The sequence below is a fragment of the Solanum dulcamara genome, chromosome 9 (assembly GCF_947179165.1).
Source record: "Solanum dulcamara chromosome 9, daSolDulc1.2, whole genome shotgun sequence".
Taxonomy (NCBI): Eukaryota; Viridiplantae; Streptophyta; class Magnoliopsida; order Solanales; family Solanaceae; genus Solanum; species Solanum dulcamara.
Window position 1 is genome coordinate 18,093,774 of NC_077245.1, and position 137,357 is coordinate 18,231,130.

The window sequence follows — 137,357 nt, forward strand, 5'->3', positions numbered from 1 at the left end:
TCACCAATTAAAGATCCTAAGTCACCTCTTTCCAAAACTTGCATGAAATTCATATATTGATCATAATTGAAATCCATAATCATAACTTATACTTGAAATAAGGATAGAAACTTGTACATATAGTCAATTTGATTGAAGACCATGAATATTGGAATGAAAACATGCATGCTCAGATACTTATACCAACCCATACATAATTAATCAAAATAATACCAATTACATGTGTAATTTAATCAAATATCATAGAATTCATCATAAGTAAGAAACTCAATGAATAATTAATAAAATTAGGGCTTGTGAATTTAAAACAATAATAATAAGTTGAAAACAACCTTGAAACTCCATAGGTAGAAGGTCCCGTGGATGAATACTCACATACCTTGGTGAAATCAACTCAGAATTTGAAAAGGAATCTTGTTGAACTTGAAACCCTAGATTGAAATTGTAGGAGAACCTTGAGAGAATTGCTTAGTCTTGCTTTAGAGAATTTGGGGAGAATGAATTTGTCACGCCCCGGGAGGGAACCCTAGGCATAGCAGGCACTCGAAAGCCATTTCTGGCTTCCAAGCGAATCACCTAGTCCAGTCGCACATTCATTCAAACACATTCTCTCAACGGAAGACTCAATTAATGAAGTATTATTCAAAGGAACAATCCAACATTTCTACACACCGGTCTATGAAACCTCTATCAACAATCTAGGAGGTTCCAATGACAAGCCCATATCTACCAACAATCACAATAAAGGAAATAACATAAAACTATACAAGAAACTCAACATCCTCCAGAAACTAGGAGGACTCACCAACTAACTGGGAGTGTGTGGATCTTCAACGGTGCGCCAATTGATGATCTCTAGTACCTGTCTCTGTATCATGAAATGATGCAGGCCAAATGGCATCAGTACATTGAATGTACGAGTATGTAAAATGGCCGAAAGAAACAACATCAAAAGGAACCAAATCAACTCGAGAATCTCAACTCAGAAAGAAATACAATTCAACAAGCGTCCTAAGTCTAAGCAAGAATATAGTTTAGACGAGACCAAATCAAATACAAATCAACTCAATCCAACTCAGAGTACTACCAAGACCTATGTGGGAGTTTCTTTTATCCGACAACCATCACTTATGAGCCAGTGAAAGTACAACAAACCGACGTTGTTACCGCGTCCGTTCATACTTTGCCAGGGTATGAACGAATCAACCAATCATAGATCCAATCCAACCAAGTCCTATAATGTCAGGATAATAATTTTGGGGAAGCATATGACTTTAACGGTTCAATCCCCTCCTAAGTTTGGCGATGTAGTTATTGGGTTCGAGTATAGACTGTACTCTTTCCCAATTCGGTGCTCGATACTCCTCCCAAGACTCAATGCTCATAAAACTCCATTCAATCAACTCAATCAAATCATATCGACAAGTCTCATTACAACATTGTCAATTCATTAACTCTATCACAATTGAACCTCTCCCACTCATACAATCCGATCAATCTCAATCATATTTTTTAAGAGTGGGTTAAATATGCATTTATAACAATATACAAATCAATCCAATCGTTCCTCCATTCATTTAACAAATCATTTGGGTCTCACCACAACTCCAAGGTTTTAATTCAACCAATTTAAGATAAATAACACATTTAAGGAAATTAGCATTTTTGTCATAATCCACATAATCAAGAAAATCAATGAAGCATGTTTAACAACCCATCTCCATCGACTCATGCTAACAAGAAGATTTTAGGAATTTCTTAGCTCGACAACATCAACACAATAAGAATCAAATTAATAGGAGACATGACTCATTCAAACATAAATCATACCAAGAAACTCCATTCTCATGGACATCTAACCTCAAAGAAGAGTAGGGCACATGGGTGGACTCAACCCATGCTTTGAGTAGCCTTACATACCTTAGTGAAGACTTGAAGAAAATCTTGATGTTGGGTCTTTAATGGAGAACTCGAATCTTGAAGCTCTTGGAGGCAAATCTTGTTGAAGGAGGATTTGGAGAAGAAGAGGAGAGAGGGAAATTTTCTAGGGATTTTCTAGAGAGAGAGAGAGGCTAAAAATATGTTCCCAAAATGTTCAAGGATAATACATATATAATTTGGGATGAATTCCCAAATTGTCGTTTCTCCAGAATTCTGAAAAACATAGGCTAAAACACTTCTGGCACGATAGTGGCACATCGCGCCATTGCAGCGCCAGGTCGATTTAGCCTAAAACCTGCACATCCTTTATGGTGCGCCATGCCAAGAACTAAACTACTGAGGCATGTTCTTGGTACGATAGTGGCGCATCGCGCCCTTACAGTGCCAAGGCCATATTTTCTGGGTTCTAGAAAATAGGCTTGAAAACCCTGCACACCTCGTAGTGGCGCACCGCACCAGGGACCAAACTACTGCGGCTCCAAGCCCAGATTCCCAGCAGTTGCAACCCAGGCCTAAAATTTCTATCGTGCTAGTTCGTCTTAGGATCATCATATCTTTTGACTCCGAACTCCAAAAATTACATTCTTGGTGGCGTTGTAAAGAAGACTCGACGACCTTTAACTTAATAGGTCGTGGGACACCCAGATTTTCATCTTTCAAAAGTTAGGGTCGTTAGAAGTCGACCCCTTAAATGAACTCATCCAAAAACTTAGGCACGACAAACCTTTTGGACTTAGCTTGGTCCTAGGGGTCCTTTGTGACCCCACATCACCTCCAACACTCTTCAATTACTCAGGGACTCATCTTAACTCAAGCATATACTTCACAATAAATGGGTTTGACCCTACACGTATATAAGAAAGGTCCAAATCTTAGGGAATTTTTTTTTTTGGGGGGGGGTGTTATAGAATTAGAGTAGGAGGGGAATTTGAAGAGATGGATAGTTATCGGTTTGACCTTAGACCAAAAGATGTCTAGATTCATTGGAATGAACTTGAAGAAAAGACAATATTACCCTACATTAAATATGACTTTTAGACCTATAAATTAACTCCTACGAGTCGTAGATCCCTTTGTGAATTGTCATCTTGATTCGTCCTGCAGGTCTGAGAAGACCTCGATTTCAGAATCTTTAATTCCTTTCTATGAGTCATGGTTACGACTCTTCTACATTCTTATGGATCGTATACCCTAGTCATCCTATGGACCCTAAAAACCTGTATATTTCCTGAGTCTGTGAAGTTTCTATATGAATCAATATTATGACTAGTCAATAGTCCTACGACTCATCCCGTTAAGTCATAGGACCACTCTGAGATTTAGTTCTGAACAGGCTCAAGAGCTCCCTCTACGACTCATCCCTACAAGTCATAGGAGCGACTATGAGTTATATGGGGAGTCGTCGACTTAGAGAGAGTCACACCTTGTGAGATTTTTATTTTGTTCCAACTTCTTGGTCTTACATTATCTAATGAGTCATATTTAGAAGTAAACATGAATACTTTAATTTTTCGTACTTGAGTCATTGTTCCTTCATGAGAGTACAAAAGGTGTCCTAGCTTTGCTTCGTAGTGTTGCAACTAGAGATCCTATTGTATTTATCGGGTTCAGGACATCAAACTAGGAAACACTTGGCTTTGGCATTCTTTCAAGTATCTTTAAGTCAACCTTTTCATACTCATTCTTTTCCTTAGGTGCATCCTTTTTTGTTAGTTAGATTTTGAGTGATCCTATTCCAGATTTTATAGTCCTCAGCCTGAAGAAAAATCTTCCATCTTAGCGTTCCATCATGAGATGTATTGTCCCTTGAAAAAATGGAGGCCTATTGACATGCTATCCCTCACTATGCCAAAGTGGAGATATGGAATTCATTATGATCTTTTCTTAAGTGGTTAGACTTTTTACAAGACAGCTCGCTCTAATACCAATTGATAATTATCCATGCCTAAATAACACATGAGAAGGTAAGTTGGGCTACATAATATTTTTGCCTAACTAATGGATTAGGTTAAACAATCTATTTCACTGTGATTACTTAACAAAAATTAAGACGAAGTAAAAAATCAACATAAAGGTTTTACATGAAAAACAATCAGCCCACGAGGGTGAAAACTATGACCTACACCTCCGCATGATTTGTCCCAACTATAGTAAATCAATGATTCTCAAGTGAGAAAAATATGACCTACACCTCTGCAAGATTTATCCCAACTATGGTAAATCAATTAGGCTTAGCAGAAATTTAGATTACTAGCACTTACAACCTACGAACTAGCTATAATCAATCTATAAAGATTATTTAACCCTCTTCATATTTTCTCCAACTTCAAAGCTTCTAGGAAAGTAGTAAGGTACAACTCAATTCAACTTCCTAATACACATATTAGAAAAGAAGATTGTAAAACATATGACTATGATTCTTCAATCTGATTCATTGTATCAGGTTGCACTTTGATAGACAAACAGAACTCTCGCATATATGCTCTTGCTTATTTGTTTAAAAGTTGTCTTCTCTCTCAGTATAAGTTTGTAAGTCTCTTTGTGGAAGTACTTGTATATTTATAGTCTCTTGCAGTGCTTGCTAGTTTAATTTGAAGTCTTGCTCGATCAAAACTCTCACCTTGCTTGGATGCTTGAACCGATTGATAAATGAAAGGTTGCACATGAAACAATTATTTGATTTCTCTTTTATTATCCTACTCTCATTGTTGTTATTTCAGACTTAATTATGATTGTCTATGCTGAGGTTGAATCTGACATATGATTTTTTGTGTTTGAAATTGTATCTCACGCACATTAACATGAGGAAGTAAAATGATAAATTCCAGTGTAGGTGCACCTAGAAATTTCTGGTGATCAAAGTCATCTCATCCTCATCAAGGTCTGAACCATCACTCTCAATTTCTTTGAGAGCTAGCGTTCTATCCTTACTTCCTTGTTTCTTATTTAAATTATTTATAATAAATTTTAAAGTGATAGAAAATAAATTACAATCACAAATAAAATATTAATAAATATAATTTTATTGATAAATATTATGGGTAAAAATATGTTTAACTATTGATTCTTCTCTCCTAAGATTTTTTCATGATTCGAGAATCATTAGTGGTGTATTTTTCTAACTAAAATGATTTGAGTAATTGATATCCATGAAAGGATTTGTGGATCTTGAAATATTTGATTATCAAGAAAAGCTTGACATATCTTAATCTCTTTATTAATATTCAAAGAGTTTGTGGAATATTCGAGATTGTGATCTTTATGAATACCCAAGAGCTTATCGGATATTCGAGATTGTGACCTTATGAATACCCAAGAGTTTATGTGATATTTGAGATATGATCCCTTGATCTCTTTATGAATATCCAAGAGTTTATACGATATTCGAGATTTTGATCTTTATGAATACCCAAAAGTTTATAGGATATTCGAGATGCCTCCTTAAAGGAATATATTACCCATTATATAGGAAAAAACTAAGGTTTAGAGTTGAGTAGCCTCCAAGAATCCTAACTCTTGAACTTAAGTAGATTCCCACAAGTTTTTGTCTACAAATCATATTTCATTTTATATGATTTCAAGTTTTCAATCAATTCATCTATGTTATGACTTCCAGATTCTTGGCTTCTTTTATAATAGTAACTTTCACATTTCAAGTTTCTGTAAGACTTCTGAGAACTTTATCCACATATTCTGTAATAGAGAGTCTCTTCCCCAAAGCTACTAGCTCATTCACAACAATTGTGAACCTAGGTCTTATGTCTTGAAGAGATTCATCTGACTCCATCTAAAAAGTTTCATATTTAGTAGATAATATGATACTCTAAATTTTCTTACTTGAGTTTTTGTTCCTTCATAAAAATACAAAAGTGTCCCGGCTTTGCTTTGTAGTGGTGCAACTAGAGATCCTATTGCATTTATCGAGTCCAAGTCAACAAACAAGGAAACACTTGGCTTTGGCATTCTTTCAAGCATCTTGAAGTTTTCCTTTTCATACTCATTCTTTTCCTTAGGTACATCCTTTTATATTGGGTACTTAGATTTAGTAGTGATCCTGTTCCAGAGTTCACAGTCCTCAGCCTGATCCTTGCATTCCACCAAGATCAGTATTGCCCCATAAAAATGGGAGGCCTATTGACATGTCCCTCACCACACTCAAGTGGAGATGTGGAATTCGTTATGATCTTTTCTTAAGTGGATAGACTTTTAACTAGATATGTCTCTCTAATACCAATTGATAATTGTCCACGCCTAAATAACATACGAGAAGGTAAGTTGGGCTACATCCTATTTTTGCCTAACTAATGGATCAGGTTAAACTATCCATTTCTCTATGACAACTTAACAAAAATTAGGACAAAGTAAAAAATAAACACAATGGTTTTACATGAAAAAAACTCTACTCATGAGGGTGAAAACTACGACTTACACATCTGCAGGATTTGTCCTAACTATATTAAATCAATGAGGCTCAAGTGAAAAAAATATGACCTATGCCTCTGCAGGATTTGTCCCAACTATAGTAAATCATTGAGGCTTAATAGAAATTCAAATTACAAGGACTTACAACCTACGAACTAATTATAAATAATCTCCGTAGATTATCGAACCCTCTTCAAATTATCCCAACTTTAAGTCAAAGTAAACACAAGATTGTTCTCTAAACAAAGCTTCTAGGAATGTAGTAAGGTACAACTCAATTCAACTTCCTAATACACATTAATTAGGAAACAAGACTGTAAAATATATGATTATGCATCAAACATCAACTGATATTATCCATGGGACTTCCTACACTCCATCCAATACCTTTTTAACAATCAATGAGTTAGTTTCCATGATTAAAGGTACCAATCCATTATCAAGACAATATTTTAGTCCTTCTCTAAATACATTCACCTCTTCCACAATAGCTGTACAATTTTCCATGCTTTTAGCTTCAACAAAAATTAAACCTCCTTCCTCATTTCGAACACAAAAGGCTAAGAACTAGGCCTAGGATTCCCTTTACAGGTACCATCAAAGTTGCATTTAAAACTCCCTAATAGTGGGTGATTTCGATACACAACTCTACTATTTATTAGAGGAGAATATTCCTCCAATGATTTAACAACCAACGGCCATCTAGTAGGGAGGTTTCTCAACCATGAATAACTATTTCTAGCAAAAAGATATAAGTTTTTTATTGGCCTCCACAATCATTGTGTGGTGAGACATACTTCCTTCGTTCTTAACAATACTCCTTCTCTTTCATGGTTGCCAAATTATAAAACTAGGGACTACATGTAATATAGGTTTCAATTTTCTACCACAATCAGCATTCCACCATAGATCGATTCCTTGTCTAAGTTGAATCATTGGTCCTTGAATACCTGCTGCATCTGCAAAGGCTTTCCATAAGCTACAAGTGTAGGACAATGCACAAAAAGATAATAACATGTGTCATTTATATTAGAATTATAAATACAATATTTTACTGAGTTTGTGATCCTCATTCTCACCAACACCTCCACTATAGGAATTCTCATATGCCACAACCTCAATAAAAAAAATAAGATTTTAAATGTTAAACTTTTCTCCTAAATAAGCATGATTTTCTCCTGTCTATCTTTTTTATTCCTTATGATTTCTCAAGCACTACCCACAGTAAATTTACATGTTCCAGTAGGCATCCACTATTTTTTATCTCTCTCATCTGATCTCAGACTCCTGTTCAAGTTAAAAATAATGTGACTACTTACTTCTTCAATAAAATTCTCTTCCAGAGCGGTCTTGTTCCATCCTTCCTCTAGCATTATCTATTTTACTTCTTCTATGATTCCCTGAGCATGATTAATAGGCAAATAATAGTGTAAAGCACCCAATTGTGTCCAGTTATCAAACCACACACCATGCTGCCCATTTCTTGATTCCCGCCAAATCGCCTAATCTATTGAATCTTTAGCCTGTAACATGAGTTTTCATACCTGATAACCCCATCTCCATTCCACCACTTGTGGTCTATGTCCTTTACAATATTTGTTCCATATGAAGCTAGACCATAAAGTGTTGGTGGTCCTAATATTCCACCATAATTTAGCATAGAGTGCTTTAGAAATATCAAATAGAGAACTGAAATCAAGTCCTCCTTCATTCTTTGGCAAACATATGTCTTTCCAAGCAATCCAGTGTTTAGCCCTTCCCTCCTCTTTGAAATTTCATAAAAAAAATAGTAAAAATCTTATGGCTATCATTTATAATACGTTTTGGACGACAAATAGCAGATAAAAAATATATAGGGATACTCTGTAATACATGATTGATCAATATTGATTTTCCTCCAAATGACAGTAACCTTCTTTTCCAAAATTGCAATTTACTTTGAATCTTCTTAATTAGCTCAGTAAAGTGAACCTTCTTTATTTTAGCATGTCCAATAGGACAACCTAAATATGTCAAAGGAAAATTTCCCCTTATGAATCCTGTAGTATCCTCCACTTCCTGAACAATTACATGAGCAGTCTTGTTGAACATGTAAAAAAAACTCTTCCCCTTATTAATAAGCTATCCTAACTGAGATTTATACAATTGTAGAGTATACATGATTAACTGTAAGGACCTTCTATCAGAGAATGTAAATATGATAGTATCATTTGCATGATTTAACTCATCACGCCATTTTGACAATCCAAAGCTCTTAAATTCATAGTTGTTAAACAAAAAATTAAGAGCCTTAGATAATACTTATGCTGTCAATATAAAAAGTGCAGGAGATAAAGGACCCCTTGCATTACCCCTCTATTGTAGTGAAAGAAACCATGTGCCTGCCCATTAATCAAAATAAAATATCAATTATTGGCCACCAACCTCCAAATCATGTCTAGCACCCTATTATTGAAACTCATTTTTTTCAACACTCTAATAAAAAAAATTCAATCCACCCTGTCATAAACTTTAGCCATGTCTAATTTTATTACCACATTAGCAGGCTTTTCTCTCTTTCTAATCTCTGAAACTATTTCTTGTGCCAGTGGAATATTTTTAGTAATATTTCTACCTTTTATAAAACCTGACTGCTTAGGGGAAATCAGTCTTGGAAGCAACCCTTCCAGACTGTTATGAAGCATCCTTCAAATAATTTTATTAAGAAAATTACTCAAGCTAATTGGCCTAAGGTCCATAAAAGATTAAAGATATCTTTTTTAGGCAATAAAACCAAATTAGTATGAGTAATAGACTTAGGTAAAAAAAACCTAAAAGAACTCATGAACTACCTTCACAATGTCTGAACCAATAATACCCCAGAAAACTTGATAGAAATTACCTGTGAAACCATCTAGCTCACAAGCACTCTCTGCATTAAGCACAAATACAACCTTTCTAATTTTTGTTTCAAGAGGAAGTGCATTCAGTTTTTCATTATCCTCTTGATTTATTTGAGGAAAAATTACTGTAACAAAGAGAAATCAGAATTAGTAGCTCCGCCAGTGAATTGATCTTTAAAAAAGCACACTGCCTCCTCTGCTATCTCTTTATCACCCTCAGCTCATGTACCATCAGCCATCTTCATCATGTTAATAGCCAATCTATTTCTTCCTCCATTAACCAAATTGTGGAAAAATCTAATATTTTTATCCCTTTCCTCAAACCATTGCATACTAGCATTTTTTCTCCAGTACTCTTCTTCATAGTGCAGATATAACCTTACTTCAGCTTGGGCCTATTCCAATACTGCTCTATTTTCAGAAGAAGGACATTCTTCAAAATATTTCTCTTTCACTCTCACAATCTCCTCCCTAATTATCAGCTAATTGAAAATGTCCCAAACTTCTCCTTGCTTCACTTAGAAAATGTTGGCTTTGTCTTCTTTTGCTTGATCTTTAATTGAATAAATATATCACCCATATCTTCAGATATCCAATTGTTGAACAACCTCCTTAAAGTCTTCTCTATCTGTCTAGAAGTTTAGAAACTTGAAAGGTTTATCAATATTTTGACTGCTATACCTACAAGTTAGTAATAATAGTACATGGTCAGAACCAGTTCTGGCTAGATGCTGCAAACTGGTATCTCCATACAAATTTAAAAATCTCTGATTAATCATCACTCTGTCTAGCCTCTTGAAAATGCATTCATTATTTACTCTGATATTCCACCAAGTAAAAGGGCTTTGGGAAAACTTTACATCGAGCAACTCACAAGAGTTAATACAAAAGGCAAAATCTTCATATTTCTGAGTATAAATAGGTAAACCTCCAATCTTTTCTTCTGCCCCATTATCACATTGAAGTCTCCTCCCACAATCCAAAATAATGAAAAATTGTGACTTAGAGAAGAAATATCATCCCAAAGTCTCAACTTCTCATCAGTAGTATATTTAGCATAAACAACTTTGTAATTACTTGATTACCATCCTCTAGTGTAAGCTGCATAGACAATTGTTGCTCAATAACTGAGATAATTCCTATAAGACCTCGTAAGTTGAAAAGTTAAACAAAAAGAGAATTTAAGTCTATACGAGTCATAAAGATGACTCGTGGGAGCTAAATCTGAGGATGAAACTTTAATAAAGGAAGTGTGTGGGTATACGAGTCATTTGACAACTCATGAGGAAGTCTATAACTCATAGACACTATTCGTAGTGCAAGGTTTGAACACGTGCAACTACTGAGCCTTAGAACTTCATCTATGACTCAACAGGACAAATCGTAGAGAAAATTACGACTCGTAGAGATGAATCGTATAGAAACTTTAGAGACCCTCTAAATTTGAAGGGTTTTAGACCTGTAAGACGAGTCAATTTGACGACTCATAACTCTAACAACAAGTCATAATCACGACTTGTATAAGTAACATCAAAGGCTTGATTTTCAGGATCTAACACATATAGGACGAGTTGTAATAATGACTCATCGCAACTCTTACAACTTTTAGGACTCCATGGATCCCTTTCACCCATGGAGTCCCAAGGTTTTCATTCAAAATCTCATAAAATTTTAATTGTACTTGTAACTCTAATTTGATGAATTTCATTGGTCTATTTCAATTATATTTTTAATTATTATAAATGATCATTATAAGTATGTTTTTACATGAAATGCACGATTTTAAGTTGAATTTTGGATACCCATGCATAAAGTTATTTTCAATAATGATATTATGAATTCAATAATTTTAAGATACTATCGTGGTTTTCATTTAAATTGACTATGTATATGAGTTTTACTCTAAATTCAAGTATGAATTATGATCATTAATTACGTTTATATGTAAGAAATAAATTACATGCAAGTATGAAGATAGGTGACTTAGGGCCCTATGTGGTGACCTAGGAACCTAATGACATAAATGATGCAAGTATGATTTATAATGATGAAAGGTCAATTCTCACATTGCAATTATGTCATGAAATGAGCTATTCTATGAATTATGAAGTTTATGAACAAGTTTATGATATATGTTAAGTATGACTACTATGTTATATATTCTGTGGGATTTGACTTAACACCGAGCTGATTTGAGGTGGAGTCCCTATCAAAAGCCTTAGTAGCAACCTCAAGTCCCCTAAACTACGTGCCACCATAGGTTGCCTTCATGGATTAGCTAGTGGATACACACATAGAGTATGTACATGACCCGCCTAGCGGGGTAGAGTTTACCTTGGCAAGTAGATTCCCCTTTCTTCCATTGTACGGGGAGACATTGTGATTCCATGTTATATCTCACATGGTCTTAGTACTGGTTATGGTTCTACCCCACATATGTATGATTTCTTATGTACTTTCAGGATTTCAACTATCCCTTTCAAATACTTTGATCACTATGGTTTTCTCATGACTTCACATATCTTATTTATCTTGTACTAAATTGATCATTACATCTTATGATTTATGTTATATGTCATGCCCTCATACTTAATACATTTAAAAGTACTAACACATATTTGTTGCCTACACTGTTTTATAATGTAGAGGTTAAGGATCACGCTCATATCACACGTGGCTAGTAGAGTTTTCCTATCTACAAAGTGTTTGGTGAGTCCTTATCTATTGGGAACTAGTTATGAGTTGCTTGTTTCTTATTTCAAAGAAATTTATTTATTTCATGTTAAGGGTGAGCTAGGAACATATATTAGCCTCTGTCATTTTCATGTAGTAGAGGCTTTTGTTGGACATGTGCTTAGAGTCTATGTTGTCAAATTCTTATACTCGTTATGATTCATGATTTAGACTCCCTCTTATGTTATTTTTTGCAATTACTTTACCTTATGTATGCTTTATGATATGTCAAGAGGCTTGGTTGGATACCTTTGGGGTTTTAATTACTATATTATGACTAGGTCCTAGGTCGGGTCATGACAATTTCTATTTTAAAATGATCTCTAACAAAAATCCAAATTTGGCAATTACTATTATAATTCACATAGTTCATTCCCAGCCTTATTTTATATCTTGGAATATGACTAGAATCCTAAAAAGGTTCCATCAGAGCAATTATAGCAAATTTATGGTGTCTGTTTAACATTTGCTCCCTATAAAATGCATGTTGAGTGTTAACAAATTTAATATTCCAAAACAAAGCTTTTACTGTCATTTAGAAACTGCTTTCACCCCTTTTTGGCCTGAATACTTATTGGTATGCTATTGCTTGTAACTTTTTCAGTATTTGATAATGTGAGTGTATCTACATGCTCTTTATGCTAACCCTGATGTGACACAATTACATGCAGGTTTTTCATTGGAGGTGATTTCTGATCTCTTGGTACTGCAACCTCCATATGATCTTGCCATGTATCACTTTCAATCTGCCAAACTTGATTCTCTATATAATCAGGTGGAAATCTCCCCTCATCTATTATAATAACTTGAAGTGGTTGTTGATCCATCACAATGGCCATCTCTTTCAAAATGGAAAGAATTATCTGATTTTCTTGACCTATATATATATCTATTTACTTCTCCTTATTGACCTTTTATTATTTTCTTCTGTAGGACCATTCCTTATATCAGTTGTAATCTCATATCCTCCCTCAGACTTTTCTTTCCCAACTTTATAGGCTGAAAGATCAGAAACAGTGGATTTATGCTCCTGATCTACAACAATAGCTGCCTCCTGATGATCTTTATTTTGTTGCTTCCCAAAGGACTTTGCTATCCAGTATTTTGTAGACATTTGCTTCTCATTGATTTCATCTGTGCTGACCATCTCCTCTATACAATCCTTCACATTCTTCTCTGCATTTGTGATTGTTTTACTTGTCTACTTACTTTCCCTTGTAATTATTATACTATTTTGTTGAAGTAGTTCCTTGTCTGTATTATGTTCTGCTAATACATCAAAGGTACTAGCAGTAGTAACCCCTTCCTCCCATCCTGCAACTTTGTTCTCACTCTCTTTGTCCCCAACCTTATTCACAAGAAATCTCCTACTAGTAGGATTCCATCTTTTGAACTGATGCAACTCTAACTATAGGATTTTCATTAGACTTATATTTATCACCTTCTTCTATATGCTTCCCTCTACCATTGATCTCCATAGTATTCCTTAGTGTTTTTTTTTACAATACTTAGGTACCATATCATATTGCACCTTCACTTTCTCAACTCTAGATGTTCCTACCATCTTATTAACAACTTCCAACTCTACAAATCTAGGGAACTCATCGAGTAAATCCACTTGTACTTTGACCCTAACACAACTAGGTCTAGTCTTCTTAATTGTAGCTAAGTCTAGGTGCAGTGGTTTTCTAATTTCATAGACTAATGAAAATATGTATTCTTTAACAAAATATGTAGATTTCAAATTCAAAAAAGAGATTCATGCCATAGCCTGAGTAGTCTCATCATCTACATTAAACTCTTCATCATATATCAACGGCCTCATCTGATATGAGTATCCATCCTTAGTAAGAATGTAGTAGATTGGTTTTTACATTACATTAATAAAATCTTCTCGAAGCTTGAATCTCATTAATAGATGTCTATTCCTCATAGGACAATCTTACAGTCACCTTTTACATTGCATTGCTTGGGTATTTGAACCCGAAGGTCATCTAATTCCGACCACCCATATGATCATAATATACCAACCACAACATATTATAAATTCTCAATGGTTTCATTCGATCAACTTCTTCTTATGTCCATGTAAATCTGGGAATTTCATTATTATAACAAATCTTCTTTATAGGGATGAGTTCAACAGGCAGGCGTAGCAGGTATTGGTGATTTGTTTTCTTTCACAATATTTCCATATTGTTCCATAGCTTGTGCATTACCAGTATTTTGTTAGGCAAATCATTAGGACGTGAAGACAACATAGGTTTGACGACATTAGGATTTGAACTTGAACGCTTATTAGGGTGAACAAGAAGTGAAAACTTAGAGAGATTACTCTGGTCAGTCACAGGAGGTGGCTGACCAGTGGCCAGTCCGGCCATTAGTGGTGATGATAATCAAAATAGATGGCAACTAGGCAAACTAGGGTTCCGATGGAAAGAACCAAAATAGATCTATTTCATAAATAAAAGATAATTTTTCGGGAAAAAAAATCCGGACTCTTGATGCTGAAACATGTATTTTCTACCTAGTTCATGAATTTATTTTGGGTTTTTGTCAATCATCAAAACATGTTGAACCCATCACACTTGGATTCATAAAACAATATTTGGATTGCCTTAGCCCACTTCACTAAAAATATTCCTTATGTCACACTCTTATATATATATACAAAATATAATTATTTTTACACTATTTGCACGAAATATTTTGTCGATGAAGGGGATTTAATTGACCCCTCCATTGCATGTAGCTCCAAATTAATAAACCTGGTCGAGTGAAACCATAGTTGACAAAAATAAAGCATAAACTATGCATATATATTATATAACTCGATCAAAGTTTGTATAATTCATCTTGGAGTTTTTTAAAAAGGCTTAATTATTAAACAATGGTAATAGTCATATATATTTCTTCCAAATAATCTAATAGCAAAACCTAGTGTCACGGACTTAGACTTCAACTAAGATTTGATTTTTCCTCCTTTTCGATGATCAAGTGGCGGGTCATGACACTAGGGTCTATAGGAAACAACAATCCTACCTTCTCAAGTTAGAATAAAGTATGTTTACACTATACTCTCCTCAGACTCCACTTGTGGAACTATGCTGGATTTCATTTATTGTTGTTGTAATCCAATAGCAAATAAACTTCCTTTAAAAGTTTATTATTTTTTCTTACCTTTTGCTGTTGTTGTCATTGTCGTTAATTTTTGTGCTTGGCCTAGTGACTTCTCTTTTTCCACATCTTGTGAGCTTGTCGTTATGGAAGACAGATACATATAAAAATAAATAATGGTATTATATGACAAAAATACCCAGCCTAGCAATTGATACCAAACAAATGAACAACAAAGTGTCGTGCATGCACATTAAATTTCTCGTGTTCTTTATTTTGGAAGATATACCAATATATTTACTGGCAAACTGTCCCATCTCCTTTCTCTTTCTCAGCTAGCTGCCTCCTTATTCACAAATAGGGTGTCATGGCCTAAGGTATTGTCCGTTTTAGCCCAACCTTAACTTTTGGGCCTATTGTTCCTTGGATTTTAACTCAAAAAGACACGGAAAAATTCACAAGAACTATGTTTTAGCTCAGATGATTGAAAAATAGATATTGTCATGAAGTTTTAACTTTCAATTGTGAAACTTCAACACATAATTGCTCATATGTGATTGAAAATAAGTTATTGTCATGATCTAAGTTTCAAATTTTACAAGACATAATCATGGAATTTCGTTTGTTAATTGTATAACTCCGTGTGACAATGGCTACTTATCAACGAGATGGCCAAAAGTGGTCAGTGGGTGTTATTTCTACTAAGGAAGCCTCAACGGTTGAATGTTGAACTTGCCCTTATGCAAAAAGCTATTGCTATTCCCTCTGTTCACTTTTACTTGACATGTTTCACTTTTCGAGAGTCAAACGGCATGTATGGATCTTGAGCAATATTTTAAGATATATTTTTTATCATATTAATATGGGAAGGATTGCAACTTATAGTATTTTTCGTAGAGTTTTCGATCACCTAAGTTAAAATTTAAAATATTGAATTAATTAATCTAATTTACTCAAGCTTCGAAGATTAGTCAAATTAACTCTCATGAAGTGAAATTGGCAAGCAAAAGTGAAGAGAGGGAGTAACTTTTCCTTCCATTCCGATGTTGATTTGCCTAAGGGAGGGAGTAACACCCTTTCGTATTCAACCACCAAATTAGGACCGTGTGATCAGGAGCAGATCTACAATATTAATTATGAATTCGACAGAATCCATCAATTTTTGCCAAACTTTGTATCTGTATTAATAAATTGATCTAACATATATAAAAATAATCTACTTTGAACTGATACATCATTATGTCATAAAATCTAAAATTCATAAACTTAAAATTCTTGATTCACCTATATGTGCAATGATGTTACATGGGGTCTCGAGTAGTATTTTATAGCTAGCTTATTGCCCTTTTGTTAAGGGGACCATTTATTTTATATATATCCAGCATAGCAATCCACAGCTGTGTAGCTCACACTAAAGCTAAAAGTTATTATTAAAGAGAGAGAGAGATACACTTCCAAACAAGAGTTCAAAAATTGATGAAAAAAAGTTTCCAAAAAATAAAGAGCACTCAACTCAAAGCCTGTGATATTGTTATAACCATATCTTCATGTGATCAACTTTCAAAAGGCACAATAAATGTCTTGCCCAATTGCACTTGAATATGCCTATATAAAAAGCCCACTTCACTTCCATTCTTCTCAACACAACATGAAGATTTTCACATTATTTCTCATTTCCATCCTCCTCATACAGGTATCTAGTTTAATAAACACTTATATTATATTATATAGTATTTAATTTGTTTTCCTAATCCTAAACATAATTTCTAATTTTAGGTTTTCGCCGATGCTGCTGCTGCTGCTGAAGAGGTACTATTCATTTAATAAATATATAACCCCATATCATCTTAACATAATAAAGAAAGGAAAATTGTTAATTTTATGCAAACGTTTTGAATTTTGATAAGTAACATTTTGTATTATGCAGATAGAGGCAGACAATGAAGGAGCTCTTCACAAAAAAATTCACACAATTAAGAGGATCCGTAAGTTGTACAATATTATTAAGTTAATCTAAAGTATTGCTTGTCATCCAATATATTCTATAGCTAAGATATATATAACGACAAGGCCTAGTCACATGTGGTCAAAAACTTTTAACATATACCAAAGATCGATTTATAGGATTTAATTGGTTCAACTGAATTTATAACTTAAATTTAGCATATTATTAAGGATATAAGCGTGTGTACACGGGGACACATGTGTGAGAGATTAATATTATTTTGAATTGATTCATTAACATGGAATTAGCTATTTCTAGTTAATCGGTTGCTAAAAAGCTTTTTGAAATTAGCGTGAACTTTTGATCGTTCAATTACGAAATTTTGTCTGTCGCTAATTTCTTATTTTCTAATCGTAAAATCAAGGGAAATAAAGGAATTAAATATTATTTTGAATTGATTTTCACAGACTGCGGGTATGCATGTGCAAGGAGATGCAAGAAGTCGTCAAGAAAGAAGGTGTGCATGAGGGCATGCAAGACATGTTGTGCAAGATGCAAGTGTGTTCCACCAGGCACTTATGGAAACAAACAAGCTTGCCCCTGCTATGCTAAGCTTAAGACTCATGGAAACAGGCCTAAGTGTCCTTAATTAATTAATAAATTTTTTAATTGAGAAAGAACAATGCATATTATTTTTATTAAATAAATGCTTAGATTTTAATTAATTTCTCCTTTTTTCTGTTTTAATTCTGGGGGGGGGGGGGGGGGGGGAGTGTTTGGGGGTCAGAGGGAATAAAATGAGAGAAATTTCTTCATGAGTGTATGCAAAGTACTTTTGAATATTTGATTGGGACTCTTTTGTTTGTGAGATAAATTAATACATATACATATATATTATATATGTATTCTAGAGAATAAAATTATTGATGCTCTTTTAATTCTTTTCCCTTTATATCTAGATTACTGTCTTTTGTACCTTCCTTGATATGCTTATATTCCAAATTTCATAGAGATGTAAATTGCAAAAAGGAAAAAAATAAAAGTTTCTTTATTAACCACTGGGTCAGCATTTATTTAGCATATGAAAGAAATTTTTATGGGTCGTAAATCGAGTCAAATAGTGGGGTTTTGGTTAAAATGAGTTAGATTTATCAGTGTTTCCTATTTTTTAGCTTAAAATGAAGTGTCGAGGTATAAAAAATGGTTGAATATATTATTTTTCGACTTAAATGACTTTTTAAAGTGAAATAACAAAAAATACGTAATTTTAATTGATACACGAATAGTTTAGTGATCATTTAAACAACGAAAAGGGGTTAAAATTATCTTTGAATTATGAAATTGAATAAAAATATCATCATTAATAATTTGATCTAAAAATGTCTTGACGTCAATAATTTTGGTCCAAAAATGCTCCTAGCGCTAATTGTTTGGTAAAAAAGGCCCTATTATTACTTAATGAGTCAAAAATGTCATTTTCCTCATAAGTATATTATTTCTTTTCTTTTTACACATTTTATTCATAATAAAAATATTACTTTAAAGAACCCTATTCTTGTTTCTTTTCTTTTAAAATCACTTTAACTAATAAATAAATAGGAAATAATCTTTTTTTCTTCTTAATCTCATTTTATCAACTAATATAGAGTACCTACATATAACTTTTAACTGATAACATATGTCATATAAGATCATAGTAACCCCCATTATTAATTTTATTTCGATAACAATAAAAAAATCTAATAAAATATTTGTATTTCTTAATCTTTCTCGAATAGAAGTAGAATAAATATTTGCTGATAATTAAAAAAATTATTATTAGAAAAAAATGTGTTTAAAAAGAAATGAAATAATATATGTATTTGGAAAAAGGACATTTTTGGCTAATTAAGTAGCAATTGAGACATTTCTGCACCAAACTATTAATTACAGAGGTATAATTAGATCAAACTATTAACTAAAGATATTTTTATTCGATTTCACATAATTTAATGTCATTTTTTTTTATCATTTTCCATTTAAATAATGAACTCCATATTAAAAGCTTCTATACAAAGGAGTCTTCAACACTTGAAACGTAGGTAATGTTTAACATATAAAAAACAAGGCAAAGGAAGAAAATGAGAGATATATTATTAAGTTGAATTACCAGTATTTTGGGAAATAGATATCACTAAGAGGATATATGGAGATTGATGAGTTCTTTTAAAGATTTTAATATTTTATATATTTTTTAAACATGAAATGTGTTGGTTCATAATCTAGCAAAATTCACTATTTTCCTAATGCATAGAATTTCTTGGAATTCAACTTTTCCAAATTGAATTGTAAATGATGTATTAATATCATTTGAACATTTGAAATAGATTATGAAATAACATAATGAAGTTGTTTACAAGAAAAAAATAATTAAGAGTTGTTTAAATACATAAAAATCCTAACAAATTTGAGTAATATATAATATATCCGGCTTTGTTGCAGTGTCGGCTCAATCGTGTTTAAAAAAAAAAAAAAGCATGTGCCTTAGGCCCCCAAATTTGAGGGGCCCATTTTTTACAAAAATAGGTTACAATTTTTTTAAAAGAAAAGTGTGAGTGTTTTTTGTAGAAAAAGTAAACTTTACATATAAAATGAAAGAATAATTAGAAGAAGTTTTGCATATTTGGAGTATTATGTCTTATGACAGATATTTTAGATTAAATTTATTATCAATTGAAAAAATATATTATAAGAAATTAATTATAAAAAATTATTAACAATTTTTTAAGTTTAAGGTTTCTATTTGATTGACTTTGGCAACTAATGTGTTTGGGCGTTACTGTATGATACATCAAGCATCCTATCAAGCTTATGTAGCTTCGTTCTTATACTCATTTGGCATCATCATTCTTTATTGGCTTATCCTTTTGATTCATAGATGTTCTTATACTTTTCCAATCGTCAAGTTTAATTATTATTATTTTTAAAAAAAAATTGCATACTTCTTCTAATAAATGAATTTTGATCTTGAATTTGTTTAATCTCCATTCCAAAAAAACAAAGCCATCTATCAAAGATCCATCATTGCTCTTTTAAACTCATCTATGAGCACAACATTACTTCTTGTCACTAAAAGAGCATTAACATACAAACTAATTATAACAATGTCAGAGTTAGTATGCTTTATGTAAAGAATTTTCACTTAAGCTTTTTTGAAAAGTAATGTATTGTTAATTCCAGTGAAACAGATCAATGAACACAGAAGAACCAATGAGGAAATCAATGATGAACTCCTTCCATTACTACAGAAACTCGAGCGCCAAATACAATGATAAAAGAGAATTTATAACTGATTTTCTATCTCTAACTCTATCACTAACATATCTATTTATAGTGAATTGGCTAACAAACTTTCTAACAATCCTTAACAAACTTACGCTGCTAACTTAACAATATACTAACTAACTAGCTGATCCAGCTGTACATTTTAACTAATCTTCTCAACATCCTCCCTCAAGCTAGGTGTATGAAAAATATTTTTCATTTCTAGCTTGGTGAGTAGATATCCGTGTTGTACACTAGTAAATCCCTTTGTTAACAAGTCAGCAGGCTATTCTGTTGTATTCAAATACACAGGCTTAATTATTTAAAGTTGAATCTTTTTTCTGATAAAATGGTAATCAATGTCTATCTGTTTAGTTCTATCATGATATACTGGGTTGGCAGCAATTTAAATTGGTGATTTTCTATCACTATGTATGTTCACAGGCAACTTTACCTGCACTCCTATTTCCTTAAACAGACCAACCAACCATACTATCTCTACAATTGTTGAGGCCAAGCTCTTGTAGTCTGCCTCAACTGAACTCCTTGATATAGTATCCTGCTTTTTAGACTTTCATGAGATCAGTGATTTTCCATATGTAACCATATAATCAGTTATGGAATTTCTATTATTTGGATATGATGTCCAGTCTGCATCACAATATGCAGTCAGCTCATTTACACTATCAACTGCCATAAGTATCCCAAGTCCTGGTGATTGTTTAACATATCTAACCACCTTTATTCCTCCATCCATATGAGCAGTCTTTGGGCTGTGCATAAATTAGCTTAATAACTGAACTGCAAATGCGATATCTGGCCTTGTAATTGTTAAATAAAGTAATCTTCTTACTAACCTTTGATACTTACTAGGATCCTCCAGCAACATGTCCTTTTCATCAGTAGGTGAAATGTGTAAGTCAAACTCTGCAGTTATGAGTTTCTGGTTAGCTCTAACCATTTTTGAGCTTGATAATCCCATGTCTAAAATCAGTTCAAGACAGTTTCCTCTGACGCATCAAAATTTAGTGCTTTTTTTGACAAACTCAATCCCTAGAAAGTATCTCAATTCTCCTAAGTCTTTGATCTTGAAATTGTCCCGAAGGATTTCCTTTGTATTCTGGATCAGCTTGTGATCTTTTCCTTTGATTAGTAAATCATCCACATAGACTAGAACCATCATCAAACTGTCTCCTTGATGTTTGGTGAACTAGGAGTAGTCATAATGACTCTGTTGAAATTCAGATTCAATCAAAATTGTTGTTAACTTGATGTTTCACTGTATGCTGGCTTGTTTAAGTCCATAAGGTGATTTAGTGAGCCTGCACACTGTCCCTTACTTACCTTTATGGAAAAACCCCAAAGGTAATTCTATGTACACTTCTTCATTCAGATCACCTTGAAGAAAAGCATTGAACACATCCATTTAATGGATTCCCAGTAATGTGTAGCAGCTAATGCTATGACAGTTCAGGCAGTTCCCATCTTTACAACAGGAGAAAAGGTTTCCTGCTAGTCTAGGCCTTCCTTTTGGTTATAACCCTAGGCCACTAACCTAGCCTTTAACCTATCAACCTCTACATTTGCCTTATACTATATTTTATACACCCATTTACATCCTATAGGCCTCTTGTCCTTAGGTAATTGAGTGAGCCTCCATGTATGATTGTCCTTCAGTGCTAGTATCTCATTCTTCATAGCTTCTATTCATCTAGGATCTTGGATGGCCTCCTAATATAAAGTAGGTTCCCTTTCATGAGAAAACTTAGCTACAAAACTCATATAGGAAGGTGTGATGCTTTGATAGTCCACTATATCTCTAATAGAATATAGGAAATCTCCAGCTGTCTTCTTGTGTGTTAGTATGTAGTATGTATGCCAAATAGGAGGCTTAGTTACTCTATTGGACTTTCTGGTAGTTGCTGGTGAAATCTGACCTTAAAAAGGACCCTAATAAGGAATGCAAAGCATTGATGATCCTTGGTCCTGTGAAATCATATCTCCTACAATGTCCACTGAGTAACTTTAGAATCCACATTAGCATCAGGCATGGAAGAAGTCTCTTCTACATGTCCATTAAGTGCTTCAAGGTTGACTACACATGGTGTATGTTCACAATCTTCTACATGTTAATATGACATAAGAAATTTTGGATCATTGGCTTCACAAAGATCTTGGTCCTGAAAGGGAAACTCATTCTCATGAAAAAGGACATCTATGCTCACAAAAATGACTCTGGACTCAATCTCCAGCAATTTATATGCTTCCTAATTGACAACATATTCAAGAAACACTATTCTCCTAGCCTTTGGTGCAAACTTATCATCCCTTCTCAAGTTTGTGGAAAATGCAAGACAACCTATCACTTTGAGGTGTGTCAGAGAAGGTTGTTTGTTATACAGCTTTTCATATGGTGATTTATTTTCCAGAAGTGATAAAGGTATCCTATTTGATAATATAAGTTGCAGCTTCTATACACTCTCCCCAAAATCTATTTGGCAAATGTCCTTGAAATTTGATCGCCATTGCAATCTCTAGTAAATGTCTATGTTTCCTTTCCTCAATTCCATTTTGTTGTGGAGTATATGGACAGGATTTTTGATGAATAATACCATTCAATACAAATAGATCATGACAGCGCGAATTTAAGAATTTTCCTTCATATCAGACCTGAACACCTTAACACATTTTCCAAACTGAGTCTTTATCATTATCAAGAATTGTTTCAAAACTACAATTACATCAGACTTCAAAGCAATCAGAAAAGTCCATGTCCATCTAAATTTATCATCAACCAAAGTAAGAAATTACCTCATTCCATTGTGAGTAGGCACCTTATATGGACCCCAAATATCCATATGTACTAAATCGAAAACATTATCTACTGCAATACTACTAATAAGAAATGAAACTCTAGTTTGTCTAGCTTGTGGACAAATAATGCAATCTTTAATAGTGAAGCTATTACAAGAATTAAAAACACTTATTCTTCTAAGAACTTCCATGGGAACATGACTTGGTCTTTTATGCCAAAGTGCTGGATCTCCTTCTCCATTCTTAATTGCAGACATTGTCTTACTCTCTTCTATGGTGACTTTGGCCTCCAGTTCAGTGCATACAATCCATCTTCTGCATCACCAATTTCCTTGACCTTCCCAGACAAGAGGTCCTAAAATATACAGCAAGTAGAGAAAAAAGAAACATAACAATTCAATTCTTTTGTCAGTTTGTACATAGATAAAAAATTAAAACTTGAATTCTGGGGTACACAAGACACCACTGAGCATGTCACTATCATTCAGCTTAAAATCTACCATATGTGACACTGCTACTGATTCTCCTATAGGTAAATGCACATTTCCTATATTGCCTAACATGTTCTTAACTTGTAAATAATTGGAATTGTGTATCATGTGGTCGGTAGCTCTTGTATTTATAATCCATTTCAAATAGGAAATAACATTACTTGTCATATTAGCACTGATAACCTTGTTGTTTGAATCCATAATGACATTATTCCCTTTAAGCACATTGAAGATTTGATTAAGTTGTTTTGGTGAGGTCTTGTTTAACAGGTGAAGTAATTGTTCCTGTGTAACTTGTTCATTGTACATCCTTTCTCTCACAACTGTGTGCCTTCCTTTCCATTTGATCCTGTATGTTCTGTGGTTGTGGATGAACCTGACTTCCATTACCTCCCATCACTGTATTCACTTTCTTCTTACGTTTGAAATATCAGGATATCTAATTAACAAATAACAGTCTTTTTTCACATGTCCAGTAACATGACAATGATCACACTTTTTGAGGTTGTTGCAATCTATTCTAGTACGTCCCTGCATATTGCAGTAATCACAAAACAAGGATTGGAAGTTCTTTCTTGGATATTGATTTGGCCTGTTGTTCCTTGCAGTATACATTGCTAAAGACTCCATCTTCTCCTGTACATTACCTGTCAATCCTTTTTGACTTTCATCTTGTATCACTAAGGCATAGGCTTGATTCACATTTGGCAAATTAGGCATCATTAAGATTTGTCCTCTTGCTTGTGAGTAAGCATCATTCAACCCATCAAAAATTGTAACAAACGTGGTACTGCAACTGTTCTATATAATCCTTAGTTTTGTGATAGTCACAACTAGGTGGAGGTAAGATCAAATCATATTCATCCCACAAGTTCTTCAGTTTAGTCTAGTATGCAGAAACAGTTAATACTCCCTGTGTAAGAGTAAAATTACCTCTGTGTAATTGATAAATCCTAGATCCATTTATCTTATCAAAACGTTTTCGAAGATCTAGTCATACCTAATGTGCACTAGAGAAGTACAAAATTCCACTTAGTAGCTCCTTACTAACATTACAGGTAAGCCAGAAAATAACAATTGCATTGCATCTATCCCAGAAGAATCTTCTTCAATTTTTATTCAAAATCACTGCGTAGGACCGAGCCATCAATAAATCCAAACTTATTTCGACTAAGCAATGCAATCTCCATAGATCGGCTCCACAGTTTATAAATCTCCATTCTTGTCAATTGAATTCCAACGGAAAGTGCTCCTCATTTGCATTACTAAGGTAAAGCGAATGATTATGATTGATTGTTATTGAACTACTTCCATTGAGGACTTATCTGCCCTCTGTTCTCCTGCAACTCCTTCTTCGACTGCCATAGTTATTCCAAAAGCTTGAGTGAAATCTCTCAATCTATCATGAAATCCTGTGATAGATCCCTAGATTCGTCCTCCAAGCTCTAATAACATGTTAATTCTAGTGAAACAGATCAATGAATACAGATGAACACAAAAGAATCAATGATGAACTCCTTCCATTAAGCTGATAACTTAACAATCTACTAACTAACTAACTGATCTAGCTGTACATTTTAACTAATCTTCTCAACATATATAACATTTAGCTTAAAATAAAATTTTCAATTCAATAAAATCTAATGAAAATTCATTTAAATTGACTGGGTGAGTTTCTAGGTGAATATCAAAAATTGAGTGATTTTTTGAGTTATAAAATAAAGTTGAGTGATATTTGAGTTATAAAATAAAGTTGAGTGACTTTTGAATTAAAAAAACAAAGTCGAGTGACTTTAATTCTAAGCGAACTATCCTAAATTGAGTGACCACGATATCGTCGCCGAGGATAGCGTAGCGATATCATATCCCTAATAGAAGCACTCAAAAGGGTTGTTTCAAGTTAATATGGTCAATTAAATAAAATGAAAGGAAGTACAAATCTTAAGGGAAAATTTACTAATAGGTACCTAGGGCTGTATAGGGCAAACCGATAAACCGCACTAAATCGACAAACCGAACCAAACCGGAAAAAAAAACCCGACTAGTGGTTTGGTTTGACTTGATTTGGTGTTTGAAAAAAAAACCCGACCATTATAGGGTTGGTTAGGTTTTAACTAAAAAAAGTCAAACCGAACCCAAACCAATCCGATTATAGATATACTACTTTTAAATTATGTTATACATAAAAATATTTATTAAAATGTAATTTATAAATATTTTTTAAAAAAATTTCATAATTTTTTTTATTTCTTACATTTAGATTTGGACTTGAGAAGCTCATCTAAATAATATACAAAAAAAACTCATCTTATAAAGTTATATTATAAAGTTAAAACTTGAAACAGTGTTCTGCCTCCATCTTATATGTTGATATTTTGTACTAGAACTCTTTTTAACAAGCACTGTTCTGTGTTTTTTATTAGATACTATAAAAAATCCGAGAAACTCGAAAAAACCCAAAAAACCCAAAAGACCCAAGAAAACCCGAAAAATCCGAGAAAAACTGATATCAAAAAACCCGACTTTTATTGGTTTGGTTTGATTTATAGATTTAATAACCCGACACAAATGATTTGGTTTGATTTGTAAAAAATCCGAACCAACCCGGTCCATGTACACCCCTATAGGTACCATTAGGCCAAATTTAGGGAGAAATGGTTTTCTAGTCCGTTACAAAATTCTTAACTTTACGTTTTTTTTTTTTGAGAGATCCTAATTTTTACACACAAGAATCAAGATATTGTCATTTTTAGACATAAGAGATCTGACCAAGTCATCTCTATTCAAATTGCAAGAGGCCAACAAATCTCATTTCCTACCAAAAATTTAATTCACAAAATATCCGGCACAAGTATAAATTTTGTATATTTAAGTATAATATATATATATAGGTATCTATATATAGGCAAATGAAGGGTAAAAACGCTTCCACTATGAACAATTAAAAATAATTTAGAACAGTAGTTTTCATGTATTCCGCAAATAAGGAGTGAAGGAGCATTACTAGAAACAACATTTCCAAATAGAGGAAGCATGGGAGTGATGTTGTTCTGCACATTAAATCACCACTCAACTCTCCTCATCATCTATAATTAGATTTAACGGGTTGAAGAATGATATCATTTGAATTATTATACATAAAATAAAGGATGAGAATGAAAAACAAGAATACAGCTAGAACCGAGCCCAACAGCGGGTGCATTTAGCCACACAATCACCTTTGCAATCGACGTTGTAGCCTAAAACTTTTGGGTTTCGAAGAAGCAAATTTCTCAGAGTTTTACCTTCAATTCCCCATTGCTTTGCCAAAATTTCGACATTGTTTTTCATTTCATCTTTAAGGTTACATCCAAGAACTTCTGGGAATTTCTTGACAAGTTTAGTGAGATCATCATCAGTAAGGCTTAAACTCCTAAGATAATCCAGTATCTCATTCACAACTTCTAGTCGTGGAACCTCTTTCTTTCGTTCTTCATACCAGTAAGGCGAATGTATGTGGCCAAATGCTTTTCCTAATATTTTGTCTTCTTCCTCTGGGCTAAATTTTAATGCAGAAAGAGCTTGTCTGCTATCGTTCCATGTTTTCTTCTCTTCTTCGGTTAATGCTATATCGTCAGTAGCTGTTGAATGCAACGTCCATTTCTTGGATGGATAATTGGATGTCCAAGATCCCCTAGTGACATTAGATGTAATGCTATTCCAGCAATTTACATAACCTACTAGACTGTTTGCTGCTGTTGAACCGGAATCACACTGTTGAGCAAGAAAAAGAAATTATGAGCTATTATCAACCAAGTAAAATGGTTGTCCACTTTACAATGGTGGATAGTCCATTTACTTTTTAAGTGGGTAAATTGTCCACTAATATTTTCCTCCACTTGTAAATATGGCTATAAATATAGCCTTAAACTTCAATGTAAAAACACACAAAACACATAAAAGAAGAAAATTACTATTACTCTCTCTATATTACTACTCTCTCTATTAATACTTTCTATATACATATTCTCTTGTTCTTCTTCCTTTATAAAATTGTCAAGTTAATTAATTTATAACACGTTATCAGCACGAAGCTCTAATTTTTCAAAAAATTAACTTCTATATCAGGTATATCTACTAAAGAAATTTAATTTTTAAGTTGTCTTTGTTACTTTCAAATTAATTTTCATCATGTCAAACTTGTCAAAATTGAAATTTGTGGCACTTGATATTTCTGGCAAGAATTATTTATCATGCGTACTTGATGCTGAAATCCACCTTACCGCTAAGGGTCTTGGTGATGCTATAATTGAAGAAAATGCAGCATCAAGTCTTGATAAAGCAAAGGCTATGATTTTCCTTCGTCATCATCTAGATGAAAGCCTGAAAATGAAATACTTGACAGTGAAAGATCCACTTGAATTGTGGAAAGACTTAAAAGGGAGGTATGACCACCTCAGGACAACGGTATTGCCAAGGGCTCGTTATGAGTGGATGCATTTACGATTTCAAGATTTTAAAACCGTAATTGAGTATAATTCTGCTGTATTTAGAATAACTTCTCAATTAAAATTATGTGGGGAAATTATAAATGATGAGGACATGTTGTAAAAGACACTAACTACTTTTCATGCCTCTAATATAATATTACAGCAGCAATACCGTGAAAAGGATTTTAAAAAATACTCTGAATTGATATCATGCCTTCTGGTGGCTGAGCAACATAATGCCCTTTTAATGAAAAATCATGAAGCCCGTCCCACTGGAACTGCTCCGTTACCGGAGGTAAATATGGTAAAAGCACATGGTCAGTCTGAAAGAAGACAAAATAAAAATTATGACCACAATAATGTGCGTTGACGTGGCAATGACAGAAGACGATTTAATAATCGTCGAGGTGGTGGTCAACATAAAAGGGAGAACAATATCAGTTCTCAAAATGGCCCTTCAAGAAGTAAATGTCATCGTTGTGGTATGAAAGGCCACTGAAAAAATGAATGTCGGACGCCTGAGCATTTTGTAAGACTTTATCAAAATTCTTTCAAAAGAAAGGCAAATAGAGGGGGTGCCTCTTCTTCTAATGCTCAGATAGAGTCACACTTGACGTTCGAAAATAATGTTGAGGCAAGGCCTTTGATTAATGATAATATTGAAGCAAATCTGGCTTTAAGGGATGATGATTTTAATGACCTCAATGATATTACTCATTTGGAGGTTGAAGATTTTTTTAAGGATCTTAATTGATGCTTAATTTCATGTTTTACAATATGTTGTCAGTTTTATGTACTTTGAATTATCGTGTTTTTACGTTTATGTATTTGGAAAAAAAAAAATAATAAAAAAAAAATAAAAAAATCAGGGCCACATTTTTATGATAATTGTATATTGTTTATTACACTATGCTATTTTACAATGTTGTAATTAATTACTATTAGTGTGCTATTATTTAATCTTAATATCATGTTGTTACTAAAAAGAAATATTCGCCTTATTTAATGTCATTATACTAATTGTTTATTCTTGTTGATATTTTAGACATTAATAATTTATAATGATTGTATTATTTTTGTCAATAAATAAATTATCTATACATGATGAATAATATTATATTAATGTTTTATAATATTTTATATTTGTTTTTAATACTTACGTATAATATTTATTTAAGGCCAATAAGTATATAATTTGATAAACTAAATTATTGTAACATTCATTATAATTGAATCATATAATTTTTTAAATTCTAAATAACCATAATTTAACTTTTTAAAAAAGGGACTTATGTTTTTTCTAGCAAAATTGTTACTTATTTTATTTCTTACAATGCATTTTTATTTTATGAAGATAAATAAATTTTATCAGTCTTCAATTGGATTCAAGATGAATAATGGAGATATGTGTCTTTTGGATAGTGCCACAACTCATACGATATTAAAAGAAAAGAAATATTTCTGTCATTTGATTATGAAAAAGGCCTATGTCAATACAATATCTGGTAGTACAAAATTAATTGAAGGCTCTGAAAAAGCGGTCTTATTACTACCTGGAGGAACGATATTGGTAATTGATAATGCATTGTATTGTAGTAAGTCTCAAGAAACTTGTTAAGTTTCAAGGTTATTCGCCAAAATGGCTATCATATTGAGACTGCAAATGAAGGAAAGGTTAAATACCTTTATATTACTACAATAAATATGGAGAAGAAAATTGTGCACAAAAAATTACCTGCACTTTCTTCTGGGTTGTACCATACAAATATTGGTACTGTTGAATCACATGCCATTGTAAACAAAAGGTTTACTGATTCTAATGATTTTATCATTTGGCATGACCGGTTGGGCCATCCCGGTTATAATATGATGCGCAGAATTATTGAGAATTCACATGGTCACACTTTGAAGAATCAGAAAATTCTTCAATCTAAGGAATTCTCTTGTGTTGCTTGTTCTCAGGGAAAACTGATTATCAAACCATCAGCAACTAAGATTGAGATTGAATCTCCTGCGTTTCTGGAACGTATACAGGGTGATATGTGTGGGCCAATTCACCCTTCATGTGGACCATTTAAATATTATATGGTCTTGATAGATGCATCTACAAGATGGTCACATGTGTGCTTATTATCAACTCGCAACATGGATTTTGCGAGATTGTTAGCTCAAATTATAAGGTTAAGAGCACAATTTCCAAATTATGCAATAAAAACAATTCGTCTTGATAATGCTGGTGAATTCACATCTCAATCATGTAATGATTATTGTATGTCAGTTGGAATAAAAGTTGAGCATCCGGTCGCTCATGTACATACTCAAAATAGTCTAGCAGAATCATTGATTAAACGCCTCCAATTGATAGCTAGACCATTGCTAATGAGGACAAAACTTCCTATTTCAATATGGGGGCATGCTATTTTGCATACAGCAGCACTTGTGCGCATAAGGCCAACAAATTATCATGAATTTTCCCCATTACAGTTGGCGTTTGGAAGGGAGCCAAATATATCCCATCTTAGAATATTTGGATGTGCGGTATATGTCCCAATTGCTCCACGGCACCGCACAAAGATGGGTCCCCAAAGAAGGTTGGGAATATATGTTGGGTATGAATCTCCTTCTATTATAAAATATCTGGAACCTATGACTGGAGATTTATTTACGGCAAGATTCGTTGATTGTCATTTTGATGAATCAGTATACCCAACATTAGGGGGAGAACATAAGCAATTGAAAAATGAGATAGATTGGAATTCATTGTCACTATCTCATTTAGATCCTCGAACAAATCAATGTGAGCAAGAAGTTCAAAAGATGATTTATTTGCAGAATATTGCAAATCAACTGCCGGATGCATTTACTAACCTTCCACGGGTTACTAAATCGCATATCCCAGCTGCTAATGCTCAAGTTCGAGTTGATGTCCCGGTAGGACAACGTGTTCAGGCAAATGAGTCTAAACCACGCTTAAAACGTGGAAGACCATTTGGTTCCAAAGATAAAAATCCTCGAAAAAAGAAAAGGAATAAATGAGCAAGATGATCATAATTTGGAGGCGAGTGCTCAAGAAGAGCCCAGAGACACAACAAATGGTGATACCACCAAGGAGGTCCAAGTACCTGAAAATAATGAGAATGAAGAAATTTCAATAAGTTATGTCTCGCCAGGAAAACGGTGGAACCGAAATGATATTGTGGTCGATAATATTTTTGCTTATAATGTTGCCATTGAAATAATGCAACAAGATAAGGATCTTGAACCAAAATCTGTCGATGAATGCAGACAGAGAAATGATTGGCCAAGATGGAAGATGCAATTCAAGCAGAGTTAACTTCACTTGAAAAACGTGAAGTTTTCGGATCAATAGTTCGAACACCTGAAGGTGTCAAGCCAGTAGGGCACAAATGGGTTTTTGTGCGTAAACGAAATGAAAAGGGTGAAGTAGTAAGATATAAAGCACGACTTATAGCCCAAGGTTTTTCGCAAAGACCTGGCATTGACTATATGAAAACATATTACCCTGTGGTGGATGCAATTACTTTCAGGTATCTAATGAATTTGGCAGTTCATGAAAAACTTGAAATGCACTTAATGGACGTGGTCACTGTCTATTTATATGGCTCATTGGACCACGACATTTTTATGAAAATTCCCGAAGGGTTCAAAAATCCTTGTACGGGTTGAAACAATCAGGGCGAATGTGGTACAATCGTCTTAGCGAATATTTGCTAAAAGAAGGATATAAAAATGATCCAATTTGCCCTTGTGTCTTTATGAGAAGGTCTGGATCTGAATTTGTCATAATAGCAGTATATGTTGATGATTTGAATTTTATTGGAACTCCGGAAGAACTTTCAAAGGCAGTAAAATGTCTGAAAAAGGAGTTTGAAATGAAAGACCTTAGAAAGACAAAATTTTGTCTTCGTCTACAAATTGACATTTTACAAATGGGATATTTGTCCATCAATCAACATATACTGAAAATATTTTAAAGAGATTTTATATGGATAAAGCACACCCATTGAGTACTCCAATGGTTGTGAGATCTCTTGATATTAATACAGATCCGTTTCGACCTTATGAAAATGATGAAGAACTTATTGGTGCTGAAATACCATACATTAGTGCAATTGGTGCATTAATGTATCTTGCCAACAATTCTAGACCAGATATAGCTTTCTCAGTAAACTTGTTAGCAAGATTTAGTTCTTCACCAACACACAGACACTGGAATGGAATTAAGCATATATTCAGATACCTTCGAGGTACCATTGATATGGGATTGTTTTACTCAAATGATTCCACGTCACAATTGATCGGTTATGCAGATGCGGGATATTTATCTGATCCCCATAAAGGTCGATCGCAAACAGGCTATTTATTTACATGTGGTGGTACAGCTATATCATGGCGTTCAACAAAGCAAACTATGGTTGCCACTTCCTCAAATCATGCAGAGATAATAGCCATTCATGAAGCAAGTCGAGAATGTGTTTGGTTAAGATCAATAACTGAACACATTCAAGAAACATGTGGTCTTTGTTTGACAAAAGACGCTCCAACAATATTGTATGAAGACAATGTTGCATGTATAGCTCAACTGAAGGGAGGATACATCAAAGGAGACAGAACAAAACATATTTCACCAAAATTCTTTTTCACTCATGATCTTCAAAAGAAGGGTGAAATAGATGTCCAACAAATTCGTTCAAGTGACAATTTGGCAGATATGTTCACCAAAGCATTGCCAACTTCAACCTTTAAGAAAATGAGATACAAAATTGGAATGCGTCGTCTTCGAGATATTAAGTGATATTTTCATCAGGGGGAGCAAAATACGCGCTGTACTCTTTTTCCCTTAGTCAAGGTTTTGCCCCACTGGGTTTTTCTGATAAGGTTTTTAATGAGGCAGCACTCAAGGCGTATTATCAGATGTGTGTACTCTTTTTCCTTCATTAGGCTTTTTCTCACTGGGTTTTTCCTAATAAGGTTTTAACGAGGCACAACATCTATGGATGTTCAAAATAACAATGTATATTACTTTATTTTTTGTAAAGTTTTAACGAGACACATTTCTCGTGGACATCCAAGGGGGAGTATTATCAACCAAGTAAAATGGTTGTCCACTTTACAATGGTGGATAGTCCATTTACTTTTTAAGTGGGTAAATTGCCCACTAATATTTTCCTCCACTTGTAAATATGGCTATAAATATAGCCTTAAACTTCAATGTAAAAACACACAAAACACATAAAAGAAGAGAATTACTATTACTCTCTCTATATTACTACTCTCTCTATTAATACTTTCTATATACATATTCTCTTGTTCTTCTTCCTTTATAAAATTGTCAAGTTAGTTAATTTATAACATGAGTTATGTTTTCACCAGAGAATATATTGTTGGGCTATGATCCATGTTCCAGCCAAAGGCCCATGGCCTAATCCTTTTTGTAAAAGGATTGAAATAATTTTCCTAATTTGGTTGCCAATTCTATTTGAAAAAAGATTGGAATAATTCTCCTAATTTGGTTGTCAATTCTATTTGGAAAAGGATTGGAATTATAATCCTATTTGGAGTTGGTTTTTGCTTTAGGAAAAAGTATCACTCTATAAATAGGATGATTTGAGAGAATTATGAAGATTGTTCATTGGTAATGTCTTTGATAAACATTAGGCACATAAGAGAGGTTTTTGAGAGAGCTTTCAACAAGAGAGAAGAGAGAAGAAAAGAGTGTTTTCCGCAACAGTTTTGTCTCTCCGATCAGCAATCTTCAAATTGCGTTTTCCGATTCATTAACCGTTGGATCGGGCTGAAATTTTTACAGAGTGTTCCTAACATCTTAGTGTTTAATTTGAACGGTGAAGATCGGATTTGAAGGTCAGAAACATCCTGTTTTAGGTCCCGAACAGTAGCTCTGTTTTGGGTGATTTTCTTCCTATTACTTTTGTTGGTGTAGCTATTGCTTCTCCTTTGCTTGGCAATTATTATGTAGCCATTTAGAAGAATATTTGTAACCCTCTTATTGTTATAGTGGAGCAATTCGGATTTCAAAGATTCCGTGGTTGTTACCTTTGACTTGAAGGGTTTTTCCACGTTAAATTTGGTGTTATTTATTTTCTCTATTTTCGGGTTTGCGTCCTTCCGTCATAACAAGTGGTATCAGAGCTTTGGTTATCTATCAAGGATTTTTTGATAGAGGGTAATATGAGCAAAATGGTGTGTTTAAATGGTAGTAACTACAACATATGAAAGAGAAAGATGAAAGATTTATTATTCGTGAAAAAGATGCATCTTCCCGTTTTTGCTGCTCATAAACCCGAGAATGTGACAGATAAAAATTGAGATTTTGAGCACCAACAAATTTGTGGATATATAAGAGAATGGGTTGAAGATAATGTTCGCACGCATATTGTGAATGAGACACATGCTAGAACATTGTGGGAAAAGTTGGAGATGCTTTACGCTTCAAAAACTGACAATAACAAGTTGTTTTTGCTAAAGCAATTGATGACCTTTAAATACAAGGAGGGCAGTTCTATTCTTGATCACATAAATGATTTTCAAGGTGTTCTTGATCAGTTGTCAGGATTGAGTGTCAATTTTGATAATGAAATACAAGGGCTTTGGCTTCTTAATACTCTACCAGATTCTTGGGAAACTCTTCGAGTTTCTTTAACAAATTCTGCTCCCGGTGGTAAGGTTATTATGAAATATGCAAAAAGTGGTGTGTTGAATGAAGAAGTCAGAAGAAGATCTCAAGGCACATCCTCACATTCAGACGTTCTCTTTACAGAAGATTGAGGGAGAGATAAAACAAGAGGTTCGAGAAGTAGAGAAAAAAGTAGAAGTAAGTCAAGATCCAAGTATCAAAATGTTTCATGTCATCATTGTGGAAAGAAAGGACATATTAAAAGATTTTGTAATAAGTTGAAGCAAGACCTCAGAGAAGGAAAGAAAGAAGAAAATAATGGCGACAATGTTGTTGCTATTGTCCAAGATGACCTTCTCTTTGCTTGTGATAAAAATGTCATCAATTTTGTATCTCAGGATATAAGTTGGATAGTAGATTCCGGAGCTACATCGCATATCACACCGAGGAAAGACTTCTTTTCATCTTATACTCCTGTTAATTCCGGCGTGTTAAAGATGGGTAATGCTGGTGAGGTTAAGGTGCTTGGTGTTGGCACGGTTTGTTTGAAGACCAATCTTGGTACAACGTTAGTCCTTCAGAATGTCAAGCACGCTCCAGACATTCCTTTGAATTTGATCTCTGTAGGACAACTAAATGATGATGGCTACCATAATGACTTGTTCAATGGCCAATTGAAGCTCACCAAAGGCTCATTGATTGTAGCTCGCGGAAGAAAGCATTCAAATTTATACATGACACAAGGATCAATTCTTGGGGACTCTATAAATTTGGTAGAAAGTGAGACTTTATCAGAATTATGGCACAAGAGACTCAGTCATATGAGCGAGAGGGGGATCACATGTTTGGCTAAGAAGAATTTGCTTGCTGGTGTGAAACAGGCAAAGGTGAAAAGATGTGTTCATTGCTTAGCTGGGAAACAGAAAAGAGTTTCTTTTCACAGTCATCCTCCTTCAAGAAAGTCTAAACTACTAGAGCTAGTACACTCTGACCTGTGTGGTCCTTTTAAAGTAAAATCAAAAGGTGGTGCACTTTACTTTGCAACTTTTATTGATGATCATTCTCGCAAGTTGTGCGTATATCCTTTAAAATCCAAAGATCAAGTACTTGATGTGTTTAAAGAGTTTCAAGCCTTATCTGAGAGACAAACTGGAAAGAAATTAAAATGTATTCGTACTGACAATGGTGGTGAATATATTGGTCCCTTTGACAACTACTGCAAAGCGCAAGGAATTCGTCCTCAGAAGACTCCTACCAAGATGCCTCAATTGAATGGCTTGGCAGAAAGGATGAATAGAACTCTTGTTGAGAGACTTAGATGTGTGCTTTCAGAGGCTAAACTTCCAAATTCTTTTTGGGCGAAAGCGCTTAACACTGTTGCTTATGTTATCAATTTGTCTCCCACTGTTGTTTTGGATGGTGATGTTCCAAACAGAGTTTGGTTTGCAAAGGATGTCTTCTATGATCACTTGAAAGTCTTTAGGTGTAAAGCTTGTGTGCATGTTCCAAAAGATGAGAGATCAAAACTGGACATTAAAATGAAGCAGTGCATCTTCATTGGTTATGGTCAAGATGAGTTTGGATATCGCTTTTATGATCCGATTTATAAGAAACTTATCAGAAGTCGTGATGTTGTGTTCTTTGAAGACCAAACAATTGAAGATATTAACAAGACTGAGAAACCAATTCTCAGATTGATGAGAGCTTCGTTGATGTTGATCCAGTTCCTAGTACTGACACATCTTTTGCACATGAAGGAACGCAAGATACAAATGTCGATGGGGATCAAGATCAGAATGATCATCAGAGTGTAGAACTTGAAGATGCTCCTAGTAATGATGTTATGCTTGATCATCCACTAACTCATGTTCAAATGACTACTCCAGATGCTCCAGAAACCTCTTATAGAAGATCTACTAGGGAGAAGCTAAAGTCAACACGTTATTCTCCTAATGAGTATATATTTTTGACTGACATGGGAGAACCTGAAGATTATGATAAAGTCATGCTAGATACTCATAGAGATAAGTGGATAGAAGCCATGGAAATGAGATGAAGTCACTTCATGAGAATGGCACATATGAGTTAGTGGAGTTATCGAAAGGTAAGAAAGCTTTGACAAATAAATGGATCTTCAGAGTAAAGCAAGAGCAACATACATCTGCACCTAGATATAAAGCGAGGTTAGTTGTCAAAGGCTTTGCCCAGAGAAAGGGTGTTGACTTTGATGAAATTTTCTATCCTGTTGTGAAAATGTTTTCTATTCGCATGGTTCTAGGCTTAGCTGCAAGTCTAGATTTAGAGGTTGAGCAGATGGATGTCAAGACTGCTTTTCTTCATGGTGATTTAGAAAAAGAAATTTACATGAAGCAACCTGAAGGTTTCGTGGTTAAAGAAAAAGAAAACTATGTCTGCAAATTGAGAAAGAGCTTGTACGGCTTGAAACAAGCTCCAAGGCAATGGTACTTAAAGTTTGAATCTGTCATTGAAAATCAAAGATACAAGAAAACTTCTTCAGATCATTGTGTATTCTTTCAGAAGTTCTCTGATGATGATTTTATTATCTTACTACTTTATGTGGATGATATGCTGATTGTTGGCAGAAATAAATCTAGAATTGTATCGCTTAAGAAGGAGTTGAGCAAATCATTTGCAATGAAGGACTTGAGGCCAGCAAAGAAAATTTTAGGCATACAAATTCATCGAGACAGAAACAAGGAGTTATCATTATCCCAAAAGCAGTACATTGAGAAGGTACTCAAGAGATTCAATATGACAGAAGCAAAAGTGGTTAGTACTCCTCTTGCTAAACATTTTAAGTTGAGTACGATCCAGAGTCCATCTAATAATGAAGAGAAGAAGGAGATGTCATCTATTCCATACTCTTCTGCAGTTGGTAGTTTGATGTATGCTATGGTTTGCACCAGACCAAATATTGCACATGTTGGTACTGTTAGCAGATTTCTTTCTAATCCTGGAAAAGAACATTGGAATGCAGTGAAATGGAAACTAAGATATTTGAAGGGCACTTCAGATATGGAGTTGTGCTTTGGTAGTGGCAAGCCTGAACTTGTATGCTACACAGACTCTGATTTGGGAGGCAATCTTGACAATTCAAAATTCACTTCTGGTTATTTAATCACTTTTGCGGGGGGGGGGGGGGGAGCTATTTCCTGGCAATCTAGACTACAGAAGTGCATAGCTCTATCCACCACAGAAGCCGAATATATTGCTATCACTGAAGGTGCCAAAGAATTACTTTGGATGAAGGAATTTATGAAAGATCTTGACTTTGAGCAGTCAAGGTTCATCTTATTCTGTGATAATCAGAGTGTTATTTATCTCACCAAACACTCCACCTTTCATTGTAAGTCCAAGCATATTAGTAGAAAGTATCATTGGATCAAAATGGCCGTGGAAGAGAAATTATTTGAGGTTGAGAAGATACACACTCAGAAAATCCTTCAGATATGCTTACTAAAGTGGTGATAGCAGAAAAACAGGAGTTTTGTACAACAGCGGCAGGCATGAAGCCTGTCAAGAGTTCTTCCGCTTGAAGCCCATTTGGCCCCTTGGCTGGAGGGGGAGTTTGTTAGGCTATGACACATGTTCCAGCCAAAGGCCCATGGCCTAATCCTTTTTGTAAAAGGATTGAAATAATTTTCCTAATTTGGTTGTCAATTCTATTTGGAAAAGGATTGGAATAATTCTCCTAATTTGGTTGCCAATTCTATTTGGAAAAGGATTGGAATTATAATCTTATTTGGAGTTGGTTTTGGCTTTAGGAAATAGTACCTCTATAAATAGGATGATTTGAGAGAATTATGAAGATTGCTCATTGGTAATGTCTTTGATAAACATTAGGCACATAAGAGAGGTTTTTGAGAGAGCTTTCAACAAGAGAGAAGAGAGAAGAAAAGAGTGTTTTCCGCAACAGTTTTGTCTCTCCGATTAGCAACCTTCAAATTGCATTTTCTGATACATTAACCGTTGGATCGGGCTGAAATTTTTACAGAGTGTTCCTAACATCTTAGTGTTTAATTTGAACGGTGAAGATCGGATTTGAAGGTCAGAAACATCCTGTTTTAGGTCCCGAACAGTAGCTCTGTTTTGGATGTTTTTCTTCCTATTACTTTTATTGGTGTAGCTACTATTGCTTCTCCTTTGCTTGGCAATTATTGTGTAGCCATTTAGGAGAATATTTGTAACCCTCTTATTATTATAGTGGAGCAATTCGGATTTCAAAGATCCCGTGGTTGTTACCTTCGATTTGAAGGGTTTTTCCACGTTAAATTTGGTGTTTTTTATTTTTATTTTTTTCGGGTTTGCGTCCTTCCGTCATAACATATATTAGGGTAATATAGAAGACTAAACAATGAAACATCGTGTAAAAAATGAATGATTTATCATTAAAAAAAAAAACTATTCCTCGATTGCAAACTAGTTGTCCGGATATATGAATCCTCAAATAACCATTCCTCAAAAAAACAACGGCACAGGTATTAAATTAATGCTAGCTATCTGCCTAAGGATCTTTGCTCAGACAGAATCTTAACTAATGGATGGACAAACTTCAAGTCTGATAGACTTGTTTTAAAATGCAAGGCCAACAATTTGTTTTCAACTTGACAGCATGCAGCCTTTCCAAGATTCAAATCTAAAACCATCAATTGATCCATCAATCAATTTAGGGTCGGCAATTCATATCTTATTTATATTTATTCTGCACTATTCGACTGCTTTTCAAACCAAAAAGCATGTCAGAGAATTGTTCTTTCCTTCCCAAGATTTCATTTCATAGATGATATAGGTGTTTCACCATCATTGACTAGCTGAAGGTTATGTAACATCACAAGTTTACAGAGTAAATGATGAGTAACAAAGAGAACAAAAATAAAATTAGTTGATTAATAAATAATACCAATTTACATGCCACTCTTTCAATATTGTCTATTTCAAATTATTTGACTCCATTATATTGATGCTTTCTCTTACAGCAGTGGTGCTCAGACTATAAGGTGCACCTCGACTATTCCACCAGAAGACCCGCTACCTCCCAGTACAGGTATTGGTAACTTCCACCAAAACTTAAGTAGATAGAAAAAATCACATAGCGATTTTGTCTCTGCTGAAATTTTAACCCTACTCTCCCATGATTTTCACTCACTTCATTGATAGCATGACCACACTAATGGGTTCTCTATTAATACAATTATCTATTATCTTTGATGTGTTGTTTTCTCTATCTGATTTTCAACCAATATTGTAATATATTCTCCCATTACTACTTATAAAATATTTTTGTTATCGAATGTCCCCGAAGAGACCCCTTACTACTAATATATTATAGAAGTCAATTTAACAATGTATACTTTGTACCCATCAAGTACCGTCACATAAAATAGGACGTAGTAATAAAGAAGGAAATAGAACATCAAGTGATTAGTTATTTGGATCTAGTGGCCCCAGCTACAACATAGGAATCCTTTTTGATAAGGTAAATAGTTTTACTAATGAATGAAAAGGAAATAATGATCAAGAACACACTTGAACATCACTTTTTCACGAGTTTCACACTCCACAATCAGTTGTTCTCGTTTCTTATCTGAACTATCACTAGTTGTTTCATTTTCCTGCCTGAACTATCACCATCTATGTATTAAAACATGCCTAGTTGAGTAGCTAGTGATAGTAAAGGTAGGAAAAGGGAAAAGTTGATAGTTGTCCTAATCAGTTTCAAGGTATGTTTTAACACATAGATGATAACAGCTTAGGTAGGAAAAAGAACAACTAATAGTTAGAGTGTAAAACTCGTGAAAAAGTGATAGTTCATGAGCGTTTTTGACCATTAACTCAATGAAAAAATCTCATGTTTACGAGCAGCAAGTAGCGAATCTGAACGGAAGGATCTTGAGATGAAATGTCACCCGTCGAAACGAAATTAATCACTTAACTGCTTCTAGACAAATACAAAAGACTAGTAAAATGTAACGTTGAAGTGATACTCACACCAGGAGAGCAGAAGCATGACGCAGAGTTAAAGGTCAACAAAGGAGTAGCAAATGATTTTCCTAGCATCCCTACACCATAAAGCATAGGTTGAATGAGTAGATGTAGAGAACATCCCAAGACCTGAACAAAAAGGCCAAAACTTTCCAGTGCCCACAAAATGAAAAGGTAGGAACATGTAAAGGATATGGTACTTCATAAATGCACTCAAAAACTGAAATTTTTCACACCATAAACTACTTAAATCCAGAACCTATACTTCACTTATAACAAATAGAGTATAAAACAACTACTGCATTTGCTTGAAAAGTAACGTAAGGGCCCACTATAAAATAACCTTCTCCGATAAATGCCATGAGAACGACTCACACCACTATTGTATCATGGTATTGCAGCAACTACTATCAGCTACTTAAAATCAAGAAACCCAACATACAGAATTGGTAATCATGTCCACATTACTGAGACAATCCTTTGCGAAAAATTACCACTGTGGAGTATTGCAACAAATTACTTTTATTCGCAATCAAGACAAGTTGATTCCCCCTTTTTTTCTTAATAACCACTTGTCCTACAAACATTTGTTCTAATTTGATGCCAAGTAATAATAATTCATTTTCTCTCAACACAAGGTTCCACAGCTAAATTCTTTCAATACTATGTCACTAAGTATTACCATTCTAAGTAGGCATAATACATAAACATATCGTAACTTGGGCTCAGCTCACATTTATGCCCTCCAACTTTGGGTGTGCACAAATAGACACTTAAACTTGTATAAAGTTGAACAAGTACGACACATGTATCTTACATGTATTATGTCACGCAGGACATATGCGTCTATTTGTTCTTATTTATACAAATTTAAGTGTCTACTTATGCATACCCAAAGTTGGAGAGCATAATGTCACCTGAAGCAAAGTCAAAAGGACACGTTTATGTATTGTGTCTTCTGAGTACTCTTTGTTGGATATTTTAAATTAATCAAAGCTCATTGGCATATCAATATATTTGACATCATCTTGATGACTAAATACGCATATGTCATTAAACTTGGTGCCCAAGTTCACATATGTCATAGAACTTGGTGGCCAAGATTATAATTTCCTTTGCCCTCAAGTATTCTTATCCTTTCATTTCTTCTCTATTGCCACTACTATAAACTGGTGGATGGAGCATTGAGGACAAATCATCCAAAAAAAGCTATGGAGGAGTACTTAAATATAAATATGAAAATGAAAATATAGAACACCATTGCAGGTATTATTCAGGATCATATAAAGAAAATGAAAAGAATTGGGAAATTAATAGAAAAGAGTTACTGGCAGTATTTAAATGTCTACATAATTTTGAACCATATATTGTTTATAACAAGTTTATTGTGAGAACAGATAATACGCAGGTAAATTGGTGGCTGACAACCAAATTGGAAGATTCAGTTACTACGAAAGAAATCAGGCGATTAGTCGTGAAGATATTACACTACAATTTTACAGTTGTAAGTTATCAGTACTAACAAAAATGTTTGTGCAGATATCCTCTCAAGGAGAAAGTTCAACAACTGACGAACAATCAATATTATTACTCATTTCGTGAAGTTATAACAATTATCAGTACAAGTTAGTGAGATCAAGGCTAACCAAAGCCAGATCGATGAACAGTTACTTATACTGGAAAAGCAAGGGTCAGAGGCTACCCAAAAGCCGAAGTTAACAATAGGTAGATTACCTATGAGTGGTAGAGTTCCACTACAATCCTACGAATCTAGAAAGTGACGAAGGTCAACACTTTAAAACCCTAGTTAACGTGGTTTATATTGCAGGACTTGCAGGTACCCCAAAGAAGGAGATATCACAAGAATAAAAACCTCAAATTATTTCTCAAAAAACCAATACCACATAACCTCAACAAAATGTTCGAAAAACCCTATAGATACCCACAGATTGAAAAACAACCACTGTATGTACCTCCACAAGTTACCAGTTATGCTGACAGCCTACAAACCCCAAAACAGACTTATAACCATGTAGCCAGATCGTATATTGAAAATTTATACAAAATCTCTAGTTACTTGAACAAAAACCCAATCCAAGATGAAGAGCTATTTCAACAACAAAAAGGATATATAACACAGCTGAACAAAGGATACAACAAACTTATTGCCTTACCAGATACAAAACCACAGTTAATAAGAACCTGTTTTGATTATGGATTACTTAGTGTAATTTATACCCAATCAGGAGAAGAATTAAAATTATTCCCAGAGTTATAAAAGAAGTTTCTCTGTTATAAAAGAATTACAAAAGGCGAACTATTCTACCTAAAATGTTACTCAGCAACAACAGAGATTATGTTTGACAAAATTAATCCAGTTATTACAGTCATTAAAATCGGAGTTACAAGATGTATGATAATCCCAACTAAAATAGTAGAACAACCAGAGATAACAAAGCCAGAAATTCCAGAGTTCTTCTCTCACAAAAGAGTTATTGGACTAGGAACTATAATCCAGGAGTTAGCAGATGTATTTGTCAACAACAATCCTGTGTGGAAATATTATGACAGAGACCAAACGTTAATTTATAGTAATTCACGTGAAGTTAGGATTCAAGATATGGAAGACGTACGAAGATGGGCAATGACCTTACTTAACCCAGAACTTACACCAGTTACTAGAGCAATCAACAAGGATTTTATATCATCAGAGCTATTATCAATGTTTTGCAAGATCATTGGACAAAAATACCCTGACCACAGTTGCAACAGATGCGGTGGGGAGAATAATGTAATTCCAGAAGTTACAATAATTGAAGATATGATGAAGACAGGAACAAGTGGAAGACAAGAAAAAGAAGAAAGGATAATGTAACCCCCACAATAAAGACGTCCACTAATACAGAAGGTAAGAAGGAATCTTAAGAGATAAAGTTTAGAGATAAGGATGCAAAGACGTCCATACACGTGTAAATATTAATGTAAATAGTGATTAGGACAACACTCTTACTCCGTGTATATAAGGACAAGGATTTTAGTTTAGAAAGGCATCGAAGCCTATAGAATCTATCTAGTTACATTGTAAACAAAATTTATCTAATAAAAGTTATCAAGATTTCAAGCAGCTATGGATCTTAATCTGGAAGCTACAAAAGAGGTAATTCTTATTTCCTTTATGAGCTAAATACTTAGTTTCACCAGACACTAGACACTAAGCCTGAATCATATTGGCATGATGTTATGGACATGTTATTTCAAATCATATATTGCTATAAATATACTTAGAAAGGAAAGGTCTTAGAACTTCAGACGACAGACATGTACTGTCACAACCAAAAGAATTGTTGGGCGTCACCGTTAGCCAGGAGGGCGTTGAGGCACAAACCCCCTTGTAGATGTGAGGAAATGACAGTATGTGGATGAAGAATGAAGAAATAAGGCACAACCTGGAAAGGGTACGGATAGCAGATATGGTGAGAAGGTAATAACCATAATACGGTTGTATGAATAAGGCAAGGTGAAAGGTGAAAACAATTAGCAATACATGAAATCATGAGCTTACCTATTGAAGTAGCAGAGATAGAAATGATCTATTTAGATATTTTCAATGATATGCTAGAAATTATTTATCTTATAGAACGAACATATGATGAATTAAGAGAATTAGAACAAATGAAAGATATAGTGCATGAGTACTGAAGAAATAGTGCATGCTATATGTATGCTAGACTATACAGACCTAAATAACGCTGTAACCCAGTTAGTTTCAGAGATCGCAGAACAGTTAAGGTTCATTTATGAACAAGAAATAAGCCAAGTAGAAGCTATGGTACAAATCAACCCTTCATTTGTTAGTGTCAGGACTGAGCTTAATAATAAGTTACGAGTCTTACATAAATTAAAAGATAGTCTTACAGACCTATTGCAGAAGTATAGCGGGACCACCCCCACATTGGTATCAGAGCAAGGAAGAATAAAAGAACCAATTAGAAGTGTTAGAAGAAGATTAATATGAACGATAATAGAATAACCCAAACTAAGAGATACACATTAGAAAAATCAGAATTACTACCAGAAAGCTATAGACAATGGCCTAATGAGTTAGTAACCTTTGGAGAATTTATACCTTATATACTAGCAGGAATAGCCGGAACACAGGAACATAGACAGTTAAATTGGACGAACTTAGCATTAGATAGACTAATAAGATTTAAAGGAAGAAACCAACTACAAGAAGTAGATACAGCTATCCAAAATGGAAAAGAAAATGATATAGTAAGTGCAATAAATAAACTACCAACAGAAATAGGAAAAATCATAAACCAAGATACGAACATAGTACAGCAAGTTAAAATACCTGAAGATATTAATATAGCAAGAATAAATAATAAATTAGAAAGTATAGAAAAAACTTTAGATAAAGTAAAACAAGTTTTAGGAATAATAGATGATCAAGATAAGAAAACACAAACTTATACAAAATCATGACAACCTTACAAGAGATATTAGAAAATATAAGAGTTATAATAACAAAACATGACCAATTATTAGCTAACCATGATGATAGGATAGTAAAAATATTAGAAAACACAGAAAAAATACTACGAGAAATAGGTAAACCAGAAGAAATAATACAAATAGGAGAACAATTAACAGAAGAAGACAGCTATAATATTATCAGGAAAACAGTTAGGAAACTTTGGAATAAAATGAATAAATTAGAAAAAATAATAAAAACAAAAACTTATAAAGGAGATTATATAGACCACCATATACATGAAACAGATCAAAATAGAAAATTCTATCAGATAGGAGAAAAGATATCCTTAATAAAACCAGTAGACACAAACTCACTTAATCAAGAAGATGAGTTAACAGCAAAATGGAGAGTAATAGCAGAAAATGATGAAATAGATAGAAAGGCAGGAATAAGAAAGAAATATATATACCAATATGGAGAAGATATAAATTTAAAAGAAAAAGTCAAGTCACTAGAAAATAGAGTACAAACAATAGAAGAAGAACTTGAGAATTTAAAAATTGCAAAAGAATACTCTATTAGAAAAAGAAAAGATGATGAAAAAAATATTAAAAGAAATAGAAAAAAGAAAACAATATAAAGCAAACAAGGAAAAGATAATCCAAGAATTATATATGTTTAGAGAAGAAGATATATCAATACAAACACAGATAGATGAAAACTTTGTAAAAACCCTAGAAGAATATTTAATAGAAACAATAGAAAAAGAAATAGATACAATAGAAGAAACTAGTGATATAAGTGAAACATACAGAGTTAATAAGACAAACTGAAGAATTACAAGTCAATAACATAGAAGAAGAATTAGAGATAAATGCAGAAGATGTAGAAATGAAACCAACAACCCAAGTAACTACAATGCCTAGTACATCAGGAAGTACACGTAAAAGAGAATATAAACCTAATTATGAAAGGAGTCCTAAATGGGGAACATACATATACAATGATAGGCAAGATACATTATGGAAGAAAAGATTAAATGAAAAGTACGGACCAAGAGTTAATACAATGCCAGAATTCTTAAATTTAGATTGTCCGGAAGACATAAATGAAGAAATACAAAGATGGATTGCGTATATATCAAAACAGTTAATAGACAATAAAATCTCAGTTAGTGATACACTAGGCTATATAGAAGGAACGTTTATAGGAATAGTTAAAGTATGGTATTTAAATATAGCAAAAAGTATAAAAGAAACAGTCAGGCGAGGAACAGATTCAATGACTATACTAGAAAATTATGAGCTATTAATAAGAAATGAGTTTGCCAGTGCAGATACAGAATTAAGACATAGAGCTAAAGAACAGGAACAATATAGAACAGGATAAAATAATCTAGTTATATGTGATATGTGTTACTTAAATGAATACATATGTGTGTTTAGAGAATATTATTATAAGAGCGGATTTAATGATAGTGAAGGTAAAGAGAACAGAAAGTTATTATTTAATAAGCTACCAGAACCATTTGGATCAAGGGTAGAAAAAGAATGGAATAAAAACCCAGGAGTAGATACTCTAGGAAGTAGAATACAATTCTTAGAAAATTGGTATGCAATAATATGTGAAAAATATATTATGGAGTCAAAAATAGAAAGATCAGTTGGAGAAAATATGAGATGTTGTACATCAGTTAGAGCACCAAGATTTGGATGTTCAAGAAAATACCCAAAGAAAGTTAGTAAAAAGAAAAAGAAATATTATAAAAAATACAAGCCTAGAAAAACCAGATATAAATATAGAAAACCTAGGAAAAGATATTTTATAAACAGAAGAAAGTTATATGATAAGAAACGAAAAAGATATACTAAAGACCCAAAAATGTGTAAATGTTATAATTGTGGAAAGTTAGGACGCATAGCTAGAGAATGTAAGTTACCAAAACAAAAAGAGTTAAATGATATAATACTACAGTATGATAATTTAGAATTAATAGACATAGATTACATAGAATATGAACTAAGTGAAACAGAATCTATTTATGAGTTAATAGAAACAGAAGATGGAGATTTAGAACAAACAGATACAGAAGATAATAGTGAAGAGGAAATAAATGAGTGAACAAGAAATAACAGAAATAATTAGCCAAGACCATCTAGAGACAGGAGAATCTAGCCAACATAGATACATATTTGATAAAAAATTATTTGAACAAATACAACAAAAAGAACTAGATCTAACAGTAGAAAAGATATTTAAATTCCCAATAATTAGAAATTACTTTACAAATCAAAAAGAAGAATATTACGTAGTTAGTAAAAGAGAACATGTAATTGATTGTAAATATGCAGAAGGAAAAGCTAAAATACCTTTAATAAATCACCAAATAATAGCAGAAGAAAAAGCAAAAATAAACAGTAAAATACTCATAAGATATGTATTTTTTGGAGCAACCGAAATATTAATCAAAGCATGTTTTAAAGAAGGAATAGATACCCCTATAGAATTATATATAGCAGATGATAGAATCATAAAACCCATATAAAAAAGCGTAGTAGTGTCAGTTGCAGGAAATTTATGTTACCAAAAATTTAAGTTCATAGTAAGTGGAAATTACTCAGTAGCCTTAACAGATAAAAACATAGATAAAGCCTTTGTATTGTATTGGAAAATAGGAGGAATAAAGTTAACACCAGGAAGGAAGATATGCACTGCTAGATGTAAAAATCTATATGTACTTACTACTAAGCACAAGATAACAGGAAAGAACAAAGTAGATAAAATAAAAATAGAAAATTCATTCAATGAAATAGTTAAAGTAATAGACTATGAAGATAATACTTACCAAGACACAGATACATCGCAATTAAGTATAATCTCAGATAGACTAGAAAGTTTCAGAAAACCACAACAGTTAATCATAAAAGAAAAACCCTTAGAACAGGAACCTCTAGGACAATTCCATATATTAGGAGAAATAGATACTCGAATATTACCCATATTGATAGACACTGGAGCAGGAAAGAATTTTATAACACCAGATTTAGTAAAGGGCAGCCCGGTGCACTAAAGCTCCCGCTATGCGTAGGGTCCGGGGAAGGGCCCGACCACAAGGGTCTATTGTACGCAGTCTTACCTTGCATTTCTGCCAGAGGCTGTTTCCAAGGCTTGAACCCGTGACCTCCTGGTCACATGGCAGCAACTTTACCAGATTTAGTAAAAAATGAAGATATACAGCCAAGTGAGTTTAGATATTTAGATTTACAGAAAAATAGTAATTAATAAAGAAAGAAAAGAAGCAGACTGGATCCAAGGAGACAGTAAAATAACACAAAAAATGGAAACAAAGACTAAAGAAAATCCTAAGTTAGAACTCATAATAGTAGCAATAGATAAGGAAGAAGTTATAAGAAAAAAACTAGAAATATTATATTCAGAAAACCCATTACAAAATTGGGAAAAACATAGAACAACAGTCACACAAAAATTAGTAAATGAAAACAGTATAGTTATGCAAAAACCATTGAGATATAATTTTGAAAATCTAGAAGAATTCAAAAAGCATACAAATGAGTTAACAGAAGCAGGATATATCCACAAAAGCAATAGTAAACATAGTAGCCCAGCTTTTATAGTTAGAAAACATAGTGACGAAAAGAGAGGGAAAAGTAGAATGGTTATAGACTACAGAAATCTAAATGTAAAGACTGAAACATATAATTACCCCATTCCAAATAAAATACTAAAAGTTAGACAAGTACAAGGATATAATTATTTTAGTAAATTCAATTGTAAGTCAGGATTTTACCATTTGAAGCTAGAAGAAAAATGAAAAGAGTTAACAGCATTTACAGTACTTCAGGGATTTTACGAATGGAACGTATTACCCTTTGGATACAAAAATGCACCAGGTAGATTCCAATGTTTTATGGATAGTTGCTTTAATAAATTAGAAAATTGTATAGTTTACATTGTTGATATTTTATTATACAGTAAAACAAAAGAACAGCACATTGAATTATTACATAAATTCTCAAACATTGTAGAAGAATCAGGGATTAGCTTGAGCAAGAAAAAAGCGAAAATCATAAAACCTCAAGATAGAATTTCTAGGAATAGAAATAGATAAAGGAGTAAAGATGCAAAATCACATAGTTACTAAGATTGCAAATTGTGAAGAGATATTAGACACTAAGAAGAAATTACAATCATTTTTAGGATTAGTTAATCAAGTGAGAGAATATATACCACACCTGGCAACAGAGTTAAAACCTTTACAGAAAAAATTGAAAAAAAGATGTTGAATACAGGTTTGATGAAAATGACAAGATACACATACAGAAGAAAAAACAACTTTGCAAGAAATTACAAAAGCTTAGATTCACAGATGAAAATAAGCACTTTATATATATAGTAGAAACAGACGCTAGTGAAATAAGCTATGGAGTAATTCATCATATTATAGAGTAAATCTATAATATCTATCATTTGTTCTAATTCTCTTAATTCATCATATGTTTGTTCTATAAGATAAATAATTTCTAGCATATCATTGAAAATATCTAAATAGATCATTTCTATCTCTGCTACTTCAATAGGTAAGCTCATTATTTCATGTATTGCTAATTGTTTTCACCTTTCACCTTGCCTTATGCATACAGCCGTATTATGGTTATTACCTTCTCAGTTCTCACCATATCTTCTATCCGTACCCTTTTTAGGTTGTGCCTTATTTCTTCATTCACAAACTGTCATTTCCTCACATCTACAAGGGGGTTTGTGCCTCAACGCCCTCCTGGCTAACAGCGACGCCCAACGATTCTTTTGGTTGTGACAGTACATGTATGTCGTCTGAAGTTCTAAGACCTTTCCTTTCTAAGTACATTTATAGCAATATATGATTTGAAATAACATGTCCATAACATCATGCCAATATGATTTAGGCTTAGTGTCTAGTGTCTGGTGAAACTAAGTATTTAGCTCATAAAGGAAATAAGAATTACCTCTTTTGTAGCTTCCAGATTAAGATCCATAGCTGCTTGAAATTTTGATAACTTTTATTAGATAAATTTTGTTTACAATGTAACTAGATAGATTTTATAGGCTTCGATGCCTTTCTAAACTAAAATCCTTCTCATTATATACACAGAGTAAGGATGTTGTCTTAATCACTATTTACATTATTATTTACACGTGTATGGACTTCGTTGAGTCCTTATCTCTAAACCTTATCTCTTAAGATTCCTTCTTATCTTCTGGGTTAGTGGACGTCTTCATTGTGGGGTCACATCGTCCTTTCTTCTTTTTCTTGTTTTCCACTTGTACTTGTCTTCATCATGTCTTCAATTATTGTAGCTTCTGGTATTACATTATTTTCTCCACCGCATCTACTGCAACTGTGGTCAGGGTATTTTTGTCCAACTATCTTGCAAAACATTGATAATAGCTCTGGTGATATAACTCTTTCTTGATTGCTCTAGTGACTGGCATAACTTCTAGGTTAAGTAATGTCATTGCCCATCTTCGTACATCTTCCATATCTTGGATCTTACCTTCGCGTTAATTGCTGTAAATTAATGTTTGGTCTCTGTCATAGTATTTCCACACATGATTGTTGTTGACAAATACACCTGCTAACTCCTGGATTGTAGTTCCTAGTCCAATAACTCTTTTGTGAGAGAAGAATTCTGAAATTTCTGGTTTTGTTATCTCTGGTTGTTCTGATATCTTGGACGGAATGGTCATATTCCTTGTAACGCCAATATTGATGACTGTAATAACTGGGTTAATTTTGTCAAACATAATTTCTACCATTGCTGAGTAACATTTTAAATAAAATAACTTGGCTTTAGTAATCCTTTTGTAATCGAGGAATTTTTGGTATAATTTTGGGAATAACTCTCTCTTTTCCTGATTGGGTATAGATTACACTAAGTAGTCCATAACCAAAATAAATTCTAATTAACTGAGGTTTTGTATCTGGTAAAGCAATAAACTTATTGTATCCTTTATTCATTTGGGTTATATATTCTTTATGTTGCTGGAATAATTCTTCATCTTGTACTGGGTTTTTGTTTAAGTAACTAGAGATTTTGTAAAGGTTCTCAATATATGATCTGGTTACATGGTTGTAGGTCTATTTTTGGGTATGTAGGCTTTCCGCATAACTGGTAACTTGAGGTGGTACACACAATGGTTGTTTTTCAATCCATGGGTTTCTATAGGGTTTTTCGAATATTTTGTTGAGGTTATGTGGTATTTGTTTTTTGGTTTTTTGAGAAGTAACTTGGGGGTTTTCTTCTTGTGATATCTCCTTCTTTGGGAGAGGAAGAAGGATTTGCATATGGTATTCATCGACCTAGAAAAGGCTTACGATAAAGTTCTACGAGAGATACTATGAAAATGTTTAGAGGCTAAAGGTGTATTTGTGGCGTACATTAGGGTGATCAAGAACATGTATGAGGGTGCCAAAAACAGGGTAAGGACAGTAGGAGGAGACTCAGAGCACTTTCTAGTTGTGATGGGGTTGCATCAAGGATCAGCTCTTAGTCCATTTTTATTTGCCTTGATGATGGATGGATTGACGCGACAAATCCAAGGTGAGTAATATCTTCACGACTAATCGCATGATTTCTTTCGTAGTAACTGAATCTTCCAATTTGGTTGTCACTACAATTTTACAGTTGAAATTATCAGTTCTAACAAAAATGTTTATGCAGATATGCTCTCAAGGAGAAAGTTCAACAACTGATGAACAATCAATATTAGTACTCATTTCAAGACAGTTATAACAATTATCAGCACAAGTTAGTGAGATCAAGGCTAACCAAAGCCAGATCGATGAACAGTTACTTATACTGGAAAAGTAAGGGTCAGAGGCTACCCAAAAGCCGAAGCTAACAATAGGTAGATTACCTATGAGTGGTAGAGTGCCACTATAATCCTACAAATCTAGAAAGTGATGAAGGGAAACACTTTAAAACCCTAGTTAACATGGTTTATATTGTAGGACTTGCAGGTACCTCAAAGAAGGAGATATCACAAGAAGAAAAATCCCAAGTTACTTCTCAAACAAACAAAAAACCAATATCATATAACCTCAAAAAAATATTTGAAAATACCTGTAGAAACCCACAGATTGAAAAACAACCATTGTATGTACCACCTCAAGTTACCAGTTATGCGGAAAGCCTACATACTCAAAAACAGACCTACAACCATGTAACCAAATCATATATTGAGAACCTTTACAAAATCTCCAGTTACATAAACAAAAACCCAATACAAGATGAAGAATTATTCCAACAATAGAAAGGATATATAACCCAAATAAATAAAGGATACAATAAGCTTATTGCTTTGCCAGATACAAAACCTCAGTTAATTAGAACTTGTTTTGATTATGGACTACTTAGTGTAATCTATACCCAATCGGAGAAGAGTTAAAGTTATTCCCAGAATTATACCAAAAATTCCTTGGTTATAAAAGGATTACTAAAAAAAAAAGGGCAGCCCGGTGCACTAAAGCTCCCGCTATGCGCAGGGTCCGGGGAAGGGCCCGACCACAAGGGTCTATTGTACGCAGCCTTACCTTGCATTTCTGCCAGAGGCTGTTTCTAGGCTTGAACCCATGACCTCCTGGTCACATGGAAGCAACTTTACCAGTTACTCCAAGGCTCCCCTTCAAAAGGATTACTAAAGGCGAGTTATTTTATTTAAAATGCTACTTAGCAACAGCAGAAATTATGTTTGACAAAATTAACCCAGTTATTACAGTCATCAAGATTGACATTATAAGGGATATGATCATTCTGGCCAAGATATCAGAACAACCAGAGATAACAAAACCAGAAATTCCAAAATTTTTCTCTCACAAAAGAGTTATTGGACTAGGAACTATAATCCAGGAGTTAGCAGATGACAGAGACCAAACATTAATTTACAGCAATTCACGCGAAGTTAGGATCCAAGATATGGAAGATGTACGAAAATGGGCAATGACATTACTTAACCCGGAAGTTATGCCAGTCACTAGAGCAATCAAGAAAGAGTTTATATCACCAGAGATATTATCAATGTTTTGCAAGATAGTTGGATAAAAGCACCCTAACCACAGTTGCAGTAGATGCGGTGGAGAAAATAATGTAATACGAGAAGCTACAATAATTGAAGACATGATGAAGACAGGTACAAGTGGAAAATAAGAAAAAGAAGAAAGGACGATGTAACCCCACAATAGATAAGAAGGAATCTTAAGAGATAAGGTTTAGAGATAAGGACTCAACAAAGTCCATACACGTGTAAATAATAATGTAAATAGTGATTAGGACAGCATCCTTACTCCGTGTATATAAGGACAAGGATTTTAGTTTAGAAAGGCATCGAAGCCTATAGAATCTATCTAGTTACATTGTAAACAAAATTTACCTAATAAAAGTTATCAAGATTTCAAGCAGCTATGGATCTTAATCTGGAAGCTACAAAAGAGGTAATTCTTATTTCATTTATGAGCTAATACTTAGTTTCACCAGACACTGAGCTTGAATCATATTGGCATGATGTTATGGACCTGTTATTTCAAATCATATATTGCTATAAGTATATCTATGTTGGCTAGATTCTCCTGTCTCTAGATGGTCTTGGCTAATTATTTCTGTTATTTCTTGTTCATTCATTTATTTCCTCTTCACTATTATCTTCTTCTGTATCTGTTTGTTCTAAATCTCCATCTTCTGTTTCTGTTAACTCATAAATAGATTCTGTTTCACTTTGTTCATATTCTATGTAATCTATGTCTATTAATTCTAAATTATCATACTGTAGTATTATATCATTCAACTCTTTTTGTTTTGGTAACTTACATTCTCTAGCTATGAGTCCTAACGTTCCACAATTATAACATTTACACATTTTTGGATGATTTGTCCTTGATGCTCCATCCACCAATTTATAGTAGTGGCAATAGAAAAGAAATAAAAGGATAAGAAAACTTGAGGGAAAAGGAAATTATAATCTTGGCCACCAAGTTCTATGACATATGTGAACTTGGGCACCAAGTTTAATGACATATGTGTATTTAGTCATCAAGATGATGTCAAATATATTGATATGCCAATGAGCTTTGATTAATTTAAAATATTTTTAAAATATCCAACACTCTCATGGTTACAATGCTATTCAAGATTCAACCCACTATAAAAATCCGCTATTCACTTGAACAATGCAACTACCCTAATATAGAGCAAAATCACAATCTATAGAGAGCAAAATCAAAACGGACAGACATTAAGCAGATGTCTTCTCCTTAAACAATTACCTTAACCAAACATACGAAACATATACGCAGTTAAACCAAGAAATGTCCAAAACAAAGGGTAAACAGCAATATATAAGCAAAACAACTTACTAAAAGGTATGGATTCGTTGAGGTAAAAAAAAAATCATTATCCCCCAAATACAGGAATTGGAGATAAAATCCACGAGTAGAGCTTCCTCGGCATAAAGAGTTCAATTGAACTATCCCAAAAAAAAAAAAAAAAAAACAGAACTCCAAAACAAATAAAAAGAAAACTAATCAATCAATGAATGGTTAGAAATTTATGAAGTGTACCTCAGATTCCAGCCCTGCTTCAAAAAATGAATGGGAAGCAGAAGAAAATACTGAAATAGCTACAACAGCTGAACCTCAGGTAAAATCCCAATTGAGTGGCCACAGAAGGAGACAGTAAAACGAACTGTCCTTTCGCTTCGCTCAAACCTGTTTTTGTCAATGAAAGGCCAATTATCAAAATTTTAGTTTTAAAAAGGGTAAAGGGTAAAACATGTCCAAATTGAACAAAAATGCTTTTGTTTATACTTTTGCGCAAAGAACTGTGATATGAAATCAAGACTTGAAATTATAAGATAAATTCGAAGTTTTGTTTAGATAAATGATTTGAAATTTTTATGTTTATGTATTTTCTCATAAATATAAAAATTCATAAATTGTAAAGTTATCAAAATTGTCTCAATTGTTTATATAATTTTACCAAATAAACAAAAATTTATAAAATTGCATTATACATTATCACAAAGCTATTCTAAAAAATATAATATTTATTGATTAAATCTTAATTAATTCAATAAAAAATAAAATTGAACATAAGTTGTAGTGGTCAAGTTGTTAGTAGCTAAGGAAATTATTTTGCAATTAATACCACAGACCACAGTGATTAGTCTTCTCCACTCATATAATGATGGAATTTTTATTATTATTAAACACTGATTTGAATGAAGTAGTAATAAATTTGATCAAAAATAATGAATTTGGTGAATATAAATGATAAACTAAGAATTGATTTGAAGTAAAAATATTTTTTATATTTGAGAGAATAATCGTTATATGAGATATAAACTGTTTTAAAAGCAATGATATGAATTACAAATTTTATTTATATATGAAACAAATGGCTAGTAGATATATATAAAATAAATATGAGTTATTTACAAAATATAATTTTGTGGGTCAATTTTTGTATCTGAAAAATTCCATATCATGATTTGAAATTTCCAAATCATGATTTTTGGTGAATTTGAGATTTCATCTCATCATATGAAATTATGAGATCAAATCAACGTAAAACTGCATGTTCAAAATGAGATGAAATCACATGGCCAAACACCTACTAAAAGTGTTATTTGTTGTTGATATTTTGATCCCAAAATATGCTCCTATTGTTATTTTTGAGTCAACATTACCATAATAAAAAGATTAATTTATTTTTTAAAACATATTCTTTTCTTAATAAAAATAGTATAATTATTAAATTTCATACATATAAAATCACAATAATTCGTTGATCTACTTTTTAAGATTTTGAACTTCTTATCTAAATTTTTGCTTCGTCACTGTATATGAACTAAATATAAACTAGTGACCTAAATATATATATTGATTCAACAACGGCATAAAGTGAGCAAACATTATGAGGTAATGAGATATTGGTATAATATTAAATTAATTTTGTTTGTATAAAATGAGGAGGAGAAAAATTTAGAGATTTGACTATGTTCCAACACTTGAACTACTTTAAAAGACATGTAGAATGTAGGTTGTATCTGGATTAGAAATTTATTTTTGTCATAATTGGTTTTGATTTTATTGTTAGAAAAATTAATGGCGGGTGTTGTGACATTTTAAAAAAAAAAATATATTTATGTTATTTTGAATTTGAGTTTTGCAAAAAACATTGGTACTAAGTAAATTTTGAAGCTTCAACGTACATGAGATTAATAGATTAAATATAGTAATAAATAACATGGTGAAAAAATATATTTAACTTTGCTCACACATAAAATATTATTCTAAATATAAGCTAGTGACCTTTTATATTTTCTTTTTACAGATTTCTTTTGTTACTTTTTGTTGATTTTTCTAATAAGACTGATATATAACAAAAGGGAAGAAGGATCAATTTTGCCTCCAAACTATTTAAATTGGATAGCTTTGCCTTTCATTATATGTTTTATCCAAAAGTATTTTCATGGTTAATTAAGTAGCTAAAAGACATCAGCACTGCTAATAAATGATTGCTTTGGTTCAAATAAAAGATAACCAATATTACCTTTGACAGTAAATAAGACACTTTTATTCTTCTTTAATAAATAGGTGCTTTTTAATCAAAAATATTGAGTTACTATAACCAAACTTTTCAACCAAATATTTTTGCAAAAACTACAACCAAAACATAACTCAATTTGTAGAAAAAAAATAAAAATAAAATTGCAATAGTATTTAGTAGCTCATATATGAAATCTAAATATCTAATTTATGATATTATGTAATTATCTATTTAGAGATATTATGGATCATTTGGTAAGATGTATAAAATCAGTGTATATTAGTAATGTTGATATTAATTATACTATTAATTGTGTTGACATTAGTTATGATAATATTATTTCTTATGTATTAACGTTTGATACGGTATATTAAGAATAACATGAATAATTTTAATTTTTATTTATAAAAATACCTTTCATAAAATTGTGGAAAGGATGCCGAAAAAAGCTTTGAAGGATAATTACGTCTTTAATCATACTAATGTATGTATTAAAAACTCTTGCATTATTAATAGCATGATTTGTTATGTATTAGTTATATATAATATAATATCAAATAGAGTATTTAACTAATATTTTGCATTACCTCTACATAAGTTGAAAAAATATACCAAATAAAATAATATTAATTCATGCATTGTTTTTTTTTTTTTCAATACATCCTACCAAATAATTCTTTATTATTTTGCTAATTTTTAGAAACTGTGTGGAAGGGGAGAAGGGGGTGTTATAAACCATATTTGAAAAAAAAATAATATTCACATTCTAAACCTTCTTCGCAAAAAAGCCAAATATGATCCAACTTTTATTTTTTAAAATAAAATAAACATATTTTGATTTTTCTGGCCAAATGCCACTGAATTAATGCTTAAAATAACTAGAGATAATTTTTATTAGTTCCAAATGTTTGAATAATTTTGTCCCTTTCCCATCAAAGCTTCAAATAATTATTAGCGAATAAAATATTTAGTAAGATACTAATTTTTATGCCAAAAACAAACGTCATTACAAAAAATGGCTTGTCTTATTTTGGATCTAACTTAGGCATTTTGACAATATTTATGAGTGGCGAGTAAAAAGTGAGGAAAAAATTATGTAAAGTCCGGCGAGTGTGGCGTTTTTGATTTTGCTTTCTAAAAGTATAGTGTATAAACACAAAATCGCTTCGATCTTCATCATTTTTCCGGTGACCAAAATCTCCAGTTTTTGCCCAAAACCCCCAATTATACCCAATCACTTCATCTCCTCAACTTGAAGTTTTCTTTTTCTACAATGCTCCAATGGCTCAGTACAGACAATCGGGTGCTTTAGGTATTATAAACAATGGGGGTGGTGGAGTTGTTTGGAACGGTGTCGCATCGGATCATGTATCTGTAGGGGTTCGTTCGAATAAGCAGCAGCAATCGCGGAATCATCACCGTCGATTGAAGTCTACTACTCGCAAGATCTCGATTGGTGCTATCATCGTCATTCTATTCGTTGCCTTTGTTGTTTCTGTATCTGCTTTCTTCTATTTCACATCTCAAAATAAAGGTAAGTTGAGACCTTTTATGTTTGACTACGAGTTTTTTGTTACATTTTTAATTTTGAGATGGGTAATGCTAGATTTTGTTGGGTTTTTTTGCTAGTTGAAAGTTTTTTGCAAGTTTCGGAGTTAAGTGTAATACGATCAAAAGGTTTTCAGGTTGAAATCCCAACTACAACACTCATCGTGATCTCATTTTGTCTAGCCTTAATAGGCAGGATATTTGTTCATTTGGTTTGTAGCAGGCTGTCGGATGGGTTAGCGAAAGTGTAAGTTGGCCGGTGGGGAGTAATTGGATGGGGTTTGTCCCAGTTCAATAATGAAATTCTTCTTGCTATAGTGTACCAAAGGATATGGTTTATTCTTGTTGCTTGTGAGTAAATGTAAATGTTCTGTTATTTTTTGGAGCCTTTGAATGAGAGATATAGAAGGTGTTTTGGTGGCATCTTAACTCCAAGTCACTCTTTTAAAGCTAATTGTTTAGTTAATCTCTTTTGTTGGACAATGTTATTCCCTGTAACTAGTTCAGGACAGTTATTTTGGATTTTATTAGCTCTTTAGTTCTTGATTGACACATTGTACTAGGGGCAAACAACGTTCTCCTATATTTTTGTTCTTTTGTAATTAGTATCCTATATCTATACATCTCCTTGATGCCTTTCTATGGAATCCATTAATTCATAAAAAGAAAATAATAAAAACAATGAAAAAGGGTAATTTTAGAGGATTTTTGGAGAACCCATAATGCTATTTTTGACGGTTTGCAAATTTTGAGTAGTATAAATTTGGAGAATTTTTTTAGAGATGGGATTTGGTTAATTTTCTGGGGGTTTAGCAGTTTTAGTTTGTTTGTTTTTTGAGTAGTTGGAAATTTAGGGTAATTGTAAACATGAGAATGCCAAATTTTGTCATTTCTGTGGTTTTTAGTTAGTTTTGGTCTTTGGTTGGTGAAAATTTTAGAAGATTCTTGTGGAAATGGGGGTCCTAAGTTTTGTGAGGTTTACAGTGTTTTAAGATAGTTTTAGTTATCTTGATTTTTGACCAGAAGTTAAATTAAGATTCTTGGGTAAAATTGAGATTAGGCCAATAAGAACAATAACAACAACATACTTAGTAAAATCCCACTAAGTGGGGTCTGAGGACTTACCACTGCCTCGATGAGGGAGAGAGGCTGTTTTCGAATTAGACCAATAAGAAGAATCACTGAATGTTTTAAGATTTCATGATCAATCAAAAAATTAGAAAAAAAACAGTTGATGACTTGGAAAATGGTTGCAACATGATTCTGAAATTCAGAGTTGGCTAGTTTGGTAATATGTCATAGTTTATTTATTTACCAGAACTGGGCAGTTAAGGACTTGTGCCAAAGTGGTAATGGTAAACTAATGTGGCTTTTTTTGCTGTATAAGTAGTTTGGTTTTCGGCAGTTGAAACTGAGTTAAACTGAAGTAAGAAGATTACTCTTTTATTGGATATCTTTCTTAGTTTAGACTGCATTTAAGTATCACCGAGTTAGGGAATGTCACATTATGACCTTGTTATGAGGTTGAATGTTCACAATGGACCAGAACGCTAAGAAAATGCTGATGAATTGGTGAGTAATTGTAAGAAATTAACAATAATTGGGCTTATTAAATTTTACGGTACATCTGTACAAGTTATTTGTAGAGTATCTTGCCATGGTTTCTTCAGTTCAGTTATTTCCTTTTCTGACTTGCTTTAATATGCTTTCGCCTGAGCTAAGGGTCTATTGGAAACAACCTCTCTATCTCCATTCTCCCAATGTAGGAGTAAGGCCTGGTACACTCTACCTTCCACAGACTAACGTATAGGATTATACTAGGTATGTTGTTGTTATTTGTAGAGTATGATGTATTAATTGACAGAACTAGTGAGTGAACCAAACGGATGCTGGAATTATGGAGAAGCACTCTTGAGAGTAAGGGGTTTTAATTTTTATGGCGAGTTAAATAAGTCAAATTATATGAACTGAAAATTTGGTCAAAAAATGAAGGCAAAGTAAGATTACACGGATTGTGGTACCCAAGTGCAGACTATTCAGATATCTAGGCTCAACCTTTAGGAAGAATGACATGATAGATGAAACTATAATACATAATTAAGATAGATGACATTGAAGAGTGCTATAGGAGTGCTGTGCTAATAAGTATGCAGCAAAGTGAAATGCGAGTTCCATAGAATGGATGTGAGAGTAGTAATATTATGTGGAAGTTGAAGCCCCAACATGTGCACGGGATATATTAGCTTCTGGGATGCATCCCAAATTGTGCGAGTCAGTATGTTGAAGTATTCTGTCTTCCAAGTATGAATTGAGTTTTACTTTCAATAAGTAAGAAGTAAAGTATAATTTGGGTTTATGAAGCAAAGTATTTATCTGTGACCAAAGAACTGGCAAAGTTGGAATGATCTATGAATTTGGGTTCATTATCTATAATTCGTGTATCTCTTGAAACTTCCCCTTTCCATTTTTAGAATTTTAGGATTAAAGATGACAACATAATAAATGTAAAACTAGATGTGCCCACAGGGATTTGGTTTAGTGGTGAGAGTATAGCACGTGATGTGTGGATTACGCGCACGTGATGAGTTTGATTCCCAAGGATAGAGGAGCGGACCCATTATTTATCAGGTTTCAAATTGTGTGATCATTGGAGATCTTTGGATTACCAAAATAAATAAATAATAAATGTAAAGCTAGATGTCACAATCAACTTGTTAAAGTCAAGAATTCAAAAATGGTTGACTATGGATGTCAATTTAAAGAAATAGTGTGAACAAGCCAGGTCTGCATATGATGTTCCAGTGTGTTCAGCTGTATCTTTTTTCATTGTTTTGGACAATTAGGCTAAATCTTCCAGTTCTGTTTTAAAAATATATTCTCCAATATTTAGACAGTTTTCCTGTGTGCTGTTGCAGAGTTAGATAATAATCACTTTCAAGATGATGGTGATGTGGAAAGTGATTCAGATTTTCTTACAAATGTGACACGGACACAAGGTAAGGTTCTCCAATTTGGACATGGGTCAGTAAGTCATGGCCGGGATTCTCGTTATTGGGATAAGGATGACCGGAGAAGGGATGACGATTACAATGAGGAGGATTTGGAGCGGAATCCAGATAGTGACTTGGATAAGGAGCAAAGTCCTCCAGATGGGAAGAGAGGTGACAAGAAGTCGTTTTCAAAAGGATTGGATCATGGTGGCAATGGTTTATACAACGAAGCTGGACGTGATGAGTTGAGAAAATATGAAGCCAAATATCAAGCTTCCTTGGAGAATGCTGGGCACTCACAAGATGGAAATCATTTGACAAACCAGCAATCAGATGATGCTGACAAGGGAAACAAAAGAGAACTGGTGGATGTGGATGATGGATATGATGATGGAATTGACTTGGAAGATGCACATACAGATGGATATGATGATGTTGGACATGAAGATTGGGACCATACTGTTGCTGCCGAATCCCAAGACATAAATGAGAGACATTTTTTGGATACACATGTTACTGGAAATAACAATCAAAATCATGCCAAAGAGGCTGGTAAAACATCCAAGGACTTTTCCACTAAGGAATCCTCTTCAAGTTCTCATCACCCAAAATCTAACGCAAACTCTGGACGTGTCAGCTTTATTGATGGTCACCCCTCGAAAAAGTCTTCGTCAGAAAAGCGTCCAGTACCCAGAAGGAAGTCAAGGAAGCATGGTAATATTATTTCCTATTTTAGTTGGTGCCCAGTGACTTTATTTTTATGATTGTTTTGTCTTCAGACAATTTGTATTCCTCGAGTCAACTTGATGTCTGAACTTTTTGATTTTAACATGGGCAGAGAAGAGATGTGCTTGGGGGCATTGGAACATTTTATTATGGGAACTTGCTTAAGTTCACTTTGCCCTTGTATAACTTACCTTATGAAATTTTCTCCTTATTACTGTTAGCCTAAAGATAAGGCACTTTTGATATTCAACCTCTACATGCTGAATAATTAATTTAGAAGTCTGTGTCTGTAAAAATAGAGACTCGTTGCATGCTGCAAGTGATCCAGATTCACTTATATATATGTATATGTATAATTGATGAAGTAAATAAGAAAGACTGAGACAACCAACTTCACTAAATAATTTAGTATATCATACTTACAAATAGTTCTCATAGTATAACTACAATTTGAGCTTTCTTGAGGAGGTCAATATAGGCTAGTCATGAATATGTTGCTAGATTAGAGAAAGATTTTAGTTGAGTGGATGTATAGCATGGGGAGATTGAGCTAATAACTGCTACTGGTATTTAGTTGTGTGCAGTCTAGGAAAAAACGAAAGAAACAAGAGACAGCTGTTAGCTTTGCATCTTTATGTAAAGCATATTGAGCTGTTAATGATAATAGGAGGTCATCAACACTTCAGAATTCAGATACTGTTAGTAATTTGCATAATAATCATGAAGTTAGGTATTAGAGCATATTGGTCATAAAAAAAGTTACGTATTAGAGTCTTCAAAATTTCTTTTCTTTCTAAAATTCTTCCCCCCCAAAAGTTAGGTATTAGAGTAGACTATTATATGATAAATCTCGTCTAAGAAGCAGAGCGATGTTGCTCAAAAATATTTTATTTTAGCCATCTCACTGTACTCACTTTCTAGTCTGCTAATCTGCTAGCTAGATGTGTGATTTCAGCCTTGCTTGTCACAATCATCATGGTCTGGTACTGGAGAGTATTAGCAGTCTTTCATGTCAAGTATAAAACTTCGGATCTTGACAAGGCAGCAAGCAAGCCAGGATTCAAGCCCTTTTTGTCCCTTGTATGAGGCATCTCTTTTTTTTTTTAGATTTCTGGATTTCCAAACACAAGGAAATTTCTGTAATTTCTTGCAATTAGCAATTTAATAGAATGAGTTTATGTGCAAAATCTTGGACATTAGCCCACCCCACCCCCTCACCGGGGACTTAAATAATCATGCTTTACATTTTGCAGCTTGTGAGATGAAAATTTTGAACGCTAGTGCTCTTCTTGTGGAACCTCTGGAAAGTCGAAAGTTTTCAAGGTTTTCATTACAGTACACGGAAAAAGAGGACAAGCCTTTTGACAATGCAAACTGGGAACCTAGATTTTCTGGGCATCAAAGTCTGGAAGAACGGGAAGAATCTTTTCTTGCACGCAATCAAAAAATAAACTGTGGTTTTGTTCAAGGTCCTGAAGGAACTCCAAGTACTGGATTTGACTTAGCAGAAGATGATGCAAAATACATTAGCAGTTGTCACATTGCTGTAGCTTCATGCATCTTCGGAAATTCAGATCGCTTGAGAATACCAGTGGGCAAAATGGTATGACCAAATTCCTCTCCCTTTTAACCTGTACACATTTTAGTTTTCATATTTTTGGATGAGATAACAACTTTAGATATTCTTTTCCATGGATGCTAACTCATGAAACTTTGCCTACGTGTATATTGGTACGTACATAGCAAAATCATATTTTTCATGTTGATACTAGGAGGAATGCACACTTTTGTTGAACTGGTCAAAAGTTGATAGGAGATGAGAAGATTTACTAGTAGAGTCGTGCTTAATCTCCTTTAAATCCTTAGGATACACCCTATCAAGATGTATCATATAAGATGTTCATCTGCTTAAAGAAAAAAAACGTAAGGAAGCTCCTAATTCGTATTCTCCAACTTAAAAAATAATAAGCCATTATGGCAGTTGACTAACCAAGAATTTAGCATAGTGTCCCTACATCCAGCAGAAAAAGAAACGATAACATATTAACAGTCACATTTTTGTTTAGGTGTGTCTACTTTTGGTATACCTCCTGTATACAGGGTGTTTTCCCAAATGATTCAATGAAATTATTACTTTGTCCAAAATATCCAAACTAATATTCATTAAGAAATTTAAAGTTATTTCTGTTCCTTGAATAATTTTTACCACTAGTATACCGGTTGTAATTGTATTCCAACATAATCACTTGAGATACCTCCTGAAAAGTAGGCTTTATGGCAATCTGAATGGGGGATGGAGGACTAAAAACATCGCTCTTCCATTTTTATTACTCCCTCTCTCCCATTTTTTGAGAGACATGTTCTTTTAATTGTTAAAAGTGTTGTATTAATCTCACCTACTAGTGCTGTAAAATATTTACAAGAGGGCCTACATTACCGAATATGTAACGAGCTCCAAAAGTCAACCATGGCATCCTACATCATTTGCAATGGCCATGTTGCTCCAAAAAATTAGTAAGGATGTACATCTGTTCTTAACGCTTGTGACATATCGAATTTGTTCTCAAAAATTCTGCTGTTCCTTTCCTTCTATATGATCCACCAAATCACTAAAGGGATGGTGTTCCAATTTTTTTTTTCTTGAACTTGGTAACTTTGTATTATATCACAAGACAGTTCATGGGTTGTATTGAAACCTTATATACAAGTTTACTCCTAGTTTCACTTCTCTATTATTAGATTGAGTCTAGAACATCAATAATAGAGATAGTGTCATTTGAGTATGATTGATTACACCAAAAAACTAAAAGAAAAATGCAGTTAGTTTAACTTTCTGCACATTGTTCACTATGCTCTCAAAACATCTTGAATTCCTCTCTTTCCAGATAGCCCATTGTATAGCACTAGGGATAATTCTCCATCTATTTCTGTCCTTTGCATGAACCCCTTCTTCCTCCCAGCTCATTAAGGCCTCATTCACTTTCCTAGGCATGGTCCAGGAAATGCCTTTAATGCTGAGAAATATTCTCCATAATTGTTGGGTGTATTGGCAATATAAAAATAGATGGTTAACTGTCTCTGCTGTTTCACCACATAGGAAACACCTGGAACACAAGGTTATCCCCCTTATCATGATATTGTCCTGTGTAAGGACTGCTTCCTTAGCCATTAACCAGACAAAGCATGAAACTTTGTGAGGTATCCTACTCTTCCATATTTGTTTCCTGCTGGTTTGTTTGGTCCAGCATCTTATAAGCTTTGTTGACTTTAAAAATTCCCCTGTCATTTCCTGTCCACCACAGAACATCCTCACCTGTCTGCACTCCATTGAAAGTGTCCACTGTGTTGAAAATTTCAGCCACTCTCATGATCTCCCTATCGTTCATATGTCTCTTGAAATTGAAATTCCAATCCTGTGGGGACCATAGCTCTGCTATGGTGCTTTGTTGGAACAAAAACCATGTTGAAAATGTCTGGAGAAGTATTTCCATGTTCCCTTTCTCATGGCAGTTATCCTTCCAGAATTTGGTCTTCCTTCCATCCATAACTTTTTTTTTTTGAGTTGCTTTTAACTTCATTCCACAGACTCCTGATGGATCTCCAGAGACTTACCCCATAAGGAGTGGTCACTTCTTTAGTTGTCCAGTTGTCCTCTTCCTCATATTTGGCTCCAATCACCTTCCTCCATAGCATCTGATTATTGTTTGTGTACTTCAATAACCACTTCATGCTTAGGGCCTTGCTTTGAAGTTGTAGATTCTTTATCCCCATCCCTCCATTCTTCTTACCAGTCCTCACTTCCTTCCATTTTACCAAGTGGAAACTTTTCTTTTCCTTGTTACCCTGCCACAAGAAATTCCTCCTGATGCTATCCAACCACTTAATGACCCCTGCTGGAATAGGGAAAAGGGACATCATATAGGTTGGTAAAGCATCAAGTACTGAGTTGATAAGCATCAGTCTACCCCCCATGGATAAGTACTGAGTCTTCCACTTGGCTAGTTTCTTCTCACCCTTCTCAGTCACATTGTTCCAGATTTCTATGGACTTAGAATTGGCTCCCAAGGGCATTCCCAAATAAGTAGTTGGTAATGCTCCTATTTCAGCACCCAGGATTGAAGCTAACCAACTCATGTTGCTCACCTCATTAATAGGATACATCACACTCTTTCTCCAGTTGATATGTAGGCCAGATACACCTTCAAACAGAACTAGAATCGCCCTTAGGTACTTTAGTTGTTCCTCAGCATCACAAAATATCAGGGTGTCATCTGCATGTTGCAAGTGTGTAACTTCTAATCTCTCAGTGAATTCTCTGGCCACATCAAAGCCCCTTAACCACCCTCTCAAGTTAGCTGTCTTTATCATGTTGTTTAAGCCCTTCATAATGATCAGGAACAAAAAGGGGGACAAGGGGTCACCTTGTCTGAGTCCTCTCTGAGTTTGAAAGAATCCTGCAGGATTGCCATTGATAAGGATTGAGAAGCTAACTGTTGAGATACAAAATTTTACCCAATTCAGCCACTTCTGCCCAAAACCCATCATTTCCAGCATCTTTATTAAGTACTTCCAGTTAACATGATCATATGCCTGGATACAGAGTACACCAGGTTCTTTTATTTGTTTCTCTAGTCCACAACTTCATTTGCTATCAGGACTGCATCCATTATGTGTCTCCCTTTGATAAAAGCCATTTGTTGTGGATCTGTCAACTTTTCTATCACCCTTTTCAGCCTCTCAGTCAAAACTTTAGAGATCAGTTTGTATACACTGCCAATTAAACTAATTGGCCTAAAATCTCTCAACTCCTTGGCACCTTTCTTTTTGGGTATAAGTGCTATGAATGTTGCATTGAGGCTCTTCTCGAATACTTCTTGCTCATAGAAGTTTTGGAAAGCGTCCATAATTTCTTGCTTTACCACATCCCAACATGTAATGAAAAACCCCATAGTAAAGCCATCTGGACCTGCTACTTTATCAATTGCACACATCTTTAAGCACCTCAGGACTTCCACTTTCCTCAAATTACTTTGGAGAGTCTGATTTTCTTCTTCTGTTAGAACAGGACAGTGTACATTTTGATACAAAGGTCTCCACTGAGTAGTTTCCTTGTACAGCCTAGTGTAGTAATCAATAATTACCCCTTTAATTCTGTTTGGCTCTTGAGTCAATTCTCCTTGTATCACAAACTGGTCAACAACAACAACAACAACAACCCAGTGAAATCCCACTACATGGGGTCTGGGGAGGGTAGAATGTACGCAGACCTTACTCCTACCAAGGTAGGACGGCTATTTCCTGGAGACCCTCGGCTCAGTAAAAACATAAATGCATAAAAAAATGTTAGATAAGAATAGGAAATTAAAAGCTTTATGAGAAAAACAACAAACAAATAACGAATAGATAACAAATAAATACAAATAACAAATAACAAATAACGATTAAATAAATAATGATAGCGTCACAGGTTCAATAGAGTAATCAAAGCATAGAATGTAATAAATAATAACATAAATAACAGAAATCAGAATTCACAGCGCAAGAGATCGTAATGCACTACTACGCCTATGAATAGAGAAGAATAACGAGACTATGAACTAGCATTCTACCCTAATGTGGGTCCTCCACACCCTCCTATCTAAGGTCATGTCCTCCGTAAGCTGTAACTGTGCCATGTCCTGTCTAATCACCTCTCCCCAATACTTTTTCGGCCTACCCCTACCTCTTCTGTAACCATCCATGGCCAGCCTCTCACAAACTGGTCAATGGTGTTATATCTTCTGTGTGCATTTGCAGTCTTGTGAAAGAATTTAGTATTCTTATCACCTTCCTTCAGCCATAGACCACTTGATTTTTGCCTCCATGAGATTTCCTTCTTGATCAACTCATATTTCAGCAACAACTCAGATTTTAGTGCAAATTCCTCATCTGTGAGAGTTCTGTCTTCCCTGTCTGCATCTAATTCAGCCATCTGTTCCAACAATTTCTTCCTCTGAATGCCCAAGTTTCCTTCTTCCTCATTCCTCCATTCTTTGAGTTTGATCTTCAGAGCTTTTAATTTGCATGCCAATCTATAGTCAGTTTTCCCAGTGAAGTTGAAAGATGACCACCAATCCTTGACTCTATCAATGAAACCCTCAGATTTCAACCACCAATTCTCAAATTTGAAATGACTTTTGTTTCTTTCTCAAGATCCCCCAAGTAAAGCTATAGGTATATGATCAGAGCTCATACTCTGAAGGGGAATCTGTTTCAGATTTTGAAAATTGTCATCCCACTCCTCAGAAATTAATATTCTGTCAATCCTGGAGGCTACTTCATGATGATCCCCTTTGAACCAGGTATATTTAGTATCCTCTAGTTGTAGGTCAACTAGTTTCATGTCTTCAATAAAGTCTGAGAATTCCTTCATGCCCCTGGTTCTGTTTGTACAATTCTTCTTCTCAGATGTATATCTAGCTACATTGAAATCCCCACAGATGGCCCATGGCCCTTCCACCAAACCTCATACAGAACCTACCTCTTCCCAAACTAGTGTCCTTTCCTTGTAACAGTTGGGAGCTTACACTCCTGTAATGTGGCATTTGAAGTCTTGTGCTTGAGATTCAAATTTACAGGTGATGGAGTATGCCCCTATTTCCAATATTTCCCCCTTCCAGGCTCTCTCATCCCACATCAGTAAAATCCCCCCTCTTGTCCCACTAGACGCTAGATATGCTTGTTTGACCCATCTGCCTCCCCAGACCTGTTTGGCTAATTCTGTAACATTGCCTTCTAGTTTTGTTTCTTGAAGGCATATGATGTCAACCTTCCACCATTCACCAACCTTCTCTTGTCTCTATTATTTAGCCCCCTAACATTCCAAGAGACTAGCTTGATCTTCATCCGGAACTAGTACTTGTGTTCCTCCCCTTTCCTCTGTTTCCTGCACTTTGAACTTGACATCAAAGCATATCAAATTTTTTAATTCTTGCACTCCCTTATTCTGTCTTATTAATTTCACTGCTTTGCTCATGTCTTCTTGCATGTCTACAGCTGTCTATTTGTACCAGTAATTCTATGGCTTCGTCCTCATGACCTTGAAAATCAACCCCAAAGATTTTTCCCAATTTAGTTAGGTTCTGCTGTACCCAATTCAATGTTTCTTTCCCCTTCCCCTGTGTTAAAAATTGTTGTTGTGCCATAAGAGGTTCTGCTTCATCAATTTCCCAGTTCACTCTCTCTGTAATAGGATTTTGCACTATTACCCCTTTGTTGTCATGGTTGGACTCACCTATTGCGAGATTGTTTTCCAGCTGTTCATCACCCTCTTCAATCACCATCGACACCTCTTTTCCCCCCGTTATCGCACTGGATTTTCTCATCATCCTTGCGTACGTCTGACTGTTCTCAGTGATTTGAAAATCACCATGGATGCCCATCTGTGCTGTTATATCCTCGATGAAATTAAAAGAGCTTTGGGCTGCCAGCATACCTCCTATTTCCCCTTGAAAATTATTAGTAATTACTTGGCCCGCCACATCTGGGCCTATGCACCAAACCTGCGAATTAATTGGCCCAGACATCTGGCCCTCCTTTGATATTTCCTTTAAGGGATTCATGTGCCCCTCATTTAAATGAGTCACGTGCCTTTCAGAAGGTGTGACTTTCTTCTGGGGCTTTTATGATGGGCCTACCTAATTCAGCTTTCTCATTTAAAAAACTCACGTGCCTCTCACGTGTTTGTCTCTCCAGCTATCAAAATACAACCCACGTGCTTCAACTTACTGTGTCGCAGATGTCTACACCATCGGACCTATGGGTAAAGCTATTCCTTGGGAAAAGGACCTCATCTTCTCCGGTGACTATGTCTCCACTTTCCGACCTCGTTTCAAATCTGGGTTTGCTTTCCGCCAAAATTGGGTAGTATTTGATCCAATCATAAGCGACAGATACCTCCCTCGGTAGGTTTCTCCCATCGTTTTCCACCAAAATCCTTGCCCACTTCAAGTGGTTTTGAGTTTGGTTTCTTCTTCTGTCTCGATCCATCTCCACACAACTCCCCAAATTCTTGGAAAACCTTCTTGGACCACAGATGCAATGGAATCCTCAATGCTCTAATCCAAGTTTCTCGCACAAGTGAGGAGCTAGGCGATTTAGGAGTACTTTAGGGGCAAGGCAACAGGGATTAATACTTACAAAGATCCTAAAGTTTCTACAAGCTGTTCTGATTCCTCTAATACTATTTGTCTACACCAAAATAAGAGAGATACAATACAATTCCATTTAACCTTATGAATGGAATTGGATGTATCTTCAAAAATTTTACTATTCCTCTCTCTCCAAACTGTCCACCATATGCAATGGGGGATTAATCTCCACCAAGCCTTCTGCCTCTTGCTGCCACCTCTCCTAATCCAACAACTCAACAGGCGTAGTCCACTTAGTTTCTGTGTAGTTGAAAAATATTTCCCAAATCTGTGCTGTGAAACTGCAGTGAAAAAATTAATGATTGTTGGTCTCTTCTGTCTTACCACACAGTGAACACCAAGATGCTATAGTCATTCCTTTCTTCTTCAGGACTAAATGTGTCAGACAGGCCCTCCTCACAACCAACCATGTAAAACATTTTATCTTGGTTGATGCCGAGTTTCTCCACACGTTCCTTCACAAGCTTTGCTGGCTTCTACTATGCTGGTTGCTAGGAATCTAGAGGCCCTGCTAACAGTGAAAGCCCCATCCTGACTGTGATGTGATCAGTTAAATTTATATCTCTGCCAAACTAGCTTTCTCGATATTGACCAATAGAGCTGAGAGGGGATTCTGTTAGCACCATAAGCAGTTTTCTCCTTGCTTTGTGCTTCTCTCTCTCTCTCTCTCTCTCTAAACAATTTAACTTTCCTTCAAGATAGAGTAATTTCTTAACCATGTTAAGCGTTTGTATTTAATTTGGATCATGGTTTTCATGTTCAAGATTACTCAAAACTGAAGAAAAGACCGAAAGAACATGAAAAGCTCAGAGAGTCACAGCTGGTTAGTCTTGGTTCTACAGGTTTTCTGATTTTCTGGGTTTGACCGATTTTTTCCTTGTGAAAAATAGAGTTGTGGCAACTTCTTTGTTAAACCAGTTGAGCAGGCATCAGTGTTGAAAACATTGCTCCTAGCTTATTTCGGTTAGGTTCATAATGCGTCTAGATCGGAAATAGCCTCTTTCTCTCCCAAGGTAGCAGTAAGGTCTGCGTACACTCTATCCTCCCTAGACGTCATTTGTGGTATTACACTGTGTATGTTGTTGTTGTTGTTGTAGAGTCTTTTGTGGATGACCTACTTATCAAAAAAGGAAGAAGGGGAAACAAGTCTACTGGGATTCACCTGTTTTGGTTCTTTCAATAGCTTTTGTAGTTGTCTATATGAGATTTTGAATTGTTTTACCTAAACTTATCATTAGCTGCATTGTATAACATCTTCTTAATTTAAATTCCTTTTCCAGGTCTCCCGTATATCAAAGAAAAATGTTTGCTTCGTTATGTTTGTGGATGAAGTTACGCTAAAAACTCTTACAGCTGAAGGTAAGATGCCAGACAGCATGGGCTTTATAGGTTTATGGAAGATCGTAGTGGTAAAGAATCTTCCTTTTTCTGATATGCGGAGAGTGGGAAAGATACCAAAGTTATTGTCTCATCGACTCTTTACTTCAGCCAGGTAACTGGAATTACAATCTTGTATAATATTTGTTTGTGGTATGTTACTGCTTATATTCTTCTGGTATGATACCATGCTATAGCTAGTTAGCACTCAATATTCACTTCCAATCAGGGGTTTACCATATCAAAAAAATTGAAGAACGGAGAGAAAAGGAAAAAACAAATACGTTCTCAATGCATCTAGTTGTCTGCACTGGTTTAAAATATAACTTAAAGGATATTATTTGTATTTTGTACATTCTCAGCATTAGCTTCATGCTTCCGGCAGTGAATCAAAATTGGTACATTCTCAGCGTTAGCTTCATGCTTCCTGCAGTGCATCAAAATACCAGTTCCATTTGCAACTTTGTTTTATCTAGTCAAAAAATTAGCGCACACTTTTTTCTAATATTAAATTGATGATAGCTTCTTATGATGGTTTGAGTTTGAGCTAGGGATTAGTCTTACTGTAGAGGCAGAACTTCTCAAGTCAATAATGTCTCTTTTGGGTTTAATGTTTTTTCACTTTTAAGTGGTGAAGCAATGTGTTGTTTTCGCCATTTAAAAGACTTCACCACTTAAAGATATTGTGTAGACAGAAGTCAACTGATGAGTGTAGATTTACTAGTTTCTGCAAATAATCAATGCTGAGATGGTACTGAAAGAGAGATTGCGTTGGAATTTGGTCTACTTTTGATCGGCATTACTTGCCCTTTCCCTTCTGTCTACTGGGGAATAAACTATGTTTGGAAAAGTCAATTATGTGACTGCCAATGCCATAACTATGAGTTTCAGAGGATTGCTGGTGCTAATTTTAGATAAACTCATTGGTGCTCTTAACTTTGGTAGCTATTTTTAACAGGATCCCATAATTTGCCTGGGTAAGCTTTTCCTTGTTTGTTGGATGGAGTTGGGACAGATATAACATAAAATGTTGATGACACTATCGTTTCTCAGCCTTCATCTTGCTGCTTGCCTACCCCCCTTTCTTCCATTTCTATATTTATCCAACATGTAGTGGATACCCACTGTCATATGATTTAGATCACATTTAATGTAATAAATGCAGTATTATGTGTGTATGGATTAGCAGAAGGTGAACAATGAGGTAATCTAACTCACTAGTGATAACTGTACTCTGTTGGTGCACGATGCACTTTTGATGTAATTAGTAATACTCTTGTAAACTGCTCTTTTATCCTCTCTTTTGGGCCTTCCATTTCTATGCATATAATTGTTTGCTTGAACTTTCTAAATTTCTGCTTGTTAATTAAAAGATTGAGATGCTTGGAACGTGAATTGCTTATTAAAGCACTTCTCCCCGAAGAAAGAGGAGATGGAAGGGATAATTTCTATCTTAGTAGCTTATAAATTTTATTTCCTAAAACATTTTACAAGGACTTTCATTTGAAATTATGCAGGTATTCAATATGGTTAGATAGCAAGCTTCGGCTGCAGCTTGATCCCCTACTCATCTTGGAGTACTTTCTGTGGCGGAAAGGTTATGAATATGCAATTTCCAATCACTATGACAGGCATTGTGTGTGGGAAGAAGTTGCCCAAAACAAGAAACTTAACAAGTACAATCATACTGTCATAGATGAACAATTTGCATTTTACCAGGCTGATGGATTGCAAAGATTTAATGCATCTGATCCAAACAAGCTTCTTCACAGCAGTACGGATCACTGTTATATATTTAATTTCGTGCAATTCCTTTCTGCTTCTGTGTTCTCATTGGCAAAATGTCATTTACATGTTTCTGACAGATGTACCAGAAGGATCTTTTATTGTGAGGGCTCACACGCCAATGTCGAACTTGTTTTCTTGCTTATGGTTCAATGAGGTTGACCGGTTTACTCCTCGTGATCAGCTGAGTTTTGCATATACATACTATAAGTTGAGAAAGATGAACCCAGACAAACCTTTTTATCTCAACATGTTCAAGGTGAGAAATTTAAGTTGCTTCCAAGCACAACTGTGGAGATAGACAACCTTCCCTTTTTCTCTAACACTTGGTTATGTGCATTGTAGGATTGTGAAAGACGAAAGATAGCTAAGTTATTCCGTCACAGATCAGACGAGCAGAGGAATATTATCTCTCAACGTGAGACAGAGTAAAAACTGAGAGAACTCCTGGTTTTGGCGGATGATTCGTTTTTTTTTGTTATATGCGTCGCTATATTGTACTTGCTTGCTGGAAAGAGGGTAATCGTGCCATAGCCGTTGTGATTGTCTGTTGTACATTACCAAAATTCTCTAGAGAAAGCTATACACGTCCCAACCCTATCGATTCAAAGCAAAGCTAGGTGGATTCTGCTGGCTCATCTTTCTGGTGGAAAGAACACACCACCAGCATTACAGCTTCCATTCTATTAATTTCATTGCCTTGACCAACTCATAGTATGAAGCATCCTATCCATTTTCCATTGCCTTGACCAACTCATAGTATGAAGCATCCTATCCATTTTCCATTGTATCTACAGGAGTTGGTGAAGAAATACCTGATAATGATAAGTATTCTTTTTGTATCAAGCAGGCTGCCAATTTATTGTTTCTAATATTTGGACGAATATATACTATTTACTCATTCAATTTATAGTCTTATTGTGATGATTTTAACATCATGTAATGGCTTTGTTCCTTGTGATTGGCAGACTTACGATAAGCCCTAAGCACTATCTACACAAATCATGGTGGATGAAAATTAAATTACTGAATGAGAATTAAAGGATTCCTTTAATAAAACTCGTTGCCAATATGTTATTTACAAAGAGTTGTCTTTCCTCTATGGAAGAGGAGTTTTGGAGCAACGGTATAGTTGTTTGCATGTGACCTATTGTTCATGGGTTTGAACCGTGAGGCAGCCACTAATACTTGCATTAGACTAAATTGTTTACATGACACTTCTCTAGATGTGGCCCTGAACCCTACCAACGTGAGATGTTTTGTTTATCTGACTGTTTTTTTCTTTCCTCTATAAGGTTTTGTTTTTGCAAAAATGGAGGGGTTCTCGATCACAATTAATGCATATAAACTACTCCATTCATTCTAATTTATGTCAATTCATATCGTGCTGATTGATTTGGCATTAATTTAAGGGAAAATGAAAGATTTTTTAAAATCTTGTGATTCAAAACAAGTGATTTGTATTTGTTTGGACTATAAATCATCTTATTAAAGGTAAAATATGAAGTCAAATTGTTCCTAATAAAGTAAGATATTCTTTTTGAAATAAACAGAAAAAGAAAGTATGACATATAAATTGAGACATATGGGAGTGCAATTACATAATTAATAGTTAATGAGAAAGTTATGGTAATGATGCCATATAAAGTATAAAATATGGAGTATTAGGTATGTTTTTTAAACTCTGCCCTTGAAAAAAATAAATGAAGAAATATACACAAGAAGTAGAGTATGACTCATCTAAAAATTCCATTGGTTTTACCAATCATGTGGAGCAACTTATTCCTTCCTTTTAGCACCTCTTCAAATACTTGATTAACTTGTGATTCAAACTTCTCCAAACCAGCCTTTAGAGCTGCAGATTTCTGCAGAATAACATCTTTATTTCTCTTTATCTCTTCTTCATATCCCCTTTTAAACTTTTCTTTTGCTTGCATTATTGCCTTCTCCATTTCTTCATACTCATAAAATCCTATTACCCCTCTCTGTCCATCTTTGTAATATTTTCTCTGAAATTCAGTGGCAAGTTCATTAACTGAGTCCCTGAATGACTTAATTGTAGAAGAGTTCTTACAAAAAGTCCTATCAACTACTTCCAACTTATAATTCTTAGTTGGATACATAAAAACACTTGAAAGAATGTAAGATAATAAACTCATTCCAACTCTAATTGTGCAAATCAAACTTGAACAACAATCCCTTTGCATTTCTTGAATAAGAATTCTCTTGTTGTCCCTTTGTACAATTGGTTGCATATTGGCAAATGCCTCTGCCTCATAGTTATTCAGATTCTTGATTGTAGCATCAATTGTTAAGTGATACATATTGATCTTAAAACTTGATGACTTCAACATGTTACAAAGTTCCATGATGTTCAAACTCTCATTCATGTACAAATTCAACAAATCATCATTGATCCATGTAAATGGTATTACCTTTGATTTATCCAATATGATGAGAAGAAATTCAGAGTGGAGTTTTTTCAGCAGAGTCGTGGCTTCTACACACCATTGAAGAGTTAAAAAATTGTTGGATAGTAATGATAATTGGAGATTCTTGATTTCAGTGGTGAATGAAGCAAAGAGAGCCATACTTTCACTATTTGTAACATGAAAGATACATTTTCTTTGGTGAAATGGAGAAAGACAAGCTATGAATGCCCTTCCCATTACTTACGTATTCTAACACAAGAGAAAGATGTCCTTTGGGAGATTATCAAGGGGTGGAGAAGTAGATAGGAGGTGAATTAATAAGGTGGAAAGGGTGGGGTGTGGTGGAGGGGGGGGGGGGAGGTAGGAAAAAGATGCAAGACATCCATTCCTTGTTCAATATTTACCATCAAAACTAGCTTTTAAAATCTTGACGTACGTTTAAAAAAAATAAAAAAAATGGGGGCATGGGAAAGAGAAATGGGTGAGACGATTACAATGTGGGTATAATTTAATTAGTAATAATTGGTTATCATTCTATTCTCCGAGTTACCGCATCAGGCTTGTTATGAGAAGTAATATTTTATGGTAGGTAAACTTAACTTGATAATTATAATTATTTATACAAATAGACCTCTTCATGATAGTCATCTCCTATAACAACATTTTACTATAACAATCAAATTTTCTTTGGATCCGATTTTTTAAGTTTTGTTATAATATATTCTCTATAACAACAAATTTTTTTTTTTAACAAATGACGTCGTTATAGCAGGGTTTAACTTTATATTGATTTAGCACAATACTTAAAATCATAAATAGAAGAAGTGGGAATTGTAGTGAAAGGGGGAATAAAGAAGAATGCTTGGAGATAAAGCATGCAAATTAATAACTTTTGGTTAAACAAAAAGGAAATGAAAATAAAGACAAGGAGGAGAAGTCACGCAATGTGTTAGGAGAAAAAGGGAGGAATTTATCTCAAAGTGATACATTAATAGAATTTATCCTGTTGCCACTTGAAAAGTGCTTCTACCCTTTGCTTACTTAAAACACATTTGTTAACTTTTACGCGGCTTTTTGTCTAACTTTTGTCTTTTAATATTTCAAAATTTTGATAGGGACTTGCCAACTTTTTTCTTTAAAAAAAAATAGTAGTCTTTGAGTTAAAAGATTTCCCAATGTTAATTCATTAATTAAAGGTAGTTACTTTAATCAAAATATCTAATGTCCACTTAATCATTATAAGAATGGCATCACTGCAGTTGGAAAAAAAAAAAGAGAGAGAAAAGATGGAGCACAAAAAGAAAAGAAATAAAAAGAAAACCAATCTTTAATTAATTGGCATTGCATCAAAACCAAAATTATTCATCAAAAGCACTAGGCATTTATTACTTATAAATATAAAAAAGAGAACAATAAACATTTACTTAATATAAGTGAAATAGTTCCAACTACTCTACAACCACCAAAAACATTCAAACACTTCTCTAATTTTTAATCAATCGGATGTTCTTCAAAGAAAAACTCACAAGAGAGATTTAGATGATCCAAAACTGAGTGATTTTGCTTACCTTGCCCATTTCAAGTGTTGTTGAACCAACATCTGGTTGATCTTCCTTTCAAGTGTCTTCTTGAACCAATAACCTTACATGTATCTAGTTGATCTTCCTAACGCAGTTAACGTATGTGTAACTTGAGAAAGAAACAAATAACTTGCGAAACCTGAAAAGGTAGACCAAAAAATATTTACGACATAACTATGTGTGCACTGCAATCTAGCAAATGGTTTATTCATAGCAAATGTTCTGATTGTAATTCCTTATAAGCATCTGGTTAAGCACTGATGCATTAGTCCCAAAAGTGTATCGGCAACTACTTTTCTAGTGCGTGATAACTTAAAATCAAGAGGATTATAGATGTGTCTTACAGATAATTTTCTTTATACTTGATGTGTCTTCTCACTCTCATAATGGAATAAAGTAATGAATGTCTGGAAAGAGAAACTGGGAATAAAAATCCTCCCTTTATTTCTTTCCATACTTTCCTTACTTGTGTACCATTAGCAAGACAATAGCAAAGTATTACATACCAAACCCACTGACTCCTGTGCTGAGCCATCGCAGCTAAGCTCCTTCTGGGATGTTCATTTAGAAAGCAATGCACCACTCCACTTAAATGGAACTTGGCAGATAGGAGGGACAACCATGTGTCAACTGGTCCGCTGTACTTGCGCAATACGCTAGTGCTAACCTGAAAATGATTAATCACAAAGCTCCCACTTCAAAACTTAGACCATAAACTTGTGATTGAAAAAGATGCCAACCATAGTCAATAGACATTCAAAACCAATTAACATCTGAATTCTTCTAGCTATCATATTCCCAAGAAAAAGATGAGCTTAAATGAAACGACATGGTCAGTGAGAATTTATATAGTTGACCTCAACTTGCTTGAGATTGAAACATACACTTAGATGTTGTTGTTGTATGATAGTCCCAGGAAACTAAAATAAAAATCTACAAGTAGTACCAAAAGTAAAGAGACAAGGAAAGAACTCACAAGCTCCCAGGCCTCAACTTCTTTATGTAAAGTATCTTGCAATAGTTTTCTGCATAATAGAAACCATTTTATAAAGATGAGCTACTAATTCTAAGCCTTACATATTTCACTACCAAATTCTAGAAGACTAGTGGGAGAAATATACTGCAATGACAACTACACCTCAGTCCCAAACCCAACTTCGAGTCAGCTGTATGAATCTCACTAGCCATATTGCTCTATCTAAGCTCATCTCATGCCGATATTATACAAAAATAAAAATGAAAAGAAACAAAAACTAATAGAATTCTCTGTAGTTTATACTGGTATATGACTCTCTGATATGACTAAAAGACTCCAAGCATTATAGGACCTAAAGTAAACGTGCTAACCTAGCTATCATAATGGGAGAATTAAGGTTGAGTTAATTTGTTGAATCTTGAAGATTTATTTTTAAGTCCTACATCTACAGAAGAATGTCCAACTCATCAATGTTTTCCTTGTCGTACAAAATACACATGTTATCGGCATGTCAATCAATTATAGATTTAACAAAGGAGAAGTAAAGAATCCTTTACAATGATGCTTGTTCAAAACACCTAATCATGTATAAGAGATATCAAACTAGAAAGAAACAGGATCACTATGAAACTTTGCTAGTATTAAATACCAGGGTTAATAGTCAATACTAAATAACTCTCTTTATGACATCTGCAAAAGCACTTCCAAGTAATACCAAAATATGGTGACTAATTTCATTTGCAAAATTACTACCAACAGCTACCAGAATATGAGGAATAACTTACCGTACACCTTGATGAACATCTTGATGGTTACAGTGACCTGAGACTCCATAATTATCAAAAGTTATGACCTGGAAAACAAGTGTCCATGAGATGCAAAGGTGACATAAATAAGATTTCCCTCTGCTCACAAATAACTAATAAGGCTACACTTTGAATACAAACAAAAGGAAAATCTTATAAAATCTTATGCTTGAAGCTGAATAGATCACAAATCTTATTCATCAATTTGTTATCAAACTGGTTTGCTATTGTCCATTATTATATAACGAGAAATATCAAAGCAGTAGATGATATTTACTCGAATGAAATTCACAACATTTTCTTTCTTTTACTTCCCTGAGGACAACTTCTGCTCATTTCGGAAACTAATCAGTTGCAACCAAAATGTACAAGTGTCCTCTAAAAGATTTTGGCAGAGGTTGAACAACATCTAGTCCCCAAATGTCAAATGGCCAAGATGCAACAGTCGGATGTAACGCTTCAGGTGGCTGATGTATACCATTTGCATGCAACTAACAAGTTTTACATCTTCTAGCACAATCCAAACAATCTTTCACCATTGTTGACAATAATATCCCATCCCTTTTATGAGGAAGTAGAGTTTTAGCCCAAGTTGATGTGATCTACACTCTAGAGTGTACTTCTTGCAAAGCTTGAAGAACTTCATCTTCCTCCAAACATCGCAAGAGTACTCCATTGAATGATGTTCTAAACAAAGTATCTTTGTAGTCAGGGAAGTGAGTGCACTATGACAGATTTCTGTTCTTCACTTCTTCTTCTTGGATTTTCAAACAGTATCCCATAACTCAAGTAATCTATGATGGGGTTTTCATCAATCTTCCTCCTCAACCTCATAAATGATTACAAGATGCTCAAGCTTAATTTCTTAAATTCCACCCTCACCAGGCAGCACAACTACCCACTTTTGGCAGATAATTACTTGTGTTTGATCAGCATTGTCTATGTAGAAGCTAGAAGCAGCTCATAGATCAAAGGGTACAAATTTCTCTATAAGTTGCAATCATTCAAGCATTCTAAGTATTCAAAGGTCAAGATTAAAATTCAAGATCAAGCTCCAAGCGCTTGGATTAAAATACATAAAGTTCAAGACCAAACTCAAAAGGCCCTTGAATTTATTTGTGAAAAGAATAATCATTTGAGATTGTAATACTCACTGTATCGAAATAAAATACTACACTATTACAACATTTTGCAGTCTTGATTATTTTCTTGACGATTAAATTATTGTCTAAACATGAACCATGAAATAGGCAACCGCTGCATTGTTCCCTATATTGGAACTTCATCAAGTTACCCCATATTTCTTTATAGGAGTTTTGGCTTTCCTTCTGAAAGACTGTCCTATATTATACCAAACATTAAAGCTTGCACAAATGCAAGGGTCTTATCACATTAAAATTATGCACTTGTTTCGAATGTACTTGGTATATTTGGTAGACACCAAGTAAGGAATATGTAATCCATTCTATTGGGTTCTCTACTTAAAATCCAGAATGGTAGGCCCCAATGAAGTCATAGCGGATTCTTCCATATAAACTCCAATTAAGTAGAGGGTAAATCAAACCAAATTGATTCATGGCATCTGAAATAGGAATAATGAAAACTATATTCTTGTACATTCAACTAAAATGAACAAATAAACGAAGGATATACCTTCAGATCAAGATTTTGATCTAGCGAAGTAGAAAAGCCACTTATACAATGAAGTCAATGGGAGGAAGCTTAAATTTAGAACAACCGAAGAAGCACAGGCTACTGAAGATTACTCGAAAAGGCCATCTTAGTTGAACAAGATAATTATTGAAATCACTTACCAAATCAATTGCGCAATTGACAATCTCCTCCTTGATAATCTTTGACAATAACTTAGAGTTCCATGATTTGCTAAAACCATCCTAGTAAGAACTAAGCATTAAAACTCTTCTTAGACATTTAAGAACACATAGATATACAATTTTTATACAATCAGATTACCTGTAGATCTGGATGGTCAAGGACTTTCACTTGCTTTTGTGGAACCTACATGAGTAATTAGAGAACAGAAAGATCAACGACTCATATCTGACTACCTTCTCCAACATTTTACAAGAATTTCCATTATAGTAACTCAAAGAAATAGAGGAATGCACGATCAATTGCATAAAAGCTGACATAAAAGATCACAGATCTAGCATTAATGCATCACTCAGATTTCTAGTCAGATAAAATTTCACATCACCTTAAGCACAGTCGAGGCTAAATAAAGTTCTTCTTTTCTGACATTGCCTATACCATCTGTGTTACCTATATTTCAATACAATGTGACAAAGCAGAAACAATATACTGAAAGTTAGCATCAGTAACAGACTATTGGTTATCTAGGATAGAGATTTGTAAAGAACAGTTCTAGTGATTTGTGTTCTGATCACTTAAACATTTTAAAGTCGAAAATAACTGCAATAAATCAAATTCAGAAAGCGAACCTCAGGTTTAACAAACACTGCTTGAACTGGATCATAATTCTTAAAAAAATCAATTGCTTAAATATTTCAACCGGTTCAAAAATTGACTTTTTGTTTTAGGTTTTACTTTTTACGTCTTGAGATATACGGCAACCAAAATACACATGCCACTTAAAACTTAGCATAAAGGAAATTGTTTTGATTCAGCATCTGCAACAGAAACTGAAATATTCTAAGAGCATTACCTGTTGACATGCATAATATGTGCAAATTACATCCTCTCGAAGACAAATAATTAATGGTTGGAGTGAAGAACCTGCAGTATGGAGTTAAAAGCACCATAAGTCATTATCATCTCAACAGTGATGCTGTACAGTAAATAGATACAATAATGATTACTTAATAACAAGATTGCCTAAACATTAAAAGGTCATTGTATCATATGTAGGAAACTGACATCTATAGTTAGAGACACGTTAACAATCAACTAACATCGAGAGTTGTGATCCTTCTTACCAACTACTCCCTCCGTTTCAATTTCTTTGTCTTACTTTCCTTTTTAGCCCGTTTTAAAAAAAGAATGTCTTTTTCCTTTTTTGGTAACTCTTTAATTCTAAAATTTCCCCATGGCATGTTTAAGACCGCGAGATTAAAGAGCAATTTGGTACATATCTTTAGTTTAAGACCACAAGATTCAAAAGTCTTCTTTACTTTCTTAAACTTCGTACCAAGTCAAAACCAGACAAACAAATTGAAGGAGTATATTTCAAACACAATTTGCAAGGAAAAAAATAGTCCATGAAGGGATGCTTCTCTCGGAACAAGCATAAAGGAAATTTGATGAACTTTAGAAAAAGAAAGGAACGACAGGCTGCAGTTTCATGTATCATATGCATCAGGATATTATATACTTAACAAAACAAACGAAAACAAAAAGATTGAATCATAATTTGTATAAAAAAAATCAATTTCTGTTCGTTAATGACCTATTTAACAGAGGGGTAAAAATTGAATCTTATAGTTTAGTGCACCAAATTTCTAGTCCACCACGTTTCAAGATGGACTAACGAATTCATGGAGACGTATGAACTTATTATTCAATGAATGTGCCTACGAGTTCAACTAATTAAATTTTGTTTCAACTGAGATACTTTGCATTAGTGTATAACTAGAGATACGTAGGGCTGCCATAATCTTGATCAAAACTAACATACAGTTCCAAGAGTCTTAGCCTGCAACTCCCTCTATAGCAATTCAAAAGTTTGCATTGCTCAGAAAATTTATGAAAGGAACAAATAACAACTCAAAGTTAAGACATTCAACCTTACATAGACTCGTCATCAGGATGGGCAATAACCAACAACACGTTTCTCTTGAAAAAAACTCCACCTGAAACATAAAAATAATACACATATTAAGAAGGGAAGCAATTAGCTGATCCTAAAAACAAAGGAAGCAATTAGCTGTACAACAAACACTACAGGGAAAGCCGTGTGCGTGTCTGTATTTTAGATTCTAAAAGAATAGTACATAACAAACTGAGGCAGCCAAGTAAATGCAAAAGAAAACAAAAATTGACATTTAGTAGAGAAGTCACCCCATACCATCATTCAAAACTTCAACTTGTGAGGCAGAGAGAGATTCGTGAAGAATTTTAAAGAGCGAAGCCACCCACAGCACAACCACTGTAACGATGATTACTAGCCACTCCATTTAACTTATTTGCTAGCAGAACTACATATAGCACAGAATTGTATCTGCATGTAAATCTCAAACGAGTTGTATTACTAAAATCCATTATGGTAAGAGAAATTGGTACTTCAAAAAGAGAAATCAAACATCAATAATTCAAGGAGAACATGGATACTACCAACTATAAACCTTACAACAAATAGTATCCATTACATTACAAGCTTTTTTTGTCAATACTTGTTGAAACTTGAGAGAAAATAGGATGGAATGGTTTTTTGGGCGTAATCTGGCACAAGCTTTGTGTTCTTTCTGTTTATACTACTACTTACCATTTAAAAAATACAATAGGATGTAAAAAGCACGACTCCTAAAAAGTAAGTATCAAAACTGCAGTTTTGCTTTTGCTCGTTGTTTCCTGATGATAGATATGGATTAAAAATGTCCACAGAATTATATAATCTGCATTTTACCTTCTGAGTGTCAAACATGATAACATTCAAGAGTGGAGGTCACCACAGATAAATGGACTTTATTCCTACCAGATGACGTGATAACATAGAAAGACTGTGAGGTTATACCAGTAGAATTCATGACCACCTAACATTGACGGGTTGTCTTGGATGTAAAGTGAAATAGAAGAGTAGAAAAGGAGATTTAGTGGGAACTAAATAGTGCAAACAAATTACTTCCTCCGTTTCATTTTATTTGAAGGTGTTTAACTGGGCATGAAACTGAAGAAATTAAAGATAAATATTGACATGTAAGTAAAATATATGCAAAGTATTTACCAATTTAAATGAGTGGTATTGAGAGTTCACGTGAAACCACATGAAAGCTGCGATTTTCCCCAAATGACCAAGTAGCTACTTGTTTTCATTTTCCCCTTCCGAGATCCTCTTTATACAGCAAACGAAATGGAAAGCCAAAGAGTTTCTTTCCTTCGTACCTCTTTATTTTTACCCAACAAAAGACTTGATTTTTCCTTTATAAAATAGTATTTGGGATCCTTGTCTTTCCATCATCTACACTGTCTTGGACTAAATCCCAATATATTGTTCTTTTCATAAAATAGGGAGTAATAGACACATCCCCCACCTGCTGTCCCTAAGTAAAATGCCAAATAAGAGTATTCATATTCCCCCGACCCACTGCAGTGGGCTTGCCTAATAACTCCCATCAAATATATTTAACAATTCAATCCTTCAAGTGGATGATTTAAAGCCAAGTTTTCAGCTGTCTTTCTACTTCAAAAGTCATTCCATTTTCCAATATTACATCGTTCTTTATATCATGCTGTCCAACAAGAACAGAGGCAGCAGCTACACTAATAGATATGCTGCAATGCTTCCTCAAATATGTGACCAAATTACGGTGTAAATGATTACTTAGGATTCACCCTTCAAACCGTCACTTATGTACACACCCTAGTGAACTTGATCCATCCATTCACACTCCTTTGATGTTCATATATATCTTATTTTTTCCTACAACATATAACCAAGTTTACCTTTGTCGTTCACCTTATACAACCCCACAAATACGACACATACAATGAGCTGTTCACCTTCACACTACCTTTAACACAAATCTGTTAGTGGCATAGATTACTGAAACTAATCCATCTTTTCAATAAGAGCTTGTTGTAATCTAAAATATCCTACAATGGGGGGTTTTGCCTCAATTCTTTTATTAAAAAAAACCTATATTCACGAATTAAAAAGAGAAACAAGTTAGCCAGAATGAAGGAATTGAGGCAAACACCCCACGCCACCCCCCTCCCCAATTCGTTCAGATTACAAACAACCAGCAAGGTACGAATGTTTACTTAAGTGTATATGAGTGATATTCAAAAGAAGCAGAGATATTACCTGAATATAGAAAAATCATCAATGGTGCAGAGCTGATTTTGGATGGAGAGACACACCAACAGAAAGGGGGAACTGAGTTTAGAGGAGCAAGAAAATAGGAAAAAGAAATGGCCAATCAAGAAAGAAATGACAAATTCCAATTTTAGAATTAATAATTTCACAATTTTACTTATTTCATCGAGTATAACTTATATATGTATTCATGTCAATGAGGTGGAAGAATTGACTAGGCGAGTATTTTCGAAAAAAAAATCATAATTGATGAAAAAGCGTAAATTGTACAATTAATCAAATATTATAATTCAAGTGTTGAATTTTTATACAAGCTACCAAATACGATAGTTTTAAAGAAAAAATAGACAAAATAATCATTCTGTTAAAAAAAATTATAAAAAATAATTCAATTATCATTAATTACAATAAAAGGTCATTTCCCCTTTTTTTTATTTCAAGTGAAGTGCACCTTTTTTTTTTTCATTCTCGATTGTTAAGGATTAGTACCGACAATTTAGGCTCATTTTTTGATGACCTGCCCAATTAAATATGGGTTGAATGAGTGACTTTTAAATATGAGTAATATTTGGGCTTGTACCCATATTTAACCCATTAAAATTAATAAAATTATCTATTTACATATGTTATATTATTATATTTATTAATATTTTCTATCATTTGGAAAACTCTCTAAAATTCTTTTTTTTTTTTAACTTTCTCTCCATCTCACAGATAAATCATATTTAACTTCTCTCAACTACTCTTAATTCACGCCTAATTTCAAGCTTCATCTTCGGTAGTTTTTTTTTTTGAATTTCAATCCAATTATTATTCAATTTCAAGCTTCTAAGTAAAGTATATTCAAGTTTTTTCTTATCTGGAATCTCACTTCAATCTCACCTCCTTTGATTTCCATTGATTTCTTCTGTAATTGTTTGTTGTTTTTCTCTTATTGTTCACTAATACATATGGAATCTGCTCCATCTTTTAGTGTTGGTCTCACACAGTTGAATAAAAATCAAGAAATTCTTGTTTCTCCGGATTTTGATTCATCTTGGGAAGGATACCACGAGGTTAGATCCGAACATTGTAATGATCCAGTAGTTATGAATAAGTTACGTGCGAAATTGAAGTCGAAATCTCCAGTTCAACATGCAACCAAAGAAGCAGACAAAAAGATTAAAGGGGTTACAACACACCCCAATCTCCCAAAGATATGATTTCATCTAAGTTGTGTTCTATTTTCAAATCTCGATTTTTATGACTCATCAGTTAACGACTTGGGCATAGTATGTATGAATTTGGATATACGATTTTTAGCATATGTATGAATACATGCACCTGTCTATATCCATCAGCAGGTTTTCCCCTGACATCTCCAAAGCATGTTATTTAGCACACCATGCCTTTTGATAGGTAATATCAACCCCATAGGCTGTTTTAGTATCCTCTCGTATATCATTAGGGGTGTGAATTCTCTTATGATTAACCAATTAGGTGCAGTGAATGCACTAACAAAAGCCTTTGTAGCATGAACTTTGTTAAGAATCCTATCTCTTAAGGGACATGAATGTTCACTATTAAAATATCTCACTTTGAATATATCAAATTTTTTCCTACATGATGCTTTCATTCTCCAACAACAGTCGTCTGAATAGCATATTAACACATAACTGCACATTTTTTTAAAAAAATATTAACATGTATCAGATACACAGAGATTCATATGTAATATGACCAAATAAAAGTACATATTGACAGGAAAATATTTTTTAGTTGTACTTGATACATATAATAATTAGTATGTATCATGACTATAAAACAAAAATTAAATTTCCAAAATCAACAGTATATTAGGGAATCATATTGAACTGTATTAGATACATAATGTTATGATGTATCATGAAAAATAACTCAAAAAATATTAACACGTATCAGATACACAGAGATTCATATGTAATATGACCAAATAAAAATACATATTAACAACAAAAAAAATTTCAATTGTACTTGATACATAATAATTAGTATGTATCATGACTATAAAATAAAAATTAAATTTCCAAAATCAACAAATGCCCATACATTTTACTGTCAGATCTTTTAGCTTTAAAATTGAATCCATTATCAATTTTGTATTTGACCATTACAGCAAGTAGTGTTGCTTTGTTCTTATACAATTGCTTCTCCTTCACGTCCACACCAATTGTATCAGTTATGTAGTTCTTCACATCCAATTCCGATATATAACAGGTTGCAGCATTATCAGATTCTTCTAAATCAAAAATTTGTGAATCATTCGTGTTTGCTACAACAAAAACAATTGCTCAAGAGGTAGCGTTGAATGCTTGTATCTCACATCTCTTTCTATCATATGTTGTTATGCATAAGGGATACATTATGAATCCAGGTTCGTTCTTCTTCAACTCTATGCAAATATTAACACTCATATCATTACGAATAATCATTGATGACGAATTACCTTGAACGATATATCAAATTTCAATGTTTTGCACTGATTCATCTATGGTCAATTCAGCAACAATTGCTGATTTTAGATTCACGAATGATATATTGTCTCCCACTAGAATTCCATCAATTTTGTATCGTTCATAACTCACCTCGGATTACCAAACTCTAGAATATCTCAGTAGAATCGGGATATTCATCTCGAATAGCTTGATGAATTTTGAATTTTGGATTGAAGTTTGGTACGATCCTATGCTCTGTTTTTTCAATTTTTCAAGTCCCTCATAACTGTTACGCTTTGTATGGGTTAATTTCCTTATTTAGCTAAGTAATTGATTGAAAGAAGGAATCTTAACTTGATTTACGTTACCTTTCCATAAAAGAAATCAACAGCTTTAATTATTATGTATCAAAACTTGATGTATCAGATGTAATAGTAATCTATCATAAATTTGGGAAAAATAAAAAAAATCGGGTAATTTAAGAAAAAATAGGAATAAATTGTAATTAAGTTTTTTCACTATGGAATTTAGGTAAAATTCTCTAAAATTTTTGCTTAAAATTATGGCCATTCAGGCTTTGGGCTCATTAACCATCGAGACTTCGTAGGATCTAGAGGTTAGGTTTATAATCTCCTTTACTAAATTATTCCTTTGCTTATTCTGATGGATAAGGGAGGAGTCAATGTCAAATTCCATCATTAAAGGAGATGAAAATCTTGAATGTTTGAATGATTATTCAATTTATAGAAATTGATCACTGACCATCTCCTAAATCCATTTCAAATTTTACGCCAAATGCTATATTTGGTGTAAAATTTGGTGCAAGATTACTCCAATCCATTCTAAATTTTATACTAACTTTGGTGTGTGAATATCATCGCACCAAATGTACTTTTTTAATATTTTATTATATAAGACTTTTAGTTAAACATTATATAAATTGTATGTTTTAATTAAAATATTTTATTATTTTTATGTAATATATTTATAATATTAATTGTAGATTAAAAATTTATTTTATTTATAAATTATTTTCCTTTACTTGAATTTTTTAAAATTAAATTTACTTTAATTCTACTATAAATTTGAATTGAATATAAGTACAATTAACCTTGACAAAAATTAAATATGCAAAAAATATAAATTGGTGGAAAAATAATATAAAGTACTTTCGAATTATCAAAAATAATAAGCATTCAACAAACTAGCAATTGACATACGTTAAAATTGAAATAGAGCATTTATGGGAGCACTCTAGTGATCTTGAAAGTTGAATATTCATGTAGAACTTAAAATAAAAATTTTCAATGGTGTAATGTTTATTTAATAATATTTCGTTAATGATTTCACTTTTATTTGTGCTATCCATTATTATGTATAATATGTAATATTTTATAACAATTTATATTATTTAAAAAATTATGATATAAAGTAATTTTATATTAAATGACTGTAATTTGAAACAATATGAAAATTATATATAGTGAATGCTTTTTAGAAAAAAATTTGTACCATTATTATGTATAATATGTAATATTTTTTAGCAATTTATATTATTTAAAAAATTATGATATAAAATAATTTTATATTAAACGACTATAATTTGAAACAATATGAAAATTATATATAATGAATGTTTTTTAGAAAAAAAATTGTTTTATGAAATAAGAAAATATAAATGAAATAAGAAATAATAATATAATAATGAAGAGAGAGAAAAAAATTCTTTTTTTGGTATAAAATTTGGTGTTAGGGTTGGAGATGTCCTAAATTTATAATTAAATTGAATAGATGTATCTAGGGAGGATTCACTTTGAAGAAACTATTCCCTAGATACACATGTCGTGTTAGTTCACAATCGAATCACTTGATTGATACATGTACATACACCTAGTAATTCAACATAAAATTCAAGATATTTCATCAAATCATGGAATGAAGAGATTGGGCAGAATAGCAGAGCAAGTATTAGTAACATAACAAAAAAGCCTTCATCGTCATTAATATCTTTGCTCGCGGCAATTGTGACCTCTCTAGAGAATCGATGACTGCATCTTTAATTTTATTTGTCTTCAAAAGTAATTCATGATCATTTAAGTTGAAAATACAATTTTCGATACCTATTTAATAATGTGATATTGACAAATTTATTTTAAAAAGTATATTTAAAAAATTAAAAGCAATTTTGAAATTTATTTAGGACACAACCCATTCTAAACCCAATCTACTTAAAATGAATCGACTATATAAAAGATGCCCTTAATAACATGTAACTAAAAGAATACAATGATTCTTCAAGTTCTAACATTTTAAATGCTAAACACGCTCTTAATATCATTTGACCATTGTATTCTTTTAGATAAATTTATTAAGGGCATCTTTTATACACTAAGAAATGGTGTAATTATGGCAGTTAATTTTAAAGTGTTGATGATTTTTGTCAAATCGTCATAATTATCTTTTTTTAAATTAAATTGAAGATGTTATAGGAAAAAGGGAGATAGGGAGAGGAATTACAAGACGAGGAATCGAACCTTCATCAACTAAATAAAAATTTAGATAACCAACTAATTAACTACTAATTGAATTATAATTTCTAGGAATAACTAAAGCGTTTTCTATACATTAGTTAGAACATGTTTGGATGGACTTATTTTTAAGTAACTAAACTGTTTATAAGTTGAAAAAAATAAGTAGGTACAACTCAACTTATTTTTTACAATTTATAAGCTGCTTAAAATAAGTCCATCCAAATAAATTCAATTATTTATTGAGGTTTATTTTAAGCACAAAATAACTTTAAATTGATCAGTCAAACACTTTAAAAAACTGAAAACAATCTGCAAGAAACTTATAAGTCAATTCAAACTAGCTCTTACATGTAGAAAACAAAACCAATTATCAATCAAAATCAATCAATGTAGAATTAAATCAGTAGATGGCACATGCTTTTCAACTATTACTTGTATGATTTGAAAACGTCTCTTGACATTGACATTATGAACTTACAAAGTCCTATATAGCCTTTGCACATATAATTCAACTAATAAAAGATTCAAAAATCTTTCTTAATTAATACTATTTTCTTGTACCAAAGATTACCCAAACCAGACTTTAAAAAAAAATCAATAAAATAAGTATTGCAACAATCTATGTCCCATTACTTGCATGCCAATTACCAAACCAATAAATTCGATGTGTGCATATATAATATAGATAAATGAAATGGCGGTGCAGAATTTTTAATAAGGAGTTTAAAAACTAGAGAAGTAGATACACGAACTAGCCGAAAGAGATTCGACATCTACTATTTATACATAAAAAATTATTTGAATCATGTATAAATAATATTATTTTTTTTTACCGAAAGAATCGGATAAATGTGTTTAATAACCCAACCCCTTACACCTCACTTTTGGCTAGGTGGGATAGTGATGGGGGATGACGGGGTTTCGTTGAACATTAGAAAAATATAAGAAAACTCATAAAAGATTATGTGCAACAAATTAAATTGAATAAAGAGATGCAAAGTATTGATCAAACTTTTAGTTTTGTTGAATGAAGTTGAAAAAGCTAAGTATGAAATTACAAGAACACCTTTTTCAGGACTTTGATGAGAACCACTAAGCTTGGTCTTTTGCTTGCTTTGGAAAGATTCAAAGATTTAACACATTTATATTCCACCTTCTTTGCATCTTTCCCACATGTAGTCCTTGTCATAATTTGGTTGGACATTTCTTCATTCAAATTCTCCCATAACATGTCCATTTTCTCCTCTTCTTGATCATCTTCATTTTCAATGTTCATTCTCTTCATGGCAGCATCACCTTCTATGTATGAGAAACTCTTTCTTTGGTTGATGTAATTGGACTTATTGGATATTAATGGAGACATGTCCAAATTTTCTTCATGGTCATGATGATCACCTTCTCCCTTAATAGATGCAATATTATGATCATTTTTAGGGTTTTTCTGGAGGCGTCTAGAAGCAACTGATGTTGTTCTCCATAAAGGTGGTGATTCAAGGAAACGTGGCGGTGTATTGGTGATTGTTGGGAAGCTAAAATCATCTTGAGGAGGAGAAGGAGCCATATTATGTGGTTTTGTTAGCTATGGTGTTTGTAAATAAGACTACTTTAATTTGAGAAATTATTGGGCTGGTATTGTTTGGTGTAAAAGGTTAAGGGGGCTGTTTGCATGTTTTGGGGAAAGGTTTTAGTTCAACCACTTCAAACTTTGTACACAAATATTTTCTTTTATATGAAGAAAATTTAGGAAGGTGGGTCCTATATTTACAACTTTCTTGGATCTACAATATTTTGACTCATAATTTCGCTTATAAGCTGTTTTTATCTCTTTTTTGAATGTTTGGCTGACCAATTTAGTTATTTTGTGTTTAAAATAAGCTCCAACAAATAGTTGGGTTTTTTTGGATGAACTTATAAGTTGAAAACAGCTTATAAGTCAAAAAAAAGTTGGCTTCAACTTTTTATGAGTGTTTGATAGGCCAACTTAAAGTCATTTTGTGTTTAAAATAAATCCCAATAAATAGTTGAGTTTATTTGGATGAACTTATTTTAAGCAGTTTATAAGTTGAAAACAGCTTATAAGTCAAAAAAAGGTTGATCTGTACCTATTTTTTTTTAAAACTTATAAGCAGTTTTCAACTTATAAGCTGCTTAAAAATAAGTCAATCCAAACAGGCTAATACTCTGCATATCCATTGAAAAATATTAATTAGGAGGTTTTTTAAAGTTATTTTATCCTTTATTAATATTTAAATAATCTTAACATTATCATATAGTTTAAGTGTTTATAGTTTGGAAAAATAATTACTACTAATGATAAAAAAAACTTATAAAATTACAAATAATTTAAAATAATTATTTTAATAATCGTGATAGATAATTTGAGACGGAATGAACCAAACCATACATAAAAGAAAGAGTAACATAGCAAAATTAATGAAAGATTTCAAAAGATTCTCAATTCTTCAGTATAGATGTATTGCTCCAGAATTCTTTTTATTTTGTTTTATATTTTATTATAATTTTAGTAGTATATAAATTTAAGAAATTTCAACAATTTGTATTTCTTAGGTGATGCAAATGTAAATATTAGATTAATAATTTTCATTGTTCAAGAGTTTATGCTTACCATATCCACAAAGCACACAGCATTCCTTTGTTAATTATTTATTCCTTAGGTATAGTTGTTTTAGGTGTAGAGTAGATAGTTCCTGTTTCTTAGACCCCATTTCTTTCTTTTGTTTTTTCCCAATTATTGTCGTATATGTGTAATATCTAGAATATTTAAATTATTTTAATTATTGGCTAAGGTAGAAGCTCAACTACGAGTAGACCAAATCCAATAAATTTTGAATAATATATTTATTTTTTAAAAATTTATTTTTTATACAAATTAAAATTTAGAATCTAATTATTAATTCTTGAAGTCGTCCAACTTTAATCACCTATAAAACAGAAGAAAACAAAAACACAATTTTAAAACGAGAAAATCGCAACATGTCAATGGCATTCGTTTTATTGTTATTGCAATATAGTTTGTACAATAACAATAATAATAATATATCCGGCGTAATATTATGAGTTTGAGAATGTTAGGATGTATATAAATCTTATCCCTATCTTTGTGGGATAGAGAAATTGTATTTGATAGACTCACAGCTTGAAAGAAGTGTAATCAAAATAGGATTGTGAAAAAAATAACGACAATAAAATATCAAGATGAACAACAAAAATGAAAGTACAATAGTGGTAGTAAGAAAAATAAGAATAAGGTACTACATGAATACTAACAAACTATGCGAAGTAATGAAAGGCTGGGAATAGGGGAATAGTTCCTGCCTCTCCCACGTAAAAGTACGACAACACTCGGCTTATTACTATCCTTCTACTATAATCCTCGACTTCTATCTAGGATCATGTCCACGGTAAGCTAAAAATACGTTATGTCTTGTCTAATCACTTCCTCCCAATTTTTCTTCGGTCTAATACATCTACCACTTCTAAAGCCTAAAATATAGCCAACCTCTCACACTTCGAACCGGTGCATCCGCACATCTCCTTTTCATATGTCTGAACCATCTCAGTCTCGATTCCCTCATCTTGTCTGTCATAGATGTCACTCTTACCTTGTCATGTATAACTTTGTTTCTTATCTTATCTCTCCTAGTTTGTCCGCAAATCCATCTAAACATACTTATTCATCTTTTGGACGTGCACATTCTTTACTGGCCGATACTCTATCCTATACGACAATTCTAATCTAACCATCATTAAATCTTAGTGACACATTTTTATCACAGTACCTCAGAAGCGGGCCTCTATTTTACCCACTCTAATCAAATACAATGTATGACATCATTGTTAATATATCTCCCTGTTTTCTTTGATGATATATAGCTCCAAAATACTTGAAATTTCATCTCTTGAATATAATTTATGTATTAAATCTTTACTTTTACCTCCACTTCATACATTGCACGACTAAATCTACACTCTAAATATTGTCTTAGTCGTGCACAGTATATAGTCCATACAAAAAATAAATTGATCTAATATGATGAGGATAATTACACACCTCAAGTAATGAGTAATGACCAAAATACACTCTTTCTTTAGGAATGTTAAGTTATTTTCCATCAATCACTATCTAAAGACTTTCATATGACTAAAATCTAAGATGAATATGGTCAAACATTTTTGAAGCATTACAGCCGGATTTTTCGGATTATTAATTCATGCCATCAAATTTCCAATTTTCAAGAATTTTAACCTTTTCTTTTTTGGTGTAATTTCTTTCACTTGATTTAATTAGTGCGTTTTGATACTTAATGTTTATTCATCTTGCTCAGTTTTTGGTTATTATATTATATGAATGAAAGTTAATTTTAGAGTCAGCAAATTATTACAAGGTTATTTTTAATTCTTGATCAATTATTTATAATTACTTCTATTAAATAATTCTCATCTTAGCAGATTCAATTTTTTTCTACTTTCTTATCCATAACTTGGGATGAAACATGTTGTTCCACAAGTCTAAAGATATACTAGTAATAAGTTGTTAAGCATTTAAAATATTTCACATTTGAGCTAGAAACTACATATATATATATATATATATATATATTAAGTCTTTTATATGTATTTAAGTACGCATATAAAGAACTTCAATTTTTTTTTAGGATCTATAATAATAATAATAAATTAAAAAATAACACTTTTCTTTAGTCAAGAGTCTATCGGAAACAATCTTTTTACTTCGCAAAGATAAGGGTAAGGTCTGCATACAACTACCCTCCTCAAACTTTACTTGTGGAATTTGACCGGATATACTGCTATTATTTATAACTTCAAAGACAATTATTTGTTTTCTTTCTCTTTTTAGCTAGGGTTCTGAATTCTCAATCTGTAATTTGCACTGAAATTCAATAGGACATATTGCCTTTTGTGGAAGGCAATTAATTGTCACATCTCATATATTTAGACAACCTTAAAATGACTACAATATAATAATGATTGGATTTGCAACTTTATACTTTAAAGTCTCTAGCCTTCTTAATTATATATTGAGCTGAGGGTCTCTCGGAAACAGCCGTCCTATCTTGGTAGGAGTAAGGTTTGCGTACACTTTATCCTCCCCAACCCCCACGTTGTGGAATTTCACTGAATTGTTGTTGTTGTATTAATTTCTTGAATATCACCATATATAGTACCAAATGATAGTAACTTTTTCAACTAAGTTTATAAAGGACGTGTTTGGTAGGAAAGAAAATGATCCATGGAAAATACTCATTCTTTTCTGAAAAAAATAAGATTTTTCTTTTACTTATTCTTTAGTATTTGATAAACAAAATATTATTCTACATACATTTATATATCATTTATGCAAATACTGTGGGAGTGGGGATGTGGGGTGGCAGCGAGGGGTGGGGGTGGAGGGTGGGCAAAGGTTAAGAGGTGGGTGGGTAAGAGTGAGGGGGCACGTGAATTCAATATGAAAAAAGAAACTCATTAAATATCTATAAATCTTAATTATTTTGTTTATCAACTTGAAATCACTATATGAATTTATAGATTCTAGATTTTGAATTCGTCTCGGGAGATGAGGGGTGACGATGAGGATGTCGGTGTTGATTTCTCAAGTTTTTCGTGATTGGATCTACTACTTTAACAATCAGTATTTTCTATTTGTATGTTTTTATGAACACAAAGAAAGCTACTCTATAAGCCAATTATTCCTAATTTTGTGTACTTAATTATTTTCTATTCATTTCCAGTAGATAACTCAATACACAACTTGTAATTGAATATTTGAATAGTATACAACATACCCAAATAAGTTGGTTCAGCAAAAATTGAGTGACTCAAATCAAGTTGAGCTAATAAACATATCATGATCAAACACAACAACAACATATACAATTATTTCTACAAATGAAGTTTGGGGAGAATGGGTGTACACAAAATCATACTCTTACTTTTGTGGAGATAGAGAGGTTTTCGATAGACTGTCAATTTAAGAGACTCATTTTACAAAAAATAATTTGAAAGAAATGCAAATCATGATCAAACTCGTACAAAGTTTATTTGTATCAACATGATTTTGAAATCTTCATTTTTTGCGACAAAATTTTCTTACGAGTCAATTTGAACTATATAAGTAATTTGCATGCTTAAATGGATACATTGAGACAGGGGAGGAGGGGGTGAATGCCTTGCTTGAAGAGTTGCATCACTTTGAGCTTGAGCTTGCATCTAGTGACTCAGAACAAAGTATTTCAAAACTCATGAATAACAATATATCCAATGTAATCCATAAGTGGAATCCGGAGAAGATGGTGTGTAGTGTGTACGCAGCCTTGCACCCCTACCTTGTGAAGATGTAGAAGTTGTTTCCGATAGATCCTCGATTTAAAAACTGAAAAGGTCCGGACATATAACCAATCAAGGCTATCCTTGAACAAACTTACTTTTTTGGCTAATCTATGACCAGTTAAACCAAATAAAAAGGTCTACCCTGTAACAAAAAATGAAGGAATTGGAGCTTCCTTAAAGATGACCAACAGTAAAATCAACTACCCTATCTTTCATTCATTTGGAGATTGTTACAAGTAAAATTAGGAAAATAGGTACAAGAATGGGAGAGCTCCATATGATTCACTCCATTTTAAAAGAATAAGATATTCTTAAATGCATCAATTTCAAACTTCACTAAGATATATAGAGAATTTCTTCAAGCACCTGCCTGAGAGTCTTTCCTTAAGTTCTGGGGAGATGTCAGCTTCGATGTCGCGAGGAAGTTCCACTGCCAATGACAAGAATGCTATACCGGTACCTGGTCTCCCACTTACACTTTGTCCTAGAGTAGTTTTATGTACAAATTAATGTAGCATGTGTAAAGCAACTATTGCATCAGCTAACAAGCCAAACACTTTCTTCATCTTATTGTCGTCCACGAGTAGAACAGGAAGGATCAATAGTTGTCATGTCTCTTAAGAAAAACACTGTGATATCAACGTAATCTTGGCTATCGCATGGATTCTCGATTCTTAAGAGGAATGCCTTCTTCATTGGAGCCTCCCCCTTCATCATATTTAGGATATCGCATAAACGCAGATGGTGAAGAAACTGTGAATGGAAGAAAAATAGTTATCAACTCAAAACCCACAAAAGGTGAATTCTATTATTACTAATAGTAATTTGAAAGGATACCCTCAACTAAGTCTTTGGTTTTGTGAAGAAGAAAGGTGCCTGACAAAATGGTCACAAACCCACAGAGTTCCGTAATAATTTGAGTTGCAGTTTGCCCATTCCAATCCTGTTCCAGAAGCATGAAAGACATTTTAGCATCAGATAAGATGGTTGAAGAGGATGTCTTTCACACACAAGTCAAACTTATCCAAATATTTGACTAATGGAAATCACTATCGTTCAACACTTCAAAGCAGTTACTCCAACAAATAAGACAAGTATTTATGGTCAATAAGCAGGAGGGGACACAGAAAATTGCAACTCCTCCAAGAAACACAAGTTCCACCGGGTCTGCCAGGGTAAATAAGCATTTTATGCTTGAAGGCATCATGTGATTGATGTTATAAGATGTGCTCAATACCCTAAGGGATCATTTGGTAGAGTGTACTAGAAGAAATAATGCGTGCATTAGCTTTGTGTATTAGTAATATCTTGTTTGGTAAACTTTTTCAACCTCTATTGTGTATTGAAGAGTGTAATACTAATACATGGAAATCGATGGTATTAGGAATGCACGGGAATTCAATGCATGCATTAGCATGGTTAAAGACCCAATTGCCCCTCAAAATCCTTTTTACTTACATCTTTTCCACCATATTTGTGGAGGATATCTTTGTAAATAAAAAAAAAAATATAAAAAAAATTATGCAATGCATGTTATTTTTAATACACTCAACCAAACAATGCATACGAAATAACGCAAGCATAACTAATACAAGCATTAATACACTCTATTTAGAATTGTTCTTATACACCCTACCAAAAGACCCCTAATAGTACAAGCTTCTGGCTTTTATTTATAACATAGGCAATTGCTTTCTGAAAAAGACTTCGTAAAGTCACTTGTTAGCCATGCAAATATATAATCTTTTGGATCTATCCGAACAGAATAGACAGAGAAACATATAAACTATAACTGTGACTTGCAGGTTAGAAGGAATGTTCAAGATTGGGAACTGAATGATCTACTACAGGTACTCACATTGTTAGAAGGTTGTGCAGTAAACATGCAGACAATAGACAGAATGAAATGGGGGAATTCTAGCAATGGTCTATACTCTGTCAAGGCTGGTTATAATCACTTCTCCTTCAACAATCCTATGATTGACAAATGGCCTTAAAAGTATATTTGGAAGACCAAGAGCCTGACAAAAGTAATTTGTTTCAGATGGACAGCTCTCAAAGACGCTTGCCTAACACAAGATAATCTATCAAGAAGAAGTTTTCAAATAGTCAACAGATGTTACAACTGCCAGACCAACTCAGAAAGCACCAGCCACCTACTTCTCAACTGTACTGTTTCAGCAGTCTTGGCGCATATTTCACTCGATTTTTGGACTAAGCTGGGTCATGCCATTCAGTGTAAGGAATGCATATGAAAGCTAGAATGTCTGGAGAGCTGATAAAACCATCAGGAATATCTGGAGAATGGCACCTGCCTGTATTTTTTGGTGCATTTGGACAGAGAGGAACCTGAGATGCTTTGATGGAATTTCAACTCCAATTCACTCCCTAAAGGCTGGATGTCGTATCTGTTTAATTAGTGTAAACTCTCTCCTATAAATAGCATATAACAGTTTTTGGATTTTGTAAGCTCCCTAATCCTAGTCTAATTTGTTTATTGCGTTTCACTTCCCATACTATTTTGTTGCTGTTATTGCTTCTTTTCTCGATTGTACACTGCTTTTCTTATTAACGTTGCTTTCTATGCCTCGAATGGAATCTTTTTACTTCATCAAAAACATATAAACTATAACTGTCAGCCACTACCACCTCCCTCACCCATTAGACGATCAATTCTCTAGTAAGATTCACAATTCATATGTATGAAAGGATTTTTTCTCTTTATTACTAGAGAAGTCCTGTAATACAAAATACTGATTAGATATGTTTAAGAGTATAAATTGTTACATGCCAAGCTCTAATAGTTGGCAGTTTCAGAAAAGTAAATAGGAAAGGAGAAGTCCTCAAGAATTATTAAAATGATTCTCAATAATCCAAGTTAAAAAATTATTCAGAAAGATGGCTGCTTCTTTCCCCTCCAATTTCATCAACGGGAGGGGGAGGAAGAGAGAACATAGTTACTTTCATTTTTAGCTCCAATTTCATCAATTATGATAAGGAAATTTCGATTTCATCAGTGACTAATCTTAAATACATAATCTTCTTTATCTTTCCTTTAACTAGTCACTAGTCATCTCGCTGGAATCATAAAAGGCCTGTCTCCTCTGCATCAATGTTTAACACAGTACAACTACTATGAGTGTTCTAAAGTTCAACCCTTACATTTTCCAATTACGTTTCTCATGCACCAAAATGGAGGTCTATGATGGCCTGGCCTACATTCATTCTACACTCACAAAGTTTTATTATTCCCCACCCACATTGGCCAGGCAAGGACACATTCTTCTGTACCATTGTCACTCCTGATCATGTTTATGTCTAGTTAGGTTCAATATGATTCATCTATGTTTCCTTTCCAGGTCTTCTATTTTTAGGCTTCATACATACCCCAGGCAACTACATAAGTAACATGATACTCACGAGGTGGCAGAATTGTCGGAAAAGATGACTTAGAAGTCTAGGATCACTGACCTCCTACACTACAACCATGAACTAGGTGTTCAAAAAGTCCATGTTTAAGATGAAAAATAGGAACATTCCAGAGGGAAAAAATCATTAGGTGAGATGATAAAGAAAATTTCCACCCACAAAAAGAAGAGAAATCCCTTTTCAATTCTCAACCAAAAGAAAAATCAACAATTATGCATATTTTTGATGGTCATTTATTATAAAACTATACGAAATGTCGCTCATTATCTTCTTCAAAATATTTTCATTGAATCAAATTGAACAATTCAAAGAAAACCATGTGGTGTATAAGTTAACATTAGTAAAGAAAGTAGTTGCACCTTAAACATGATGACACTGGCGACTATTGTGAGTGATGTAAACATTACATAGTATATTGGTGATACAACTGCTGTGTTGAATGTATCAAGAGCCTGCATTTGAAAAATGAGGAAAATTTGGTGTAAAGATACGGAAAAACAATGATTTATCCCCAGCCCGGAAAAAAAGGAAGAGAAAAACACCAGGAAAAGACAAGGATATGCAAATAGATAAAACAATCATCAGAAATATAAATGTCCATTGAGTAAAAAATGACCAGCTCAGGTTCTGCAGCTATAAATGTAGTCTTACGTAGTCAGTCATGGAGCGACATAAGTTCAACGGGCAAATCAATCAACTACGCTTCAAGCCAAACTATTCCGAATCGTCTATATGAATGTGTCTGTCCATTTGGGTCTATTCAGGCAAATTTCATTGCTATACTAGTAAATAGGAAAACTAGATGTTCTCTAAACCACTAACTTTCCCCAAGTAATAATCAAATCTCTTTTTTTAAAACATTGGTAAAGTTGTCTTAGCTTCCACCACTTATTTTGAGTCTTGCTACCCCCTCTTCTGATCCAGCAACTAAAAAGGTCAGAAGTGTGTTCTGGCATAGTCCAGCTGAAGCCTGTGATGTTGAGGAACAACTCCCAAATCTGTGTAGTGAATTTGCAATGTATGAATAGGTGTTTGTTTGTTTCCCCCGTCAAATTTCATAGGAAACACCTAGGGACTAGTTGCATTCCTTTTTTCTGTAGGACTTCTTGAGTTAAGCAGGCTCTTTTGATGACTAACCAAGTAAAGCATTTCACTTTTGTGGGGATCAGTCCTCTCCAAATACTCTTCCAGTGAGTCTGTAACCCCAACTTGTATTCCTTTCTTGTAAGCACTGTTTACTGTGAAGTTACCATCCTTGTTGTGCTTCCATATAACTCTATCTGGTGCATTTGTTACTAGATTGGTTCCACCCAATTTTTCTAGCAGAGAAGCCACCCTATCCACTTCCCAATCATTCAATAGCCTCCTGGAAGACAGGTCCCAGCTTTGAGTTGTCCAGCATTCACATACTCTGGCTTCAGGATTGTTGCAGATTGAGTAAAGATATGGGAATGACTCAGTTAGGGGAATTTGATCAATCCATCCATCTCTCCAGAACTTAATCTTGTTGCCATTTCCAACTTTGAGAAACACATTTTCTTCCATAGAGTTCCATAAAGCTCTAATTGTCCTCCATACTCCCCACCCATAGGGTTCTGAAACTCTCTCTGTACACCATGGGTTTAATCCCCCATACTTTGCCACTATAACCTCCTTTCACAGTGTTCTTTCCTCACTAGTATATCTCCACAACTACTTCATCAAAAGGCTCTTATTTCCAAATTCCTAATACCCAGTCCCCCTCTTTCCTTGCTCAGCATCACAGTGTTCCATTTCACTAAACAGTAACCCTTGCCCTCTCCCTCTTTGCCTCTTTTCCAGAGGAAGTTTCTTCTAAGTCTGTCCAGTTTTTCGACAACTTTCGGAGGAATTGGATATAGTGACATAACATAAGTAGGTAGTGAATCTAAAACAGAGTTTATCAAGGTCACTCTACCCCCCAAGGACCGATATTGAGCCTTCCATATTTACAAATTTTTTCCTGCTTTTTCCAGAATTCCATCTCATAGCTCCAAGGCTTTATGTTTGCTCCCTAGTGGCATTCCCAGGTAGGTTGTTGGCAATTTCTCTACTTTACACCCTAGAATGCTTGCCAATTCTTGAACCTCAGGCACCTCCTTGACTGCGATCAAGCTGCTTTTTCCCCAATTGACTCTTAGACCTGATACTACTTCAAATAAGATCAGAACCAATCTGATGTAATTCAGTTGTTCAGCTTCTGGCTCACATAGGATGATAGTATCATCTGCATATAGCAAATGACCAATCTCCTTTCCACTCCCCATTGTCTCCTATATGGAAACCCTTGATCCACCTGTTCTGTGTAGCTATTCTCATCATGCTGTCAAAACCTTCCATTGCTAGAATAAAGAGAAAAGGTGATAGTGGGTCACCTTGTCTCAGTCCCCTATCTGATACAAAGAAGCCAACAGGTTCACCATTTACCAGTATTGAGAACTTGACCGTTTTAAAGCACACTTCTATCCATTTTAGCCACTTACTGCCAAAGTCCATTTGTCTCAAAACATTCAATAGAAATCCCCAATTTACATGGTCATAGGCCTTCTGGATGTCTAACTTGCATAATAAACCTGCAGCTCCATCTTTCATCCTTGAATCTATGTACTCGCTAGCTATTAATGCAGCATACATGATCTGTCTCCCTTTTATGAAAGTCATCTGATTTTCATTGACCAATTTGCTCACCACCCTCTTTAGTCTTTCTGCCAATAATTTCGCTATGATTTTGTAAACCCCTCCTATCAGACTGATTGGCCTATAATCTTTTAGCTCTGAAGCTCCAACCTTTTTAGGAATTAGAGCTATGAATGTTGCATTGAAACTCTTCTCAAAATTCTGATTGGAGTGGAAATATGATGTAGAGTATTTATTATGTCCTTCTTCAAAACTTCCCAAAAGGTCACAAAGAAAATCATTGGAAAGCCATCCGGTCCAGGAGCCTTATCCTTGGCACACATCCTAATACTTTCTAGGATTTCTTCTTCCTCAAAAGGCCTTTGCAACCATAATTGTTCCTCTTCAGTTATCATAGTAACATCTTGAATGCTCAAATCAGGTCTCCAGTGTTCAGTTTCCTTGTATAAGTTTATGTAGAAATTCTGGACAGCCTCCTTGATCATAACTGGATCTTTCACAATGTTACCTTCTATCTCAAGTTGTTCTATAGTATTGATCCTCTTATGAGAGGTGGCAATTCTGTGGAAGAACTTTGTATTCTTGTCTCCATGTTTCAACCATTGTACCCTGGACCTTTGTTTCCATGCTATCTCCTCATTCTTGGCTATCTCTTCAAAATCCATGACCATATTTGCCTTATGGAATATTTCATCATTAGTAAGCATCCTGTGTTCCTGTATTATCTCCCAGTTTGCTATCTGGCTTAAAAAGTCTTCTTTTCTCTGCTTCCAGTTACCTTTGTTTTCTTTGCTCCATTCTTTCATCTTTACCTTTAACAAGTTCATTTTCTCAGCTAATATATATCCTACTCTCCCCTCAACTTTAAAAGAGTTCCACCAATCTTTTACCTTGTCTTTAAATCCCTCTACCTCCAACCACCAAGATTCAAATTTAAAATAAGATTTTTTCCATTCCCAACCACCACATGTTCGGCTAATAGGATTATGATCCGATGTTATTTTTGGTAGCAGATTTTGTTTAATGTGAATAAAGCTTTTCCCCCACTGCGCACAATGAAGAGATCTATCAATTCTGAAGCACTTCTATGATTGTCCCCTCTTCTCCAAGTGTAAGATCCTCCAAATAAAGGAGGATCTATCAACTCCAACTCCTCAATACAAGAGGAGAAATCTGTTATAGCATCACTAAGTCTGTTCTCTCCGATGGGTATCTAGTAACATTAAATCTCCGCAAACTATCCATGGTCCTACAAACCTTCCTCTAATGACTGTCAATTCCTCCCACAACATCTTCCTGATCTCACTACTACAATCAGCATATACTGCAGTTATGTTCCAACTGAAGTCTTCACTTACCCCTGTGAATTTCCCAGTTAGGCTTTGCCTGCCAATCTCCACCAATTACCCCTTCCACACCCTTTTATCCCACAAAATTGCAATTCCCCCACTGCTCCCCTTTGCCTCCTTATGAACTTCTCCCATCCATCTATTTCCCCAAATGTTCGGTATTAATCCATCAATAGTACCCTCCAACTTTGTCTCAACTAATACATAAATACCTGCCTCCCCCCCCCCCCCCCCCCACTGATGTAATAATTTCCTTACAATGTCCCTTTTATCACTCTCGTTCAACTCCCTCACATTCCATAAAATTATTTTCACTCTCATTGATTGGTTAGAGCTAAAACCCTCCCACTAGATCTTGGTTCCCCGTCTTTGAAATTCATATCAAAGAACAAATTTCTCACCTCTTTTGAGACAACATTGTTAGAGTTTACTGTCTTCATCTTCTCTTCTTTTCCTGTCTCCTTTTCCCTCCTTTGATCCAGCTTCGTTAACATGATGTATGCTTCCTTTTTGATCCTTTAAAATCAACACCAAATTGTTGACCTAATTTTATCATGTTTGCTTGGACCCATTCTGTGGCATTGGCAGCTAAGTCTTCCTCATGTGTGCTATTGTCAACCTATGAAGGTTCTGGTTCTATGTACATAACCAAGAGAGAATCTGAAAAATCCATCTCTCCTTCTCCATTACTTTGAGTTAAATTGTTCTCCCTTATTGATCCCCCGTTCCTCCTAAATTCCTTCATGTGGTTGTAATGGATTATCTTGCTCTTTCTCCCTTTTTTCCTTTCCTTTTTTTACTATCTCCTCAAGTTCTCCCTCACCTTCAAATTCGACGAAGTTCGAACAACTGCATGCCTCTGAGTTTGACATATTAATGACCTCAATGAAAGGCTCTGTGAAGAGCTTTTGTTTTTTCTGGCCCCACTTCTTTTGGATCTATTTTATCCTTCAGTTTATTTGATTTAAAGTAAATGGGCTTTCCACCATCTGGCCCACCACTTAAATAAACTGTGAGGGTCTTTTCTCTTTCTTCCCCGACTCCTTCCAACTGTCCACTATTACTACTGGAACACCCAACCCTCTTTAATCTCTCTCTTGAAAGAGACCCAACTGTGGACACATGCCTTGTGTCAGCAAAGGACATCTATTTTCCGTATACATCTATATCAGAAATATCTCTCTCTGCATTATCTCTTCCTTTTTGGTGAATAGCCTCTGTAGATCTAGATGTACTAGGGTTTGACCTCTCTCCTTGGGTACTGGCTGCAACAGTCATCTTCTCCGGCTTTTTTTCCCAGTAGGTTGCTAGTTCTTCACACAATATCGGCATCGAGAAAACTAGGTTTTCGTCCTCGACATCTATGGATGGTGGAATGTTTTCCCTAGGCCCTTTAACTTTGATTCTGGCCTACCGTAAGTGGTTTTTGAGCTCCGTTTCTTCTTCATTCTCCAGCCAGCCTCCACATTTTTCTCCTATCTTTCTCATCGTTTCAGAGTTCCAGAGTTGCAAAGGAAGCCCCAGACCCTGATCCAGTACCAATCGAATTTTGTTGTATAGCCCCCTTTGTTGGATGCCACCACTCCAGTTTGAGGATTTGGTCTTTGTCGCTTCCATTCTCCCATCAGAATGCTCTACTGCTCTTCTTGACTGAAACTCAAAAAGGAAGTTGAACCCATTCATGTCATACACCTGAATGTTTGGCACTCTTTACAGGTTTGAATCGCCCATTTTCTAACGTCGTTGCGCGTCGGGGCCTCTTCTCCACCAATGAATCTCCCAACCAAACATCTTCGTAGCTGAGCATTATCCTCTGACCGACAGATTTTGCCACATTCATGGGTTCTTTTCTTGCTTCAGGCATCCGTTGCTCCCATTTAAGCTTTGTAATAGCTTCTTTGTAATTAGCCCCCTCCTTTATAGTGTTCCACCTTGTATCCCCTTTTGTAATAAATGTGCCATGTGTATTTGACTCTTTATTAATAAAATCTTCAATTTTGTGAACCAGTCTCCCCCACCCCTCATTAAATTGGTTCTCTGGAAGAATGATGATTGTTCTGTTCTGTCCCTTAACAGCTATTATTAAGATGTAGCGACCATATTTATTGAACTTTTGGTTGCAATAAATGTAGGTTGCCAAGTCTCTGCATCTCCTTGATTTAAAGATTTTCCCCTCATTGCCAGAGGCTTCTTGCATCCTTTTGCACAGCCATAGAAGAACTCCCCTGCTAATTGTCATCCTCCTCATTGAGAGTCGCGATCTCTCTACCCAATCGAACCAGGCGTCCGTGCCTGAGAAGGAGGCTGTGATATCAAAAGACTTTGCCCCCATTCTGAAAAAAAAGTCGGTTATCCATCTCTGGAAGAAATGAAAGAGATTTGTAAAGATTTTAGAAGAAAAAGTGGAGTCTCCGATGGTGGAAGACCATCGGAGAAGAGTTCAAAAGCCCAAAAGGGACTTCTGAAAGTTTGCCTAGGGAAGTGTGCCTGAAAGCTTAGGATAAAGTTAAGTTTTTATTTACAATAGCTTTTTGATAGTTGTAATATTCAAATCTCTTACAAAACTAAAAAGACTAAGAGCCCGTTTGGATTGACTTATAAGTTGTTTTCAACTTTTTTGAGTGTTTGGCTGGCCAAGTTAAAGTCATTTTGTGCTTAAAATAAGCCCTAATAAATAATTACGTTTATTTGGATGGACTTATTTTAAGCAGCTTATAAGTTGAAAACATCTTATAAGTCAAAAAAGATAAGTTGGGTTGCACCAACTTATTTTTTAAAAACTTATAAGCAGTTTTCAACTTATAAGTTGCTTAAAATAAGTCCATCCAAACAGGCTCTAAGAACAACTTATTGTAAGTGTAACGACGACAACTAAGCATCAATCCAAACTAGTTGTCTTTGCTTGTATGGATCTATACAGATTCTTTAATTCCATTTTGTTCAATTCTTAGTTGAGTCTGCATTGATTTCGACAAATTATAGGTCTAAGGAAATTTCTCTCCATGTGATTCTAAGTCTACGCAGTCTCTTTTCAACAGTTTCAATCATCATACTATCACACTTAAGGGCCAGTCCATTTGGATGCTTATCTTGGACATGGTTAACCATCTAAGACAACCCTTTTCTATTCCCTCTATGTACTCATGAAGTGATAATTTCTGATCTTTCCAAAATTGTATGACATCCATATTTCGATGATAACCATCTAGATTGTAGCCAAGGGGCTCTGCAATGATAAAGGCAAGTAGTTTTCATTATAACATTTTGAAATGTTCACTGATCTGCAGAAAGAGCTCTATCTCTCAGTAACATTCAACATTCATCAAACAACAAACATGTGAAGGTTTTATTTTTAGTGGAGATATTAGCTTCCTCAAGGTCATTGAGCTATCAATTATGTGCATGTTGATCCTCTAAGAAAGGCCCCTTGACAAGACACTATCTGATCATTGGTAATAACTGGAACCTCGTTGATGCTCCAAAAAAGTTACAAGAAACAAAAGGCATTCCTCATTTATAGAACTGCATTTTCCACTCCTTTAAAAAACCCTTCTATATATATATTATTTGTTTGGCTCTTCTATATATCCACATTAGCGTTGCATTAATTGAGCTACTTCCAATGCTCTACTTCTCTATTTTCTCCTGAATGTCCAACTAAGGAGCAAATCTTTGATAGTGGCTAGCCTAGTCCAATCCAATGTATTCCAAACAAGTTTAACATAGTACATCATAGTCTATTTGCTACCTGGCAGGAAAAAGGCAATTGGTCCACATCTTAATAAGATTGCTTGCACATGTAACACCAGCTGACATATGTTATCCTCGTCCTCCTTATGCTCAGCTGTAAGGATGGTCCCTTTGGCTGCCAGCTAAGCGAAGAAGCAACCTTCTTGGTGCTCTAGGAGACCACACAGAGGTGTGATGTCTATGAAAAGAGAGAGCCTAGGCTTCTAAATTTAGTAGCTCAAGTTATTTTTTCAATAGGATCTTAACTGAACAAACTTCATTACATTTATTGTAAGTCAAATTGCAACAACCAACAAGATATAGGCTGACACCTAAGAGTCCAAGAGCATAAAGATACACCAAGTTAATGTTCAGAACTTCCACACAAATGACGAATATATCCAAGCATAAAATAACAACAAAAAGAACTGAGAATACATTTCGTTACCTTGTTTAAGTAGTTCATTTGTGTAAACACGCATGTCACTACGACAACTGCAAAGACCCATGTTTGAGGATACAACAACTGGTTTGTCCCAGAGAATGTTAATTTTAATGCTATTCCTAGTGCTTGGACACTCATAACCTGCCAAATCATTTATGATTTTTTCAAAAACAAACACAATTAGATCACATGGATGTAGCCCATGTAGGAATGATGCAATAATAACAAGCTTAAGGAAAAAGAGAACCCAGATGAGGTAGGGTAAAAATGAAAAGCCGAACTCCAACCAGATAGCTGAGTGCCTACCCCAATAGAACCAACAAGTGAACAAACTCCAATATAAGCAATTATATGAGTCTGTCCATATTTTGGAGCATACTGGACAATGATTATGACAACTGCCACTATAACCAAAGTTGCATATAGGAGGAATGCTGCCATGAGTAAGAAAGTAGCAAATTATTGTCAGTAAAAAGTTTTGACAAATTAAGCAATCAAAACTTCCATGCTCACAAAATGTCAAGAAGGACTCGGCTTTTTCAGCATTCAAATGCATACCAGGTTCCGTGGCAAGATCCCAGAGTTCCTTTACAGACTCAATTTGACGTTCTTGAGGTGCATGCAGAACAATGGTTGTTGAGCCCACAACGCATAGAACACAACCAACTATTCCAAAAATATGCAATTTTTCTCCCAAAATCATATGAGCAAGTACAGCACTGCAAAAATAAATAAATAAATAGATAAATAAATGTCGCCTTGAAGGTAACAGATAGCAAAGCTGAACAATCATTTCCAGCCTTCTCTTGCCTGATAATAATACTGAGTGCACCAAGAGGTGTGACTAGGACAGCAGGTGCAAATGCATAAGCTGCAAAGTTAGCAACTTCTCCAACAATCACTGCCACAGAAGCAATGCACTCACATCAACTCATGTTTGTCGTCTTCTTCTTTTTGCAAATAGAAAGGTGAGGAGAACATGGATATGGTTAAAATGCTTCAAACAAAAATAAAATAACAAGCATGGTATCCCGGTAAAAACATCTCCTTTTTAGGGAGAGGTGGAGGCGGCAAATCCTTAAGGAGATTTAACTTTTTTACAAGCAATATTGGAAGGATTTTCAGTAAATGCATATTTTTTTTCCCTATGGAGGCTTTTGAACAAGTAAAAGACCATATTTTTTTTGAGATTGGTAACTGTGTCTATTTCTGTAAATCAGTACATGGGTTGTACTGAAAACCATATTTACATAATGAACTCTAACGGCACTGTCCTATCCCTATAATGTGTCTAAAACATCAATGATACAGACAATGTCATTAGAGTAAATCTGATTACACCAAAAACACAAAGTTAGAATACAATTCAGTTTTACTTACTGCATATTACTCTCCCTATTCTCAAAAACTCTAAGATTTCTCTCTTTCCAAATAGTAGCAAGAATGATTCTCCAGTTGCTTCTGTTCTTTGCTTGTGATCCTGCTTCTTCCCAACTGTATAAGGCCTCTGAAATTCTACCAGGCATGGCCCATGAGATGTTTTTGAGCCTTAGGAATAGACTCCACAATTGGCCAGTGACCTTACACCAGAAGAACAAGTGATTGACTGTCTCTGCCGTTTCCCCACAAAAAAAAACATCTAGAACATAGTGGAATCCTCCTCTTCATCAAATTCTCCTGTGTCAACACAGCTTCCTTAGCCAGTAACCACACAAAGCAAGCCACTTTGTGTGGGATCTTGGCCTTCCCGATGTGTTTCCAGGGCCATTCAAGTGCCGGCATAATTGGGTGGTTCAACTTCCTATATGTTGCACTTACTTTAAAAGTCCCTTTACAATTCCCCAACCACTGCAATATGTCCTTCCCTGTCTCCAAGCCATTAAATTGTTCAATGATGTTGAAGAATTCTGCAACTCTTGGAATTTCCCAATCATTAAGGTGCCTTCTAAATACAAAATTCTACCCATGAGGGGTCCATAGTTCAGCTATTGTACTCTGGTGCTGAAAAACCATATTACATATATCTGGGAAGAGTGTCTCCAGATTTCCCGCCTCATGCCAGTCCTCCTTTAAGAATCTAGTTTTAGTGTCATCTACCACTTTAATCTTGGTGTTTGGTTTGAATTCATTCCAAAGTGATCTAATAGATTTCCACAAACTAACACCATAGGGAGTGGTAACTTCCTTTGTCATCCAATTGTCACTCTCCTCATATTTTGCTTTTATGACTGTGCCCCATAAATTCTTATTATCATTGGAGTATCTCCAAAGCCACTTCATTCTCAAAGCTTCTATGTGCTTGATTCTTCAGGTTCTTTATCCCCAAACCCCCAACTCTCTTATCATTAATCACTTTTTCCCATTTGACTAAGTGATACCCCTTCCTTTCCTTGTCGCCTTGCCATAAAAAACTTTCTCCTGATGCTGTCCAACGTATTAATGACTCCTGGTGGGACAGGATATAAAGACATCATATATGTTAGAAGAGCATCAAGCACAGAGTTGATCAGAGTCAATCTTCCTCCAAGTGAGAGGTACTGAGACTTCCACCTTGCTAGTTTCATCTCACACTTCTCAATCACACCATTCCAAATTTCCAAGGAGTTGGATTTGGCCCATAAAGGCATACCCAAATAAGTAGTTGGAAGAGCACCTACTTTACCCCCAAGAATTAACTTCAGATTCCCCATATCTGTCACTTCATTAACCGGATACAAGAAGATTTTCCTCAAGTTAACAAGATGTCCAGACATTCCTTCAAACAAGACCAGAATCAGTCTCATAATTTTGAGATTGTTCTCTTCAGCATCACAGAATATCAGAGTAGCATCTGCATATTGTAGATGAGTTATCTCTAGGCTTTCCCTTCCAGCTCTAGCTACTTCAAAACCTCTAAACCATCCTTCTCTGTTTGCATTCTTAGAGCCTGTTTGGATTGGCTTAAAAGTTGGTCAAACCTACTTTTAATCATTTTTAGCTTTTGGGGGTGTTTGACAAAGTTAAAAATAACTTAAAATAAGTTTTAAATGACTTTAAAAAAGTTAAAAACCAAAAGTAGGACTCTCCCTACTTTTTATTTTTTGACTTAAAAGTCATTTTAGTTTGACTTTTTATTTTTTGACTTAAAAGCTACTTTTTTCAGCCAATCCAAACGGGCTTTTAATCATATTTTTGAGTCCCTCCATGACTAATAGGAAAAGGAAAGGTGATAAGGGATCACCTTGCTTAAGCCCCTTTGTGCACTAAAAAACCCTGCTGGAGAGCCATTTACAAGCACTGAGAAGCTCACTGAGGATATGCAATATTTAATCCATTGTCTCCATTTGAGGCCAAAACCCACCTTCTCTAGCATATCCATAAGAAAATCTCAATTGACATGGTCATATGCTTTCCCAATATCTAATTTGCATAGAATGCCTGGTTTTTTCACACTTAACCTGGAATCTATAGCTTCATTAGCTATGAGAACAGCATCCATGATTTGCCTCCCCTTAATAAAAGCTAGCTGTCGTGAGTCAACAAGCTTAAATATCACTCTTTTTAGCCTTTCAGAAAGCACTTTTGAGAGGACTTTATACATGCTGCCTATCAAACTGATAGGTCTAAAGTCCCTTAATTCTTTTGCACCTTTCTTCTTTGGAATCAAGGCCATGAAGCTAGCATTGAAACTTCTTTCAAACCTCCCTTGGTCATAGAAATGTTGAAAATTCTTCATGATGTCACCCTTGACCACTTCCCAACATTTGATGTAGAACCCCATTGTAAGGCCATCTGGTCCTGGTGCGCTTTATCCATTGCACATTGCTTTAAACTTCTCAGAACCTCCTCATCATCAAAATTTCTTTCTAGGTCCTCCATTTCCTCCCCTGTTAGCCTTGGACAATTTATGAAATTGTTGCCAGGTCTCCATTTAACATCTTCTGAGTAGAGTTTCTGGTAGAACTCCATTATTTCCCCTTGGATCCTTTGGTTCTTGGACTATATTCCCCTGAACAAGCAGTTGATTATGTTGTTATATCTCTTGTGTGCATTAGCCATTTTGTGGAAGAACTTGGTATTCTTGTCCCCTTCCTTTAGCCAAAGAGATCTTGACCTTTGTCTCCAGTATATCTCTTCATTTTTTATTAAATCTTCCAGGTTCAAAAGTAAAGTTGCCTTTTCCATTGCTTCATCTTCTGTTAAAGTTCTATCAGTGGGAATATTTTCCATAGTCACCAGCTTTTCCGGAACAGTCTTCCTCTGTTGGCCAAGACTTCCGTGCTCACTTCTACTCCATTCCTTCAATTTATGTTACAAAGCTTTTAATTTAGATGCCAAGATGTAGTCAGGCTTCCCAGTATAATCAAATGAGTTCCACCACATCCTAACTCTATCTGTGAACTCATCAGTCCTTAACCACCAATTCTCAAATTTGAAATAACTTTTGTTCTTCCAGGAACCACCTTGAAGAGCGATTGGGGAGTGATCTGACATTATTCTTTGCATAGTATACTGTTTCAGGTTGCTAAAAGCATCATCCCATTGTTGAGATACCAGGATCCTATCAATTCTTGAAGCTATTTGATGGTTATCCCCTTTAAACCAAGTGAACTTCGCATTTTCCAGTTGGAGATCAATTAGATTCAAATCCTCACATCAAAGTAGAGCAACCGTGAAGAACTCAAGTAAATATCCTTGCGTTCAGCATCCATATTTGTTAGAGAATTAAGAAAATCGACAAATATAATGTGGCTTCAATAGTCAGAGGGACTTCTTTAAGATATATTGATATCCTTCAGAGGGCCCTCAGCCGCTCATCTCCTGAAAGCCCTTCTATTCTCTCACACTAATGAAACAAAACAAGCAAAATAACAAACAATTTACATGTTAACGTTATCTTTAATAGTTGATTCTTTCTTCCTTTACTTTTAACTTCTCAATTCCTCTTTCACTCATCCTGGATCGAGAATACAAAATTATCCTTCCCCATATTCAATAAATTTAGTTACCAAGAAAACCAGCTTATATAACATGCATGCACAACGGCAGGGTCTAAAGAGGTTCCAATCATTAACTGGTTGAATTTTGGACCTAGTATGGGGGGAAAATATCATCCATAATCTGTCAGCCAACTCAATATGCATTATTTATCCTTGACATAGATGTCTATTACCGTAAATTATTCTTTTCTTTTACCAGGAATTTTGTGTTGCCTTTCACAAGTCAAATACTTTCTGTGACAGGGCATCTTTCCTTTTCTGTTCTTTCTCCCTTGATCAGCTATTAATATATCGTATAGGCTGAAATAATCTGAGGTTCCCCCTTTTCTTATTCTTCTTTCTTTTCTTTCCCCCTTGGTGCACCCATGAGGTTCTTGTTTGCATAGATGAGTGGGTGACTTCCGTAGAGAACCAAATTTTGATGTAGGTTTAACTACCTTTTGGTATACTTCTTGTACGAGGAGATTCCCCCAAGATTAATAAGATCATTTACCTTATCAAAAATAAGTTAAAATCAACTGAATCATTTTGTCCATATTCCTTAATAGCCAAGTAGATAGCATCTACTTTTCTATTTTTATATTCCTTGGCAACATAAAGAAAAGAAAAGAAAAGAATAATGAGTTTGGAAAATAAATCTCTTTTTATATAAATTTAAATGCTGTACATTTCAATTCTCATCTCAACAGTCATGCCAAGTCACAAAAAGACATTATTTGGACCAGACGGGAAAAATATTCAGCACAATCCTCATATCTCAGAACATTGAATACGATAGGATAACTAACTTGTTATCATTCCTGCCCACCAAAGCGGCTCCATCAAGTAAGAATAGCCTCCAGAGCCTGCCATAGCATGTAAAAATAAGTAAAAGCACATTGCCTCTAGGTATGTAAATTGAATAACTTTTAGAAACATTTCATTTAAATCCAAGATCTAAGATGAGTAAGATTTTTAAAGAGGCAATCCATTTCTTATCCAACAGTTTCATAAAATATTTGAAAGCCAGACACCACCACCAATCCATTTTTCTCCGTTTTCTTTTTCCCTTTCTTTTTGATAACTGAGAATTCCTCGAGGGGCCAGTGCCAGACCATTCAAAACTTAACGAATAATTGGTCCGTCCTTCTACCCTTTTCCACTTAAATACCGGGCTTTTGTCTATGGAAGGACTCGAACTTGTGACATGCGCCTAGCCCAGACATCACGTGTTGCAATCTTACCACTAGGCCAAAGCACTGGGGACAAAAAATTATTTACATTGGAGAATCAGGAAAGGGAAAGGGAAAGGGGAAATGGGACACTTCATTTTCTTCTTATAAAGCACTTTCCATGTGGAAAATTGCAGATGAAAAAAGAAGGATCACATACGGGTTAATCCAATTGACAATTCTACTGCAGCACACATTTGACAAAAAGAATGAAACATTACATGAAATACAAAGCTAATGCCAAAACAACCTCACCCTTATAAATCACAGTCGTATCATGAACCCATTTATTTAAAGGACCAAAACCAACATAAAAATTGAAATACAATGGAAAAGGTTTAGTCATTATATGCACATTGCATGCACTCTTACACTTTCTATCCATCTTCTTCACAAATAGCTTATGTAGCACTAACTCTAGATAAAGCATGAGAGAATCCATGTCAAGAACAGGCACATGGGCAAGGATATGAGATATGCCTGAGACTACTAAAGATATGGGAAATGAGGAAGCATTCTTCAGAAGCAGAACGTAATGTTGTAGTATGCTCATGTAATACTTTCTTTGAAAAGACTCTGAAAGTAGGTAGAACACCACATTTATGAAATCAGTTTTAGAATTTCTTGTCTTCCAAAGGCTATGGACAAAGAAACAGATGGAATCTTTTTTAGGAAGGAACAAAACAGATGAGATCTTGAACATGTCCTCTCAAACAATGGCGTACGCATGATTTTTTGTAAGCGGTGTCCACATATAAAGAAGTGAACAAACAACTATAACGACATGAGAGATGACAAGTTTGAGAATAACAACACCAGCAATTTCAATCACCCAGAAGTTGTAATTAATTACAGAAACGGATGAGTAACTTCTTTTCAAAATTATCGTTCTAAATCCATGTATGCTATACTAAAATAATTACTTTTTAAGGATTGAATATTCTATTCTCCCTTTGTGGTTACGAAATGTTAGCTGGCGTGTCGGTTTAATCAATTTTTTTGGCTGGAGGATGGGGTTTGATTATTACGGCCTCTATGTTTTAGACAAAAGAGGCCTGTATTTTTTTAGACAAAAGAGGCTTAGAAGTTAAACAATGAGAAAATATGCAAAACATGTACAGAGCAGGTTTTAAACCCCGTCCTCGGTTACGCAAGTCGACGCTCTTGACCATCAAAACAGTTTTGCACATATCTCTCTCTCTCACTCTCCTCTATCTCTCAATCTCTCTCTCTCATCTTTGTCCTTCAATGAAACAAAATTTAGTAACATTTTTGTACGGAAAAGTAAATATACATTCAAATAACTATTAAAAAGATAATTATAAAAAGAAATGTGGTTCATTGAATGGTGAGCTCTAGCAAGCTTTTCAATTTCTTGATAAAAATATATCCAATTTAAGAGCAACTTATTACATTGGAGTAATTAATTATAATGACTGTTTACCTTTATTACAAGCAATGATTTCTATTTATTAATCCACTATTTCATGTAATAACTAAAGGACTGATTCATGAACCAATATAATTCAATTCATACTCCCACCTATATTGCTTAGACTCTCCAAAAATGTTGTCACACCCGTGACAGATACTATAAAAATGCAATATTTTTGGAGGATCCGACACGCACCCATCGACATTTTTGAAGAGTTCAAGCAACATAGTTCCCCACTAATGGTTCTTAAATACTTTGATTTAAAATTATAAAATTATGAGAGTTTTATAAGATTGGAATTCCACCGTGAATGGGAAAGAAAGAGTTACAAATGCTAAACATATGTATGTACTTTCCTCTATTATTTCCCATTTTCACTCAGGTTCCTTTGTTCCTTGCCCATGTATGGTAAGAGTGGTTGGTATTTTTCTTAGAAACTCACGTTTGATTTTGCTAATAAACTTTAATTCATAATTTTGATCTAGCATCTGAGCATGTGTCCATTTTTATTCTCCGCCCAGTCCCATAACTGTATATTTGTTTGATGGTTTGACAAAAAAAAAATCATGATGTTTAGCCTTCTCATCCGTTTCATTATTTTTTGGGGTAATTAAACCTATAAGTCTCTCATTTGAACTTCAAGTTCATCATTTGGTTTTTTTATAACTTCTTCTTTCTTATCGCAATCAACACAAGCATTTTAATTCAACAACAACAACAACAACCCAGTGAAATCCCACAACATGGGGTCTGGGGAGGGTAGAATGTACGCAGACCTTACTCCTACCAAGGTAGGACGGCTGTTTCCTGGAGACCCTCGGCTCAGTAAAAGCATAAATGCATAAAAATGTTAGATAAGAATAGAAAATTAAAAGCTTTATGAGAAAAACAACAAACAAATAACGAATAGATAACAAATAAATACAAATAAATAAATACAAATAACAAATAACGATTAAATAAATAAATGAAAGCGTCACAGGTAAAATTAAGTAATCAAAGCATAGAAAGTAATAAATAATAACAGAAATAACAGAAATCAGAAGTCAAAGCGCAAGAGATCGTAATGCACTACTACGCCTATGAATAGAGAAGAATAACGAGACTATGAACTAGCCTTCTACCCTAATGTGGGTCCTCCACACCCTCCTACCAAGAGTGTTTAAATTACTATGAAACCAAGATTGTATCTAAAAGGTTCTTGACATGGATGAAATAAAGGTATTACAACAAGCATTTTAATTCAAGGAAGGAAAAAGAAAATAAAGAAAACTGGTGGTATAATCCACTTAGGTTTCTTTAAAAAGGTATATGTGCAACATGCGTGCCCAGACAGTAGTTGTTTATATGCATATTTAGTAAATTTCCTACGAAGCAGTGTCGGATGACACTACTTCAACTAATGTGTCCCCCTGCTCCCAAATTTGACATTTTCTGAGAAAAAGGAAAAGAAAATCATGAAAATTAATCATCAAGGATGGTACTATGATGAAAAACACTCCTACCAAGAGTGTTTAAATTACTATGAAACCAAGATTGTATCTAAAAGGTTCTTGACATGGATGAAATAAAGGTATTATAATGTTAAATTTCTCCACGTAAGCGGGTCACATCATTTAAGTATTTTTATTAAATTGATACTCTGTTTAGCTAATAACAAAAGGAATCTTCTTTTAACCAAAGAGAGCTCATAGAAAGTGGACATTGATATAGTCAAGAAGTTGATTTCTTACAAATATCCTACACACAGGTAGTTATACTCTTCTGCAGTAAATGAAACCTTAATTATCAGGAGTACAGCAAACAGTAAAACCTTTGTTGTTTAATAGAAGGTGTGGTGACCTGAAGCTGTGGGACCAAACTAACCATATACATCTAGTATATTGTTTGTGATAATGTAAAAGTAAAAATATCTCAACTGAGCATACACATCTTGTGAAGCTATAGCGGACAACTAAACCAAAACCAATGAGAAAAAGACAAGGATCTCAAAGATAATATCCATATTCTTTACAATCATCCACAATGACTGCCAGATAATAATGAATTTGCTACCCTCAGTTCTAGTTTTCTACTATTAATAAAACAGAAGAGATCATAAGGATATATTTCAAAGCATCTCAGAACTTAAAATGATAATAGGTTTGAATCCACAAAAAGATTTTTATTTTTTAGTGCCAAAAGATTTGTTGTCTAAAGCAAGTGTCAATGTTTTTGATTATTGATAATCACTAAATGGTATGTTCAAAACAATAAAGAATGTCATAAAGCAATGCAGAACAGGAAACTTTTACTGCCTAATTATATATTTGAGTCATATTATATTTACTTGGAAGGTAACAAGAGTCTGACTCATTGTTAACATGCTGAACAATTTTTTTTGCCAAAGTGATGTCACAAATTTTTCATCTTTTCAGCAATTTCAGTTATTTCTATTAGGAAATTTTGGGTATGGAACAATGAACTCCAGCAAAGATTTTAGTAAATTCAGCAAAACTAGAAATTAAAACAGAAAAAAAGAAGGAACATAACTCCAGCCAACAGCAATACCATTTCCTATGAAGTCATAGAGTCATAACAACATAAAAAAGTCACACCCAACAGTGTTGCCTAGTGGCCAACGAAGTGGGTTGAGCACCAGTAGAGACAATCATGATCATCATTAAAGAGGTGATAAGGACAATTCTCACCGAACTTATGGATTCTTATGAATCAACTATAATAATGTGCTACACTTATGACTATATTCATGATGATGTTATGTAAGACCCCAAAAGTTGGAAAGTCGGAAAACGAGGATCAAAAGATGATTTCACAGAAAAACTCAACTTTTGGCACTAGGTGGTCTTCATGGGACCCACTACGGGTTGTGAAGAGGACCACGGTCCGTGAAGGGGCACTGTGGTCCATGCCAGCCATTTGGGTTCCTGAGGTGGCGACCATGAGAGGCCACCACGAGCTGTAGTGCGGACCACGGTCTATAATGGCCTCCGTGGTGAACCCCTCCTGCAGGTCCTTGTCAGGACCATCTTCACGCTCCAAGTTCACGGACCATAGTGACCTCCACGGACCGTGAAGGTCTCCGTGGAGCAAGTCCTGAAACTCTTCCCTGCAACCCCCTAGTTTTCAAGACCAAGTCTACTACCACGGAAGACCACCACGGACCGTGGTGGGTCTCATGGTGGGGCAACCTTCCAAAACCCCTCTCACAAAATCTCAAAGTCCCTCTCCATAAAGGGGACCACGGACCTTATTATCCACCACGGTCCGTGGCGATGGCCCGTTTTGGGTCACAGATTCAGTTTTAATGAAAGGTATTTTGGCCATTCCCTATACTTTCATTAATGACTGTGGATGGTTTTTGGGAGATGGCAGATATTTCATGAAATTAGTTTTTGTAGGGGTAAGCTAGCCTGGACACCATGGTTATAGAAAAAAAAACATAAAAAAAAGGCCAGCTGCATGTCAAGCATTTCTCATGTGCTGGACCAATAAATTCAGAAAGTGCATTTCCTGAATTCCAACTCAGTTCATAAAACAAACAAATTTCCAGCATTTTTATTCCATCAAAAGGACTAATAAGACATTTAAAGAAAAAACCAGTTCAATTTCAGTCATTTCTAATGCATTGGATCAAAAACCATACAACTTGTAAAAAGTTAAGGCAATAGTAAAAAGTACCTGCCCTTAGGCCAGATGCAGCAGCTTTTTGAAGACCCTTTTTCTTGATGATAAAACTGGACCCAATAAACAAACTAGAAGAAAGAGCCAGGCACAGACCATTAACATTATCAGAGGAGATTTGTTGAGAGTCCCCAAAGCTAGCGGCCTGCTGTGAACTCCCCATACAGTCTTCTTCAATAATCGAAAAACTTCAGTGACACAGAAACTCTCTTTTGCCATTCCATCGGAAACCCATTTTCACATAAACAATACCATCAATTCTTAGGTTAATTGACACAATTGATGAAAACCCCAATATGAACAAGAAAGGCAGTGACAGTGGTTGATTTTTTCAAAGAAACAAAGTGGGTAATGAATGAATTGATCTGTGGACGGACGGGGAGACAAAAGTGAAGAAGACGACAGAAGTCTTGTTTTTCCTGTTTCTTCTTTGATGGGAGATTCAGCATTCAGGAGAGAGAGACAGACACAGTCAGACAGAGATCGATCTTCCTTTCGGCTTTTGTTACCTAAACGTTAATTTAGGATATTACAAATTTTATAGGATTTTAGTGTGCTCGGATACGTCCAAATATATATCTCATATTATATAATATGGGGTTGCATGTATCTTAAATTGTACATAGACTAAACTTTGTTAGCCTTCTTTCCATTTTGCTCGTCATTTTTTATGTATCTGATATTTCAAATACATATAAATCACATCAGATATATAAACTCCCAAGAAATTTTCTTGAACAAAGAGTGACCTAAGAGCCAGAACTTTTTTCTAATACATATACTATATTCTTTCTTTGTGACGAAAAGGAATAGAGAAAATACTTTCCCTCATTCTGCTAGATTTTCTATGAAGATATATCTGTGTTAGTTTTTGTGCTCCTAATTTAATACTAGAAAAGCTTGTTGAATCATTAGAGATACACCTATATCGGGTGAAATATCCTTGAGAACGGTGTATTTTGAAATGCCTCAAGCTATGAAATTCCCTATAATTGTTCGTAATAAAGTATTTTTCGGAAGATTTCCAACAAGCACCACCCACATTTGAGAAGAGACCACTGTCCTAGAAGAAAATGTCCAATAAAGATCATGGCTAAGGTCCAAAAAAAATTCAATGACCCTAACTTTTATGCGTAAATATTGACCCTCTTAACTTATAATCTAGCAATTATTTAATTAAGTTCTAATACGATGAAATTATTATGCATGTAGAGTGCTACTTGACAACATTTTTAAACACAAAAGAGTAGTGTAGTACTCGCACCATCAAATACTAGCCGAGGTGTGTTTCAATAAATTATTGGTGATAGTTCAAGTATGAATTATTGTAATATTTTATTCATGAGAAATTACTTTTATGTGTGAAATGACTTTTTTTCCCTTTCCCTTAGCGTTGTCATGCTTATTATGTGTTGCGGAAATGATTGACATGGTTTTCGATGCGATCGGGTGAGATTTTAATAGTTTTGAGTCTTTTAAGTTGAATTATATTGAAATGGTTGACTTTGGTCAACATTTCATGATCTGAGATTTGGATCGTGATTTTGTCAGTTGCGTCGAATCTGAAATGTCGAGGTTGGTCTATTAGGATGGTTGGTTACAGTCCCGAGACCTTAGGTTGTGATTTAGGTGCTTACGCAAAAAGTTGAGTTTTTGGCCTAAAGGGATTTCGAGGGGGTATTTCTGTCATAACATCATTTTTTTGGAATCCGACGATTTCATTGGTTCTGAAACATGTTTTATGATCAATTTGCATTATTGGTTCGTGTTTATAGAGATTCGAATGAGTTCCGAGGGTCAAAGGATTTTTGAAGGCTTTTAGTGCACACTTTTAATGACGGAAAAAATAGGCTTTTAGCAACAAAATTGCCAAGTTAAAATTTATTCGAACTCATTTCGTATTTTTGATATTTTGAGAGCTAGAAAGGTCCATTTGAAGTGATTTTTGATGCATTTTTCTCCTATAATCATTAGGTAGGTATTTCTAACTTTAGTTTACCTATAACCATTAGGTACGTATTTCTAACTTTAGTTTACTCATTTTCCAAGATTATCCCTTTTATATTTCGTGATTTCTATCTACAAAGTGGAGATAGATAAATAAAAAATTATTGATTTGAAGGTTGATTTGGAACGAGTTTTCATTGATTTTTGGGATTTAAGGTCCTTGTATTGTGGGTAAACTGATTTTGACAAAGGTTTTCCAAAATTTCTTGTTTTAAACCGCATTTCAAATGAGATTTTTTTTGGTTTTTTCCTAAAGTTGGAAAAATAGTTTTTACTCAATTTGAACATCGATTTGGACTCATTTTCACTTGGATTTTCACCTATAGACTCCTTTTCACTTGAGGAACATGAATTTTCAATAAAATTCTAATTATACCCTTTTTCGATTTTGATGAGTTTCTGGGATGATTTTATCCCCGGTTTCAAACTTAGCATTATGGGTATCATTGGAACCCTTTTGAGGAATACTTTCCATTCTTGATAGTTGGGGATCGTTTCGTAGTCGTTGATTGAGTAAAAATCTCTATTTGATGGTTCGGGTGACGTATCAACCTTCAAGGTAGGTTTGGTTATCCTTCTTCTTGGGTAGTTAATCATTCTTATGAATTAGGCTAGGGATGAAATCGTAGCATGATATTAAGGTGTTGGAAATTGTGGATTATACTATTTCTCCCGTGTGGGGGCTTTTGTTGCTATTTCGCCCTTGTGGGGGCTTATTTATTGTGTTTCACCCATGTGGGGGCTTATTTGTGTTGATTAGCCAATGTGGGGTCTTATATGATATTATTATTTTCTTTAAGAGTATGTGGTTCATGAGATTACCCATGAGAGGGGGTTTTAGCTGATTATTTTTATGTGTTAGATGTAAAATGCCTAAGAGAGGGACTTGGGACAATCTTTATCACTCCTTAAAATGAAATGAACGTTTTTCAAAAAGAATATGCATGTTTAAAATGATTTCTTTCACTACTTTTATCATGTGAGGGCGTATTTTAAGATTTATTAAGATTTTGGGATTTGAGTTGCTATTATCCTCTCATTGAATTGATTATGCCTTTGTGTTGTATGTATTGTGATGCATTCATCCTCATTCATCATAGCATTGTTCATGGGAAGTTGTGAACTGTGGAAGTACTATTTTGAGAAAGAAAATGAGACACCTTGCATATCCTTGGCAATGAATTAAGTAGCAAGTTGATGAGATATTAAGATTATGGAATTTGGTATATGAAATGTGAGTCCCCCATGGGTCCTTGTCTTTGGAGCTAAAGCTCGAAAAGGTATATACGATAGGTTCTGCGACAACCTTGATTCCACCACATAATTTCATCATTACATTGCATTGCATTGACTATATTTATTTGTTGTGAATCTTGTGTTTTGATATAAGACTGTGTATGTAGTTCTACTTGTTTATTTTACTCGCATTATTTTTATATAAATTGGTGGCACTAATGTCGGAATGAGACTTTTCTATATGCAGTTGGAAGCATTTCATAGTTTATTTCTTAAGTTTTGATTATTTACTTTATACTCAGTCAGTCAAACCTACTAAGTACATGTGGATTGTACTCACTCCTACTTCCGTTGTCTTTTTTATGCAAATCCTAGTCAAGGTATTTCTCGTGGCGGTTGATTGAATCTAGGTAATTATGTCTATTCAAAGTCGTAGTGAGATCCTACTTTTCGAATCGCCACTAGACTTCATCTATCATTAACAGTCTATCTATTCAGTTCAAAGACTTGAGTTGGATTTCAAATTCTAGTGATGTAATAGATACTCTTTATGCTTATGATAATAAGTTTTTGGAACTTCTTTGTTGTATCTCATTTTCTTATGTTTTGGCCTGACTCCATACTAGGAGTCTCATATGTAGTTATATGTTCTTTTCTACTGTGAGTTAGATTATTTGGCGTACACACCAGGTTGGGTTTAGGGGGTGTGCCATTATGACTTTGATTTTTGAGTTATGACAAATTGATATCAGAGCACTAGGTTCTCTAGTTTCATAAGTTAAAGAGCAGGGTATCTAGTAGAGTCTAAAGTATTGGTACGTAGACATCCGTACCTATCTTCAAGAGGTTATGAGATACTTAGTAGGGAAATTCCTTTCATTGATTCCATATCGTGCGAGTTGTTCATATCAAGTGTTGTAAACCTTTAATCTGTTCTTTTCGCATTAGAAGTAAAGGTCAGTTTTGAGAGGGAAACTCCTACGTAAAGACGATCTAGTGAGGCCACACTCGAGCCTGTTTATGATTATGAGGATATAGAGCATCAAATTAAAGATTTTGGGAAATGGTCGGTTACACTCTAAGTATTTGATTTTTGATTTTGGGTATCAATTCATTCCCGTTTGTCATTCCTCTGAGATTATGGATCGACCTTTTCCTTCTAGTGTTTCTATGTCTGCTTCAGAGCAGAAGAGTTTTGAGAGATTCGTCAAATTATTGCCTCCTATGTTTGATAGTATGACTAATGAGGAGGCTTATGAATTTTTTTTCGAGTGTCAGGACAGGTTGTTCAACCTAGGTATATTAAAGGCACATGGAGTGTCTTACACCTTTTATTAGGTTGTTCGAGACGCCAAGAAGTGGTGGAGATCGGTTCTTACTTGTAGGCCTATTGGTTCTCCTATGATGAGTTGGGAGCATTTTACTAAATAGTTCCTCGAGAGGTTTATACCATATAGTCTTCGTGATCAGCATAGGGATGAGTTCAACAAATTGGAGTAGGGTTCCCTATCAATTTTAGAGTATGAGGATCGTTTTCCCGAGCTATCTCATTGTGATTTGTGGAGTATTTCTACCGAGTTAGAGCAGATTCATAAGTTGTTGAAGGGGCTTGCTGATTATCTTCAGGAGGCCACAACCTCTCTTGTGTTATCCACAACCTCTCTTGTGTTATCAGGTGGTACATTTCATAGTATTATTGACCATACTAGAAAGATTGAGGTTATTCAATCGATATGCTAGACAGGGTGGTGACGCTAAGAGATTTTGTCGCCATGATCAGTTTAGTGGTCATTCATTCAGAGGTCAAGATTATTCGGGTTAGAACACCCATAGATATTTAGATAGACCAGCACGTGCAGCGATTCAGGGTATAGATAAAGCTGGTGGACCCAAGTCTGGTCAGACTGTCCATAGTGAGCATAGTGGCTTTTCGAGATAGGGAGGACATACAGACTCTTCTAATTATCCTTAACGAGGTTCAGTTCCTCGAGGTTTTCTTTGTGATGAGTTTAGGCATAAGGCAAAGTATTGCCCCAAACGTGCTTCTTCTATTGTGCAGCTAGGATCACAGGTTGTTCGTGATATGCCAGCTTCAACTATTTGAGGTGCTTCACAGAGTACTAAAAGTGGTACCAAGGGTACCAATGTGGCACTTAGGGAGCTCAAGGTAGTGCTCGTGGTGGTTCTCAGGCTAGTAGTGATCGGAGCCTATGATATGCTATATCGAGTAGATATGAGATGAAGGCCTCAAATGCAAGTGATCACAGATATCGTCCCTATTTGTCATCGCTCTTATACTGTGTTATTTGATTATGTTTCTACTTATTTTTCCACGGGCATTGATTCTGTGTGTGAACCTCTTGCAGTGCCTATTAGTGTTTTCTATCTCAATAGGCGATTCCTTAGTAGTGGATCGGTAGTACCGAGGGTGTGTTGATTAATTTTGGATGTGAGTCTCTTGCTATACCCATTCATGTTTTTACCCTAGTAAATGATTCATGTGTGGTGAGTCGAGCATACCGAGGGGGTGTTATGACTTTCAGGTAGCGAGACTCAGACATACTTGATTACTTATTAGATAATTGATTTCGGTGTTACTTTTAGGTATGTACTAGCCATTTACTTATCATGCAATTCTTGAGTGATATGTTGATACAGTGATTTTAGTTTACCCGAGTTTATAACCTTGATTAAGGTGAGAGAGTGCTCCTAGTACATGTTTGAGAGGGGTGTTTGTTGTATTTAGTATATATTCATAACACCCTTGATTAAGTCACCTTTTGTAGAATCCGTGAGAGTGGTTAGAGAGCTTGTAGATGTGTTTCCTATAAACATACTGGTGTTCCTACGAACTGTGATATCAACTTCGTGATTGATTGGGAGATGGGCAACACATTTTCGTTTCTCCTAATCGAATGGCTCCAGCCGAGTTGAAAGAATTAAGGTATCAATTGGAAGATTATTAAAGAAAAGTTTCATTCGGTGTAGTGATTCACCATGGGGTGTACAAGTTTTACTTGCGAGGAAATGAGATGGTACTATGAGGATGTATATCGATTATCGGCAGTTGAATAAGGTTACAATCAAGAATAAGTATCTTCTTCCTCACATTAATGATTTATTTGATCTACTTTAAGGTGTATCAGTGTTTTTCAAGATTGAATTGAGGTTGAGCTACTATTAGTTGAGATTTCGAGATTTGGATATCTTGAAGACAACTTTCAGGACTCGTTATGAACATTATGGGATTATGGTCATGACCTTTAGGTGGACTAATGCGCTAACTATTTAATAGAGTTGATGAACCAGGTGTTTTGGTCTTGTTTGGATTCCTTTGTGATTATATTTATTGATGACATTTTTGTTTACTCCAAGAATGAGGTTGATTATGTTCGTCACTTGAAAATCGTGCTTCAGAGATTGAGTGAGAAGATTTCTATGCAAAGTTCTCCAAGTGTGAGTTTTGGCTTGACTCCGTAGCTTTCTTAGATTATGTGGTGACCAAGAAAGGAATTATAGTTAGTCCAGCCAAGGTTGCGAATGAAAATATGGTCGCGGATGTTTTGTGTCGGAAGGCACCTAGTATGGGTAGCTTAGTGTTTCTTAAGGCAGATGACAGACCTTTGGCATTGGAGGTTCAGTCGTTGGCTAGACAGTTAGTCTAACTTGATATTTCAGTACTTAATTGTATTTTAGCCTTTGTAGAGGCTAGGTTTACATTGATGAATCATATGTGTTCCCGTTAGTTTGATGATAACAAGTTGAGAGTGATTCAGTACAAAATATTGAAAGGTGAAGCTAAGGAGGTTTCTATTGATCTCAAGGGAGTTTTGAGGATTGGAGGTCATATTTATGTGCCTAGAGTTGGTGGTTGGGTGCGTGTGATATTTGAGGAGGCTTACTGTTCAAAGTATTCTATTCATGCAAGGGCAGCAATGTTGTATCATGATTTGAAGACAAACTATTGGAGGTTTGGTATGAGGAGGGACATCATGGTTTTTGTTTCCAAGTATCTGAATTGCCAGCAAGTGAAGTATGAGCATAAAAAATGGGGTGGTACAATGTAGAGGATGTTCATTCCCTAGTGGAAGTAGGAGCGCATTACTATAGACTTCATAGCCGGGTTACCCTTGATTATGGGTAAGTATGATTTTGTTTGGGTGATTGTAGATCGATTAACAAATGCATTTCATTCCAGTGAAGACTAGTTATAATGCGAAGTAGTTGGTGAAGATCTACATTCATAGGATTGTTTATTTGTATGGTGTACCTCTCTCTATTGTATTTGATAGAGGTACACAGTTTACGTCACATTTCTGGATTTCAATGCAGGAGTAGATAGGTACCAAGCTTGAGTTGAGCACCGTTTTTCATCCTCAGATCGATGGCCAGTCCAAGCGGACTATACAAGTTCTTCAGGATATGTTTTGAGCTTGTGTTATAGATTTTTGTGGTCATAGAGACCAATTTTTACTCCTTGCGGGGTTTGCTTATAATAATAGTTACCGTTCCAGCATTCAAATGGCACCATTTGATGCTTTGTACGGGAATAAGTGTAAATCTTCCGTTAGATGGTTTGATTCATTTGAGATTCGACCTTGGAAACACATTTGTTAAGAGACTCCATGAATAGAGTGAAATTGATTCATCAGCATCTTGTGAACACTTTGGGGTGAACGCCCATCCGAACAAGTAGGGTCAATAGTTCAGCATTTAGGCCATAACATTGACTAACCAAAAAATATTTAACCCAACAAGTGCTCTCTGAACCAAGATAGATAGTCTCCTACACTAGGCTCCCAACAAACCTGGACTTTTTTTGTATTCCTACCGGATATCAAAACAAAACATAAGGATTGTTTCTAGCCATGAGTTCCCCTATGACATAAGCGCTCTTGGATGCCACAGTAGGCAAAAGAGCTACGCAAATACTCACTATCTGAGGACGCCATCGGACAAGATATGAACTTATCACTTGAGCTGATCCTTCTTACTGTGGAAGAAAAATTAAGAATTTACCATCCATGGAAGAATTCATTGATAGTAAAGTTGTTTGGGAAAAAAAAATTATACATAACTACCTTAAAAACAAACGGACAAAAATATAGAAACTCGCACAGCCCCTTCCCCTCATAAACTTGGGGTGGGATGTCTACATAGCAAAATCTAATGAAGTGGAAAATATGAGCAAAGCTCTTCATAAAGGCCCCTAGTTTATAGTAGAAAGCTATCAGTGAGAAGATGGGAACCTAACTTCGTACCAGAGGTAGCAACAGCCACTTACACTGCCATTTGGATCAGGCTCCCCCAACTATCAATAGAATTATATGATAGAAATATCCTAGAAAATATTGGTAAGAAACTCGAAAGACTCTTAAAAATAGACACTTGTACTTCAGCAACCCTCCGAGGAAGATATGCAAGAATATGCATCCAAGCCCCCCATAAACCATCTAGTGAGGAATAAAGTTTAGATTAGGGCTGGGCATTCGGATGGTTCAATTCGGTTTGTAAATTTTGGTTTGGTTTTTTGGTTTTAGTTTGTGAAAATGTTAATCCAAACCAAACTAAAATAAATTCGATTTGGTTCGGTTTGCACAATTTTGGTTCGATGTTCGGTTTGTGAGATTAGTTGAATAAATTCACCACCTCCTTTAGTCCTTCGTATGAATTTTTCAAAAAATATACCACAACTAATATGTTTCAATCACAAAGATAAAAATGTAACACACACTCACTACTAATATTCATACAAGGAAAAGAGTAAAATAGACACAAGCAAAAATAATTTTTCTTCATATATATATATAAAGAGATCTAGTGAATTGTAATGAGAATAAATATAAAGAGATCCAGTGCACATGCAACCCTCCTACAGGCTACAACCTGTGGCTTTAGGCAATAAGATTCAGGCTTCTACTGTGGAGAGTATATAAATAAATTTTAATTTTTTGGTTAACCAAATTAAAATAGCTAAAACCGAAAGCCAAACCGAATAACTGAATTTTTAGAATTTAAAACCAAATCAAGCTAAACAAATCGAAAAACTAAACCAAAATTTAAAAAATATTGGTTTGGTCAATTTTTTCGGTTTGAACCAAATTATGCCCAACCCTATTTCAAATTGAGAACCACATTTAAAAATAATCTATGAAGGGTAAATGATTTTGTGTACATGTTATGGAAGACTGGGTCATGTTCTACGAAACTGTCTAAAACTCATCCCTACAAAAACAATAGTCAAACACCTTTAACACCCAAACAAATAGAATCAGAAATGGAAAACAGTCACATTTCCTAAGAGGAAGAAATCCCCACCTACAAATACGGAGAAAGTAAATGGAGGGAGAGACACACAACCACAAGGCATGATGCACGATGCAGGTAACAATCATGGAACCAACTTCAGGTAAGTCCTATTTTACATACTCAAATAAGTTTAATATCCTGAATCGCCAAAATATTTCTCAAGTAAGTTGGAACTCCAATCTAAATCCGATAGAAATGAAAAAAGGGAAAGAGAAAGTTAGGAATGAAGAGAATGGGTCCCAGACCCAAACCCAGGATCTCCTAGAAGTTCCTTAATTCCATTTGTCAAGCAAATCCTTTCATTACAAATACTCAAACTATTGTATCTCATATGAGATTACACAATCTCCCTTTAGAGAGCTCCATTAATAGTAAGGGGCCCACAGAGAATAACACCTCTCTCACTGAAAAAGAATTCCACACTGCAACTTCCATGGAAGCCATCATCACATAAACTCTCCACCAGTGTAATCCCTACTCTATAGAGAGAAACCATCACTCTGACCCTGATGAAATGATAAGGGACGCCCTTTCAATTTACTCCCTTGTCTCTCTCATTCTAAATGAACTTCATCCTCTCCCTTCCCTTATGTCCATTACTCTTTCTCCTCCTCTTCCTCCAAAGAATGGCACAACCGCAATCATCCCACCAATAAGTAGAAATTCTTTCTCTCATTTTGGTCACGACTCCACAACCATCGAATCACAGACCAAAATCATGGATGGAACTCGCAATGCAAGGGATATCCTTTATAGTGGATGGAACTTGCAATGTAGGAGCGATCCTTATCCTTTCAAATCAAGGTTAGGGAGATCGTAATCAAACTGATAATCCAAGACCCAACTTACCTAGCATAGGTAGTTAAGAAGAGTATGAATCATGCAATAGAAAATCTAGGCCATCTTATGTGGACCCAGACATTGCTTCACACCCATTTGATGGATGCCCAGAACCTTATGTCGATGTCTTCAATCAACAATCTTATAGCACAAATCTTCCAGAATATAACCTTCTTCCCGATGAATCAACCATCGATGTCAATATTAAACCCCTCCTTCGTCCCATAGATACAATAAGAGCCACAACCCTAGGGATGTCAAGTAGGGAAAGGTTTGAAAGATATAAGAGAGACTGCAAAAACCTTAAGGAAGAACAACGAGGAGCTGGAACTCCTCCTAGCCTTCTTTTGGAAATAAAGAGCTCAGGTCGTCGTATTGGAAAAAGTACTAATAAAAGAATTTAGAGAACTTACAAGAGAGGCCTTTATTGTGTACTTCCCTAGGGAACTTACACATTGCTAAATGAATCTGGGAAGTAAGAAAGGCAATACCAAGTAGCTGTAGCAATGAATCCAATGATAGACCATTAGAGGCCTCCCCTGAATAAAGAGAAGAAAATTATGAACCAAGCACCAATAACAAAAATCCTAATAAATTTTATAATTTAGAATATTAGGGGGGCAACAATACTAATTTTAGGAGACAGTGTGAGTCAATGATTAAAATGCACAAGCCCTTTATGTTAGTGCTACTGGAAACAAGAGTGCTAGAGCATAAAAGGTTGACTGAGGTACCCTAACTTAGCTCCCAGATCCAGTCCTCAGCTGATGGTTTATCTGGAGGAATTGTCATCATGTGGAAAAAAGATGCCATTAAGCTCGAAGACAACTCCATCACTACGCAGAGCATCCATGTGATCATTCAGGTAATCCCTGACTCAAAACCTTGGCTTTTTTACTGCCATTAATACTAATAACGACTTTCTTACTAGAATTAGACTTTGGGCAAATCTCACCAATATTTCTAAATCTTTTAGTGGAGATTAGATTGTTGAGGGATACTTTAATGAGATCTTGAAAGCAAATGAGAAGTTTGGTAGGACCCATATCAATAATTACAAATCTAACCTCTTTAGGTAATGCCTTGACCAATGCAGTATGGTGGACCTAGGGTTTAAAGGGTGCAAATACACTTGGACCAATAAAAGGTACAAGAATAGACAAAACCTTATCTTGGAGAGACTGGATAGATGTGTATCAAATAACACTTGGATACTTTAGTACCCTCAGTCTACTGTGACATATCTACCTAGAACCAAGTCTGACAATTGCCCCATAATGATCATACTTTGGTCATCTCAAGCCAATAGCCATAAGAAACCCTTCAGGCATGAACCTATGTGGTATGGCCATCCCAATTTTATAGGTATCATCCAAAGCTGTTTTGATTAGTCTAATACATATGGCTCATTCCCAAATGCCCTAACCCTACCATTTTAAATGTCACGGCCTGAAATAAATACAACTCAAGTGTAATGGCACTCATCCATTCCCACTGGCCAAGTTGGCCTAAACCCAACAAATGTGGAAATAAAAATGGAAATAGTTCAAAATAGGTAATTTAAAGACAAAAGCAAAAATCAAATTAGTCATCTATTGACACAGTACCTAGCAAGCGAACAACTAAGACTATGCTAAGCTAGTGAAATACACATACCTCTTTCATACCAACCAACCCCCAGACTACAACCTGTATAAAAATCAGCCTAGTTTAACAGTTCTAATAGCACGAGTACATATATCTCAGTAATAGTATATCTCAAGTCTCAGTCATATCACAACAGTCAACATCATAGAATGGGAAAAATAGGGGGTAAAACAGTCCATAATGGCAAAAAATATATGATGCAAATGCAGTGTAATGCAATATCACGTATAGTGATGCATATTTGTCGTAATAATACACATCCATTGACTAGCAAGGCAGAACCTATGGGAGCCACACATGGCTTATGTATCCACTGAAACCATTTTCCAGTGGCATAATAATCTCTCACTGGAACCATTTTCCATTGGCAAAATTATCTCTCCCCATAACCATTTTCCATTGGCATAATCATCTCTCGCCGGAACCATTTCTCATTGGCATAATCATCGGATCAAATTCTATATCAAAGTATCAAAACTATTGTAAATATGCAATATCCCTGTAAAACACAATGATGAATTGATATAATCAACAAGTCACTCATATTATGGCGATTATATTCAAGTGTTCACAATAGGCCAATGATTAATTCATATCGGACACAACATGCTAAATCATCTCAATTATCATTTATTTCCCCATTTTTCGTTATCACGTTCAATTGTATATCAAATAATCCCAAAAATCACTTTCCATTATTCTCCAACACATAAGACACGGATACATGATCCTACAAACTTAAGCAAAGGTTTATGAATTCATTTGCCTTGATTTTAACCCCAAACTACTCTGAAATCTGAGCTTTACCCTTACACTGACATTTAAAATCAAGATAATGTATTCAAATATGCAATTTTAATGAGAACACGAGTCTAACAAAACTCATAAGATACGGATACATGATCCTACAAACTTAAGCAAAGGTTTATGAATTCATTTGCCTTGATTTTAACCCCAAACTACTCTGAAATCTAAGCTTTACCCTTACACTGACATTTCAAATCAAGATAATGTATTCAAATATGCAATTTTAATGAGAACACGAGTCTAACAAAACTCAAATCAATATTTTTTGAAAATCAAACCAAATCTGACTCGAAAAACCCAAAATACCTGATTTTGAAAACTAATAAAAAATCCATAAATTTTTACATGAAAATGATCCTTGAAGTATTTAGAAACAAATACTGAAAACAAATTTGAATTTGGAGTTGAAATCAGCCCTCAATCACCAATTTAAGAAATCAAATGTTCTTGATGAAACCCCCAATTTTGAAGCTCTAAAATCATGAATCCGAAGTGAAATATACATTAAAACTACCGGGTAATGAAAGATTGAAGTCAAAAATACTTACCCACACCAAGATTCTTGAATAGCCCTTTCCAAAATTGCCTAATCCAAGCTTCTAGGGTTCAAAAATGGTGGATATGGGATAAAATCCCGACTTTTGAAATTTTAGGTCTGCCCAAGGATTGCTCTTCGCAGTCGCGATATCCCTCCTCGCGATCGCAATGAGGAAATTTGGTAACCTCATTAATTATCCATCGTGATAGCGGAGAAGACCTTACGATTGCGATGAATAACCAAACAAACACTTATACGCGATCGCGAAGAACAAAAATAAAGGATAGAATACCAGCAAACACAACAAAATCCTACAAGTCTCAAGACCCGAAATAAACCCTCATAATGCTAGGATGCTTCTTGTACCCTCCCATAATCTTGTAAAGGTAAAGAATGATACAAGATAATGGGTCTAGAGGATTACAAGCGGAGTTAAGGGAAATGGTGAAAGAGTTTAAGTAAAACTGACTAAACTAGTTGGTTACTACAGGATAGCGAGCTTCTATGCCAAAACTCTTTTGGAATTATACCAGATTATGTTGGACAAAGCAAAGAACGACTACGAGAGATATTATATGAGGGGACTGCAACATTATTCGATAGCCAACCCTAAGGATTAGAAAAAAAGGGGAAGAAGGACCCAAAAGATCGAATGCCAGTTAAAATTCTGAAAAGAGTCGAGAAGGACTATACGAGGATAACGGTTCCCAAATTATCAACATCGTTATGAACCTATTTTGTACTCTGTAAGAGTAGGGTGCTATATGGGTTATTGTGAGTAGGCTAATAAATCAGCCCATTTGCTTCCAATCAAGAGCACCTATGCAGCTAATATTAGGTGGAGTTATACAACATGGAGGTAGTAAGGTTCCGTGAGGTTTCCCCAGCTAATATATTAGATGGAAGAACTTCAATTAAGATTAACATTTGGACATCAGTCCAAGAAGAGATCGGGAACACAAGTAGGTCTTAATACTCCAGTTTTTCCCTCGAGCTGCTGAATAGACTGAGTATACTATTAGATGTTAGAAGATATATTGCAGACTAATATGGTTGGCTTTAAGAGTAACTGAGACGATCGCCCACCACTTATTGAATTTGCCTATAAGAAGGGCTACCATTCCAGCATTCAGATGACCCCCTACAAGATGTTGTAAGGCAAAGTGTATAAGTCCCCCTGTTGGGGAAAAAGACTAAGTTGGTAGGCCAAACAGGATTAAGCAAACCATTGAATAACAACCCAGAGTTGGCAGAAATGAGATACAGATAATTGACATCGACATTCAGAGTTCAAATGGATGATTGGATGTTTATCACGGAGTCACCTAGAAAAGGGGACTTAACCCAAAATATATTAGACTGTATCAGGTGACTCATAAGGTGGGCAACGTGGCTGGTAAGTTGAGCTTACCACCTCATTTGGAAACTATACGCCCAATCCATCAGATAAGAATGCTTCGCAAGGGTACTAACAAGTCACCCAGGATATATTCCATAGCTGATGTCCAGGAGATGGAATCCTGTGAGAAAAAAAAACCTATCGCCATCTTAGATTGGCAAACTGGAAGATGGTAGACTAAAGACGTGCCTTCCATCAAGATACGGTGGAAAAACCAAAACCAGAAAGAGGATGACCGGGGAAACTGAAAAGAACATGAAACACAAGTATTCGCACCTGTAACCGATGTTTATAGGTAACCCCAACTCCTGAAATTCATATATTAAGTACTTGTATGGAAGTAGTATGTGTTAGGTAAATAGCAAAGAATCTCCCTATGGTCTGTATAAAGTTCTAAGGGAAGTTTTGTTTAACATTCGGGGACGAATGTTCTAAAGGGGGGAAGGATGTTACACCCCACCCTTTTTAAACTCGGAATGTCTCATAAGTTCCTTGGACATTATCATGTGAGCCGGATACGCTACGACACTATCAAATGACTCTAAGGAAGGGAGAATGTGATACCCCATAGTAGAGAAGGTTGGAAATTGAGTCATAAGAATTCAGAAGGAATTGGAGGCCAAGTAATGAGTCGTAGGACTCGATTTACCTACGTAAGATACTAACTTGGAAGTCTTACATACTTAAGCTATTGGAGTATGTACTAAGCTTGCATAGCATGGATTACATAAACTCTTAAAATAAGACGAGATTACGAACCCACGAGGGAGGAAAAAAAAGTGACACATGGCAGCCTAGAAAGGTGACACGTGGCAGCACCTCAAGCAGGTAGGTGACCCACCTGCTTGGGGTCAAGTAGGTGACCCACCTGCTTGGGGGGAGGTGGACCCCACTGCCATATGGCAGCACCTTAGTGGCAGCATGTATGTGTTGGCCCAATGGGGGCCGAACATGTGTCACCCTTAGGGGATGACACATGTCACCCCCTAAGGCAACATATATCTACATGTATTGTGACTAATGACTTCATTGTTTGTCCAAAAATCAGCCAAAACATAGAGAGAAAACGTGAGAGGAAAGGCAGCCATGGCTTTGGAAAGTTAAAGGTAAGTTTCTCGATTTTTCTCCGCGAATTAATTATTTACGGTATTCTTCAACCCTGTGAAGATGTATATATGTATTATAAGACAGATACGGAACCATCTCTTCATCTCTATGCCTAGAAAAGTGAAATAAAGAAGAGGAAAAACGTTGGAGGCAAGAGAGGAGGGGCTACGGGTTTGGCTATTGGAGGTAAGCCTCTGAGTTTTATTATGTGAATTAATTAATTATGGTATACCATGGTTATATAACGATGTTTAATAATGAAAAAATCCAATTTAGGGCAGCGAGGAAGTCGTACAAACAGCCCGCTCAATTTCAGCGCGTTTGAAGAAGTTTTGAGTTGCGATTTGATAATTTTGGCCAATTTCGGGTAAGGTAAGGTTTCTACTTTTAATTTGGACTATATGGTGTTGTTATGGAGTGTTTTACACGCCCTATAGGGGGCTGGAAATGTGAAAATGGAATAGAAACACTTGACGTTCGGAATAAACTAAATTGGAGTCACTATAGTTGAATTGTCGTCGAAATAAAGTATTGCTCTTGTGAGGTGCTGCTACAGGGGTGTGGATTGTTGTTGCAGGGTATAAATATGTTCTAAATGAGGTGGGGGAGATTTTGGTTGCATCCACACGATCCCCCGCTTCGTACGGTTAAAGGTTTTGCAAAATGGAAACTAGAAACCCTATCTTGATATCGTATTTTTGAGCGAGTTGTTTGTAGTTTATGTTATATATTGTTGGTGTGAATTGCGTAAACATATGTTGCAGGTTGTTGTTGTTGGTTGGCTGTAGTGTTTAGGGACCTAATTGGAAATTTGGATAGGGCACATTATAGGGGAGGTGCTGCCCAATTTTTGTTAACGCCTTAACTAGTTAAGGAACTAGTCGAGAAGGCGAGCAAAGGGATGAATGCTATGAATACTCGTGGGTAGTCTAAGTTGCTGAAAAGTCTAAGGTTGTTAACACTTGCATTACTTCCATGTTAAATAGGTTTCGAGGACAACGACGTGAACACGATTAAGGGGAATCCATAAGAGGTATGTGAAGCTTCTCTTGGTATGTTTTTGGTATAGGTATGTAAAACCTATCTTTTCTCTTTTGGCATGTCTTAGATGTAAGCAGGATATGATATAAGCTTTGGGGGTAATTCCATTCCAGGTTCTGAATATGACTTCAGGACCCTCACTCACTTTTGAATGTTAAACTTTAAAGTAGTAAGCTGCTATCTTCGAGTCTTCTATATGACTGTATAACAAATTATTCGACTAAGCTCTTGTTTGAAAAAAAAAAGAAAGGCTCTGAGATAACCAATGCTCGGACTGCTATAAGATATTTCACATTGGTATACGTCTAAGATTTCCAAAAACTCCTTTTTACATAGTCCTTAGTGACAGTTAGAGAGTATGCGTTAGATACCTTCTGCCCTGATCCCTAGGTGATGGTGCACTTGATGACTTCATTGAGTCTCAGATAATGATTTAAACTGTGTTTTGTTTCTCACTACTCTACTCGTGTATATTGTAACACTTTTTCTCCGAGTCCCGAGCCGGTTAACAGATTCGTGCAATTCACTGCATTATTCACCGAGTCCCTCGCTAGAGGGCCGGTATCTATATGTATATATATGATGATGATGTATTGTAATAAGGTGATGATGGCACGGGGCATGATACTGATACTATGATGATATGTTGTATTAAGGTGATGATGGCACAGGGCCTGATACTGATACTACAAATATGATTCACCGGATCCCTGATAGGGCCGGCTATATTGAAAGTTTGAGCATGCATGATTTTACTTTTCCAAGTACCGGTTTCTGATTTGACATTTTATCCCCTGCTTCTCTACTTCAGATATGCTTCTAGTTGTATCATGTTATGTTTTACATGCTCAGTACATATTTCGTACTGACCCCCTTTCTT

The 137,357-nt window shown here is 34.6% G+C and overlaps 8 protein-coding genes and 1 long non-coding RNA gene across 13 annotated transcripts; 3 read left to right on the forward strand and 6 right to left on the reverse strand.

Annotated features, from left to right (window-relative positions):
- Positions 1–16,490: 16,490 nt before the first annotated feature.
- LOC129902885 (snakin-2-like) lies at positions 16,491–17,761 on the forward strand. The gene is made up of 4 exons (XM_055978319.1): positions 16,491–16,788; positions 16,872–16,904; positions 17,023–17,080; positions 17,508–17,761. Exons 1-4 carry the CDS (start codon positions 16,672–16,674, stop codon positions 17,687–17,689), a joined length of 390 nt encoding a protein of 129 aa, XP_055834294.1. The 5' UTR covers positions 16,491–16,671; the 3' UTR covers positions 17,690–17,761.
- Positions 17,762–20,917: 3,156 nt separating this feature from the next.
- On the reverse strand, positions 20,918–21,769 carry LOC129903580 (uncharacterized). Its single transcript, XM_055979132.1, has 3 exons — positions 21,688–21,769; positions 21,201–21,327; positions 20,918–21,116 (listed from the first exon to the last, which is right to left on the reverse strand). Exons 1-3 carry the CDS (start codon positions 21,767–21,769, stop codon positions 20,918–20,920), a joined length of 408 nt encoding a protein of 135 aa, XP_055835107.1.
- Positions 21,770–43,131: 21,362 nt separating this feature from the next.
- LOC129903581 (uncharacterized) lies at positions 43,132–43,650 on the forward strand. The gene has a single exon (XM_055979133.1). The coding sequence runs from the start codon at positions 43,132–43,134 to the stop codon at positions 43,648–43,650; it is 519 nt and encodes a 172-aa protein (XP_055835108.1).
- Positions 43,651–50,291: 6,641 nt separating this feature from the next.
- On the reverse strand, positions 50,292–55,045 carry LOC129902564 (uncharacterized). Its single transcript, XR_008770114.1, has 2 exons — positions 54,866–55,045; positions 50,292–51,924 (listed from the first exon to the last, which is right to left on the reverse strand). It is a non-coding gene; the product is annotated as an uncharacterized LOC129902564 (long non-coding RNA).
- A 2,813-nt stretch (positions 55,046–57,858) lies between these two features.
- LOC129904677 (probable hexosyltransferase MUCI70) lies at positions 57,859–74,413 on the forward strand. The gene is made up of 7 exons (XM_055980256.1): positions 57,859–58,389; positions 61,319–62,107; positions 63,373–63,722; positions 71,589–71,800; positions 73,203–73,459; positions 73,551–73,729; positions 73,816–74,413. The coding sequence occupies exons 1-7, from the start codon at positions 58,137–58,139 to the stop codon at positions 73,900–73,902; spliced, it is 2,127 nt and encodes a 708-aa protein (XP_055836231.1). The 5' UTR covers positions 57,859–58,136; the 3' UTR covers positions 73,903–74,413.
- Positions 74,414–75,062: 649 nt separating this feature from the next.
- LOC129903006 (uncharacterized) lies at positions 75,063–77,216 on the reverse strand. The gene has a single exon (XM_055978478.1). It carries the CDS (start codon positions 76,137–76,139, stop codon positions 75,207–75,209), a length of 933 nt encoding a protein of 310 aa, XP_055834453.1. The 5' UTR covers positions 76,140–77,216; the 3' UTR covers positions 75,063–75,206.
- A 254-nt stretch (positions 77,217–77,470) lies between these two features.
- LOC129903007 (probable N-acetylglucosaminyl-phosphatidylinositol de-N-acetylase) lies at positions 77,471–85,382 on the reverse strand. 4 transcript variants are annotated; one of them, XM_055978480.1, is made up of 12 exons: positions 85,266–85,382; positions 84,186–84,972; positions 83,310–83,462; positions 83,034–83,094; positions 81,951–82,021; positions 81,483–81,547; positions 81,239–81,283; positions 81,079–81,159; positions 79,244–79,311; positions 78,459–78,507; positions 77,989–78,149; positions 77,471–77,621 (listed from the first exon to the last, which is right to left on the reverse strand). In XM_055978480.1, the coding sequence occupies exons 3-12, from the start codon at positions 83,416–83,418 to the stop codon at positions 77,555–77,557; spliced, it is 777 nt and encodes a 258-aa protein (XP_055834455.1). In that variant the 5' UTR covers positions 83,419–83,462; positions 84,186–84,972; positions 85,266–85,382; the 3' UTR covers positions 77,471–77,554. The 4 variants fall into 4 exon arrangements, with proteins under 4 accessions (XP_055834455.1, XP_055834454.1, XP_055834457.1 ...); XM_055978479.1 differs by lacking the exon at positions 84,186–84,972 and having other exon boundaries at positions 85,266–85,352; XM_055978482.1 differs by lacking the exons at positions 83,310–83,462; positions 84,186–84,972 and having other exon boundaries at positions 85,266–85,327.
- A 5,933-nt stretch (positions 85,383–91,315) lies between these two features.
- Positions 91,316–91,822, reverse strand: LOC129903582 (uncharacterized). Its single transcript, XM_055979134.1, has one exon. The coding sequence runs from the start codon at positions 91,820–91,822 to the stop codon at positions 91,316–91,318; it is 507 nt and encodes a 168-aa protein (XP_055835109.1).
- A 4,473-nt stretch (positions 91,823–96,295) lies between these two features.
- LOC129902611 (probable magnesium transporter NIPA4) lies at positions 96,296–120,080 on the reverse strand. 2 transcript variants are annotated; one of them, XM_055977941.1, is made up of 9 exons: positions 119,544–120,080; positions 114,005–114,061; positions 109,048–109,138; positions 108,796–108,956; positions 108,544–108,671; positions 108,241–108,378; positions 100,419–100,511; positions 97,468–97,573; positions 96,296–97,383 (listed from the first exon to the last, which is right to left on the reverse strand). In XM_055977941.1, the coding sequence occupies exons 1-9, from the start codon at positions 119,707–119,709 to the stop codon at positions 97,283–97,285; spliced, it is 1,041 nt and encodes a 346-aa protein (XP_055833916.1). In that variant the 5' UTR covers positions 119,710–120,080; the 3' UTR covers positions 96,296–97,282. The 2 variants fall into 2 exon arrangements, with proteins under 2 accessions (XP_055833916.1, XP_055833917.1); XM_055977942.1 differs by lacking the exon at positions 100,419–100,511.
- Positions 120,081–137,357: the final 17,277 nt, after the last annotated feature.

Bases quoted from the DNA above. Each gene is read 5' to 3' on its own strand.
- LOC129902885 (XM_055978319.1), top strand. From the start codon at position 16,672: ATGTCTTGCCCAATTGCACTTGAATATGCCTATATAAAAAGCCCACTT. The intron at 16,789-16,871 runs GTATCTAGTTTA...TTCTAATTTTAG, and splicing joins TTTCCATCCTCCTCATACAG to GTTTTCGCCGATGCTGCTGC. The intron at 17,081-17,507 runs GTAAGTTGTACA...TGATTTTCACAG, and splicing joins TCACACAATTAAGAGGATCC to ACTGCGGGTATGCATGTGCA.
- LOC129903580 (XM_055979132.1), bottom strand. From the start codon at position 21,769: ATGGATGTGTTCAATGCTTTTCTTCAAGGTGATCTGAATGAAGAAGTG. The intron at 21,328-21,687 runs GTAAGTAAGGGA...AACTGATTTTAG, and splicing joins TTTGGGGTTTTTCCATAAAG to ACATGGGATTATCAAGCTCA. The intron at 21,117-21,200 runs GTTAGTAAGAAG...ATTTATGCACAG, and splicing joins GATCCTAGTAAGTATCAAAG to CCCAAAGACTGCTCATATGG.
- LOC129903581 (XM_055979133.1), top strand. From the start codon at position 43,132: ATGTTTGACAAAATTAATCCAGTTATTACAGTCATTAAAATCGGAGTT.
- LOC129904677 (XM_055980256.1), top strand. From the start codon at position 58,137: ATGGCTCAGTACAGACAATCGGGTGCTTTAGGTATTATAAACAATGGG. The intron at 63,723-71,588 runs GTATGACCAAAT...TTCCTTTTCCAG, and splicing joins GAATACCAGTGGGCAAAATG to GTCTCCCGTATATCAAAGAA. The intron at 73,730-73,815 runs GTGAGAAATTTA...TGTGCATTGTAG, and splicing joins TTTATCTCAACATGTTCAAG to GATTGTGAAAGACGAAAGAT.
- LOC129903006 (XM_055978478.1), bottom strand. From the start codon at position 76,139: ATGGGAAGGGCATTCATAGCTTGTCTTTCTCCATTTCACCAAAGAAAA.
- LOC129903007 (XM_055978480.1), bottom strand. From the start codon at position 83,418: ATGGAGTGGCTAGTAATCATCGTTACAGTGGTTGTGCTGTGGGTGGCT. The intron at 81,160-81,238 runs GTAATCTGATTG...AGTTCTTACTAG, and splicing joins TTGACCATCCAGATCTACAG to GATGGTTTTAGCAAATCATG. The intron at 78,508-79,243 runs GTAAGTTATTCC...TCTATTATGCAG, and splicing joins GATGTTCATCAAGGTGTACG to AAAACTATTGCAAGATACTT.
- LOC129903582 (XM_055979134.1), bottom strand. From the start codon at position 91,822: ATGGCTCCTTCTCCTCCTCAAGATGATTTTAGCTTCCCAACAATCACC.
- LOC129902611 (XM_055977941.1), bottom strand. From the start codon at position 119,709: ATGGGGAGTTCACAGCAGGCCGCTAGCTTTGGGGACTCTCAACAAATC. The intron at 109,139-114,004 runs GTTAGTTATCCT...CTTCTGTGGCAG, and splicing joins GTGGGCAGGAATGATAACAA to TGATTGTTGGAGAAGTTGCT. The intron at 97,384-97,467 runs GTATCCTTTCAA...TTCCATTCACAG, and splicing joins AACCAAAGACTTAGTTGAGG to TTTCTTCACCATCTGCGTTT.